General features: G+C 36.3%; 1 protein-coding gene, 1 long non-coding RNA gene and 1 other non-coding gene across 21 annotated transcripts; 1 reads left to right on the plus strand and 2 right to left on the minus strand.

The window, feature by feature from the left end:
* Positions 1-27,354: 27,354 nt before the first annotated feature.
* Positions 27,355-83,202, minus strand: LOC114299091 (uncharacterized). Of its 19 annotated transcripts, none has more exons than XM_082869084.1 (20): positions 83,015-83,166; positions 81,504-81,763; positions 81,226-81,414; positions 81,048-81,131; positions 80,132-80,191; positions 78,588-78,632; positions 65,267-65,466; positions 63,873-64,352; positions 56,316-56,442; positions 55,996-56,193; positions 55,788-55,877; positions 46,404-46,466; positions 45,896-45,970; positions 45,757-45,807; positions 39,291-39,368; positions 38,462-38,596; positions 34,950-34,991; positions 29,218-29,325; positions 28,065-28,130; positions 27,355-27,736 (listed from the first exon to the last, which is right to left on the minus strand). In XM_082869084.1, the coding sequence occupies exons 2-20, from the start codon at positions 81,726-81,728 to the stop codon at positions 27,668-27,670; spliced, it is 2,385 nt and encodes a 794-aa protein (XP_082725210.1). In that variant the 5' UTR covers positions 81,729-81,763; positions 83,015-83,166; the 3' UTR covers positions 27,355-27,667. The 19 variants fall into 19 exon arrangements, 17 of the variants coding, with proteins under 17 accessions (XP_082725210.1, XP_082725212.1, XP_082725211.1 ...); XM_082869086.1 differs by having other exon boundaries at positions 81,504-81,757; positions 83,015-83,144; XM_082869085.1 differs by having other exon boundaries at positions 81,504-81,770; positions 83,015-83,140.
* Positions 80,389-80,519, plus strand: LOC114299113 (U6atac minor spliceosomal RNA). The gene has a single exon (XR_003642220.1). It is a non-coding gene; the product is annotated as a U6atac minor spliceosomal RNA (small nuclear RNA).
* A 7,082-nt stretch (positions 83,203-90,284) lies between the features above and the next one.
* Positions 90,285-95,715, minus strand: LOC114299101 (uncharacterized). The gene is made up of 4 exons (XR_003642215.2): positions 91,738-95,715; positions 91,349-91,470; positions 90,921-91,138; positions 90,285-90,631 (listed from the first exon to the last, which is right to left on the minus strand). It is a non-coding gene; the product is annotated as an uncharacterized LOC114299101 (long non-coding RNA).
* Positions 95,716-144,179: the final 48,464 nt, after the last annotated feature.

Consider the following 144,179-nt stretch of genomic DNA (forward strand, 5'->3'; position numbering starts at 1 on the left):
GGATTGGCCCCTCTTCTATCACAGGTAAGTGATTCACATCTTAGGGTTTTTCATCCCAAACCTAATTTTCTAACCACATGATTTGCTTGCACTTTCAAGATTTGGTTGTTTTTATTCTCTTTTCTTGTTTTTGATGGGTTTGGAGATGGCCTATAGCATAGAGCTTCCTATCACAATAGACTACTGGAAATGCTTAAGGAGATTATCATTGAAGAAAAATGTCACTTTTAAGATTTGTAGAAGAATAAATACAATAAACTAAAAAATGAGATTTCATCATTTTTAATTTTCTAGTTTTTAAATTTCAAAAATATTAATATTGGTTGAGTTCTACTTTCTGCAATCTGCATAATAATGATAAATTAGTAGCATACAAAACGTGGCATATGTGGAAAACATAAAAAGATCAAATTCATTTATTTGATTTCCATGTATTTAACTAGTTTTGCTCTGCTTTTGTCATATCAACATATTATATGTTGATTGATATAAAATTTAGCATTTGGAACTACTAAATGTTGTGTTTATGAGACTATATTGCTTCATAATATTAAGTATTATTATAAAGTTCACTAGGTGCCGTTGTGACGTTGAAAAGATCTAATGGCACCTTCTGCAAAATTGTTTGTCTTATGCTGTTCTAGTCTACAATTGATGCAATCCTCTTTTGAATTAAAACTAACAGCTATTCGTCATTGAAAAATAATGGCACAGGAGTGGCTAAAGTGTAATATTATTCTTCCAATTTGCAGGCAACAAAAAACTATGAAAAAGCTGTCCAACTCAATTGGAACAGTCCCCAGGCAAGTATTTTTAGAACTGTGAAATTAAATATTTTTATTCCATTTAAAATTGGAACCCTAAAATCTTGCTCATCACAGTTTCGTCCTTTTCTTCTATTCTAGTGTTATCTTCTACTGCCATTTTTCTATCATTAACTCTTGGATGATTTGCTTGAGAATTTGTGAATATGTTTATGTTTAAAATATTGGTGGCAACTTCATGATAAATAATTTTTTTTCTAGGCACTCAACAACTGGGACTGGCTCTGTAGGTACTTTTAGTTAAACAAAGTTGCCTGGAATCAACTTTGTTTTTCATTCAAGTAGTATTCTCTATTTTGAGAGCAGTTACACAAAGGTTTTATTTTGCAATTTATGTGGTTATGTTGGAGCTTTCATTTAGTTTCATGTTATAAATGGGCATTTTTAGGAACTCAGTGCAATTGTTCCTGTACGAGAAAAGCAAGCAATTGTGAAAACCGCAGTCAATAAGGTACGATAGCTATTTAGTAACATCGGATTTGCTTCGATAGATGTACATAAATAAGTTATAATTTTTTTGTCCTATCCATTCTACAAACAAATTGAATGATCTATGCTATTGTCCTATGTTTGTAGTATGGATTAGCAAAGGACACGTCAAGAACTGGGGGATCAGTCAATGTAAAAGAAGTTTCATGTAATGAATTATTCAGCCCATCTGCAATTTACATTGCCGCTGCTCATGCATTGAAGCCGACTTACTCAGTAAGTGCCTCGTGTTGTTTCAAACAGTTCCTTATAGAACTTCTAATGGACCTAGATTGAATTTTGGTTTAGATCACAAGCATCTCTTTGGTGCTAGATTAAGAACATTTGATTTGTCTGTGCAAGTTGGTAGTAAATTAGCTTGCTTGGTAAGTGCCTCACATTGTTTCAATTAAGTCCTCATAGAACTTTGGTAGTATTTTAGCTTACTTGGTAAGTGCCTCGCATTGTTTCAATCAATTCCTCATAAAACTTTGAAGTTGATTGATTTTTTTTGTAGTGATCAGAGACCTCTTCGACCGTTACTCTGAAAATGGAATCATGACCATCGATCACCTTCACAGGTTCTTGATCGAGGTTGAGGGAGAAGATAAAGCCACAAAAGAAGACGCAGAGTCGATCATGGAGTCTCTCAATGAACTCAAACACCTCAATATCTTCCATCGCAAAGGTCTCCATCTCGAAGCCTTCTTTCACTACCTCTTCAGCAACTCTAATCCTCCTCTCTCTCCTTCTCCTAAGGTAATTCAAACAAAATCATTCTTAATCTTTCTCGCTTTCGTAACCGCTCGAGCCAGATCCATTTCAAAGAAATAGTATATAGTGTTTGAGTTGAGAATACATTGTTCAAATTTGATTTGAAAATTTTGAGGATGCTGAAAATGTATTTAAGCTTTACTTGTTTACTGTTCAAGTCGATTTAGTAATGGATTGTTGAAATTTGATTTGAAAAACTTGAAGATATTTAAATTGTATTTAAGCTTGAGTTGGTCACTGATTAAGTCAGATCTCAAATGAAAAAATATGAATGTAACATTCAAAAACTAATGGTAAATTAATGATAAATTATATAAATATTAATAATTATAATTTTTTCATTCGTATTATCCAAACTCTAAGCTGTGTGTGGGCCACCACCATATTTACTGTGTCCCAACTCTTTGGTAAGCTGAGACAAGTTATTAATAGGCAAAGTTAGGGAAGTGCCAAACATGGAATTAGATACAGATATAGGATTATTTTATAGATATAGGATTTTGGAATTAGAGATAATTTACGATGTCCATCTGTAAAGCTGTCCTACCATGGGATATATCATCATACATATATCTATTGACTATATATGTTTTTCTTTTTTTGATGTATATAGATATAGGATTTTGGAGGGGATTTGAGAAAAAATTAGAGATGATTGGGGTTCTGAAGGAGTCTTAAAGGATGAAGAGGCTCTTTGTTTAGATGCAACACATTATGGAAATGTTGCAAGGTTTATTAATCATAGGTAAGTTCAACAAAACACAGAAGCGCATATGCCCTTGTGGCTTCCTCTTAATTATTAATGTGTTCTGATCCTTGTTGGTTGTTCCTCAGTCATTAACATTTGGTTTTACTCTGAAATTATCATAACTGATGTGTATATGTATATGATGGTAAGTTTTCATTTTCATCCATTAAGTTTTCATCCATTTTCATTTTCATCTACTCTTTTTTTCCCCCTCATTTGGTTGTGTTTGTTTCCTGAGAACATGTGTTATTGTTTTAACTTCAAATGAGGTACTTTGTAAAGGTGGTTGGGAAATGGGAGTGGTGAGTTATATTATAGACCTTGTTTGTGGGCCTGAAACTATAATACTAACTTATATTAAAAGCATGTAGTGTGCATGTCTTAATTTATCCAAAACAGGTTGTATTTTTGTTCCTGTTGCTTTCTAAACTCTCAATATGTTGAACAAGCACAATTAGGAACAGGTTGACTATTAGGTATTAGGTATATATGGTGGTCGGTTGTGGACCTCTGGGAAGATAGCAAACACTTCAATGGCTAAGGATTGTTGGAGGTGGTGGACGAGAAGACCAAGGATTGATTGGTTTAACATGATTGTCAAAAGTCTCATTCATTATGAACTGGAGAAGAAGACCAAGGATTGCTGGAGGTGGTAGTCCCTTTTTATTGATTTTTATGTCATTCATTACAAAGTCATGCATATAGTTGAAGGGGAGATTGAAATTGATTGATTGGTTTAACATGATTGTCAAAAGTATAGACATATCCTACTTTTATCAAACTCTCTCTTATACATTTAACCAATAGCATTTCTTGCAATATAAATTTTATAAACTAATAACAGGCTAGACAGTAGCCCTATAAAGGACTCCTAGCTTTACTTAAAATTTAGGGAAATTCTAACCAAAGTAGAAACTCCTAAAAATTAAAATTTCTAACAAACATGACTTTCTATGCAAGAGCTCCTTTATTGGCTAATGATGGGCTTTAAGTGGGCTATTTTTTTCATCCTTGCAGTTCCATTGGTACTTGAAAATTAATCTATTTGACCTCTTTTGTGTTTTAGGGAACCAACAAGAAGGTTAACTCTTGGCATTAATTTGTGCATTGAGTGCAAATCTGAGGTATGTATGTGTAAACATGGTCAGGCAATATGTTAGAGCAATTTGGTTATCACTGTTGATTGTTATTGCAGTAATGCTGTTTTGATTACATTCTCTTTTACATTCTGTTATTGCAAATGATTTGGGTTTGTATGTTTCTGACCATGTGTATTGTTAGGCTAGTTGAACTACAATATTGAATGTCCAGTTGCCGTGGATGTGAGTGAGCCCATGTTGGTAATCCAAACCATTTAACTTGTAGGATTTCTTGAGTAGATTATCCATATAAAAAATTAATTAGATTGGACTTCGATAGTCACTTGGACCTGGAAGGAAGTTAATGTTCTGGATTTCTTGAGTAGATTAATGTTCTGGAAGGAAGTGAGTAATATCTTGAATAATTGAAGGTTCTTCTTAGATGGAGCTTATAGGTTGGTGTACATGACATCATTTCTATTTTCTATGGTTGAGATTTAACTTGTGTGTTCTGAATTCATCAAGCTAAATGATGAATTCTTTGTCAACAAATTCTTGTTACTGTTTTATGACAACTCTTTGGACAACAATTGATTCATATTACTACTTATACTATATCAGAATGTGATGTACATGTATACATATATATTAGGATTTTTTTTTTCTTTTATGTTTTGTAATATATCAACATTTGGCTGCATCATATTCATGAGTCAAAGTTAGGTTGAGTTGAGACTGGTACATTATTAGAAGAGAGTTGTTAAAATCTAGATATAGGCGTGGCAATAGTCGTTTGCAGCTATATTGTGGTTTTGATGGCCCACATAAGCTTAGTAGTTTGTTTGACTCTTTTGTGAAAGATGTATTGATTGAAGGAAATAATTTTTTGAGTTATTGAATTCCATGATTTTTATTTTTTATGTTTTTGTTCCTTTACTGATTCAATTCTTTCATTTCAATTTGATCAAGGTTAATATACTTCTATCAAACTGCAAAATTATAATTTTGGTATTCCGTAAATGATGAACTAAGTGCGACAAAGCTGTTTTAGAATTTATTTTTATTATGCATTAGTATCTTGTTGGTAATTATTCTAGGCTCAAATGCTTTTATGCTTGTTACAACTTTAGAATGATGTTCTTTATGGATGAACAGGTATTTTTCTATTGTAGAACTTGAATTGATGAAATTGATCCAACAAGTTTCAAAAGAAGATGTATTTGTAAAGTTTCCTTAGTAGCAATGAATCGAATTGGAGATATAGTTAATTGTTTGCATTGAAAAACTTGAATGTTCCTCACATTTTAACAGTGGCCAATTCATTATCATCTAATGCTTTGAATGTTGTTGTAAATGAGGCTGGGCAGGGAGATAACGGGTATGCTTTTGTTTAGCTCTGACATCATTCTGTTTCACACTTTGGATGCATTTTAGCTGCGGAGATGCAGTGGAAAATGTCTCAAGACCTTGCTGTTGAGAACCATATGATGCCTAGGCCCTGCTGCTTATAATCCGCATTTTTTACACCTTCAAAATATTCTGTAAATGACATTTGATGTAGAATTTTTTGTACAGAGGACATCTTTTTTGTATGATTTTGTGTTTGTATGGAATTATTATTTTGGGTTGGATTGTATTTGATTTGTATAGAATTTGATGTTAAAAAATCAAATTTTTGTACTGTTGAAACGAAATAGAAATAGATATATATATTATTTTGTTTAAATACAGGGTGTAGGTTGCACGAAATAAATACAGGTTGTGAATAAATTAATTATAATAAAAAAAACACTAAATAAAGTTTTTGGAAATTAAATGTTTAGTAGTGAAAAAAAAAGGTGAATTTATTAGTGACTAACCAATTGGTAGCTAAAAAGGAAATCAATATTTTTAGTGACTAAATATTTGGTAGCCATAAAGAATCCAAAGATTTTTGGTGACTAAAAATTTAGTAGATAAAAATAAATGAAGACTTTCGGCTACCAAATGGTTAGTAGCCAAAAGTTTAATAAAATGAAAAATAATATTTTTGGCGACTAAATTCTTTAGTCCCTAAATGTAGTAATGTTGTGACTAAAACTTATTCCCGACAAAAAGTTTTAGTCGCTGAAAATTTAATTTATTTTATTTGAACACTTTTGGCGACTAAATATTTAGTCGCCAAAATATACCCTTTCCCGACTACTCAGATTTTGGTAGCCGAATGTTCACTTTTGGCGACTAATATTTTAGTCGCCAAAATATAACCTTTGCCTACTAACCAGAGTTTAGTAGCCAAAACGTTCACTTTCAGCGACCAAAAATAGTTTAGTCGCCAATACTATCGCCGACAGGGTATAGGCGACTAGTTTAGCGACAAAATATTTTAGTCGCTAATTGTTTCGGCGACCAAAAATGGGGCTTTTGGCGACCAATATTTTGGTCGCCAAAAGTGGCATTTCCTGTAGTGTTTGTTTGACCTCCACCTTCGCCTTAACATATTGGCCGAGATGTCATCATCTAGGCCGAGGTGTTCATCACCAAGGCCGAAATGTGTATTATCTAGGCCGAGATGTTACCTTTGCACCCAAGTGATCTTGTCCTGGAGTGGTATGACCTAGACCGAGATGTGGCGCATCTAGGCCAGGATGTGGCATAGCTTAGTCAAGAGTTGTCCTTCCTAGCCGAGGTCATTGTCACCTTAGTTGCCGAAGTCTTGTTGTTAGCCGATGTCACTACTTGCCGGAGTGCCATACCGAGTAGCTTGTTAGATACACTTTGTCATAGTCTTGTCTTGTCAATCTATCACCTTTTTTAGGAGAGCCAACCAGCCGTTTCCACGTGTCCGAGCTGAGTGTTAAGTCAGCCGATAGAGAGAGGAAACCCATCATTTTGTTCGTATACTTGTTTTGAAGAGAAGAGAGAGAAGCTCTAGAGAGGAAGAAGAGTTCTTGAGGGAGAGTAGATTTCTAAGCTTGATTCCTAGAGATCGAACCGTTAGATCCGTGTTCTAAGGTTAGATTCTTGATCTGCTCATGTTGTTCCTTATGTTTATGTTATTGCATTGCATGATTGAATATGATTTGTAAACCATGCATTGTTTTGAGGTTCGGTTTTAGAAAGAGAAAATAGCATTCATGTGTTCTTCAAGAAAAGTTATGTTTTGATCCGAAAGCTCATGCCAAGATCCATGTTTTTGTGTTTGTTTTCACACGATTTTCAAGCATGGGTACCCAGGTCCGTGTTTTCGAACTCATAGCATGAAATCCCAAGTTTTTGTAATAAAGAAGTTATGATTTTAGCATTCATGTTCTTCATGATCTCCATGTTCATGTTCTTCCTATTCTTCACTGGTGGAAACCCAGATCTCCAGACCTCACTTCGCAAAGTGTAGTCGCCGAGATCACTCTTACCTAGACCTCACACTTAGGCCAAGCATCGTATCTCACCCTGGCCTACCTTGCATGATCACTCACACCTTTAGTTTGTCTTGTGCGCACCTCGGCATGCAGCCGCATGTCGAAGCCTAGGTAGCCACACCTCGGCCAGGAGGTGTGGGACCTCGGCAAAGACCTGGTTGGTACCCAGCATGTCTTCCTGACATGTAAAACTGTGATTTGACTTCCAGCACATTTTCCAAGATCGTTTGCATGTATGCAAGACTTGTTTTGAGAAGTGCATTCAGTAGACCTTGCCATGTGTTTGTAGGACTTGGACCTGTACCTTGATCCCGACGTCCCAAGAACTAGGTAAGTGGTATTTTTAATAAAATTATGTTCTTAAGGTTTTGATAAAGCTTTGCCTTGTCTTGATAAAAGTATTTGTTAAGCATGAATGATATCCCTATTTTATGTATCAAGTATAAGCTTTGTTTTGGATGACATTCTTGGATCCGTCCTTTCGTGTTAGGGGACGTTAAGCCTAAGTAACGCCATCCTTTCGTGTTAGGGGACGTTAAGCCTAAGTAACACCGTCCTTTCGTATTAGGGGACGTTAAGCCTAAGTAACACCGTCCTTTCGTGTTAGGGGACGTTAAGCCTAGGTAACATAGTCCGTACGTGCCAAGGGACTTTAAGCATTTGTGGCACTAGTCCGTACATGCCAGGGGACTTTAAGCATTTGTGGCACAAGTCCTTCCGTGCTAGGGGACTCTAAGCCTATGTAGCGTAGTCCTTCCGTGCTAGGGGACTTTAAGCCTATGTAGCACCGTCCTTTCATGCTAGGGGACGTTAAGCTTAAGTAGCACCCTTGTTAAGATATCGGCCACCGACGGACTATGAACGGGTGTGCTCGATGCCGAGGTTATGTTTTGTTTTGCCGGAATGTCATCACCCCATGTTTTAAGATTTGACGTATGTTAAGTATGTAAGTAAGTTTTGAAAGACCAAGTTCGAATGATGTTTTATTTCAAGCCAAGCTAAGCTATGTTATGTATGGTTTTGACAAGGATATAATATGTACTGTTTTGGAAAGATCTCGAGTATCATTCATTTAACCCCTTTATTACTTATACCATTCACTGAGTATCCAAGCTTACCCTCCCTATGTATGTATGTAGGTAACAAGCAAGAAGTCGGTTACGCCAAGATATGTGTTTTGCAAGATGTTTTGGATGCATGTTATGTCGGCAATATTTATGTCGGCAATCTTGAAGATTATGTTTCTTGACTTGTATTTTATGTATTTTGAACATGTCGGCTTGAGAAGCCCTTTTGTCAAGTTGTAATACGTATTTTTGTACTTCATTTCTATATGTATTCAAGTTGTAATGCTATGTAAAGATGTATGCCATTTCATTTAACTTGTGCACTGCTCTTATGGACCACTTGTATATTAGATTATTGCTTCCGCACTTGTGAGCCCCCTATATCTATACTCTGATTGTGTGTGAATTTTGAAAGTTGGCCTTCGGTAATCTCGGATTACTGGCCATCACGGCACCAAACTACTAGAGGCGGTTTGGGGTCGTGACATTTTGTGTGTCCCATCTTCAGTACGCAAATGACACAATAATCATGCGCAATGCGGATTGGTGTGAAGTGGTTGCCATTAAACGAATTTTGAGGTGCTTTGAAGTGGTATCTGGGCTTAGGATCAATTTCCACAAAAGTGTGGCATGTGGGGTTGGGGTGGCTGATGACCTGATTCTAGAGTTTGCAACAAAACTTAATTGTTTAAGTCAAAAATTGCCATTCAAGTACCTTGGGTCTTCTCTTGGAGCTAACCCAAGCAGAAAATATTCTTGGAAACCTGTCATTGACAACTTCAAAAAGAAGCTCTCAGGTTGGAAAAGAAGAGTACTGTCATTCACAGGGAGAGTTGTTCTTATTAAATCTGTTTTGTCCACTTTGCCAATTTATTACATGTCACTTTTTAAGATTCCTGAAAATGTTGCTAAGGAACTTGATAGGTTGCAAGCAAATTTTCTATGGGGAGGTTCAGAAGTGAGGAAGAAAATTTATTTAGTAAAATGGAAGGAGATTACAATGGAAAAGCAAAAAAGAGGTCTGGGAATAAGAGATATCAGGCTCACAAACCAATGTACGCTATTCAAATGGTGGTGGAGGTATGCAATTGAAGATGATGCAATATGGAAAGTTATAGTTTGCTGCAAGTATGGATATGCTGGAGGGAAATGGTTATTGTCTACTAATACAGCAGGCATAACTTCTAAAATATAGAGGGATATAGTGGAAGTATCACAATCAAATCCAAAATTATATACTCTATTTTTGGAGAACATGGATATAACAATAGGAAATGGAAAAAGAATAATGTTTTGGACTGACAATTGGATAGGGGATTCAAGCATTTGTAAGAAATTCCCGAGACTGTATCAATTATGCATAGCAAATGAGGCTTCTCTAAATGAGCAGATTTCAAGAAAAGTCAGTTTAGATAGGTGGTGTTTCAGTTTTAGAAGAAATCTACATGCTTGGGAAGAAGATGAGTTAGTTAAACTCAATGATCTGTTGGGAACAGGGCCCAGGATACGATTGGAGATTGAGGATTCTGTGAAATTGAAGGCTAGTCCAATAGGTGGGTTCAAGGTTAGGAGTGCTTATAAATGGTGTGATATGGATTTTGTACCTCTACTGAGTTCTGCTAGTCTGATATGGAACAATTTATCTCCTCCTAAAGCCAAATTCATTACTTGGTTGGCATGGAAGGGTAGACTTAAAACAAAGGATTTTTTGCACCGAATTGGAGTGTTAAGGGGGAATATGGATTTACATTGTGTGTTCTGCAATTCTGATTTGGAATCTTCTAATCACATTCTATTGCTCTGTCCTTTTGTATGGAAGGTGTGGGTAAGCATAATTGAGTGGTGGGGGCTGGTGTGGGTAACACTAGATTCAGTAGATAGTTTAATTCAATGGTGGTTGAGTTAGAATTTTAATAAAAAAGAAAGGATGTTTTGGAGATCTATTCCTTCAGCTGTGCTTTGGTCTATCTAGAAATGCAGAAATGAGTGTATTTTTGCTGCTAAGCATCCAGATTTGGTGGAGTTATGTGAGACAATTAAGGTAAGGTTAACACTTTGGTGGAAATCACATAATCCTGGGTGCCTTTATTCTGTAAATGATATTGTGAGTAATTTTCAGGTGGTGAAGCAAAGCTTGTAAAAGCTGATTGGGTGTGCAGATGTATGGTTTGTAGGAGCAAATGTCCCAAGAGGGTAACAGAAGCATTGTGGGTGGATATGGTGCATTCTATTTTCTGCAAATGTCCCAGGAGAGTAACAGCAGCATTGTGGGTGGGTATGGTGCATTCTATGTTCTGTCTCCTGCTAAGCAACAACTGTCGCTTTATGGGTCAGTTTGAAGATCTGCTGATATATGTTGTTCTGTCTCCTGAAGTGTGTGGGGGGGGTTCTGCATTAGTGCTGTGGTTTAGGTGATCAGAGAGCTCTGGATGTTTTGTTGTTATGTTTTTCTTGTTTTGGCTGTTTTTGTTTGGTTAGATGGAGTTTGAACCTCAGTTTGATTATGGTGGTTTTGGAGAACATGGTGGAGTTATGCAGTTGGAGCTATTGCACCAGTGGTTGGAGTTGTAGTTGGAGTCACAGATTATATTGTTGAGTAAATGTTGCTCTGACGTTCATCCTCTATTTCTATTTATGTCCTATTTTGGTTAGTTTTAGGTCTTGTTACCTCTTACTTGGGTGAGGTTATTTTGGGTGTGTGTGGTTGGTTCCTCACCAACTCTTGATGGTGTGCTTGCATATGATTGGGCGGCCATATTGGTGCCAACCTAGTTGGGATTGATTTGGCTCGCTATGATGCTATTTTGCACTCATTCTCTTTTTCCTTTATTGATGTAATAGCGTTTTTGTTTCATTAATAAAGTTCTTTGTCTATGCTAATAAAAACAAAAAACAAAAAAAACAAAAAACTGTATCACAAAACAAGAAGAGAAAACAACACATTAATATGCTCTCCACTTTTACTACCCATTTACAACAATGATAACTAAAGATGTACAGATCACAAAACAAATGTAAAAGAAAACAAATCATATCGAACAAGAACAACAATAGGTTGGTTGTCTGCTAACAAACCATTGAACACATAAGAACAATATCTAAAAATTATAGAGATAGAGACATTCCAAGTCATCATATTAGAATTATATCAAACTGTGGTTAGGCCAAAACGAACTGGTGTCATTACCTTCATAAAAGGTTGGTCACGACTAGGAAATGACTCAATAAAACTATCCTTCAGAAGCAATGATACCTGAAGTCAAAGAGAAGATTATGATATGTCAATTGCAGAAAATTTTTCGGATGTCAGTTCCGTAGCATGTTGTGCTCATCTACAAATTATTCGATGAATGAGGGTATGATTGATTACATCTCTAAACAAAAACATGGTTTTTAAGTAATTCATATGACCTAGGACACCTAAAAAACCAAAACATAGTCAACATTGCTGAGGTTTTGCAATGTCAACAGTTAGGAGCAATCTCTACAATAAAGGTACTAAATTAAATTTCATTCAAATCATGATTACCAACAGGGTCAAAATATACCTAGTAGCCCTTCTAGGTGTACTTTGATCCATTATGAATGTAAACCTATGTCCGAACTATTTTATGCGTGTTTTATCAAGTTTACTTATCAACAAAAAAATAAAAAATAAAATAAAAATAGAGATCGTTGCTGACTAAGTAGTGAAATTTTCATTATTTTTCCTGCAAGTTTATTGAGTTGATTATTTCTTTCCAAAAACCCAGATACTAAAACATGAAAATAAATAAAAATAAATAATAAAAAGGAAGAAGAAGAAGAAGAGCGAATGATTAAGAACCCGTTGCATTCCTGTCAATATTCTACTCGAGTCAGAATACAAACCTTATCATCATTGGACTGAACATTAGTAATAGTGTGAGAACGAAGATTAGAGCAAATTGAATCCAAGTAAGATCTCAACACTCGTAACCAATATCATCGTTGCATTCCATATTGGTTGCTTGGAATTTCAACTCCTTGTTCTGCCTCCTTAGTTGGCTTATCTCCCACCGCGCGTCTTAATAAATACGCTGGAACAGAGAAAGTTGTACAGTCAACCACCATAGCTCGTTTGTTCTGCTTTGCAACTAGTGTGACAAATTGGAGACCGTGGTCACGATCTTCACACAAGATTTTAGTGTATAAGAATTGGCATCAATGTCAGATTGAGCTGTCATTATTTGTTCAACTAACACTGTAGGTAAACTGAAAACTGGGGCAGGGGCACTCTGTCGAGGCTAGAAAGGGTTAGTGTTTGTAATCTCGATTGGGGAAGAGAGTGAGAGGATAAAAGGAAACCATAACAAAAAGAAAGAGATTTGAGCTACCACAGACTGACGATTCATAGCTTTTCACTCTGTGCCTCTCTCACAGGCCTCAGTTAAGAAGAAGATGGAAGAGAAGAAGAAGCCAAAGAGGGAATGTCAAGGAAATCTTTGACAAATCGAGGTTGATCCAGCTGATGTCAGTCAAGCATCGTGATTGTTGAAATCGTGCGTCAAGCACGGCACTCGAAGAAGACGAACGAGAAAGAGTGACAAAAACGGGAGGGGGGGGGAGTGTATACATGTATATGTTTGCATCCGTATGTGTCCGTATATATATGTATATGTATATGTATATATCCATATATGTATATAGATTGTCAATGCGTATATGTATGTATATATATATATGTATTTGTATGTATTCGTATATGTATATAGTTTGTCTATTTGTATATATATGTAATACGTATTTTGTATATCGTTTGTATCCATATATATATATATATATATAGATGGTATGTATATAAATACAAAAAAAATAAAAAAAAAATCAAAAAGATATTGCCAAAATGTAGAAAATACAAAAAAAAAAACTCAAAAATTAAAAAATTAAAATTAAAAAAAATTAAAAACAACAAAATTTTGAAAACAAATGGGGGGAAAAAACAAAATTTTGAAGAAAAAAATATCAATTTGTGTAGTCATCTGTTATGCATCCATCATATCACATTGCATATTGTATGTCTCACATTGCTTTTTTGTGCTTTTGCATTCACCATCACACTTGCATTGTTTATTACATTTATCATAGATGATTACAACTGTCACATTGTTGCATCACTTGGCTAGAATCTATTTACATCAACATTTGATTACAACCTTTTCATCAATTAATATTGGCTCCTCTTTTGGATTGATGGTTAAAACAACTCAGTTAATACTGGCCCCTCTTCAGGATGATGATAATATTCCTTTCTCAAGTTGTTGGTTAAAACCACCATCAGTTAATACCTCCATGTTCTTGGGTTGTTGGTTAAAACTATCTATCAGTTAAAACTTTCTTTTCATTAGCTAATACTAGACCCTCTTTTAGGTTGATGGTTAAAACCACTTGGTTAATACTGGCCCTTCTTCAGGATGATGATACTATCCCTTTTCTCAAGTTGTTGGTTGAAACCACCATCGGTTAATAACTCCCTTTTCTTGGGTTGTTGGTTGAAACAATCCGTCGGTTGAAACCCATCCCCTATTTTGTATTGAGGTACGGTCTAGGTCTCACATGTTGGTTAAGACCCTTTTCTCTTTTACCCGGTTGAAACCCATCCCATATTTCATATTGAGGTATGGTCTAGGTCTCGCATGTTGGTTAAGACCCATTTCTCCTTTACCCAGTTGAAATCCATCCCCTATTTCATATTATGGTACAGTTTAGGTCTTGCATGTTGGTTAAGATCTTTTACTCATTTTCTCGATTGAAATAAATCCCTTATTTCGTATTGAGATACGGTTTGGGTTTCGCTTGTTGATTAAAACCTTTACTTTCTCTCCTCTCATGTGAGTGTGTTTAGATTGTACCCCTTGTTATGCTTTATTTGCATGAGGCTTTCCTCACCATATATTACATATCACATTGCATAAATCATGCACTTTCAAAAAGAAAAAGAAAAAAAAAATTCAACTTTCAATCACATATCATTTGCATTCTGTCGTGAACTACACTGGTTTGATTCATTGCAAGGGGATATGTAGACAACCTTTGGGTTCAACATTGCATCTTGTTTGTTTGCCCAAGTCTTATGGCCTTGTCAGGGTTGTCTTCAAGCTTTGATACTTACTCACGTCAAGAAATGATTTCGAGTTTTGTCAAAGAGGGGAATTGTGGACACCCCATTTTGACCGGCCCTAAGACTTGGGTGCTTTCTTTTGATTACCCGATGATTAAAACAAGAATGTGTTTCTCACACAATCCTCAGTAAGAAAAATGAAATTTGTGCTTCATTTCTAACCCTACGCCTATTTTGGCCAAGTGTTCAAGTTCCATTCAAAACTCTCTTTCGAAACTTTCTTTCCACGCTTTGTTTTGAGTATTTTCGTAATGTTCTGAGACTCAATTTTAAACTTCAAAATAAAATGTTTTCTATGGAAGTTGAGCAAAGAACAATGTGAAAATAGGAGGAAAGGATGATAATTCTATCGAAAAATTCTATTTTATGCAAAAAAATCAGGCCACGGCCAATATTTTGGCTAACCAACCATAGAATTGGCTGGCCAGCCAAGAAATTAGCCGGCCAGCTAATTTTCCCAGGAACAAGGCAATTTCGATAGAATTCTTGTTAAAAGCATGTGGGTCATGCCAATTCAGATCTTTCTTGATACATTCATGCACAAGGTGGATACTTACTTCCTCCATTGTCCTCTATTGGCCTTTACTGTAAAAAAGGTGTTTATCCTTTTCTACAAAAACACCATCCAAAGTCTTCATCCTTGTCACCCCATCATTCTTGTCTCCCACCTCGTCTCCCACCCTCTCCTTAACTTAGCATTCCATCATTGCTTATAGGGAGGACAATCAGATTGTGAGGGGATGGAGAAGAGAGAAAGAAAATCAATAAAGAGAAGAGACACAGAGAAAAAGGGAGAAGCCTTAAGCTTTGAACCAAAACCTCCATAGACATTGATATCCCATATTTCTATATATCAGAACCATCCAAAAATTCTGTTATAGCCAAATTCCAGTAGCTTTGATCAAAACAGAGTAAATGTTGTTGAAAGACAGAAAAATAGCAAGTTGAACAACTCCCCCACACACACTATTAAACAACTCAAAAACACCATTTTAACAAGAATTTCAAAATTTTCAAACTGAGAATTGAGAACACACTTCCTAAACTTGAGAGTGATCAAAAGGAAGTTTAGAAATCAAATCCTTTCGTTGGAAGGTAAATTTTTCACACTTTTTATTTTCTTGCACTCTCTTTCTTTTATTGTTTTTCTTGTTTTGATTTCATGTTATAAACTATTGTAATCTAACTGGGAGTGGTGAGTTGACCCACCCACATGTTCCTTGTTTGTTCTTTCTTTGGTTTTGCAATAAAACAGAGTTTTGGCCTGGCCTAAAAACAAAAACAGAACTCCCAATCAAAATTTTAACAGCATTCCAGCTCAACTGATCATTATATAAGATGCTAAAACATTGAACTCAACCCCTCAAAATGATATGCCTGAACTATTTATTCAAATTTGGGAAACCCTGTATCCCATACATTACACATAGTAAGAAAGAGAACAAACACCCTTATTAGGGGTAGGGTTGCCTTGTCCTAATTTTGAAATGATCTAGGGTTTCACTATTCAAACAAGCGGTATCATGCATCCTAAAAATGAGATAGCATCATGTCCTAACTTGGGAAGGTGCTATAGCTACAAGGTCAGCTCTATTCTTAGGGGTTGAAGTCAAGGTAATGTCACGAAAGAGTCCTTTAGTTAATAACCAAATAAGATCTCAAGAAGTCGGAAGAGTCAATATAGCCTCTTTTCTAAGTCCGATAACCTTAGATAGTGGAGCTACCTTTTTTTACAGATCTTTAAGAGGTATTAACACAAAGTCTACAAAGTAACATGGAGATGGTATAGTATCACAAAAAACTTGCATGTCCTCTCACTAGTATTTGGGCAACACAGGGACTTTAAGTGCACCAATGCATGCAATGCAAAAAACAAATAATTAAAAATAAAAGTCATATCATGGAGTTCAAGTCAAGGTTTCATAAAATCCCTAGCAGAGTCGCTAGAAACTGTAACATCACCTTGGGGATACCCGTGCGCGTTAAATAGTTCAGACCCTCGATTTCTTTGATCTAGTCTCATGAGTGCAATACGAAACATAGATGAGAGTCCAAATCCGACAAATTTTATAGAAAATCCATTTTATTGCAAGACCTTTGCCAAAAATGGACTCCATCACCAGATCTCAGAGTTGCCATGATATTTTGGGAAATTAGAAAATTCATGACTCATGTCAAGGCCACTATTCGTCGTAACCAAAAATGTCTCAGTTTGGAACCTTAGGTATGAGAAAGAAAGGTCTTTAATTGAGTGCCCCCACTCACCTAATCAAAGATCGGCCTATACTAAAGCATGATATGAGTTTTAATAACTTCATATGCTCATGTTCTGATTATTTAATAAATCCTAAAAGTTAGTATGTGAAGCAAACAAGTATAGACTATGTCATTCGTTTTGGAACAACTTGATTTCATGTGTTTTGGAAGAGTTTTAAAGATATACAACTCAAATAAATTGAGTTTACAAACATAAAAATCAATATCACTCCAAATTAAGCGACACAACCTCCATCCACCTACATTCATAAAGTTACCAAATAAGCAAATAGCGACATTGTAGGATATTAAACATAGTAAGAAAAACACACAAAAACGGAATGTTAAAACATAAAAACTTACATATTTATCAATGTCCCACGAACAATTACAAAATAAAGTTAGTAAAACATGCATGATCTAATATACAAAATCCTAATGTAATTTACTCATGAAGTGCAACTAAAGATCCAACTTCTAATATATGACATGTGAATCATCTCAAGAACATGAGATAGCACACATAATCACATAAGAATTGATTAAATCCATAAATACAAATTTAGCTGAATCAAGGTGCATGAAACATGGATGCAAAGCATGGATATGATGAAACGCAAGTAAAAAAATGAGATAGAAATAAGCGGGGTGGGAAATTATTACAACACTTGAATAATTACATATCCGAATGAAAGAGAGAAAAAGAAAATATTACAACAAAATAAAATAAAAAAACCCCTTACAAAACTCTCAAATGAAAATAAAAAAATAAAAAATAAAAAAAAATAGAAGATGTAGGTCTTGAGGATCACCGGAAACCATTATGCTCAACGCCGGAAGCCTGTTTTGTTTCATCCAGAAGAAGTTAGCCAGGCAGCCAAATAATTAGCCGGCCGACCAACTAAGCCTAGCCAAACCTGTTTTGTTACGACATCGAGAAAAGAGCAAACGAGAAATATGTAAGTGGCATAACTAACCACTTCTAGTTAGATTACAACAAATTTATAATATGAAATCAAAACAAGAAAATTGATATAAGAAAGATAATAGAAGAAAAATGAGAGAAATTAAAAATTCACCATCCAAAGAAAAGATGAACTTCTTGATTTCCAAACTTCCTTTTGATCACTCTCAATATTGTAAAGTATGTTTTCGATCCTCAATTCAAAAGCTTGGAATTTGAGCTAGAATGGTGACTTGAAGTATATAACACCATTTGTGGGGAAAATTGGTGAACTCCTTGATTTTCTCTCTTTCAATAACAAACACTCTCTCTTTTATCAAAGTTCTAGAATTTGACTATAATAACATGCCTAGATGACTTTTGTAATAGAAGATGAGATATGGTATATAACTTGAGAAAATGGAAGTTCACAACTAACACTCAAGTTTGGCCAACTCTTGAATCCAAAGCTTAGACACTTTCTTTCTCTATCTCTAGCCTTCTCTAATCAATCTATCCTCCTCCTTCTCTCAGCAATCTGATGTGTTTATATAGGCAATGCAAGTGGAGAAATGGTAGAAAACAAGAATGGAGTATTAAGGAAGATAATGGAGAAAATGGAACACAAATGGAGCTAACGGAAGAAAAAAATAAAGCTTTACCTTCAATGGACCAAGCACTGGGCAATGGAGGCTGCATATGTATGCATTCAATGCATGAATGGGTCAGAAAATGGAGTTGTGAAGTGCCCCACCTGAACCAACAAAAAAAATAGACTTTGCTATCTCTAGGCGGTCGACCAGCCAGTTGACCAGCCGAACGACCAACCGGGTAGTCAACCAGCTAGAGAGAAAGTTGGTCGTTTTCAGTTCAATCCAGCTTTGCTCTAGCTGTCCAACGGGTCTTAAACACTTAGCCAAAAAAGGTTTAGGGTTGGGAGTAAAGCTCAAATTCCATCTTTTTTATTGAGGATTTTATGATAAACACATTTTTATTTTCATCATCAGCTAATCAAAAGAAAGTGCCCAAGTCTTAGGGCCAATTAAAATGAGGTGTCTATAATATCCTCAAAAGTCTATCTGAATTACTACAGAATGTCGAAAAACTGCTCGGTTCTATCCAAAGAAGTTGGCTGTCAGATGGGACTTAAACACTTGGCCAAAACAGGCTTAGGGTAGAGAGTAAAGCTCAAATTCAATCTTTCTTACTGAGGATTTTGTGAAAAATACATTCCCATTTTCATTGTCGAGTAATTAAAAAAAAGTGACCAAGTCTTAGGGCCAATCAAAATGGGGTGTCTACACTTAGCAGCAAAAATAATTGATCAACCTCCTGTTATTCCGCAGTAGTAAGCTGGCTGAACCTTTCCTCATAGGTAGTGCTAGCAACTGACAGCTAGACAGCATCAGCCTTTTGGAGAAAATCAGGAGTTAAGTCCATGGGGGAGCTGCTAGCCTACTTAAAATATGAGATATAAGTTAACAAGAGGTCTAGCAATAAGGACTTGAAACAAAACAAAGAGAATATTAAAAGTAGGATTACCTCAGTAATAGTAGTGGAAGAAGATGAGGTGCTCTTGAAAGGACTTGCTTGGGAGGTTTGAATCCCAATCTCAGTGGTAGGAGTTGCAGTAACAGGAGAGGTGACCATTTCTGTTATAGTTGTGGATTCTCACACTTCTAAGGAAATGCTAGTAGTTGTGAGGCCTGAGAAAATATTAGAAGGCCCAAAGGATGACATCTTTTGTTCAAGGATAAGAAAAGAGTAATCTGAAGGGACTGATGAAGGAAATGCAAAAGAAAGAATATCACCTAAAGAGTCTCTTAGATCACATGAAGAGGGGTAAGCAAGAAAAGAGCAAGTAATACCTTCAAGAGATGTGAGTAGGGCAGAAGTAGAAAGTTCTGGAAGTGATTGGTCAAGAAGAGGCCCAAAAGGAGCCCCATCGACTGGCTCAAAGGTGGCCTTAGAAGTGGTTATTGCATGTAAGGAAGACAAAAAATAAGAGGAAGTGGAAAAAAAATGCAGAAGAAAAATGAAACAAATATGAGATTTACCTTGAGCTGATAGAAAGTATTCTGTGAGAGGTTGACTATCAGACACTTGAGGTGATTCAACAAGGTTTGGATTAACCTCAGGCACAATTGTTGGTGAAAGAGGTGCTGCTTCAGTTTCATAGCTCTGCCTTTGAGGACTGGAGGTGGTCTCTTCAAGCCTGACCTCAGAAGTCTACTCTTCTATCCTTTGTTCTGTTGTGACAGCAGCTTGGGTTTCAGGCCTTAAAGAGGCCTCAGGATTGACATTGGATGTTGGTTCTTATTCTGTTCTTTGCTCCTCCATTCTTGGGACATCAGGTTGATCCTCAAGCCTTAAGGAGGATTCAGGCCTAGTCATGGGTACTTGCTCTTCCATCCCTTATGATTCTGCCTCAACAGCAGGTTTTGAAGAGGAAGCAATCATCTTATCGACGTAATCTCCGTCAATTAAGCTGGAGGTTTGAGCTATTATACCTTAAGGATTCAGAGCTGAAGTAGTGGTAAGCTATGACTTCATCATCTCCAAGGGGGGACAAATTGCAAAGGTGGAACAAGTACAACAATTACAACATAGTGTGGCAGCTTGGCAACTATTTCTACAATTGATGAAAAGAAGGCATCTTCTTACTCTGCCAGGTTTTGATCAAAGGCATGAGGAGACACAAAGTTTCTAGAAGAGCTACTGGTGTCCTCAGCTGCCAGAAGCTTTGTTCTTTTTTGTTGACAAAAAGGGAAAATGCAAGGAAAAATAAGAAATAATAAGATGAAAATAAAAAAACATCCAAGAAGTTTTGAGACAAAAGCAGACTTGAGGAACTAAAATGGGTCGTCATATACTCATGCTTTGGTCTTAAGTATCATTTAGACATACTTAGTCATGGAATAAGCTAAAAACACACGTAAAAGAATCAATTTAAGATACGCTATTTTTTATGAACCTGTGTTTCAATGTGTATCTGTGTTATGTGTTTTGTGTAGGTGGTTAACCGAGGTCCAACATCTGTACCAGCCCACTGTGAGTAGTATCTTTGTAAAGATATGTTGTTAAAGTGTATTTCGTCTTACTACAAGAGTATTATTTTGAAATGCTATTTTGATATGAATGAATGATCGTCTCTTTTGACATGTAATTATGGCATCCTTAGTGTAGTCCACGCCTGGTGTTAACAATACCATGGCCCTTTGCTATAAGACCCTCGACCGGGGGAAACAATACTGTAGCCCTTTGTTATATGTGCACAGAGATCTCTGATGTTGACCCAAGTGGTCCCTTTGCTTGACCTAAATGGTCTCTTCGTTAGACCCAAGTGGTCCTTTTGCTTGACCTAATTGTCCCTTCATTAGACCCATGTGGTCCTTTTGCTTGACCTATATTGTCCCTTCATTAGACCCATGTGGTCCTTTTGCTATACCTTCAGGCCCTTTGTTTGCACTATTGGATGTACCACATATGAATATGATTTGAGAACTTTAATATGACAAGTATTCAATTATGCTTTACTTCAAAACACATATGAAATGATTTTGTATTACGATAGACATCATTCATTTAACCTCTGTGTACTGGTATTATTCATTGGGCTTTAGCTCACCTCCTTCCCCTATATATATGTAGGTAAGTAAGTTGAGCGTCAAGTTTAAAGCAACCTTGGGAGTCCAACCTTTTGTCAAGCCACTTTGGAGTGCCTCCGTGATGGCCTGATCTTGGACTCATGTGGAGCCAAGTTGTGTCAACCCTACTATTTAGTTTTCTTTTGTTTTTGGAACATGTTATGTATGAATATTTTGTATAAGTGCTTAAGGTGTTATGATGTAACTATGTGTTTCTATCTATGAAGAAGGTTAAAGTTCTAAGCTACCTTGAAACTTTAAGGCACACATACGAAGCATATCTTCCAATGTTTGGATAGTTCTCTTGGTTTACCCATTGGTTTGTGGATGAAAAACAGTGCTGAATCTCAACTCTGTGCCCATTGCCTGTTGCAAACTTTGCCAAAATCTAAAAACAAATTTAGGATCCCTATCTGACACAATAGATACTAGAACCCCATGTAATCGAATGATCTCATCAATATAAATAGTGGCAAGTCTGTAAGCATTAAACGAAGTTTTCACAACAAGAAAGTGAGCAGATTTGGTCAATCTATCAACAATAACCCAAATAGCATTCATACCTCTAGATTTCCTAGGTAGACCAACAATGAAATCCATAGTTTTATGTTCTCACTTCCATTCTGGAATAGGAAGAGACTGAAGTAAACCTGCCTGTTTCTAGTGTTCAGCTTTTACTTGTTGACATTAAAGGCATTTGGAATTATAGTCAACAATTTCCCTCTTCATATTTGGCCACCAGTATATTTGTTTCAAGTCTCAGTACATTTTGGTATTTTCCAGATACATAGCAAACATTGACTTATGAGCCTCACCTGGAAGAAACAATACCATGGCTCTTTGTTATATATGCACAGAGATCTCCGATATTGACCCAAGTGGTCCCTTTGCTTGACCTATATTGCTATGACCCGAACCCGCCCCTAGAGGGTTAGTTCGTGACTAGCCAGTACTCCCGGATTACCTTTGGCCTCAAAGACAAAACATATAATTAATATAATAATGGGGCACTGCGGAAGCAAAATTAATTCATAACTATGTCCATCGAGTGGTGCATACATGAAATACTCACAAGTAATTAAAACTTCAACATTCTTCATAGATAGGAACACATAGTTACATCATAACATCTTAAACACTTATACAAAATGTTCATACCTAACAAGTTCCAAAAATAAAAGAAAGCTAAACAGTAGGGTTGACATAACTTGGCTTCACATGAGTCCAAGATTGCCCCATCATGAAGGCACTCCAAAGCGGCTTGACAGAATAGTGGACTCCCAAGGTTACTTTAAACTTGGTGCTCCACTTGCTCACCTACATATATATAGGGGATGGGGGTGACCTAAAGCCGTGTGTAATACCAGTATAAGAGGCTAAATTAATGATGTCTATCGTAATACAAAACCGTTTCAGATTCTAGAAAGACTTATGCCCCATTATTATATTAATTATTTGTATTGTCTATGAGGCCTCATTAGAATAGAGGCCTCAGCAGGTTGTGACTGAGTTTGAGACTCATAGACCTGCTCTTGTTCTAGAAGAGAGAGGTCTTCAAGGATGAGTTTGTGCTCCTCCAAGGTCAAGGTGTCCATATCAGAGTTATGGCCCTTTCTTGTATCTATGCTAACAGGGTTGTGCCTTTTCTTTGATCTTGTTGGAGGATATTTGTTAACATCAGCCTTAGATGGTAGCTTAGAAAGGAAGAAGGATTGTTTGGCTTTCCTCTCAGGTTTTGCATCATAAGCTATGAAGGTAGACCCATGAGAGGGCCATCCATAGGGTTTCTTCTTCTTTTTGGTTTTTTTGTACAAACCTTGGGAGCCTTATCCTTTGCCTTACCAAAAGTTTTGGCCTTGTTGGAAGGAGGCAATGGATAGGAGATGCTAGACGCAATAACCCTAATCTCTCCTGAAGCATCAACTGTAGAAAAACAAAGGTTGTCAATGACAAAAGAAAAAATATATATAAGAACAGTAGACAAGAGCAAAGAAGGAAAAGTGAGGAACTTATAGATCTGGCTCTGTCGATGAGAAGGGAAAAGAAAAGATAGGTATTCTTCCAATGATTTATGGAAGAAGATAGCACTAAGTACATTCTACCAAGCCCTGAACCTTTTGTTAATACTTGGCCCATACAAAAGTTGGGCCCATACAAGAGCTACAAAGGCAAAAAAGCGAGCCCATACAGGAGCTTTCGATTCTTAATCGGGATGGTATAGGCAGATGGCTGCTCAGTAAATTGGACTCTAGTGTTCACGTTCTCATGAATGGTAAGGTGAACATAGGGGAGAGGAATGTCTTGGATCAAGCCAAACTACTTGGCCCACTGACTAGGGTTGTAACTCTCAAAGCTGCAAGTGGAATGCCTGTTACTAAAGAGAGAGCATCCAACCAAAATGTATCTAGGGGCAAGACAGATGCCCTAGACTATTTTCGTACTTGCCTGGGGTCATTATCAAGAGTAAAGGGGCCATCATATATGTAGGATAAAAAGGTAGAACTAAAAAGAAAGGATTGGAAAGGAAGGGAAGGAATCCTATCAATGGTAAAACTCAGAAATATGGGGAAGTATCGAGCAACGGTGACATTAGGAGAAAGCCAATGGGAAAGAAAGAACTCAGCATAGGTTTCACATTTGGAGGCATAATCTACCTTTCTATTGGACCTAACTTTTGGGAAATAAGCAAGAAGCCATGCTTGGAAGAACCAAAAATGGCTTACTATACTATTGCTAATTCTTTTGTCATGAAGTGAAAAAAGACCCTTACACATGGTAGCCAAAAGGAAAAGAACAAAGCCTACTCTTGGATTAGGAGGACAAGGGCAAGATACTACTTTGTGATCCTAAGGCCACCCACACAGAAAAGAAATTGGCATAACTAGCAGAGATAAAAGGCAGTCTTCTCCGTGATTGAGGGAATGCCAGTCTTTTTCGAGTGGTCTGAGATAAACTTGCCATAATTACCTATCTTGACATCATGTTTGACTTCAAGAGTTTTAAGAAGGGCATGAATGTCTTGGCCATAAACATGGAGGCCAGTACGATGCATCACATCAAGAATGACGGGGGAGGTCATACCAAACATGAGCATCATAGAGTTGCATGAGGTAAACCAGAAGCATGTAGCAGCACCAATAAGCCAAGGATCCATCTCAAAGGATATAATGGACAGCTAAATGACGTAACAAATGCCTAGCTTGTGCCACATGTCTCCCTCAAATGTGGTCATCCTCTTTACCCAAGTTGTCCGTGCGTCATTTGGTTTGGGCCATGACCTAGGGCTCATCAACCAGTTTAGGCATAAGAGTAAAGATTGGTCCAAAAGAAGGGTTTCACCATCAATGATTGGGTAGTATGCAGACAAACCATCTGGAAAAGTGGTTTAGATACAAGGCCCAAGCTCCCCAACACCAGCAATGGGGCTAGTAGTGATCTGAGAATTGAATTGTTCTTTTCAATAAGCTGGACAACTTCATGAAGGAATTGACGAACCAAGTCAATGCATGAATAAGAAGACATGGTTTAAAAGCTTAGGGTTTTTGGTTTTCAAAAGTAGAAAGAAGTTTGTCGCATGGAAGTGGTGAAGAGGAAGAGTTTGAAATCCTTAAGTATCTTTGTGTGAGGCCCAAGCGAGGGAGAAGCATCTGGGTCTAGAGGTTGGCAAGTGGCCCAAACAATTTTTGGGTTTACAAAAGGCCTTTTATGATGCTGTTTCTGTCAATGGGTTGCAATTCAAATCATTGAAGGAAAATTCTTTACCTTGAATGAAAGGGGGCATTGTTGGTGCTAAATTGTGGAAACCTTTTGTCGACAAGTTACTAACCTAGCGTAAGTTGCTAACCTGACGTAATAGAGGGGACATGCTACGTGGTTCTTTTGTTAAAAAGATAATCCATAGGAAAGATGATTGAATAAAAGTGGTTGCAGAAAATCAATGAGGAAATTAGAATTAAAAAAATCAAGAAAGTTATCTCTAAAATGTGGGATAGAGATGCAAAAGAGATAGAGGATCAAGGAAGATCAGAACTAAGGCTAGGCAGATCAAGTATTAAAAAAAAAAAAAAAAAAAAAAAAAAAAAAAAAAAAAAAAAAAAAAAAAATCTGGATGAAAGGGAAGAGGGTACTTCAGACCACTCACAATTCAACATATTTATCTATGAGTAGTTTAATTTAGCAACTATTAGGAGTAGATTAAGTGATAGTTTTCCAACCCCCATTTCTTTCTTTCTATCGATTGATGTATTTGTTCTTTTATTTGTTCTTGTTTTGGTTCTTGTAACTGGTAGCAAGTAACAACATAATTGAATAAATACATATTATGTTAGGTTCTATCTCTTCTTTATTTATTTACCTCCAAGGACGTCCCTAATTTGCTTAAGGCATAGAACTCAACCACAAAGTGTGATTTTTATTTATGTTTATTTAAAATTTATTTAAGCATGTCGATCTATCACTGTCGATTCGGCTTAAACCAAATTTTTACCAACACTAATCAATGTAAACCTAATTATAATTGGGTTGATAATGAGTAACCCATTTATTAATTTGAACTGATTAATATGAATTTTAAATGAATTTGAATTAGATTTGCCACCTCTAAGTTAACCAACGAAATACTCTCATCTTAAATCCAAACCAAGTACAATAAAATATGTTCGGTTCATTGCGATTTATTGATTTTTAACTCTTAATAAAGCTACAAAAAATAAAAAATCATTAAAAGACAACTTCAAAAACCCTTTTTTGATTAGACATCAAGATGTGACCCAATGGTTTAATAATTATACTCTAAGGAGTGGTTAGTAAGAAGTGAAGGATTTAAGTTGTTGGAATAATGACCAATCCTTCAATTATAATCTAACCATGACATTGTTTGGAAACGATTAACGTAGTTAAATTAGCACAAAAAGACAAAATAAACTAATTTAGTTAATAAGATAAAATACTACATTCAAACTATAATCATTTCACTTTTTCTCTCACAATCATCACATCTAAACCAAAAAAAGTCAAAAGTTATTTCCAAATGAAACTAATTTAACCATGCTAAATTATCCAAAAAGTCAAAACCAAACTAAATTAGCTCTTTCCAAACTAAGGATATGCTAACATACTAACGTTATATTTATTAAAAAAAAAATAAAAAAAAAAGAAGAAAAAAGAAAAGAAAACTTCTTATTTATAGTGGTATATATAGTAATAATGTACTTGTTTACCAAAAAAAAGTAAGAATGTACTTACTACACTCGTAAATTTGAATCTGCACTTTTCTGAAAAATCACATTTACATGAAACACAAATTTCAAATTTAACCAATAAAACCAACAAGACTTTTGACAGTTAAAAATTATTTAGAAGGAAGCAGCTGAGACCGAGGATGGTTGTTAACCTGTGATAAATTGGCCAATGATGTTCGGGTCTGTCTGAACCAGATGCCTAAATTTAAAACTTACTGTTGCATGATACATCTTTACTCGATTCACCTCCGCTGCTAATAGTCAAGTGATTAAAATCGAGTATTCAATGATTTTTCACTTGTGTTTGGTGATAAATAATCACCTTTTACTTAGAATCTAAAAATTAACTAAAAATAAATCTAAATCTTAAATCAGATAGACCCGACTTATTGTTTAATATTCTTAACGAAATATTATTCTTTTATAATTGTTTAGTAAAGTATCAATTTTTAATCTGTAATTGAAAAAAATGCATACTTTTCTTCTTCTTTGTTTTTGTGTGTGCGTGTGTTTTTAATTTTCAATTTTATCAAACAACCTACACTAAACCGTCTCTAACAATCGTGCAACCTTCACTGGAGACATGGACTCTCACAATTGGGGTGAAAAAGATTTCTCGGTCCTATCTTCAACTGGTTGAGCTTGAGCTTGAGTTTGAGGCTTTTTTCACTTCAAAGTAAGCAAAATGTTTGATATGTAACCCGTTTTGTATAAAAACAACTCAACTCAACTCCACAAAACCACCTCATCCAAAACAGTTTCATAAGACACTTCTATAAACCAGCATTTGGAATTTCAAAATTTGGATGGTAGTTCAAAAGCCAAACCAAGGATTTACCAGGTTGATGAGGTGTTCTCTTACCCAAGTGTGATGTTGGATTCGAGTATCACTATTGCGTAATGCCTACTCCTATGTTTACAGTGATGAGGATAAGAGAAAAGATGAGAGAATGATTCGAAAAAACAAATCAAAAACAAAAACAACATTTCGAATTCTTAGCTCAAAACAAAAATACGTAAGTTCCAAAACTTCCATTCATGATCTAAAAAATTATACATTTCCAGCCAACCTTGCATGGCTGCACTACTCCTTTTGGAAGAACGAAAGTACAAGATCCGTATGTACAGAGAAGAGTTGTGTGTCAACAAAAAGCTGCATAACAAAACAAGAAGAGAAAACAACACATTAATATGCTCTCTACTTTTACTACCCATTTACAACAATGATAACTAAAGATGTACAGATCACAAAACAAATGTAAAAGAAAGCAAATCATGTCAAACAAGAACAATAATAGGTTGGTTATCTGCTAACAAACCATTGAACACATAAGAACAAAATCTAAAATTATAGAGATAGAGACATTCCAAGTCGTCATATTAGAATTATATCAAACTGTGATTAGGCCAAAAAGAACTGGTGTCATTAAATTTCCTCAACTTTGATTAAACAGCATTAACTATATTAGCGAGGAACATACCTTCATAAAAGGTTGGTCACGACTAGGAAATGACTCAATAAAACTCTCCTTCAGAAGCAATGATACCTAAAGTCAAAGAGAAGATTATGATATGTCAATTGCAGAAAAAATTTCGGATGTCAGTACCGTAGCATGTTGTGCTCATCTACAAATTATTCGATGAATGGGGGTATGATTGATTACATCTCTAAACAAAAAACATAGTTTTTAGGCCTGTTTGGTAACCATTTCGTTTTCAATTTTCAGTTTATATTTACAAAAATTTTAAAAACTGTCATAAAATCTTGTTTGATAATTTTTTTAATTTATAAATGATTGTCTCAGTTTATAAATTTAAAAAAAAAAACGTTAAAAAAAAATATTGAATTTACATTGTTTTTAAACAGAAATTTAAAAAATTTGACTAACAATTTTTTTTCAATTAATTTTTTTCCCAATTATTTATTTTTTTTCAATTAATTTTTTTAATTATATTTTTTTTCAATTATAATGTGTATGATCCCATTGTCATAAATAATAAAAAATAAATATAACTATTTTAGGCATGAACAAACGCTTTTTCAGTTTATGTTTTCAAAAAATTTCAAACACTTTGTTTAAACCAAGCGCGTTTACAGTTTATGTTTTTTCTAAAAATAAAAACAAACCAATTTATAAAATTTTTGTAAACATAAATAAAAAACGTAAACGTTACCAAACGCTACCTAAGTAATTCATATGACCTAGGACACCTAAAAAACCAATACATACTCAACATTGCTGAGGTTTTGCAACGTCAACAGTTAGCAAGCACAATAAAGGTACTAAATTAAATTTCATGCAAATCACGATTACCAACAGAGTCAAAATATACCTAGTAGCCCTTCTAGGTGTACTTTGATCCATTATGAATGTAAATCTGTGTCCGAACTGTTTTATGCGTGTATTATCAAGTTTACTTATCAACAAAAAAATAAAAAATAAAATAAAAATAGAGATCGTTGCTGACTAAGTAGTGAAATTTTCATTATTTTTCCTGCAAGTTTATTGAGTTGATTACTTCTTTCCCAAAACCCAGATACTAAAACATGAAAATAAATAAAAATAAATAATAAAAAAGAGGAAGAAGAGAGAATGATTCCTGTCAATATTCTACTTGAGTCAGAATACAAACCTTATCATCATTGGACTGAACATTAGTAATAGTGTGAGAACGAAGATTAGAGCAAATTGAATCCAAGTAAGATCTCAACACTGATAGGAATCCCTTGGCAGCTTCAACCTAAAGCAATAAGAGTACAACAGATAAAACAGTATTTCGGAAGGCAAGAAAATTAAAAGGCTATTACCACATACATACTTCAATTATGTTGCAATAACTAAACATATGAAAACATGGAGAAAATGAAACAACAAACAGTTATATTGAGGCAATAACTAGTCCAAGTTTTAAATATGTACCAATGGTCATAGACAATGAAGTCATAACAAGAAGAGAAGACAATGGCCGCAGAACACCAAGCAGCAAACAATCTTTTCAAAATTTGGTGAGTTACGGCAGTGGGGAACAAAGGCTAAACAATGTCAAAGTTATATATCATTCTGTTATCCCGTAGATCACCAGTTTGCAAGTTTGTGAGCCTTGAAACTTATCAGATGTATCTTTGGCAAAGCAATTGTCAAATCTTAAAAGGATGTATGCCCTGTAGAGCGTGTATGTTTGGAGAAGACAAAAAGTAAGGGAATGAGTTAGACTTCATTCCCTTTTATATTGATAATACTGAGAAATTACAGGAGTGTCATGAGGCATAATATAAGGAAACACAGTCACACAATCACGCATTTCCTATTCTAGCTTAATTCATATTCTAACACTCCCCCTCAAGCTGGTGCAAAGATATCTCTCATGTCCAGCTTGTTGAGAATGCCATAAAATGGTTTGCTCCCTAGCCCCTTGGTGAGAACATCGGCTAGTTGGTCTCCAGTCTTCACAAATGAAATACATATGATGCCACTAGTGAGTTTTTTCTTGATAAAGTGACTATCTATCTCCACATGCTTAGTTCTATCATATTGAACTGGATTATGAGTTATGTTGATTGCAACCTTATTGTCACAGTATAGTCGCATGGAGTCATTCTGATGGATTCTCAAGTCTCCCAACAATAGTTTAATCCTTAGTAACTCACATAAACCCTGAGTCATAGCCCTGAATTCTACCTCAGCACTAGATCTAGTAACCACATTCTGTTTTTTACTTCGCCACGTGATTGGTTGCCACCAACAAATGTGCACTATCCGGAAGTTGATCATCTGTCAGTGATGGATCCAGCCCAATTTGTATCAGTAAATGCCTCCATACTGAAATGGTCATGTTTTGAGAAATAGAGACCATTTCCAGGAGAAGATTTCAGGTATCTCAAGATTCTCATAATTGCCTCTAAGTGGGAAGTTCTCGGAGCATACATAAACTAACTCACCACACTCACGGCAATGGCAATGTCTGGACGTGAGTGGGAAAAGTATATGAGCTTTCCCACTAGTCTTTGGTATCTCCCACTATCCACTAGATCTCCTTCTTGATCCTCACTCAGTTTCTGGCCCAGTTATAGAGGTGTGTCACATGATTTACCTCCAAACATTCCAATTTCCTTTAGCAAGTCAACTACATACTTCCTCTAGCATATGAAGATGCCATCCTTGGACCGAGCTACTTCAATGCCCAAAAAATACTTCAAATAGCCTAAGTCTTTGATTTCAAACTCCTTGGCTAAGTATTCTTTTAAACGAGAAATCTCCTCAACATCATCTCCTGTCAGAACAATTATCATCAACATAGACAATAAGAGTTGTGGTCTTACCATGTGAGGAGTGTTTCACAAACAAGGTGTGATCAGCTTGACTTTGCTTGAATCTATATTTCAGCATAGCTTGAGCAAACCTTTCGAACCAAGCCCTAAGAGACTGCTTTAGCCCATAAAATGACTTTCGGATCTTGCATACTTTACCGTTGGACTTAGCATCCGCAAAACCAGGAGGAATATCCATATAGACCTCTTCTGCTAGATCCCAATGAAGGCATTCTTCACATCAAACTGATGAAGTGGCCAATCCAAATTTGCAGCAGGAGAGAGTAAGATTCTCACAGAATTTATCTTAGCAACCGGTGAGAATGTCTCCTGATAATCCACCCCATAAGTCTAAGTGAAGCCCTTAGCAACCAGTCTTGCTTTGTAAAGTTCTATGGAACCATCTGCTTTGTGTTTTACCATGTACACCCACTTACACCCAACCCAACTGAATTTTTGCCTCTAGGTAACTCCACTAACTCCCAAGTGCCACTCTTGCTGAGAGCTTTCATCTCTTCCATCATGGCATGTTTCCATTCAGGAATAAAGAGAGCACCCTGAAAATTGATAAGTAAACTCACAGAAGACACTTTAGACAGAAAAACTTTATATGGCGAAGACAGATTAGAATAAGAGACATGATTCGTAATAGGATGTTGGGTACATGACCTAACCCCCTTCCTATTAGCAATGGGAACATCAAGATCTGAAAAATCAAGAATAGGAGCACTACAATCAGAATCAGAATTATCTGGACTCTCAGGAGAGGGGGTTGACTCTGGACACTCATCTAGAGAAGAAGTTGGCTGTAGAGGAAGGAAAGTAGTCTCTTGCATCCAGGTGACTTGCTGTCTGTCCTTGTCCCTGATATAAACTTTGTCTGCTTTCTTTTCCTCAACAACTGCTGGCTCATCAACCTCTATCTGTTCAACCACGGGCGGGAGTGGAATAAGAATCTCTTCACACCAAGGCTCCCCCTGAAAGGATGGCTGTGATACCGGGGAGGTTGGAAAGTAAGGCTGAGACTCAAAGAAAGTGGCATCCATGGAGACAAACCTTTTGCGAATGGGAGGATGATAACACTTATAACCCTTTTTGGTGGCAGAATAATCCAGAAAAACACACTTAAGGGACCTAGGATCTAATTTACCACGTGTGGGTGAATGATTATGGACAAAGCAAACATAGCCAAAAGTCTTAGGAGAAATGGAAAACCCAGAAAATGTAGACCCGAACAAAACTTGAAGAGGTGTTTGTTTTTGAAGGACTTGGGTAGGAAGACGATTAATCAAATAAGCAGCAGTGAGAACCGCTTCCCCTCCAATAGGATCAAGGAACCCACATCTCAAAGGATAGACAACAGGCGACATCAAAGAGATGGCGATTTTTGCGTTCTACAAACACTATTTTGTTGAGAAGTATTAATGCATGAAGTCTAGTGAATAATGCCATGAGTGGCGAAGTAAGTGGTAAGACCAGAGTCAATATATTTCCCCCCGTTTATCAAAACGTAGAATTTTGACAACCGCCCCAACTGAGTACAAACCATTTTATGGAAGTTTTGAAACACAGAAAATACCTCACTTTTATCTTTCATCAAATAGATCCAATTGGCCCAGGAACAATCATCTATGAAGGTAACAAAGTATTTTTAACAGGTTAAAGACACAAAACAGGATTGACCTCCTACATTCGAATGAATCAAAGAAAATGAAACGAAACTTTCATTAATAGGAGCAAAAGAGGTTCTGTGTTGTTTTCCAAGTTGACAAGACTCACATTGAAAATTTGACACATTATTTTTCTCAAAAATAGAAGGAAATAAATGCTTAAGTAATAAAAATGAGAGATGTCCAAAGTGACGGTGACATAACCAAATGTCTTCCTTGGTGGATTGTAACTGAATAAATGAATGAGCCAGCTTGTCTGTTTGATTCGGAATGTAGAGCTCATGTTCCTCTCTACCACTGCCAATCCTCTTCCCCATGATAAGGTTCTGAAAACGACAGTGATCAAGAAAAAACGTCACGCTACAATTTAAGTCATGGGTAATACGATTCAAAGATAAAAGATTTACACTGAAATTGGGAACATGAAGGACAAAAGACAAAGGAAGAGAAGATGTAGCATGAATTAAACCTTTCCCTGACACAGACGAAATGGTACCATCAGCAATACGCACTTTTTCCTGACCTGAGGAGGGGTTATACTCTGAAAATAAATTAGAAGAGCCAGACATATAGTTGAAAGAACCAGAATCAATAATACATGGTACAGATGTATGAGATAGCAATGCATATGGGGATGAAACCAAGTTACCTGAATTGGCAAAGGAAGAAAAGAGTGCACCTATAGTAGAATGGGAGGCTCTACGGTCTAGCAAGTGACGAAAAGCAATCTCAAAATCTGAGGCAGATAACCCCGAAACATCAACAGCCGGTGAAATAACAGGAGATGAAGGTGGTGGCTCAACCGTGTCAGAAAGATGCATCCGTGCATTGACCCCTCGACCTCTTGACAAACCAGACCAACCCCCTCGAGTACCAGGGCGGTCTCCTCGGCCACCAGAAGGGGTTCCATGCAGCTTCCAACAAGTGTCTAGTGTGGCGAGGTCTACGACAGTAGTAACAATAAAGCTAATCCTTCTCAAAGGAGGGACGAGAACCACAAGGCACACCATTTCGAGAAGAGGCAGAAACCAAGGCAGAGCAATCACTAGTGACAGGAGCAAGCATAGCAGAGCGCTGACTTTTCTCATTTTGCACAAAAGCAAAGGCTTCCTAGAGAGAGGGAAAGAACATCAATGCCAAGTACTCAGCTCCAAACAGGATCATACTCTACATTCAGGCCTTCCAAGAACTTGAAAACCCGCTCTTGCACCACAAATTTTCAGTAACCAGCAGAATCGGTGGGATATACAGGCTTGTTGTCACGACCCCAAACCGCCCCTAGTAGTTTGGTGCCGTGATGGCCAGCAATCCGAGATTACCGAAGGCCAACTTTCAAAAGTTTAACACAATCAGAGTATAGTATAGGGGGCTCACAGATGCGGAGGCGATAAATCAAAATACAAGTGGTCCATAAGAGTTGTGCATAGATCAAATGTAATGACATACATGACATAGTTTCTCATTCGGTTGATAATAAAAGAAATACATATCAAAATCTTGATCAAAAGGCTTCTAGAGCCGACATGTGCAAATACAATGATTACAAGCCAAAGAAGCATAATCTTCAAGATTTGCCGACGTAAATACAAATTTCCCGACATAGAACAAGTCAAGCCGACATGACAAGAATCCAAAACAAGCTGCGCAAAACACTTCTAGGCGTCGCCGCCGTCCTGCTCATCACCTACATATATATAGAGAGGGTGAGCTTGGATACTCAGTGAATGGTACTAGTAATAAAGGTTTTGCATGAATATAGCCGAAGTCTTTTCCAAACCAAACATGCCAAGACCATACGAATATTAGCCGAGATCCTTCCAGAGCAAAACACATCAAAACTTTATCAAAACAAGAGATGAACCGTATTCATATATCAAGTCTTACAAGTCTCAAGGGATGCTCACTGGCATCAGCAAAACACAAATCAAGCTTTCCGAACACACAAGTCCACACGGTAAACCGTCAGTGGCAAAACAAGGACTGCACGATCCGTAATCGATTAGTCAAAGGTACTGCGAAAGTTTATAGTCCTCCAGCACAAGGGACTTGTGTTACTTAAGCCCGTAGCTCCTTTTAACACGATGGTCTTGTGTTACTTAGGCCCGTAACCCGCTTTAACACGATAGTCTTGTGTTACTTAGGCCCGTAGCCCGCTTTAACACGATAGTCTTTCCAAGAAAGGACCGTATCCTTTTATACTTAGTGCTGCGAAAGTTTAGAGTCCTCCAGCACAAGGGACTTTTCAAGGATGACATCAAAACAAAGCTTATACTTGATACATCAAAACAGAGCTATTCATTCATGCTTAACAAATACTTTCGTCAAAACAAAGCAAAGCAAGATTTATCAAAACAGTATAACATAACTTTATTAAAAATACCACTCACATAGATCTCCTCGGGTGTGGGTTCAAAGCGAAGATCAAGGACCTACAATCACATGGCAATCACATTCTCAAAACAAGCTTTATATGCATGCAAATGATCCCGGCATTCTCACCAGATCCAAGTCAATGACAAAGCAAAACATGCTGGGAGTTTAAACACTGCTTCCGTCTCATGAAAACACACTGGGTACCAACCAGGTCTTTGCCGAGGTCCCACACCTCCTTGCCGAGGTGTGGTCCCGATGGTCTCATTCAAAAGCAAAGTCGGGAAAACCTGGGTTTCCCTTTGAAGAACATGAAGAACATGATGAACATGATCATGAGGAAGATGAATGCAAGATCATAACTTGTTACAAAAATCTAAGATTTCATGCCAAAAGTTCAAAACATGGACCTGGGTACCCATACAAAGGTCATGCAAGAACAAACACAAAAACATGGTTTTTGCTCCAAACTTTCGGATCAAACGAGACCTTCTTCAAGAACACATGAATACTATCTTTCTCTTCCGAAACCAACTTCAAATCGATGCATGACATGCAAAACAGATTCGATCGTGCAATGCAGCTAGATGATTAATAAGAACAACAAGAGTAGGTTAAGATTCTAACCTCAAAACTAGAATCCAACGGTTCAAACCTCGAAGATCAAGCTTGGAAGATCTAATCTCACTCAAGAACTTCTCCTCCTTACTCTAGAGCTTCTCTCTCTAAAGGCAAGGATTTGAGACAAAATGATTTGTTTCTAGGTCTGCCGGCTGTCTTAACAATCAGCTCGGACACGTGGCGCTACTGGGTTGGTTCGACTCAAAAGGTGATTGATTGATAAGACAAGTCTATGACAAAGCGTATGCAGCAAGCTAAGGCAAGACACATCGGCAAGTAATGACATCGGCTAAAGTCAAAGCTTCGGCAACAGGGTAACAAAGACATCGGCTAAGGAGGACGACACTTGACTAAGCTGTGCCACACCTTGGCCAGGGTGTGCCACACCTCGGTCTAGGCCATTCCTGCCCAAGGACAAGGATTACTAAGTGCAAAACATCTCGGTAAACATACCCGGGGCGAAGATGGGGGTCGACCATGTGGTTCCAAAACAGTTCTAAGTACAAGGTTCAGAGGTGAACTAAGCTCAAGATGACCTCGGCTACACACCAAGCAAGGAACAAAATCATGCAAGCAATACTTAGACAAAACAAGGCAAGGCAAGACTTGCAAAACAACATAACAAGACAAGATCATGCATGGATGTATGCAAGTATGACAAGAGTAAGGTGAGGGTTGCTACACTTGTAATCCTAAAGGTGATCAAAGCCTTTCCATCCATTGCTAAAGAAGGTAAAATACTGGAGGATAGTCATCTCACCTTGCACCGACTTCTCAATGGAGCGACGTAACTCGAAAGCCTGTGAGAAGTTCCCCTTCCTGGAATAAGTAGTAGCTACGACCTCCCAAATATCCTGGGCAGTGTCCATAGACAAGTAGCCCTCTCCAATCTTCGGAACCATAAAATTGATCAACCAACCCATAATCAGAGAATTGGTGATCTCTCACTAGTCATAATGAGGGTCAGTGATATTGGGTGCCTAAACCCTCCTATCCACATATCTCATATTCCCTCTGCTCTTCAGAAAAATAGTCAGACTTTGTGACTACACAAGGAAATTCTAACCATTAAACAGAGAGGTGGTGATTTTAAGGCCAGAGTTGAGGTTATCAGTCATAGGAGAAGGGATAACCAAACTCACGCCCTGAGATGGATGATAGGTAGTAGATTCACTAGTCAAATCTGTCATGAAAACTACTCACTAGTCCTCAATCACAAAGCCAATCACAAACCCGAAAGACGAGAGTGGAGGAACCAGTACAAGAAAAACTAGAAAAGCATAAAGAATTTAAGAAGCCAGTTTTTTTTTTTTTTTTTTTTTTTTTACGTCACCATTTTTTTTTTCTGTGTGTTTTAAAAAAGAATTAAAAGAGAAGTAAAGGGTATTTACGATCCAATCAATATAGACAAAGGCAGAACCAAAAGTGAAACCGAGGCTCAAAGGTGTCGACAGGAGTCACGCATATGTCGACAAGAGCCACGAAAGCCAACGGGACAGTCAACAAGCCCCTAGACAGGCAGCAGGACTGCCGACAAGCCCTTAGGGACTCAGAGAACCTGCCGACTAAGCCGAATAGGCTGTCGGGAAGCCCAGATGAACTGCCGAAGGCCTGGGCAAGGCTGGCGGAGGTGTGGTTTGGGCTAGGTGAGGGGCGACAGTGACTGTCTGAGGGTCCACAGTGGCTGGCAGGTCTCCTGGACTCAAGACAGGACTGCAAATAGAGGTAAGGAGGGATGGGCTAGGGTTAAGGCTCTGATACCATGTATGTTTAGAGAATTCAAAAAGTTAGGGAATGAGTTAGACTTCATTCCCTTTTATATTGATAATACTGAGTAATTACAGGAGTGCCATAAGGCATAATATAAGGAAACACAATCACACAATCACGCATTTCCTATTCTAACTTAATTCCTATTCTAAAAAAGGGAACACTTTGTGTCCATTTGATCAGTCCTAAGCTACCATGATTAGCCACCGCCAGAAAACTTTCGAATTACAATGTTATGCATCAAATATGGTAAGTGCCTTTAAGCATACCGGCGAGTTTCGATTTAGATGATTCATCTGAACTAAGAATTTATTAGGACTATCATTATGAAGCAAGGAGCAATGAAGTTAAGTCATCTAGAGCATTTGATAAGAACTTTAATCAATCACAAAACAAATACATATTTGGCTACAGTAGCCACCAAAAAAAGTGATAAAACAATATCAAGTTCTTCCTTAAATTAATTTTACCATCAACCATACACCTTTTCCCTTTGAAAGATGAAACAAAAAATTATATTACTTGAGCTGATTGAGCGAATGACTAAAAAAATTAAATACTCACAAAGAAACAATAGGAGAAAGGAGCGTAGGATTGGTATGGGTCACGCGCAGGCTGCCCCAGCTCCCAACTCATCTGGAGAGTGAATTGGGAAGGCAATAATGTTCCATGTTCTATATTTGTTTTGGAAAATCAGTTAAAAATATATAAAAGGATCAACTTAAGATCCTTTTTCAGTGGCAGATCAATGTGCTAGTAAATGACTTAAATTTTGAAGTGTTTTCTTTGTTTTGATAAGTATTTTTATCGTCTATATCAACCAATCAACCAAACTAAGCCTTGTCCCACTCCAGTAGGATTGGCTATAATTTATAATACATAAAAAAACCCATTATTTGTGCCTTAATCTAATGCATTCTCTCTGTATATCAGTTAATACTGAGTTGTTCCAAGGCCCAGCACTTCCATAGTTCAAGCGAAGCATTCATCAGATCATCCCATCTTAGCACTAAAATATTACCTAAACTAGAAAAAGGACCTCAATGACTATGATAACCATTAACATATAATATAGGCGAATTTTTAGTTAAATATAATTGAAAAATGGGGGTGAGGGTGATCATGTAAAACAACATACCTGCACACCAGTACATTGATACACTGGTCTTTTTCTCCCCAAGTAACTTTCTCCCACGAGTTTTGCATGGTAAGGACTTAAGGACGAATATAATTCCTTTTGTCGGGGTAGTTGAGGTATTGTCGAAGACCTTACCTATTGCCTCATGCAGTCAGAGAAAGATAAGATAGTTGAGCTTGAAATTGTGTTCTAAATAGTCTAATGTTTATCTATAACAAAAATAAGAAGCAATGAACAACAAAATGAAAGCAGCAAAAAGAAGTGATGTAAAAATGCAAAAGAAAGCAATCGTAAGCTAGTATGGGCACGGTAACAGTAAGCATGCTTAATCTAGCATATTTTAGAACTTTGCTCAACTTAGGCCCACATTGCCTTCCATGTGCATGTCAACAAATCAATGTTGATTGTCAAATTTACTCCAGAGGAAATTTAATGGTCTAACTATGATATTTAACCCCCAATCACGGACATCCCATATCTAACCAAGACTGATCATAAAGCTCACAGAAAGGATCAGATATTTCATATTAACCACATCTTTTAAATCATTGATCGTTGTCCTATGAACATGTACCTCGGTGCATGTCATAATTCTTCCTATGTCCATCAACTAGTTGAGACATAATTATAAATAACAGGAATTCTCCCTCTTATTTCATTTGTGAATTTGTTTACAAAACTAGATTTAAAAATCTAATACTATGCGAATAAAACAACAGCCCATTTAACCAATCAAACACTTAAACAAGTTCATATCAGGACAATTACTACTTTGCTAAGCAACTACTCTTAATGTAGTTGTTACTATAAGGAGGGATGACGTGCACACCTGGTTCTTCTGTGCATCAACGAGAATGACGTTTGTTAACTTTGACTGCACTTCAGTGGTTTTATTCTTTACACCAACCTACTTTGTAACCAAGTAAATGTCAGGAAGAGCTACGAAAGTTAAAAGAGATCACATATAATAAATAAAGAATTACACAGCATGAAGCAATGATTAAAAAGGAAATGGAGAATCCTAGAAAACAAAGATGCAATACATAGACAATTCAAATAATTTTTATAGCAATGGAAAACAAATATATATTTATAGTCATATTGTGAAACAATGCCAAAAGAATACAGAACAAATACCATCCCGGGTGAATAAATGATATAAATTTTTGGGCAACTTTACCCCTTGTGGTTCAAATATATACAAAGAGCCCCCTTATAATTTTGGACTAAAGTGCTACCATCAATTTTTATGCTAAGTAACGGAAGGTGAACCACACTCTCCAAAATTGAGAGTGGGCAATGCAAAAATTCCAAGTCAAAGTAAAAAATCAGATCAAATGTCAAAAATGCCCTCATCTTCATCTTCTTCTCCAAATTAAATCATATTCCAAACCAAACCTTAACCCTAACCCTAAATGTCCTCTTCTATTAACAATTTAATTTAAATTAATTTAATTTAAAATGTTATTAAATGAGAAATTAGGTTAAAAATTGAAAGTTATATTAAGGTAATATATGGTAATAAATTAGGGTGTTTAAGTTAATTTATGGTTGAATTTGTTATATATATATCTATATATATATATAAATATGTGTGTGTGTGTGCCGGTTATTTTAAATGTTATTAAATAACAAATTTGATTAAAAATTAGATTATGGTGCTTTTATGGTTAATTTGTTATATATATATATATCATATATGTATATGTTTAATTTAAAATTTTATTAAATAAGGTAATTATAGTAATAACTTAGGGTGCTTAGTTTAATTTAAGATTTAATTTGTTATACATATATAAATGTATGTTTATGTTTATTTTAAAATGTTATTAAATAAAAAATTAGGTTAAAAATTAGATTAAAGTAATTTGATGATTTGATCTTATGATAATAAATTAAGGTGTTTAAGTTAATCTATGATTTAATTTGTTAAATATGTGATTACGATAGGAAATTATAAGTATTAGAGAAGAGAGAAAGAGAACATGGCATAAGGGTATTTAGAAATTTTGTCACTGTTATTAACAGAGTTAGTGCGACAACCAACCATTCATGCATAATGCATATCATGTTACTATTGCATTTGTCCTTGTATTATATGCTTATGTGAAATAGGACTTATTAGAATTAGAAAAGAGAGGAAGAAGTTAGTTTGGAACCTTATGTCTAGGACTGATTTGTTTTGTGGCTTGAGTTAGGGGATGACTTTAGGTTTGATTTGAAAACTATAGGATGTGCTGTTGAATTAATTGAGGAGCTTAAAGATCTTGGACTAATGAGCTTGTCTATTTCATGCTATGTGAATTTTTGCTAATCAGGACTAGTGTTAATTAAGTATGATTAGTGAGCCTTGATTAGGATTGATTAATTAAGCATGATTAAACTTGATCTTGCTTAATTAGTAAAGGCCTTAGCTAAGTTAAATAGGCAAGATTAACAAAGCTAAGCAAACAAAATTAGATAATTTGGTGAAGTATACACCTCTCCTTTTGTCCATTATAATTTCTTGTCTTGCCTTACTTCATAAAAACCAAACCAAGTCAAAAAGAAAGAAGAAAAATCTGCAGGAGAAAGAAGAAGGAGCTAGAGAAAGGGAGAAGAAAGGAGAGAAAGACTGATAGAAGAGAGAAAAGAGGAGAAATTCAAGAACTTCACCAAAACTCATCCTTTAACCAAGCCAAGGTAAGATGTGAATCCCATATCTTTTAGTAGACCCTCCTAACATCTAAAATCAAGAAAAAATTAGGATCAATTTGGATTAATAAGGACGAAATGAAGGAAAGAATGAGGAAGGGTTCACTAGGATGAAGAATTAGGTAGGAAGTTTAGAAATTCATCTTTTTTATTGAGATTTTGATGTTCTTGATACATTTAGGTCTTCATCTTCATATATTCCCTTGATTTTCAATGATTTTAAGCTAATTTCAGGTTTTAAAGGAATGAAAAGGAAAGGTTTGAATACAAACTTGAAACAATGAAATTTTCAACAAAACTTGAATTTTGATCTTTGAATCTTGAAACCAAATTATGTTTTGATGTTGTTGATTTGGAAAACAATCATACTTCCATGTTTGTCATTAAAATTACATGTTTTAGGTTGAGTTTGCATGAGCCCTAGCCTTAGAACCAAGAGAAGTAGAACATGAATAAATTTCGAACAGGGCTGTTTTACCCAGTTCCGCACGTGTCATTAAAATTACATGTTTTAGGTTGAGTTTGCATGAGCCCTAGCCTTAGAACCAAGAGAAGTAGAACATGAATAAATTTCGAACAGGGCTGTTTTACCCAGTTCCGCACGTGCGGCTGAGAGCCCCGCACGTGCAGCCAGGTCCCAAACTCACCAATTCAGTTCTGAAATAAAGGCAAGTTCCCTGCCCATCCCGCATGTGCGGTTTGAGCCCCGCACATGTGGAAATTCCCTATTTTGTGCACAAGTTTGTTTTGGAAGCCTCTTTCACATAGGATACTCCTAGTACGTATTTAACACTTATTTGGGACCTAAACTAGGCCTAGAACAGTACCAAACACATGAAAGAAGCTTAAAGAAAACGCTTCGCTAAGTTTAGACACTCAAATTGTTATGTTGTATAAGTTTGTTTGGCACTTCAATACTTTGTCCTTGTCTCATGTAGGTCCAGCTTCGAAAGAGAATATCTAGTGTTCAAGGAGCCATTTGTGAGTAGTAGTGTAGTAAAGTTAAGTTTGCTAAAATTATGATTCGAAATGCAACCAATGCTATGTTTAAGAAAGCTATAATGTTGTTTTATTATGAATGAACATCCAATATTTTTGTATCATGTATTAAGGTGACATCTTGGATCATGTTTGTTATTGGGAATCATGCCAATAACCTCTAGCTAACTGAGCTCCTCTTGCCCCATGTTGTGGACTCTTGATTTGAAAGCCTTGGAATGTTCATCGCCATGTATATGCCTGCAAGTTAAGCTTGTTTTGTCTCGACAAAACTATATTATGTTTGAAATGATATTGTGCGTGGTTTTAATATAATTTATCGGTGTTCATTCATTTATCACTTTACTATATTACTATTCATTAGGCTTTGTATGTAAGTGATGATGAAGAACAGGTTCAAGAAGAGAGGTCAAGCTAGAAGTCTTTTTCTTTTGTTTTATACTTTCAGGAGCTGCGGTTTAGAGACGATAGCCTTGTATATATGTTTTGGTTTTTGTTTAGTGTATGTTTGTAAATGTTGCACTTTTCCTTTTGTTGTTTGAACTTGTAAATGTCAAGATAAATAAAATGATAAACTTGTTTTGTTTTCATACAACTTATGTACATGCTTTGAATGGACTATTGGTAATTAATGGACAAATGATTCCGCATAAACCCCAATGTTTTTAGTCTAGTCTTGCCTTGTCTTGCTAGCCCTTCGGTAGTCAAGCACTGCTGGCCGGTCACCATTGCTATCCTATTTGGGGTGGGATGGGGGTCGTGACAGACAGTTAGCTTTGCACTTTAGTCCAAAACAATAAGGGGGTCCTCTACCTATATTTGAACTATAGGGGGTAAAGTGCTTTAAGGCGAATCCTATTCCAGAATCTATTGGCTATAGCATCCCCATTCTGTCATAGTATATGGTAAATATGACATGATTTAAAGGACACCTTCTTTGTTACCAAGTGTTCCTAGATAGGGTAAGGTTTTTGAGCAATTGAAGAGCAAAAATTTCCTCATTTCATATCCAATTAATTGCAATTGTAACGGCCCAACATGCATATCATTTTTTTATATAATTTTCTTAAGAATTTGCATAATTATGTGTTTAATTTTGTGCTTATCTGTTTGTTTAAAGAATATCTATTAAAATTACCAACTTCGAATCAGAAATTGAAGGCCCAAACGGATTCAGAAACCAAAATTGACTAGTTCAATAGACTAATTAGAATATTTAGAATCATATGATAAATTTGATTAAAATTTGATTCGGATTAAAATAATTAGAATAAATCAATGAGAATTGATTAAGATTAATTAGACTTAAGCTAGCTTAATTAGCCTTAATCCTACTTAATTAGCCTAACCTAATCTAGCCTATATATGTGTTATAATTAAGAATTGAGCACATTTTGTTCTTTTGAGCTGAATTTTGGTGACAAATCAACATTTAGCGAGAGAGAGAGAGAGAGAGAGAGAGAGAGAGAGAGAGAGAGAGAAGGGAATTGTGAAGATTAGGAAGAAGATTGAAAGAATTTGAGTTGAAACCCTCAAATTCAAGCTCTAGGTAAGAACTACAACCATAATCCATATAGATAATTCATGTAGAGGTTGAATTCATAAAGTTTGTAGGATTATTTACATGAATTTGAGAAGAAAAAGTTAAAATCAACTTGAATATGGTAGTTATGAGTTAAATTTGGTCATGCATGCACCAATTCATCATTTTTGAGCTTGGATTCCAGCAATTCATACATGCATGAAGTTCATACTTGTTGATTTTGAGAATTTTCCACGAATTTATCCTCAATTGATCTTGCTTTGACATTTTAGAAACATTGAAGTTGAATTCCTTGCATGCATGATTGAATTTTGAAGTTTTGAACTTGATTTTGAAGAATTGACTAAGATTATGAGCAAATGATTTCAAAATTGTTGAGTTCGTATATTTCCCAAAGAGTTTCTATGCATTTGGCCCAACCATGCAAGCTTTTGAGACTTGAAACCATGTTTTTGAACTTGAATTTTGTTCTGAAAATTCCAAAATTCGACCACTTCGCTCGAGCGATAAAGTCTTCGCTCGAGCACAATTTGCATACAACCAGTATTTTTACATAACACCACACAATAGCTCGAGTGACCAAAATTGGCTCAAGCCTAAATTTTGAGCATCCAGTAGTTTTGCAGAGTTTTGTGTACCACTCAAGTGACCTCAGCTCGTTTTGCATAATTCACAAAAGCAACCATCGAGCCTACATTTTGACCATCCTATACTTTTGCAGGCAAACCACGCCGCTCAAGCGACCAAATGTGCGCTCGAGCGAACTGTCCTATTTTCAACATTTTGAAATACACTCTCGTGTATGTTTTCATCCTAATGCTCTTTTAGGCATTCTTGGACATTGTTTAGACATCATTAATAAGGAAATGAATTAAAAACACAAAAGGGAATTGAATTCAGATAGAACATTTGATTGAGATAAGTGTTTCAATGTGTGCTTTTATTATGCGTTTTGTGTACGTGGCCGCCTGAGGCTTAATATTGGTACAACCTACTGTGACTAATATCTTTATAAAGATATGTTTAAAAAGTATTTTGAAATTGTTCAATTATGAAGTTTATGAAATCTTACTTTTGTACCTATGAATGAATGTCCTTTTTAAAATTGTATTCGTGGCGTCCTTTAGTGAGGCCCTTGCCTGGGAGAAACAATACCATAACCCACTGGATTAATTGAAATATAGAGATCTCTGATGTTAAACCTTAGTTGTCCACATTGAATTACCGTTGTGGTGTTATCAAATGACCCGTTATGGTCTCATCAAATCGACCTTAATGGTCACATCGGAATTGGTACATAGATTTATTGTTACTCTATTGGATGTTACCATGTATAAAGATTTGAATGGTTATTGTTTACACAAGATTTTGATGTGATTGAATATATGATTGCTATTTGAATTGATTTGGCTATTGAAAAGTTATGTTTATAAAGTTATGGACTTCATTCATTAAACTTTTATATTGATGTTACTCATTGGGCTCCAGCCCACCCCTCTCCCTTATATATATATATATAGGTGAGCAAATGGAACGTCAAGTCCAAGGAAGCCTTGGAGTCCACCCTTGGGAAGCCGTTTTGGAGTGCCTCCGTGATGGGGCGTGTTTGGACTCGAGTGGAGCCAAGCTTTGTCAACCCTTCTTTTGCGTAGTTTAGCTTTTGTTATTTTGAATTTTGTTTTGGTATGGATGTTTGTAAAAGACGTTTAAATTTGTTGTGTTGAACCTATGGAAGAAGAATGGAAGTTTATTTTACTATGACGAGGTCTTTCATTTATGCACTGCGCAATGGAATATCTTTTACATTTGTTATTGCTTCCGCCAAGCCCCATTAAATATATTATGTTTGATTTTGTCTTTGAGGCCGAAGGTAATCTGGGATTACTGGCCGGTCATGACCTAAACCTATAAGGGCAGGTTTGGGTCACGACAGCAATGCTCTATGCAAAATACATTCTATGATAGATCCATCTAAATAAGAACAAGACGCCCAAACGCCTAAAGTATTGGAGAACGATTTCTTCTTTTCTAACTGGCCTATACAGAATTGGTAACTTACTATGTATGGTACTGGGGCATCCAAGAACTCCAGCATGTCATTTGGCAAAACCTGGAATACATACATTGGAAACAATAAACCAAATGAATACTAAAGAAAAATACAAGATATTAAAAAATAGAATTCCCTGGAAGAGTACCGGCATTAACAAGCTCTGCCACTGATAAGGACGAATCAGTGGGATTATGGACAGGACCATAGCAGACAATATACCCTGTAAATGAAACAAATTACAATTGAAAAAAATAATCAGGGTTTTAGTATTTTTATCATTAGTGTCTCTCTATCAAGGGACACCCAAATAAAAATAAACATATAGATAATGAAAATCCAGGTGTACAAATAAAATTCCGCAAGAAATTGCTTTGAGGTGCAAAAGGAAGCATTATTTCAACTAAAGTGACTAATTATTACTTGAAAATATGTGGAAATGTGAACTACAATCTGTCCAAACCATCTGCCACCAGGTTATATCAACAAATATGATAGGTCCTATGACTTATTTTCAGTGTGAGAAGGGCAATGATGCTCAGATCACAGGAACCAACAATGCTCTAACTACCTTACAACAGAACTAAAGTCTAGACCAAACGGACGATTCACCAACATAAAACCATGATCAATATGATGCAAGTAATCATACACACCAAATTAGAACAAACAACCACAATTTGCTTCTCCAGCAGAGCCCCAGCAAACACTGTCAACACCTGTAATGCACAAGCAGAATTCAACACCTCAGAACTTTATTCAACCATCATAAACTCTCCAGACAATCAACATAGCAAAATATTTGCTTCAAAAAAAAATATATAGCAAAACAAAGATAAAATCACTGAAATTTACAAAATTTGAATAAGTTATATCATGGGATTAGATGGGATGAAGGATTGGATATATGATAAGATTATAAAGGATAAATTACACCATGGGATAAATGATTGGATAGAATGAGTATTTTGGTTAGGATGAAATAAAAAGACAATAATTATTTTCTACTGTTGGATGAAACAAAGTTGTTAATCACGTACCAGACAAAGTACCGTTTTTTCAATTGGTACGGTACCTACCAGTACAGGTATATTTACGGGCACCGTTTCGGATTTATCGCAAAAATATTTATCTATGTATTAAAAATATTGTCTAATAGTAAATAATTTAAGCATATAATATATTTAATCATATAATTTAACCATCCAAAGTTGTATTGTTTTGTTTTCTTTAGGCAACAACGTATATCATGTAATATATTTGGTATAATATATATATATATATAATTCAGAAATTCACTTTTGCTTGCATATCGTTCAATTCCACCGGAATTACATTTTTCGGCCAATATTGTCGAGTATCAAAAAGTTAACCGGAACGGTATTGGCCTATTTGTATTCCATTTTTCTCTGGTATGGTACATACCGGTCGGAACTAGCCAGTACGGTACAGGATTGACAACTATGGGATGAAGGAAAAGAAATAATCAAGAGAGGCCTAATCCTTCCAATACCACAATGCCTATAGCATTATGTAATGTCTCATTTCCCTCTATTTAATCCTCTATACTAGTACTAAAATTATCCGAATTTTTAATAGCATGCAAAACAAACACCAGATTGGACTATAGAGTGGGACCCACTAGTTCCCTACCTCCAATCCCTTCCCACTTATTCCGTAATCAAACCCCGAATTACAACTCTAGTGGGCCCTACATGTTCCCTCCACTTTCAATCCACCTTCTAATACCCAAAATCAAACGTGCCCGAAGTGAACTAAACTAACAAATATTGTTAATTTTATAGAGGAAGAAGTAGAAGAAGCCAGAACCATGAGTGAGAGAGAGAGAGAGAGAGAGAGAATTGCGGCCGGAAAAAGAGTTCTTAGGTTCTAGTATTTATATTAATAAACATAATTACAAAAGTACTAAAATAACCTTAGACTCAAATAACCTAATACTTAACACTCCCCCTCAAGTTGGAGTAAATATATCTCTAATGCCCAACTTGCAACAAATGGGATGAAAGATCTTACTACTAAGACCTTTAGTAAATACATCAGCCAATTGGTCTCCAAACTTCACGAAAGGCATACATATCAAACCCTTCTTCAATTTCTTCTTAATAAAATGTTTGTCGACTTCAATATGCTTAGTCCTATTATGCTGAACGAGATTATGAGCAATACTGATGGCAGCTTTGTTGTCACAATACAAAGTCATGGATTCACCACAGACAATTCCTACATCACTCAACAAGGACTACAGTTACATAATTTCACATGTACCCTACACCATAGCTCTATAATTTGCTTCTGCACTAGATCTGGACACAACCGCCAGCTTCTTACTGCGTCAGGTGACTAAATTTCCTCACACAAGAGCACAGTAACAAGAGGTAGATCTTCTATCATCTACAGAACCTGCCCAATCTGCATCCAAGAATGCCTCCAACCTCAAGTGACCATGATTAGAAAACAAAATCTATTTTCTAGGAGTAGATTTAAGATACCTCAACATGCGATACATTGCATCCAAATGAGTCACATGAGGATCATGCATAAACTGACTCACTATCCCAATTGCATAGGTCATATCTGAATGTGTGAGATAGACATTTAAGTCTTCCCACAAGTCTCTGATACCTTTCCTTCTCCACAAGATCACCAACACCACTACAAAGATGACGATTAGCCTCAATTGGCGAATCAATTGGTCTGTAGCCTAACATGCCAATTTTCTCAAGAAGATCTAGAATATACTTTCTTTGAGAAATAAAGATGCCTTTGTCAGACCTGGCAACTTCAATCCCAAGAAGGTACCTCAACGGGCCAAGGTCTTTGATCTCAAATTCCTTGGCCAACTGCATCTTGAGATGTGTCACTTCATCCTCATCATTTCCTACCACAACTATGTCATCCACATATACAATAAGTATAGTTATCTTATTTGCATTGCGTTTGACAAACATGGTGTGATTTGCATTGCTTTGCTTATACCCGAATCTCAACATAGCTTTTAGAAATCTGTCAAACCAATCTCGAGAGGACTATTTCAAACCATATAAATCCTTTTTCAACCTACAAACTTTTCCAACTATAGACTGAAATAAGAATCCTGGTGGTACATCCATATATACCTCCTCTTCCAAATCACCATGGAGAAATGCAGTCTTCATATCTAATTGTTGTAAAGGCCATCCCAAGTTAGCAGCACATGAGAGAATAGCTCGAATAGAATTCATCTTCGCTACGGAAGCGAAGGTTTCTTGATAATCAATTTCATATGTCTGAGTAAACCCCTTGGCCCCTAGTCTTGCTTTGTACCGTTCAACCGTCTCATCTGCTTTCTGCTTAATGGTGAACACCCACTTACACCCCATTGGTTTTTTTCCACTAGAAAGAGGAACCAACTCCCAAGTGTTATTCTTACTCAGAGCTTGCATCTCCTCTACCATAGCTACTTTCCACTTAGGATCATTGATAGCTCTTTTTCAACCCTATTGGATACACACGGAAGACAAAGACGAAACACAAGCATGATATGTAGGAGACAATGAATCATATGACACAAATTTAGAAATGGGGTGTTGAGTACAAGACCTAACTCCCTTTCTAAGAGCAATAGGAAGACTCAAATCATCAACCACAGGATTGTCAACAATTGGTGGAGAAATAGACTAAGAATCATTACTTGGAGAATCAGTCGAAACAGGATGTAGAACTGGCACAAGGGATGATGATTGCCCTGGTAGCACAAGAGAACGTTGCTCTTTCTAACACGTGAATAAGTCTTAAGATCAGCTTTGTCCAAACGGCCACCAATGTCAGGCTTCACATTAAGAGAACTATTAGGCTCTCCCTCATCACAAATAACAGTTTTCTGACTAGGAGGGAAAAAAGAAAACTCGAGCTAATATAACTCATCTGCAATCTCATCCATAACACTCCCCCTCTGAGGAGATGGCGGAGAAGAAGTAAAAAAGGACTCAAATTCACGGAAAGTGACATCCATACTGACATACACTTTACAAGCATGAGGATCATAACATTTATAACCCTTTTGAGTAACAAAATAGCCAATAAAGACACACCTTAGGATCAAGCTTTCCACGAGTACGAGATTATAGATGAACAAAACAGACACACCCAAAGACCCAAGAAGGAAGAGACGAGGTAGGATAAGCCACAGGAGGAAGTTCAAGAGGAATTTGGAATTGGAGGACACTAGAAGGCATACGGTTGATAAGACACATAGCGGCAAGAACATCATCACCCCAAAAGGACTTAGGAACATTCATGGTAAACAAGAGAGAGCGAGAGCAACTTCAAAGAGATGGCCACTCTTGCGTTCGGCAACTCCATTCTGTTGAGGAGTACCAACACAACTAGTCTGATAAAGGATGACATGCTCCTTTAGGTATGCCCGAAAAGCTCCATTAACATACTCAATCCCAATATCACTCCGAAAAATTTTGATTTGGGCATTAAAAAGATTAGTCACCATTTTATGAAAAATATGAAAATAAGAAAACACTTCTCTAAAAGGAGGGATGACCCAAGCGACAATGCCACTGATGGAGCAAATGAAAAGAGGAGCCAGTAGTGCACTTAAGACCTTGAGAAGACAAAGGTAAGGCAGAAGGAACCGGTAAGGTAGAAGGAACAACATCTAGAAAATACACTATACCTTATACTCTACCACTGCCAATCATTTTCCTCATAGCCAGTTCCTGAAAGACGCAATGAGTACGAAAAAAAAAGTCACCGAGCAATTTAGAGAAGTAGTAAGACTACTAACAGAAAGTAAGTTGGTGGCAAAATTAGGAACATGAATCACAAATGAAAGAGAAAGTAATGAGTAACAATGAACCGAACCCTTACCAGATACAAAGGATAAAGTGTCATCAACCGCTCTAACCTTATCTCACCCAGAACAAGGAGAATAAGAATAAAAAAAATTAGAGGCACCTGTTATGTGATCAGTAGCACCGAAATCAATAATCCAAGGAGATGATGTACTATGTGCACAAGCCAAAATACCTGTGTGAGCAAAGTTGGAATAAGGAGTTGTGGTAGGTGAAGAATCAAGCCCAGCCATCAAACACCTGAGAGTGTGGAGGTTATCCTGGGAACGAGTACTAGTGTCACTAGAGGTGCTAGCAGTAATCTTAGACACATGCGCTTGAGGACGAACTCCACGACCACGACCTCGAATAGGACGACCATTCAACTTGCAATAGTGCTTCTTATCATGTTTTTCCTTCCCACAATAATCACACTTCAAGCAATCCCGATCAACCAATGTACCCTTACTACCAAACAGAGCTGAGTAGACCGAACATCTCGTGGAGAAGGAGCAACAACCAAAGCAAAGTGATCCGAAAGAGAGGTGTGCACCATAGCACTACGACAACTCTCCTCTTGTTGAAAAAGAGCATAAGCCTCGCACAAGGTGGGAAATGGAGAGCAACCCAACACTTGAACACGAATCCGATCATACACCAAATTAAGGCCAGCAAGAAAGTCGTAAACACACTCCTTCTCTATGGTCTGCTGAAACAAAGAGGTATCCTTAGAACAAATAGCCTGGAAGCTCTGATAATAATCAAGTTCTTGCCACAAGCTACTCAACTCAACATAATATACTACAAGTGATCGATTCTTAGTTGCATGAAGCGGGAGCGGGGGCGGAAGCGAGGAAGCGGGAGCATTTTTTAGGTTGGAAGCGCCTCAGGGAGCAGTAATATATATATATATATATATATAATATTATATTTTAATACACATTAGAAGTTTTTTTATAAATATTTTTATTTTAATACACGTTAAATATTTTATTTATTTATTATATTTTTAAAATAATGTGTTATTGTTAATTTATTTTTTTTATTTTAATTGATATATATATATTATAAATAAAAAATTATAATAAATAAGAAATAATAAATTATGTTAAAATAAATAAAAAGAAATGTTAGGTATTTTGTTTTATAATTTTTTTATTATATATGATTTAATTAGATTTCTTTTAAATAATTAGATGATTTGTTTTATTTATTATATGTTAAAAAGTAAAGAAATAATAATTTACAAAAATTATTATTATATATGATATTTTAAGAAATAACAACTAGAAATTTTATTATATATGATAAAAATTATAATTTATAAATTTTATTATATTTATTATATATATTATATAATTATACATATTTTTGAAATTGACTTTATCACGTATAATATAATATATATATTATATATGATAAAATTATATATATTATATATTATATGTATTATATATGATCAATTAAACATAGAGACAGAGAGAGAGAGAGAAGTAGAGACGAAGAGAGAGAAAGAGAAGCACAGAGACGAAGACGATCGAGAGTGACGAAGATGATTGAAGCCCTCAGAGACGAAGACGATCGTGATTGATAGTGAGAGAAAAGAGTGACGAAGGCAATCAAAGCCCTAATCTCAGCACTGGTCCACTATAAGTTCTCTCAACAACCCTTCTTCTTTCTCCTCTCATGTCGACGTCGAAGGCTAGGGTCTCTCTCTCTCTCTCTCTCTCTCCCCCCTTTACGGTCCCATCTTGGACTGAATCGAGTTTCTCTCTCCACAGAAACACGATTCTTACACGTTTCTTTCTAGGAATCGCGAAATCGCGATTCTGACTAAGAATCGCTACCTAGTTGCACGATTCCTGCAACTAAGGATTGATTCTTCTGATCTAAGCCCCGAATCTACTTCCATAACTCATATACCCAAGCATCATTACCCTTTTGAGAGTACATTTGTGCCGCAGCTGTCCAAATCTTGTCAGTAGTGTCTAGTAAAAGAAAAGTTCAACTAATAGTACGCTGCATGGAATTGATCAGCCAGGTTATCACCAAAGCATTTTTTGAAACCCACTGAGTATGCAAATCACCATCATCATCAGGTTGCTTGAGGTCACCGGTAATATATCCAGTCAAACAACAGGCAGCAATAGCAAGACTACAAGAATGGGACCAAATCAAATAGTTAGTACCATCAAGCTTAACAGGACTAATTTGAAGAGAGGGGCTATCACCAAGAGTCACAACACAACTCAATCCACTCTCCTCAGCGCTCTTAGGTGCCTCACTCTCGCCTTCAGCCAATCCACTATCCTCAGCCATAGAAAAGGAATGAAAAAACCAAAGCAAGGAAGCAAACAACTCTGAAACAACCCAACTGGAACAGCAACTTACCTCTAGGGTCTAAAACAGTGCTGCAATAATGTAAATTATCCCAGCAGCCACACCTGAACGAAGCAAACAGCGCAATCAAAGGTCTAGTTGGCTCCGAAACACACAAACTCACAGAAACCTCACAAAACCATCAAAACAGGAGCAGCCCACACCTCTGCTGGTTCAGTCAGCTCCCAAGGATGAGGAATGAAGAGAGAAATCAGCCCTAAAACCGCTGGAGCAAGGGTTTCCAGAAAAACACCCCGTTTTTCCAAAAAATAAACAAAAATTGAAAAACAACCAAATAGTGATCCAAAAATGAAAGTAAAATCATAGGAAGAAAACCCATCAAATTTCGTTCATGGGAGATTTTTTTTATTTTTTGTTTTTTGCAACTGTGTACTGTAAAAATGAAAAAACAAGAGGAAGGAAAAGAGAGGAAAAAACCTAATCTTCAAGGAGGAAGATTAAGCTCTGATACCATGTTAATTTTATAGGAGAAGTAGAAGAAGACAAAGAACCGTGAGAGAGAGAGAGAGAGAGAGAGAGAGAGAGAATTGCTACTGGAAAAAGAGTTACCCAAAACTTAGGGTTAGCCTCTTAGTCCCTAGTATTTATATTAATAAACATAATTACAAAAGTACTAAAATAACCTAACACTCAACAAATATCATATAACCTTTCAGCCCTTTTGTTACCACAACTCACAATATATAATCTACGGCCACAATCAGGTGTATTACTGGTTTCATTTTTTCAGTTTCAATCTTTATCACAAGAAATATTATTGAAATTGAATGTCTTTCAATTTTTTTGTAAGTAGAAAAGTTGAATTTTTTGACTTTTTAGTTGCTTTTTTAGCTCTTCCCAAACACATTTTTGTTTTTGTTTTTGTTTTTTGGCTCATATAGCCAAAAAAACAACTTTTTTAGATGATCCCAGACAAGACCTAAACGTTATAAAAAAAGGGTAACCCCACCTATGGTCTCCTCAATACACCTCCATATAGGAGTTAGCTATTATAGATAGGTTGAGAAACTCAAAAAAATAAACGCAAAACAAAAGCATAATTATTTTTACAACTATAATCATTACCATGAATGTTTTTAAATAACTACTTTTCCATTGTTATTTTAAATCCATCATATATTAATGGTAAAGTTCTCAAATTCAATCTTAAAATCCATATTTAAAACTATTCTATAGTTATTCTCTTTCAATGATTAGCACTCAAATTTTTTATTTAAATTCATAACTCTGAACACAACTCTTGAACTCTACTTTTATTATTAGGTTATGTATAATTATGTAAAAATAAATATTAACCATGGAACTTGGCTTTACTTGGAATGGGTTTGGGTTGTGGATCTCATGTTAAGAGCTCAAGCCGAAATGAGTTACCAATTGTTTCAACAGGTTGTCAAGCCAACCAAACTTGCTCAAGTGTACATGAGTTTCTATTCCTAATTTCTGGATCCGCCACTGCCTATCAGAAAGCCAATAAGACTATTAACCAAGGTGCCTCTAATCCATGTAGTACACCAAAAACCACATATTCCCCACTTTGGAAATGATATATACTAGCAGACATTGATATAAAATAATTAATGAAGCTATCACAAAATACTCAAAACTATTTTGAGTTCCATAAGAATATCTCAAAACAGATTCTGTATCCAATCTTTTTCTATGTTCTCTAATATGTGATACTTCTGTGATTTGATAATACCCTAACACCTTTTGCCCATGTGCCAAGCAGGACTTATAGACACTCAGAAAAACATACAATGTGCTTTAGTGACAGTCTCAAAATGTTCGATAAATCTTGTTTTACGGTGTTAATCTTAAGCAGGTAGAAGTGCGAACATAAAAGCCACACAATGCCAGTCACAGTCATGGTACTCCATCATGGTTGGCTTTCCATATATCTGGAGTTTGTATTCCTGGCCCTTCTTGGTCAATGGATCTCAATCAATAATCATATTTGATGATCCTCCTGTTTTATTGTAGATATGTAATCCTTGTCATTCATTTCCTTTCAGCCCAAAAAGAAAAACCCAAAAACAAAAAACAAAAAAATATCCTTTGTTCTTGCGAGTTCAGTTGTCATTTAAGATAACAAACTAAAGAGAGTCATATCCCAACTCATGGCAAAGAATTTATAGCACAAGTTCATTTCATCATTTAGTTTATCTAAAGCAATATCTTCAATTAAATCAGAGCTCCTCATGCCTTCCCTCATAACATTATGGAAAATTATTTCTGCTTTCCTCTTGGTCATGTACTACATTTGACTTGAACAAAATTAACCATATTTTAAATTGTTTTCCCCTCAAATTGAAGACAAGAAACCACAAAAGAGAAACTTCACTACAAGTTCCTGAAGCAGGAAGGGGAAAAAGGGAGCAATCTGAAATATATTGGCCACAACATAATCCCAATAAGGTCCAGGTTGAAATTGATAAACAGCATTTTGAAAGGACATTTAAGTACAAGAAAGAAGTTATCAACATCTTCGCATTCAGTTGACTTTATCAACATCGTGCAATATGTCTATTGATTCATTGTTGTTCAAAAAAGGGAAAACTCTTGATGAAGCAAATGCAGGCATTTTTTTATTGACATGAAATTACATACATCTTGCCCTCCCCTCCCCAGACACTGCTTTAGCAGGACCTCACACACTGGGTCACCCTTTTTTATCGACTTATAACATTGTTAATAGCAAGTTGATCACACAAATCAACAACAATCAAAAGAATGGGAAAAGAATGACTCTTAGAAGGACATTAGCATTTCTACTACCAAACTGGTGGATAGACTTACATTCTCAAGTCGTAAGAAGCCACATAGACATGCAACAGCCCATACGGATAAAGCAGTTGCCTCCTCCTCTGCCATGAGTGCACTCTGTGCCTAGACAAATCAAAAACAGGTAAGTGGTAAACACTTGATTAGATTTATAAAAAGAAGAGAGAGAGAGAGAGAGAGAGAGCTTAATTTCATTGTCATCGATATTCATAACCACATGTACCTCTGGTAATTCCAAAATAAGGCTGTGTGATTTCAAATCAATTTTTGACCCAGCAATATGTAGAACCGCTTCATCAGGTCTATGAAATTCCAAAGGATGCAGGTGCTCCAAAGGGTGGAATGTAATTGTTGAACCCCTAGCAGGGCAAAGTAACCGGTAATACTCACATATTATTTGTAAGGATCCATTGTTATTTGCCTGAAAATGGTAGGGAGGAAAAAAATGAATGAATGCTAATAACAAGAGAAGAATTCATGCATATGAACATATATGGCAGAGGGCTGAAGGATACAAGGAAATGTCTTATAGAAGATGTAAACCTTAGCCCATTCAAGAATATCACTGTGGTCGTTGTAATATTCCTGACCAGAAAAGGATGCCTCTTCTATTTCTGCTTCATTGATGTCACTCCTAAAAATTCTGTCTTCTCTAGGAAAACCCTGAAAACTGCATCAAACAGTTCATACATCATGTTAACAGTAGCTCGTAATCGTAAAATGGTAGTAGCACCAATTGAAGATAAATTGAGAGGGAACATGTCACAATGATTTGGACATGTACAACAAAGACCTATAGATGCAATGATAAGGAAGAGTGATATGATCACCATAAATGAAAATGTTAGGAGGAGGGGAAGATCTAAACTGATATAGGACATAGTAGTAAAAAATAATATGGATTTATTTAATTTACAGATTATATAGCCCTTGACAGAGTAAAATGGCGAAAAAGGATAGCTAACCCCACTTGATTGGGACACAAGGTTTAGTCTGGTTTGGTTTGGTTTGGTTTGGATTAATTTGTGATCAACCATGTCGCTTCCATGAAAAGAGTATCAAGTTAGCTCTAAAAAATTCCTACACTACATACACAATTCCCTTCAGTTGTGATATATTACAAATTAGAAAATCAATTAAGTCAAGGCATCTATTAACAAAAGCAAACTTATACTTTTAGATAACATTACAAAATAACTTTAGTGACACATGGATATGTGAGAATATATTAGGAATTTTATGTATATATGGTAGTATATATATTTTGCACATATTAGGGATTGAGTGAATAACTCGTATTTCCTTTTTCGTTCTAGGGTTAGATTGTTACATCAACCAATGTATTCTTGTATTACATAAACAATTGAATATACAGAAAAAAACATTCAGAAATCTTAGATGGCATCAGAGCCAAAAACCCTAGAAACTGTTGCTCTCTCAGTCGGGAGTTGTGGTTGATCTTCTCCCCCAATCGCTATATTGAAATAGGTTCTTGACTAGTCTCTCTGGATCTCGACATTGATTCTCTAGTTTGCATCGTGACATCAGTTCAATCACTGATTCAGTCCCTCAGTCGAAGTCGTACCTCGTCTTTGCTGGTTGAAGTCAAGTGGTCTGGTCTTCCTAGGTCGATTGACTTCGGTTCATGATCATCAGAAGCTTCTCTCTCTGTGGAATCACGATCGTGGTTCGACTAAACTCTCTCTCTCTAACGTTGGTTCACGCGATCGAAGAGCTCTTTGATTCTGTCCCTCTTAATCAACTTCTACGTGCTACTCTGTTTGTATCTCTATGTGTGTGTGTGTGCGTTTGTGTGTGTGTTCGGGATTTGATTCTCTCAGTATTGTTATTTGGTTAAAACCTCTTATTTATAGTTTGGTCCACTTGTTATTTGGTTATTATACTTCAACATGTTAATCTTTGGTTTATTACAATGACAGACACCAAAATCCAAGCCATCAGATGTAAACTCACTGGTCCCAATTATGCTTATTGGGCCAGTGTTATGAAGAACTTCCTTCTTGGTCACAAAAAATAGGGCTATGTTTCTGGTTCTGTTCCTCGTCCATTGGACCTGAAAGTAAAAGGATATCTGACTTCCTGTGACACTTGAGATTGTGATAATGCCCAAGTTCTGACCTGATTTCATAATTCTGAGAATAACCGTATTAGAATGATGTTTTCCAAATACAGTATTGCCAAGGAGGTATGGGACTATTTATTGGGTGTGTACCAACAATCCAACTTTGCCAAGCATTATGAGTTGGAAACAGCTATTCAGAGTGCTCGTCAGCAGGATCAATCTATTCAGGACTTCTACATTAAAATGACAGGTCTTTGGGATTAGTTGGCTCTCATGGAACCATCTAGCCTCAAGGCACTAGATGCTTACATTGAGTTTCAGGAGCAGGGTCGTTTAGTGCAATTCTTAACAGCTCTCTCCCCTCAGTACGAGGCTATCCGTGGTGGCATCCTTTATCAATCTCCTCTTTCCTCTGTAGATGCTATTGTTCGTGAGCTCCTCTCCAAGGAAACCTGTCTTAAGACGGCCAGTCAGACTCCATCTCCATCTGTCTTCTTGGCTCCTACTCAACCTCCTTTGTTGTCGACCACACCACCTCGTCAGCTTCAGGCCACTGCAAAGCCTAAGAAGGGGCCACTAGCCTCTAATGAGTGTGCCTTTTTCCATCAAAAGGGCCATTGGAAGTACAAATGTCCCAAGAAGGGACGTCAGTCTAGTCAGTCTTCTCAACCGCCTCAGATACAGTTTCAAGGTCCTCCTCCAACTACTTTTCGGCCTCATGCTGCTTATACTACAATTACTCCGGCTCCTGATACAAACTTGGCTTCCTTGAGTGCCAGATTGCTCAACTTCAACATGTCTTGTCCACCTCCCAACCATCCCCATCTGCCTCTGCTCTCACCTCTCTTCATTCAGGTTTCTTTAGGTCCTCTTCAAGTATCTCCTCTTCTGTCTGGCTCTTAGTTGCAATAATCGTGCAACTAGGTGACGAATCTTCGTAAGAAACACGATTTCGCGTTTCTTAGAAAGAAATGTGTAAGAATAGCGTTTCTGTAGAGAGAGAAACATGGTCCTGTCCAAGATGTGATCGTTAGTGGAAATAATACAACTTAGAAACTATGAAGCCCAGAAGAGAAAGAGAGAAGACTTGGTCGGTTTTCGGTGGTCGTTCAAGCTCGTCGTCGTTTGTCGGTTGTTCTCTAAGGTACATTTCGCTGCTCTTCTTTGATCTTCTTCTTCTTCTTCGATCTTCTCCGATTTTCTTTCTCTGTCTCAGTCGCCGTCTCGCTCCCACTCTCGTAGTCACTCTCTCTCTCTCTTCTCCTATGCGTTGAACTTTTATCTTCTTTTTTTTATTTTGTTTTCTTTTATATGGTCAGTGACTCAGTGGGTGTAACATATGTCTCTCTCTCTCTCTCCTCTTTTTTTCTGATTTCATTTTATAATTTCTTCTCTCTATAATTTTATTTTTTTTGGATTAGTTTTGTTAATTTTAATAATATGTGTTTATTAATTTTATTATAGGAACCAATTTTTAAATGCTTATTTTTTATAATTTTAATAGTGTTATTTTGTATTTTTTTATTATCGCTTAACGATTTTTTTTTATAATTTTATGGCACAATAAATAAATTTAATTATATATATTCAGTTCATAATTATAAAATATGCATATTCATCAAAACAAATTGAAAAAACTTTTTCAATGTTAATTTTATCATTTTCAATATTTTTAAATGTTAAATCAAACCAAACTAACCATATTTTATATTTTTAAAAGTAAAGTCAAATCAAACCAAACCAATTATATTTTTTATTTTTAAAAATCAAATCAAACCAAACTAAACATATTTTTAACATATTTAAATAAAGCCACTCCAAAAAACAAATACATGCTGAATTTTTGAATTAATTTTATTTATATATACATAATATACACACACACATATATATAAGCGCTCCCCGAGGCGCTTCCAACCTAAAAAACTTCTATCGGCTCACGCTCTCCCGCTCCTGCCTTTGCCCCCGCTTCGTGCAACTAAGGTCTGGCTTTTTGACTCTGGTGCCTCTCATCATATGACTCCTTACCTTTTCTTACTTCAAAACTGTATCCCCCTTCCCTTTCCTATTACTGCTAATGGGTCTAGTTTGCCTGTGCTATCTATTGGTTCTGTCTTACCCTCTGCCATGTCTGTTGTTTCTATTCCCTCTGTTCTTTATGTTCCTGAGCCATCTGTCAGTTTATTATCTATCGATCACGTTGATGCTTCTAGTTTTGATGTTATCTTTCCCTTTTTAGTCTGTTGTTGTGTGCAAGATCGGGTGTCCAAGAAGCAGATTGGGACTGGCCGTAGAGTTGGAGATCTCTATGTGATAGAAAGCTTGTATCTCCCTCTATCCACCTCTCCAGTTGCCTTTTCCTCGTTTCAGTTAGATTCTCAGTCGAGTCAGTTTTATTTATGGCATTCTCGCCTACGTCATTTGCCTGTTGACCGCTTACGGTCTTTAGCTTAATCAGGATTATTAGGTAAAGTTTCTCCTAGTCAAATTGACGAATGTCGGGGGTGTAAACTTGCTAAAATGTCAGCTTTACCATTTAATAAAAGTATTTCTGTTTTTGTTTCTCCATTTTCTGTTGTGTATACTGATGTCTGAGGACCTTCTCCTGTTCTCACTAAACGGGGTTCTGCTTACTATATGTCTTTTGTTGATGATTGCACCCGTTATACTTGGGTTTATCTTATGACTCATAAATCTGACTTCTACCAAATATATCATATACCTTTTAGTCTACAATCACTACACAGTTTGAGGCTACCATTAAATTGTTACGATCTGACTTGGGTGGAGAATATTTTAAAACTGAGTCTTGTGAGTATTTAGCCAATTTGGGTACCATTCACCAAACCTCTTGCATGGACACACCCGCCCACAATGGTCGCACTGAGCATAAACACCGTCATCTCCTTGAAACAGTTAGGTCTCTCCTTCTCTTTTTTGAGGTGAATAAGTCATAAATAAAAAACAAAAGATTTACAAGATTACAAGGGCATACCCCAGGACCTAAAGCAGCAAAATACAAAACCAACCAAGAAGGCAAAACTATTCAAGATCCGTATTCCAATCAAAAGATAGGAAACATAAACAGAAACATAATCTAGACCAACTTAACCATTGGCACAAGCCTAAAACAAAACTGTTCAAAACTGTTCAAGAACAGAAGGTCGCTCCTTCTCTCTGCCTCTATTCAGGCTCCTTTTTGGGGTGAAGCAGTTCTCACTGCTACTTTTCTTCTAAACCGTATGCCTACTCCCATACTCTCTGGTCGTTCCCCTTATGAGGCTCTATTCTCCCAACTTCTCAATTACTCCTTCCTGCGTGTTTTTAGGTCTGCTTGTTTTGTCCTTCTTCCCTGTAAAGATAGGACCAAACTTAGTGTTCGATCTGCTCTGTTTGTCCTTTTAGGCTACAGTCTTACCCAGAAAGACTATCACTATTATGACCTTATTTCTCATTACCTTTAGGTCTCCCATCATGTTGCCTCTCGTGAACGTCTTACTTTTAGCTTCCCCCTATTACTACTCCAGTTTCCAAAGAGGATTTGATTCACATTGATCCATTTCCTTCTAAGATCCCTTTGGATGAGTACACCTCTACTGTTTCCCATGAGCTTGTTCCCTCTACCACCCCTCCTACTAAGTCCCTCTCCACTAACCTCCATGAGTCTATTCCCCCTTCTCTTCTTCCTCCTTCTTCTTCCCTTTCTCCTTCCCCTCTGGCTTCATCTCCGTCTCCTCCTCCGTTGTTAATCTATTCCCGTCGCAAGGCTCTTCCTCACCGATTATCTCTACCCCTACTGCTGATCCTCCTGCCTCTGACGACTCTGATCTTGCCAACCGCAAGTATCCCCTTCGCAGCTGGAAGCAAGTAGACAAACTTGGTTTTACTAAAACATGTTTTTCTCTTCATAGTGCACCTTTTTGTCTGCTATTCACTCTTTTTCAGAACCCCAGTCATACAAGGAACTCTGTGTGGATCCTAATTGGATTAGAGCAATGGAAGATGAGTTGTCTGCCTTGCAAAAGACTACTACTTGGTAGCTGGTTCCTTAGCAAGAATCTAGTTGGTTGTAAATGGGTCTACAAAGTCAAGACTCATTCTGATGGTTCTCCCGAGCGCTACAAAGCTCGCCTAGTTACAAAAGATTTCTCACAGGAGTATGGTATTGATTATGAGAAGACATTTGCCCCTGTTACCAAAACGACTACTGTCCATACTTTAATCTCTGTCGCTGCTATTCGTCATTGGCCTCTCTATCAGATGAATGTTAAGAATGCTTTTCTTATTGGCCATCTCACTGAGGAGATTTATATGTGCCCTCCCCCTGGCCTTCCTCATTCCTCTAAACAAGTTTGTGGTCTATGGTGTACTCTATATGATTTGAAACAATCTTCTCGTGCTTGGTATGATCATTTTCAGACAGTTGTTACTAAGCTTGGGTTTCATCCTTGTGCTCATAACTCCGCTTTGTTTCTCTTTCACACCTCTACTGGTTTTGTTGCCTTATTACTGTATGTAGATGATATGATCATCACTAGTTCTGACTGTTCTGCTATCTCTGAGGTCAAGTAGCACCTCTTTCGCACCTTTGAAATGAAGAATCTGGGCCCATTGAGTTATTTTCTTGGTATTGAGGTCGCTTCTTCTCCCAACGGCTACTCTTTGTCTGAGGCCAAGTATGCCAATGAAGTTATTCATCGGACCGGTCTTACTGACACTAAGATTTCTAATTACCCCATTGAACTTAATATGAAGCTCAACACTACTGATGATGTTCCTCTGGATGATCCTACTTTATATCGAGAGCTTGTGGGTTGCTTGGTCTATCTAACAATTACTCGTCCTGATCTTGCCTATGATGTTCATGTGGTTAGCCTATTTGTTTCTGCTCCTCATTCTACACATTGGGCTGCTTTGGTTCAAATTCTTCACTACCTTTGGGGTACTATCTTTCAGGGCTTACTGTTGTCTTCTACTTCCTCTTTGGATTTGGTGGCTTATGTTGATTCTGATTGAGCTGGTGATGTCACTAATCACAAGTCCATGTCTGGTTTCTGTATGTTTTTTGGCGATTCATTGATCTCTTGGGAAAGCAAGAAACAAACCGTTGTTGCTCACTCTACTGCCGAAGCTGAGTACCGTGCTATGACTCATGCTATTGCTGAGATTGTTTGGCTTTATTGTCTTCTATCTGATTTAGGTGTACCTCAGTCTTCTCTGACCTCTCTCTATTGTGACAACCGCAGTGCTATTCAGATTGCCCATAACAGTCTTCCATGAGCAGACGAAGCATATTGAGATTGATTGTCACTTTGTCCGACAGCATCTACAGTCTGGCTCGATTTCACTTCATTTCGTCACTTCAACTCTGCAACTTGCTGACTTCTTCACCAAAACTCACACCACTACTCGGTTTCAGTTTCTTCTTGGCAAACTCTCAGTGTTTTCTGCTAAAACACCTTGAGTTTGAGCGGCGGTATGAGAATATTAGGGATTTTACGTATATACGGCAATATATATATTTTATATATATTAGGGATTGAGTGAATAACTCATATTTCCTTTTTCATTCTAGGGTTAGATTGTTATATAAATCAATGTATTCTTGTATTACATAAACAATTGAATATACAGAAAAACATTCAAAAATCTTACAGTATATACGAAGCAGCTCTGGATGGTCTCCATCCTTGGATTGTATGCCTAGATATGCCCCTTTTAGGTTAAGCACTTTTCTCAAAGATACAAACCAAAAGAAAAATACTACGAGGTCCTTCCTTTTCACTAACATCTAATAAAGTTAGCTTATTCTATGACTTCTAAAATAGATTGATAAGAGGAATCTCCTGCAGATTCCACTTGACTAAAAGATAGATTTTAGTTTAACTTAGAAAGAATCATTTTTATGCTTTAGCAGCAGTAAAATTTTAAATGCTCATGCCAAAAAGCCTTTAGGATACATGGATTGCATCAAGAGAATACTGATTCAATGACAGTGAAGAGCGACAACAATGTACCTTGAGGAAGATTCACAGCTTTCATTCTGTTGATACCATAGAGGTGGCAAAACAGCATTTGATCGACACCTTTCCACCAGTTGCTTGTTACTCACAAAATCATCAACACGACTACAATCAGCTTGAGATATCTCACTTGCAGCCCCAGATTCTCTTTTATCTAGAAGCTTCTCTACTTCAGGATCAACTGGGATAACAGCATTGTCGTTCATATCTTTCTTCAGCGAGTGCATGTTACTTTCAATCATTTGGTGCTCCACGTGACACCCATCATCCATGACTTCTTGAGGGATAGAATCACTTGTGCTTAACTGGGAAGTATCTACGGGTCCATTCAGCATGTTGTTTGCTCTATGTTCCAATGAAATACCATCAGAGTTTTCTATTAAATTTTCTTCCTTGAAATCCATCTCAGCTGATTCCAAATCTAAATCACTAATACCCATTGTTAACCATTCCAACCTTTCTTCAGTCAAAATACTACAAGGGAATAAAAAGAGAGAGAGAGAGAGAGGAGGGGTCAATACAGGCAATACAAGAATATAAAAATATAATATGAAATTTCAAAATATTCAAAAAATCCAGCATACATTTTTCTATTGGGAACAGGGGGCAGAAGTCGCACAAACAGAATTTATATCCGATTAGCATTGATTATTAAGCAACTGGACGCGAGAACAAAAAGTTCACAATATTACCTTCTTAAAAACTCAGAATCCATTCATCACCAAAAGGCTCGAAAGAACTTAAACAATGCATACAAAAGAAAAAGAAAAAAAATTAAAAGAAGAAAGATTTCATTTAGCATTTTAACCTAAAATCAAAAGCCATGTCCATGTTTATTTTCCTCCTCTCTAAAGCAACATTTATTATATTCTATGTTTGTATGTACATATTTATATAATTCAAAGTACGACCTATGCTTACTTGCAAGACTGATCTAGTTCAGCAATTAGTATCAGGTATAGATATACATTTAAAAATCCATGTGTATAGCGAAATGTTTACATGCATGCATTTATTTACATACACATACTTTCTATATATGTTTTTGGAAGCAAACCATGTTGTGAATTCTAGGTTCTTCTCCCTCCTCAGTATTGAACATCTGACACTTTCTGCATCCCCACTCCCTACACAGTACTGCCGCTACTAAATTAAAAGGCTGTTTTAGAAAGTTCAAAATTCTCCAATGGGATGCAGAAATTTTTGGCCAGGACATTCTAAAATCACAGCAACTACACTTCAACTGAGCACATTATGCAAAGATTACATAAAGAGAAGATATCCATTGAATTTAAACATCAACAACGCCACAGATCAGCTCTAAGTACGCCTTTCTATAACAAGTAAGGCATGAGGTAGGCTGCAGAAGCCATAATCACTTGAACTACCTATTCAATACACCAAAATGCAGCTCGAAATATGGAATCCTCGAAAGAATGCAATAACACCGCCGTGTGGTTAATATATAGTGGCTTAAACCCAAATGGAATGGTTGTCCATCTGAGATCATGGAAACCAATCCAGAGGGTTTTTGTATTATTTCCTCAACTAACAAACAGCAACCATACAAGGTTGAATCATCAGCAACCTAGATAAAAAAAGATAGCGTCAGAATGTGCATTTCAGAAAATTTAAAAGTAGTTTAAATATAAAATCTAAGAGCATCATATTACTTACTGTAAAAAATTGCATAAGATATAAGATTGAAGAAAAAGATAAATTGTTTGCAACAAGAAGCATAAAAACAACAATTGGCACATACAAAGAGAACTTAAAATAAAATGGGCACATCGTAAGTGCACTAGAATCCTTTTCATAATGAAGATCAAGCATGAAATAACACAAGCTATCCAACTTAAGTCTTCTGATAACCGAAAAAAGGACCGGTTTGGTCACCTTGGCCAATGGCTATGGTTGCTTTCATTGAATGACAAACCGTCTAGGTTCTTGCCTGCGTGACAAGTGACCAGCTAAGCACCTTTGACAACAATTCAGTGGTTTAATAAAAATTTCCACCTCCATAAGTTATAAATTCAATTATGGCATACAATGCTATACCATAATCTTTTGGTTACAAAGAGTTAAAGAAAATTTCAACAATATATCAGCAGTGGAACAAGGGGATCAAAGATATCAGGTTTCCTTCAATGTGACCTTGTAAACATTGAAAATATGAGAAAATCAACACAATAGATTGTAATTTTCAAGATGCAATCAAAACTTTATTAAAATGACATCTTCAAGACTGCCTCATCAAACTATCTATATGCCACTAAGAACTACATCTCATTAACATGATCATGGGTAGCTATAATCATTTTTCAATGCTATGCTTGTGACAACCCCATTACGTAACATGCATTTATTTATTTAATTTTGAATGTTATTTATGTGTTTAATGTGTACATGAATGCATATTTGTTCACTGTTGGAATATCTGTTGTGATCTCTACCTAAAATCTGAAATTGAAGGTCTTAATGACTTCAAAAACCGAAATTGGTAAGTTAAACTAGAATGACATAATTTTTAAAGCCTATTGGGAAGATTGATCAAAATTTGATTCAGTTCAGAAAAATTAATTTTTAATTAGTTAAATTTAAGCCTTGATTAGTGCTTAAATCTTAATTAGCATCCTAAACTAATTAACTTATATATGTGTGTGTGCGCGCGCGCGCGCGCATGTGTTTGTGTGCGTGTTAAGCATTATAAACTCATCTCCATATCACAAAATCTGAGGAGAAGAGTTCTAGAGAGACAGAAGGGCCATTCTAGAGAGAGAGAAGTTAGAAAGCTTGGATTTTTTTGCAAAAGAATTGAAGAATTGTGAAGTAGAACTCAAATTCTTGCCAAATTAAGCTAAATAGAAGACCTTAGGTAAGTATTTGAACCTTAATTCATGAATTTAAGCCATGTAACTTATGAATTCAAGAGGATTATGAGTTTAAACACAAGAATTGAGTTAAAGGTGGTGAAATTGAAAGCCAAGCATACATGTGAGAATATATTGTGCATATTCTATATTTGGCATGATTGTAGTTGTACATATTATAGGCGTGATTGTGTATAGGCGTGATTGAGGCAGATTGTGTTTTCCTTTTTTTGGTTTAGGAGTTAGAGCTATATAATCTAGGGCCTTGTTGTAATCAAATACATAATTGAACATACAAGTTTATTCAGAAACTTACATGGTATCAAAGCTAGTTCAAAACCCTAGTGATGCCGTCATCGTCGTCTTCATCCGCGACACGACCTTATCTGGCTTCTAGGTCATCGAAGTAATGGTTCATCTGGTTCCTGGATCAATATCTGGTTCTCCTTGCCGCTGCGTGCTTCGATCACTGTTCTTGTGCGTGAGTTATCTACCTCGGCTTCTCTCGACTTCGACCTCTCTCCCTCTGCGGTCTCTGGGTCAACGACCCATTTGGTTCGTCTAGTCCTCTGTTCAAGTCAACTCATCTACTGGCTCAAGTCGACTTCTAATTTGTCATCTCTCTCTCTCTCTCTCACTTCAGTTTGCAAGGTCGTGAGGTCTCTCTCCCTCAGTCTCTTTGGTTCGCGTGGTCTAGTATCTAGCTCTGTTTGTGACTTTGGTTCTGGTGGTTCACAAGTTTTTTTTGGTTATTACGATTAGACTCCTGGTTTGACTATTTGTTCTATTTTAGATTTATTAAACATAAACCCCTCAGTTTGGTCATTATAATGTCTCTTGCTATTGATGTGTAACAACCCTCACTCTACCCTAGTCATGCTTGCATATATTACATGATCTTGTCTTGATATATTGCATCTTCGCAAACCTTGAATTGTCTTGCTTAAGTGTTTCTCGCATGTTTTGTACCTTACTTGGTGTGAGTTTAGCCGAGGTCATCTTCAGTCTAGAATTATCTTGGAACCACTTTGTTTGACCTCCACCTTCGCCCTGACATATTGGCCGAGATGTCATTATCTGGGCCGAGGTGTTCATCACCAAGGCCGAGATGTGTATTATCTAGGCCGAGATGTTACCTTTGCGCCTAAGTGATCTTGTCCTGGAGTGGTATGACCTAGACCAAGGTGTGGCACAGCTTAGTCAAGTGTTGTCCTTCCTAGCCGAGATCATTGTTCCCCTACTTGCCGATGTCTTGTTCTTAGCCGAGGTCATTACCCGCCGGAGTGCCTATGCCATCTTGCTTGTTGAACACACTTTGCCATAGTCTTATCTTTTCACTCAGCCACCTTTTTGAGGAGAACCAACCCGGTAGTGCCACGTGTCCCAGCTAAGTGTTAAGTCAGCCAGCAGACCTATAAATGTGTCATGTGCTATATGCCTTTGTTTGTGAGGAGAGAGAAGCTCTAGAAGAAGAAGAAGTTTTAGAGTGAGAGAGTGGGCTTTCGAGCTTGATTCATAGAGATCAAACCGTTAGATTCGTGTATTGAGGTTAGATTCTTAATCTACTCTTGTTGTTCTTATTGATCATCTAGCTGCGTTGCATGATCGAACCTGTGTTGCACGTCATGCATTGATTTAAAATTTGGTTTTAGAAAGAGAAAATAGTGCTCATGTGTTTTTGAAGAAAAAGTCTTGTTTGATCCGAAAGTTCGCATTAAGATTCATGTTTTTGTGTTTGTTCTCACAAGATCCTTGAATATGGGTGTCCAAGTCCATGTTTTGAATTCATAGCATGAAATCTCAGATTTTTGTAATAGCAAATCATGATCTTTACATTCATCTTCCTCATGTCCATGTTCGTCATGTTCGTCATGTTCTTCAAGAGAGGGAAACCCAGATTTTTCCCGACTTCATTTCCTTGCATGTGACCATCGAGGCCACACCTCGGCAAGGAGGTGTGGGACCTCGGCCTAGACCTGGTAGTTGCCCAGCATGTTTTCCTCGAGATAGGAAACTGTGTTTTGTTTTGATTTGACTTAGTTTTGGAGAATGCCGAGGTCATTTGCATTCATGTAAAGCTTGTTTGATAGTGCATTCAATGGGACTTGTTATGTGTTTGTAGGACTTGGACTCTCGCTTGACCCCGACATTAAAGAACTAAGTGAGTGGTATTTCTAATAAAGTTATGTTATTAAGTTTTGATAAAGTTTTGCCTTACTTGTTTTGGAAAAGTATTTTGTTAAGCATGAATGACTATCCCTATTTTGTGTATCAAGTATTAGCTTGGTTTTGACAAATGTCATCCCTTGGAACTTGAAAGCCTTGAAAGACTTGTTAGATAAACTTGATTTGCCCTTGGATTTTATACAAGATGTGATGTGCCTTGATTTGATAAAGATTTCGGATATCATTCATGTAAAACCTTTATTATTTATACCATTCACTGAGTATCCAAACTCACCCCTCTCTCTATATATATATATATATGTAGGTGACGAGCAGGACGGTGGTGACGCCTAGATGTACTTGCCACTTGTTTTGAATTTTGCACTTTTGCAGCATCTTGAAGATTATGCTTTTTAGTTGTACTTTATTGTATTTTGTATTTTATGGCTGAGAAGCCTTCTGGTCAAGATGTATTTTTTTTGTACTTCATTTTGTTGTATTAAAGCTATGCAAAGATGAATGCCATTCCATTTAACTTATGCATTGCTTTTATGGACTAATTAGATTTGTATATATATATTGCTTCCGCACATGTTAGCCCCATACGTAATTCTCTGATTGTGTATGAATTTTGAAAGTTGGCCTTCGGTAATCTCAGATTACTGGCCATCACGGCACCATCCTACTAGGGGCGGAATGGGGTCGTGACATGATGAGTATGTCTTTTGTCATCAAAGGGGCCATTGGAAGTATCACTATTCCAAGAAGGGACGTCTGCCTACCCCGTCTCTTCAACAATCTCATAATCAGTTTCATGCTCCTCCCACCATTTATACTGCATTTGCTCAGTCTTCTGATCCTGACTTAGCTTCCTTGAGTGCCCAAATTAGTCAGCCCTCCCCATCTGCTTTAGTTGTTTCCTCTCTTCATTCAGGTTTGCTTAGGTCTTCTTCAAGTACATCTTCGTCTGTCTAGATTTTTTACTCTGGTGTCTCTCATCATATAACTCCCCATCTCTTCTTACTTCAAAATTGTACTCCCCCTCCCTTTCCTATTGCTGTTAATGCTGCTAATTGGTCTGATATGTCTGTTATATCTGTTGGGTCTGTATGTTATATCTGTTGGGTCTGTCTTACCGTCTGCTATGTCTGTTGTCTCTATTCCATCTGTTCTTTCTATTCCTCAGTTATCTGTCATCTATCAGTCAGCTTGATGCCTCTGGTTTTGATGTTATCTTTTTTTCTTCTATCTGTTATGTGCAGGATCAGATGTCCAAGTAGCAAATTGGGACTGGCCGTAGAGTTAGAGACCTCTATGTGGTGCAGGGCTTGCATTTGCCGATGACAACCTCTCCGACTGCCTTTTCCTCTTTTCAGTTAAATTCTCTGTCTAGTCCTTTCTACTTGTGACATTCTAAGTTAGTGCATTTGTCTGCTGACCGCTTACAATCTTTAGCTCAATCAAGTATATTGGGTAAAGTTTCTCCTAGTGAACTTACTAAATGTCGAGGGTGTAAACTTGCCAAAATGGCAGTCTTACCTTTTAATAAAAATATTTTTATATCTGATACACCGTTTTCTTTAGTTCATACTGATGTTTGGGACCCTTCTCCTGTTCTCACCAAATGGGGTTCTACATACTATGTGTCATTTGTTGATGACTGCACCCGTTATACTTGGCTTTATCTTATGACTCATAAGTCCGATTTCTATCAGATATACCATACCTTTTAGTCTATACTTACTACTCAATTTGGGTCTACAATTAAAGTGTTACGGTTTGATTTGGGTAGGGAATATTTTAAAAATGAGTTTTGTGAGTATTTTAGCCAATTTGAGAACTATTCACCAAACTTACTGTACAGATACACGTACCCAAAATGGTCGAGCCGAGCATAAACACCGTCATCTCCTTGAGACAGCTAGGTCTCTTCTTCTCTCTACCTCAGTTCTGGCTCCGTATTAGGGGAAGGCAATTCTTACTGCTGCTTTTCTTCTTAACTACAAGCCTACTCCCCTTCTTTCTGGTCGGTCTCCTTATAAGTCTTTGTTCTCCCAAATTCCTAATTACTCCCTCCTTCGTGTGTTTGTGTCTGCCTGTTTTGTCCTTCTTCCTTGCAAAGATCGGACCAAATTTAGTGCCCAATCTTTCCTATGTGTCTTTTTGGTTTCTAATCCTACTTAAAAAGCCTATCGGTGTTATGACCCTATTTCCCGTCATCTTTATATCTCCTGTCATGTTTCTTTTCTCAAACTTCCGCTTACTTTCAGCTTCCTCCTATCACTGCTCCGGTTTCCAAAGAGGATTTGGTTCACATTAATCCATTTCCTTCTTAGATCCCTCCTGATAAGTACATCTCTACTATTCTCCTTGAACTTGTTCCCTCTTCTTCTCCTACCACCTCTCCTGCTGAGTCTTTCTCTACTTACCCCCCTGAGGCTATTCCTCCTTCTCCTTATGCTTCACATCTGGCTACTTCTCCTCCTCTGTTGTTAGTCTATTCTCATCACAAGGCTCCCCCTCTACTAGTTGTCTCTGGCCCGGTTGCTGCTTCTTCTACTTCTAACAACTTTGATCATGTTGCACACTGATACTCGAGAGCGTCATCCTCCAAACAGGTTGAGTTGGTCTAATATATGTTTTTCTACTTCCTATCGTACTTTTTTGTCTGCTATTCATTCTTTTTCAAAACCTCAATCTTACAAGGAGGCCTGTCAGGATCCCAATTGGGTTCAAGCAATGGAGGATGAGTTGTTTGCCATGCAGAAGACTAACACTTGGGCGTTGGTTCCGTTGCCAGCTGACAAGAATCTGGTTGATTGCAAATGGATCTATAAAGTCAAGACTCATTCTGATGGTTTTCTCGAGTAATACAAAGCTCGCCTAGTTGCCAAAGGTTTCTCACAAGACTATGGTATTGATTATAAGGAGACCTTTGCCAAGATGACTATTGTCCGTACCTTGATTTCTATTGCTGCTATTCAACATTGGCCTCTCTATCAGACGGACGTTAAGAATGCTTTTCTTAGTGGTCATCTCGCTGAGGAGGTCTACATGCGTCCACCCCCTAGCCTTCTTCGCTCCTCTAGGCAAGTTTGTCGTCTTCGGCGTGCTATGTATGATTTGAAGCAATATTTCAGATTGTTGTTACTGAGCTTGGGTTTCACCCTTCTGCTTCTGACTCTGCTTTGTTTCTGAGACATACCTCGGCTGGTTTTGTTGCTCTCTTACTATATGAGATCAAGCAGCATCTCTTCTGCACCTTCGAAATGAAGGATCTGGGTCTATTACGGTATTTTCTTGGTATTGAGGTTGCTTCTTCTCCAAAAGGCTATTTTCTATCTCAAGCTAAGTATGCTAATGAGGTCATTCACCGTGTTGGTCACTGATACTAAGGTTTCTGATACACCTATTGAGCTTAATGTGAAGCTCAACTCTACTGATGGTGTCCCTCTGGATGATCCCACTTCATATCGCGAGCTTGTAAGTTGTTTAGTTTATCTGACTGTCACTCACCCTGATCTTGCTTATGCTGTTCATGTGGTTAGTCAGTTCGTTTCTACTCCTCGCTCCACACATTGGGTTGCATTAGTTTGGCTTCTTTGCTATCTCCGAGGTACTATATTTCAAGGTTTACTATTGTCATCTACCTCCTCTCTAGACTTAGTGGCCTATGTTGATTCTGATTGGACTAGTAATGTTACTGATCACAAGTCTACGTCTAGTTTCTGTATGTTTCTTAGCGATTCCTTCATCTCTTGGAAAGACAAGACATAAACTGTTGTTGCTCGCTCTACTACCGAAGCTGAGTATTGTGCTATAGCTCATACTACTGCTGAGATTGTTTGGCTTCGTTGTCTCTTATCTAATTTAGGTATCTCTCAGTCTTCTCCGACCTCCCTCTACTGTGATGACAACCATAGTGCTACTCAGATTGCCCATAACACCGTCTTCCATAAGCGGACGAAGTACATTAAGATTGATTGTCACTTTGTCCGCCAACATTTGCAATTTGGCTCTATCTCGCTTCCTTTCGTCCCTTCGGCTTTGCAACTTGCGGCCTTCTTCACTAAGACTCACACTATAGCTCAGTTTCGGTTTCTTCTTGGCAAACTCTCAGTGATTTCTACTAAAACACCTTGAGTTTGAGCAGGGCTGTAAGAATATATTGTGTATATTCTATATTTGGCATGATTGTGGTTGCACATATTATAGGCGTGATTGAGTATAGGCATAATTGAGGCGGATTGTGTTTTCCTTTTTTTGGTTTAGGAGTTAGGGCTATATAATCTAAGATCTTGTTGTAATCAAATACACAATTGAATATACAAGTTTATTCAGAAACTTACAACATGCATGCATGATTTTGTAGAATTCCATCATTTGAGCCTGATTTTGTTATCTATGTTTGAATTGATAGTTGAATCATACATGCATCCATAATTCAAAAAAGAATTTGAAGTTAAATGATACATGCATGGGATTTGAGTTCCAAATATAAAAAATTATGAAGTTTTGAGCATGAGATTTGGAATTGGTTTTTGTACGGGGAGCAAATATTCCAGCAAGCCCGTACTCCTTTCTTCCGAGCTCCGTCACTGTCCGATCACCTGCGAACCAATAAGGGTGAGCTACCCGGCGGTGTGTGGCCGGAAAAACCCTCCGACGGTCAAGTTAGCACACACCTTAGGATAGAGAGAGAGAGAGAGGGAGGTGTTTTAGTGTAAGAAAATCCTTACAAAGTGTTCATCCGTCGCGTATGGGGGGCGCAGACATGCTTATATACCCTCTGTGCCCCATATCTACTCCCAGTCATCCCCTGACACGTGACTCCGCTATCCCATCTGTCAACATAAACCTTGCTGAATATCACCTAATCTCAACTGCCTGCCTTCACAGCTGGAGCTCGGCAGCCGAGCTGCCCTATCCGTTGCCGTGCCGTGCCGTGCTTCATACCCAAGCACTTCACTGACTAAGTCCAAGAAGGACCGGGCTAGGCGACATCTCGGCAAAGCCTTGCCCGAGGCACCTCCTCTGGCCGGCCTTTCTGCCAGTCAAACAGTTACCTCGGCTAACCACGCCTTTCCGGGCGCCGGTCACTCAGCTTGTCTTGCTTCGGCCATCGCCTGATCGAGCAGCTCGGTCCAACCGAGCAGCTTCTTTACGGTCTGGGGCGGCACACACTCGGCCCAAGTTCTGCCCGGCCCAAGTTCTGGCAGCCCATCTCTTGGCGGATAGTCAATCATCTCGGCCCCATGCAACGTTGGGCTCTCAACCTGCTCGGCCATTACCACGGCCCAACTCCAGATCATAAATCACCCTCTCAGTTTTGTATTCATGTTTTTGAAGAGTATTCATGGTCTAGAACATATCATGCAAGAGTTTATGGCATTGAACTTGTGTTTAGAAACTTAAATTCTATTCTGGAAAACCAAGAATTCGACAGCATCGCTTAAGCGAAGAAGTTGTCGCTCGAGCGCACATTTCATGCATCCAGCTTTTTTGCAGAGGCATTGCATATGGCTCGAGCGACCAAGTGATTGCTCGAGCGATCTCAGTTTATTTTGAACATTGGCTCGAGCGACCATCGAGCCTAGATTCAAAACATCCAGTACTTTTGCAGACTATGTGGTCTGCTCAAGCGACTATTCATGCGCTCCAGCGAAGTGCCTATTTCAGCATATTTTGGAAAGTCATATTCTGAGTAAGAACTTAACATAAAATAATTGAATAAATTAAGAATGATTTGATTAAGCAATGAGCCTCAAAGTGTATACATGTCTATGTGATATGTAGGTTCATCCACGAAGCAGTATCAACAACCAAACCACTGTGAGTAATATCTTAGTGAAGATATTTTCATATACGTTATTTTCTAAATGTTCCAATGTGGTAAGTTTTTCCGAACTTATGGTTTTGTGATATGAATGAGCCTTCTATCTGTCTGATCAATAAGATATCTGTGAATGTGATTGATGAGATACGAATGTATATGATGGACCTAAGGTCGTTCTATATAACCGATATGATGGACCCAAGGTCATTCCGCATGTTTGATGAGATGAACCCAAGGTCGTTCTGAGATATCTATTATGTGTTGACCAAATGGTCATTACACAATTGTAATGAATTGGACCCAAGGTCATTCCACTAGGTATGATCTGTTTTGTTCTATACGCCTGTTATACATTGGACCCGAAGTCGTTCCGTCATGTATTGGACCTGAGGTCGTTCCGCTATGATACAATATTAATGTGAGAATGATTTTATCTAAGTATTAGAACTCATTCATATAATATCTTTACTCTGATTCTGATGTTATTCACTGGGCTTTACCTCACTCAATTATATATATATATGTAAGTGAGCAGCGGGATGTCCAGCCCTAGTGAACCTATGAAGGATTATCCAAGTTTTGTAAAGTCAGCTATGGAGTGCCACACGGATAAGGCTTTAACTTTTTGTTCTTTTCTTTTCCTTTGTTGGTCATGTTTGACCAGTACATAAGCTTTTGGATCTGTGTAATGATGACTTGTGAATGATCTTTAGACATGTAATATCTATTTGTATATATATGATGTGAGTTATTAACATATAAAATGTTTTAGTTTATGCCATATATGCACAGCTCGATAGACAAAATTTTATAATTCTGCTTCCTCTTCTGGCCCCATATAATTAAACATGATTTGATTTTGTCTCAGACCATAGATAATCTCATGATTACTAGCCAATTATGATCCAAACCTCTAGGTAGTGGCTGAGACAAAAAACTAAATCATTATTAATTACAACTTGAATTTTTTTTTCCATAACCAATAATAAGAAGATAATAATAATTTTTGAATTAATATTAAGTACAAAAGCTTAAATAAATTATTACAAAAGTATTTCAGATAAAATTTTACAATTAACTTCAAGTAAAATCGAAAAGAAAGTATTGCATATAACTAGTATATTATGAACAATGTAAAAAAATCATATATTTAAGTCTTAAAATAAAGGATTAATTACCTAAAAGTCCTATCTACATATTTGATAGTAGCTTAGGTCCTATCAAAAAGTTTTTGAACCAATAAGTCCCATTTAGAGGTAAAAAGACGTTTTGCCCTTCAGCAATTTGGAAAATGAGATCCTTAATGTTTCTACAGAGAGAGAGATGATGAAGCTGGAAGTGATGAAGGCCCAAGCCATGATTAACATTCTTCAATCGCGTATTGATCTTCTGAACAAGGAAATCGAGGACTTGAGAATCTCTCTCATTTGTCTTCTCTCTTTTTTTCTTTTTTCTTTTTTCTTTTTTTTTCAATGGCTTCCAAAGAACAAAGCAGCCCCCAGGCTGAGAATGTTTGTAGGTAAGAACTGAGACATTCTCAGTTCCAAAACTGAGAATGTTCTCAATTTAAAATTGAGAATAATTTCTTGAGAATGATTTCAGTTTACAAAAATATCGAGTAAAATTGAGAAAATTTTCATTTTTTCTGTGTTAAAACTGAGAATATTATCATTTTTTCAATTTTAAACTGATAATATTCTCAATTTTAAATTTTAAAACTATAAAAAATTAAGAATATTATTAGTTTGAAAAATCTGAACTTTTTCCAAAAACATCAAGAACAGAGCCGCAGTTAGAATCATCTCCACTCAAATTGGTCTCCAAAACTTGCGATTTTTCAGATTTCTCGGCTTCTTTCCAGGGATCCTCTTCTAAAACTACAAGTTCATCCAAATCGATGACCTGCATTTGCTTAAAACACTATAAATAATAGATAAAAAAAATTGAGAATTTTGAAAGGAATTTGGAGATTTGGGTTAGGGTTTAGAAGCAGAGAAGATTGAGTGGGAGATCAATGGAGAAAAGAGAGACAACAAGAGAAAGAGAAGAATCACAGCTGCGATGATGACGCATAAGGGTTGTATCAGTGAAGAAGGCGTCGCCGGTGTTGGTGGCAGTGATACCATGGCAGTGGCAGGCGGTGAGGTCGACGTGGTCGAGGTCGGTGCTGGAGCCGATGACGCACTGGACGGAGGGGAAGGAGGAGTCATACGGAGAAGACCAGAGACTGGGTCAGTGGGGGGGAGAGAGAGAGAGAGAGAGAGAGTGTATGTGTCTGGTTGTTGTTGTTGTTGGGGAGTGGGTGTAAAAGTAAGAGAGAGAGAATGAATACAACAATTGTTTGGTAGCGAGGAGGTCTTGGAAGGGTAAATTGGTCTATTAAAAATTAATGGGACTTGAAGGAGCAAATAATTTTATATAGGACTTAATGGATTATAAGTTTACAAAATGGGACTTGTATGTAAATGCTCCTAAAATAAATTACATAATGGTAAGATAAATTAATTTTTTACAAAATTTGAATAAAAATTTCATATAATAGTGATATCACGTCATCATTGACATATGATATCACCAACCAATAATAAAGCAACATATGAAGAGTGAATTTCATACGCAAATATAACTAACATTCTAGTAACTTTTACATATATATAGTGAGATTATTTATATATACATATCAATAATGATAAATATTACATTTATATTGAGACTTTTTCACAAAATTTTCATACATAAAAATATAATTTGTTGCAGTCCCTTTATTTTCAATAAAACAATCACTATTGTTCTCATAAATTTAGAAATGACATTAACATTTTATTCTAAATATTATCTTTGTTTAAAATTTTATTTATATACATATGTAAAAAAAATTATAAAAATCCAAAACCGAGGGGGGGGGCATGTGACTCCCCCGGCCTCCATGTGGCTCCACAACTGCCTCTAGGGGCGGGTTTGAATCATGACAATGTTTAACTATAGCTTGAGAAGAATCAAGTCAAAACATTAAGAAACAATAAAAACGACGACAACAATAACAAAACAAATTATTGAATGAGAGAGACATTTTCCCAATTGAACAACTAGAGGCAAAAGATAAGTGTTGCATAAGTATTGCAATCATGGTCAAAGCAGTGGGAAACCCATTATTATCCCATGAATTATATAAAGCCAATATCTCGAACAGATAAATGGTTGACTCTAATGTTACTTGCCTGTAACTCAGAACAAATAAATTTTCCCAAATGTGATAGTGTCATTTTGCTAAGAAGCATGGACACAGACACGTGACACGACACGAATATGACATAAACACGCCGACTCAACAATTTTCGCAAAAATACAAGACACGGCACGTAAGGGACACATAATATATAATTTTATATATTTATTATATGTCATATATATGAATATATCATTCTAAGATGATAAATAAATACAATATAACACAAATTTCTATAAATTGACAATATCTTTCTTTTATCATTGTATTCTAAGTTATTTTGTTCGAACTTATAATTTGTTTCGTATATGTCTAATCAACGAACAAATGCGTTTAAGCAATGGACACTCCAAGTGTCCAAAGAGTGTCCGAAGAGTGTCCAAGCCTAAATTTTATTTTTAAAAAAATAAGACACATTTGGATGAGCGTCGGACACATGTCGGGAAAGTGTCCAACACAGAGATGACACTGACACGCCACCTTTTTAGAAGTGTCCATGCTTCTTAGCTGTTTTGTAATAGGAGCCAGCCTATTAAACTAACTTAAATGCTGCAGCAGCACTTAGCAATGCAAGAAGCAGAAATGGAATAACATCGTATGCCATAAATTACCTGTAAACGAAATACGAACGACAGGTCACTTTGTTTGAGGTGTTCCTGCAAAACTAGTAGCAAGTTAACTAAGATCATTGTCTCACAAGCAAAAGACATTTATAATATGCTAAAAGGTCATCTAATTTTTTTGGTTACATCACTAGTTCTGAAAGGCCTAGGCAGTGGCGGATGTACCACGGGCTTAGGAGGCGCAGGTGCCCCTTCTCACATTTTCCAAAACTCTACTTTTGCCTATAGATTTTTTTTTTCAACTTTGCCCCTCCTAAATATTTACCAATGCCCAATCCCCCCCCCCCCCCCCGCGTTTTACTATGCCCCTCTCTCTCTCTCTCTCTCTCTCTCTTATAACCCTAGCCTTATTTTTTATTTTACTTAAACACAGCCACGTTGTGTCCAAAAAAAAAAAAAACACAGCCACATTTTTTTTTTTTCCTGCTCTCTATTTATCTTCTCAATCTCCCACCATTTCTCTCTCCACGTTGCCTAAAACAGTAATTGATGACTGAAGTATACGATTAAAGAATAGCTATTGAAGAGTGAAGATCATTGACTGCCATCAACAAGTTTGATTCAACTTCCAATTTGTAACTGTAAGTCTCCTTTCTCTTTCTGATTGTGATGATGAACTGAGGGTTTTCCCATTTTTTGGGTCTTATTCTTGGTTAATATCTTCTTTATGTGTTGATTTGTAGCATTTTCTTAACTTCTGGGAGATGGATTTGTGATGGCTTGATTAGGTTATTTGATTAGGGCTGAAATTTTTTTTGGTGACCAATCTGCCCTCTTCTTTTTTTTTCTTTTGTTCCTTCCTTTTTTTTTTTTGTGTGTGTGTGTTTGCGTTTGCATTTGCTTTTTATTTTTATTTTTATGATGAACCAGTCTAATAGTTTAATTCATTATTTTATAGGTTTTTTACTTAATGGTCAATGTCAATAAATGTAGGTAACAGTTTCAAGTGGAGCTAGACAAAAAAGTGGCGGAGAAATATTTTAAAAGAAAATCAAATCAAGAAATATGAGTTTATATTAGAAACTTGGTACTTTTTGTGATTTTATTAATGAAATATAAGTTTATATTAGAAAATTTATATTAGCTCTTGTTGCCGCGGCAAAGTATTAAGTTTTTGTTTGTCAATTTTTTTGTTGCTATTGTGATTAATATACTTGCCCCTCCTAAAATAATTTCCTGGCTCCGCCACTGGGCCCAGACCTTCACAGATTTAAAGATGAAAAATTGATTTGATACTATATGAGCTTCACACTGGCAGCTCATGCAGAAAACAAAAAATGGAATCACTTCGTTTTGAAATTGTAGAAATAGCACAAACAATAGATACTGGAAACAGTACTCACAAATGAAAATCTAATTGAGATAAAAATATTAAAAAGAGAATAAATTAGTGGAGACAACATGCCAAAAGCATACAAATAATTAAGGTTAGCTGAAGTAAACATTAGCCTTTATTTGTTTTCTACATTATTATAATGATGATGATGATAACAATAACATGCAATAATATGATTAGGGAAGCCGCAGAATACCTGCCCAATAAGTATTTTATTCAACTCACTCATTGAGGGAGCTTTTTCAACAGCATGAACCTGAAATCACATGTATTGACATGTAAAACTATTTATAAAATAAAAATAAAATAAAATAAAAAAATCGTTCTAAGTTGAATGACTGCTAATATATGAACAAAAAGACAACATAACATATGGCAAATCTTCTTGAGAGTAAGCTAAAGGACAGATTTTAAATCTACAAAAGTTGAACCATGCACATCCATAACCATTTACTATTTACAGCAAGGACAGATAGTTGGCATCTCCCCCAACAAGGGACAGAAACAGCCTCCGGGCATACCTGTTACCAGACACATCCAGTTAAGGCAGCCCACTTCCGTGGATCTTCTTACACCCAAATTTTACTTGTCCAGAGAGAGAGAGAGTTGAGACCCACCAACAGATAATCCAATAAAGAACTAGAAAAGGTTTAACCCTAATTTGCATAATTTATTAGGAACATTGTCAAATGCCATACAATCAAATGAATAAGATAATATAGCAGAAAGAACAAGAAAATAATTGAATAACTTGAATAACTAAGTTCATTCAATTCTTTAAAATCCTCTTTTAAGTGCTCTACTAGAAAAGATTCATAACATATTTAGTCACATTACCTTCATTATGTCAACATGGAAATATGTGAGTGACATTAAATAAGTGACCTCTGTGAGCCCATCCATGTGTATACCACAGAACTTCCAAAGTTCACTTTCTTGGATCACAATAATATAACAACTACACAAATTAAATAAAACTAAATTGTATGCAGCCATAATGTCCATGAACAACTACAGGGCAATTCTGAAAATAAACTTCAACAACTCTTTTTAGAGTACATTAACCCATTGATGAAAAAAGAACAAAATCACCCATCTCATATTCAACCAACCTCTAGACCTCCAGGAAAGCAGAATGAAAGAAGATCTTTATACTTAAGCGGCAGATGTTTATCAGGAGGATAAACAAATAAGACCTGAAAACAAAAAATTTTAGTTCATATCACATGTCCAAAGCAAGTTTAATGGCCTATCAATTATGTTCAACATTTTGCATAAATGAATTAGCACCTGGGGTTCAATGTCAGGTTCTACACGAGAATGATGCTGACCACTAAGCGCACTTCCAAATTTCCCCGAGCCTTCTGACTTTCTCCCAAAGTACTGCTTTTGAAGTGCCTGAATATCACACTGTGGAGGAAGTCCAACAATTACCATGCTCTCAAAAATCCTTGATGGTGCTTTCAAATGCTTATGATCCTGCACAAGTATTAGAGTACAAACAACTGTTTGAAGAAGACACAAGTAACCTAGACCAAAAGGGCTGCACTCAAGAGAAATAAACATACCAGGGACTGCATCTGAAATCTTGCCCATTGACGCTTTAGGTTAGTTAATACTTCTGGGTTGTAAATTCGACTTTTCCCAGGAGGATGTGACAAACCCTTAATAACTCTAGAAACTTGATGTTGAAGTTTCTGAAGTGAACTATTACTGTTTTCATCTTTCGATGAGAATACCACAGATGGTCGTGGCGGAGGATCAGCAGTGGCAGCATCTTCTGTTGTCTGCATGAAGAATGAAGTACTCCAACCAGGGCTGCCTGAGTCTTCATACTTTACCATAATTAATTAACCTCCAGTATAGACAAGCACCAATAATTCCAAGTCTCGCAATTTTTATTTTTTTTTTAAAGTAAATTTCTCCATAATAAAACATACCTAGAAAAATAATAACAAAAAAAGGGACAATCTGAAACAACACGCTTTATAACAGGAAATGGGTATCCAGAATCTTAAGGAATCAACAAGAAGATGGAAATCAATACACAAGGTAAACACCTCAAGAAGCTTTGGTGTAGACTGGGATCCTCCAACTCAATTGGTTTTTGAGGACCTCAACCACTCATTTCTTCCTATTTGTGTCCTATCTCTTTTAAGTATACTGACATTGTTTCCTATGTTTGACACACTTCTTTAACAATTATTGTACATAAAGATTCCTGGTAGAACTTTAAGGGATATGCCACATTTACACTGCAGTTCAATGCTTAATAATTTCTTTGTTTTACATTAACAACGACAAGTACTATAAGAGCACATCCACAAACACATAAAGGAACATTGCCACACATAAGAAAACTCCATGAAAGGCTTAACAATCGATAACATATTCATTACCTCATCACATTATTGCATTGTACCATACCCAAATAAATGCAATCAGCATGTTCCATGAAGTCGGTCTTACCACAACTTTGGTTTGCAATTCTCCAACTCCTAAAATTTTTATGAGCCCATTACACAATTTGTTCTTCTCTTTTAATTTTTTTCAACTACTTTTATTAGATGATTCCTTTCCAATCACATTGCAGATACTAGAATTCCACTCTAATTTTACTAATGAGAAAAATCCCAATGACCCAATAGAAAAAAAATCTCCTGAACTCAAACTGCATCCAAAAGTTGCAATCTTTTTAGTTCTTTCGAGCCAGACATTTTCCTTCAATCAAAACGATACATTTTCACCAAAAAAAGATCCCAAATTTGAAAGTTCCATCGAATGTATGTTCTTTTAAACTTCAAATCCTCCAAATTCAAGGAAGTTTACACAATAATATCACGGTAAGCCTCGGGATTACGAATAAAATAAATTATTATTTACATGTGATAATAATCACAACCAAAACATGTAAAACAAAGATCAAAAAAAAAAAAAAAAAAAGGTTATCTGAATTCAGTAGCCAAAAAATGAGAATTTTTGGATAATCGATAATTTTGAAGAACACAATTCCAGAGGAGCTAAACAAATTCATTGCATAAATATGAAAAACGAGATGGGAATGACAGCAATAACTCACCTGAAGATAAACACGCAAACACAGGTGTAGAGAGAGAAATGATTGGGAGAGTTCAGGCGACCTTAAGAACAATGAGAGAACTGTTTGATGTTTTTTCACATCTACGAGCAAATCCCCTTAGAGAGCGACAATGTGCGAGGGGGGAGGGGCCCACTCCTCGGCCTTGTTGTCTACAATAATATCGGTTCAAAAGAAAAAGTTATTTGGGAAAATTATTACATATTAATAAAGAATTTTATAATTTTAATTATTAATATTTATAATATTTATGATATTTTGATAATTTTTTCCCGTTAACTCTACTAATACGTTACTTCCCCGAATTTGGGGATACTGCTGCACGGGATGCGCAACAGTATCTGTGTCACGCCCCCAAACCGCCCCTAGTAGTTTGGTGCCGTGATGGCCAGTAACCCGAGGTTACCGAAGGCCGTCTTACAAAAATCACACACAATCAGAGTATAAAATATGGGGCTTACAAGTGCGGAAGCAATATACATTCATATACAAAATCTAAATAGTCCATGAGAGCCGTGCATAAGTCCAATGGAATGTCATACGTCAACATCTTTACAAGTCTTACAATTTAGATACAACAAGAATGAGATACAAAACACATCTTGACCAAAAGGCTTCTCAAGCCGACATATACAAGTACAAATGAAAGATAAGCCGAGAAGCATGATCTTCAAGATGGTGCAAAAATGCTAATCCAAAACATGTCGGCAAAGCACCCAAAACACATCGGCAATCACGTCTAGGCCTCAATGCCTTCTTGTTCATCACCTACATATATATATAGAGAGGGTGAGCTTGGATACTCAGTGAATGATATCAGTAATAAAGGTTTTGCATGATTGATATCCAAGATTTCTTTCAAAACAATACATAGCATACTTTACAATCAAGAGGGAAATCAAGTTCATTGCCGGCCTTTCAAGTTCCTTGGATGTTATTACATCTACTTAATACAAGAGGGTGATGACATTCCCAAGACAAGAGTGCAGTTGCATTATAGTCCCCTGCAACTAAGGACTTTCAAGACAAGCTGTGCTGCGAAAGTTTATAGTCCTCTAGCACTAAGGACTGTCAAGACAAGCTGTGCTGCGAAAGTTTATAGTCCTCTAGCACTAAGGACTGTCAAGACAAGCTGTGCTGCGAAAGTTTATAGTCCTCTAGCACTAAGGACTTTCAAGGCATGTCATCAAAACAAGATAGTGTTTAATATACAAGTAGGGATAGTCATTCATGCTAAATCAAATACTTTTCAAGACAAGGCAAAACAAGATTTATCAAAACAAGTGTAACATAGCTTTATTAGAAATACCACTCACATCGTTTCTTCACACGTCGGGGTCGAGACAAGCCCAAGTCCTACAACACATGGCAAAGCCTATTGAATGCGCTTTCAAACAAGTCTCTCATGTACACAAATGTTTTCGGAAAACATGCTGGGCACCAATCAGGTCTAGGCCGAGGTTCCACACCTCCTTGCCGAGGTGTGTTCCCGAGGGCCACATGCAAGGAAAAGAGGTCGGGAAACTCTGGGTTTCCCTCTGTTGATGAACATGAAGAACATGAGTGTGAAAACATGAAAAATACGAATGTTTGATCATAATCTGCCATCACAAATCTGGGATTTTCGTGCTATGAGTTTGAAAACATGGACCTGGGTACCCGTACTTGAAATCCTTGCGGAAATAAACACAAAATCATGATTCTTTATGCAAGCTTTCGGATCAAAACAAGACTTTTCTTGAAGAACACATGAATGTCATTTTCTCTTTCTAAAATCGAGCTTCAAAACGATGCATGGCTTACAAATCATTTTCAATCATGCAATGCAATAACATAAACATAAAGAACATCATGAGCAGATCAAGAATCTAACCTTAGAACGTGGATCTAACGGTTCGATCTCTAGGAATCAAGCTTGAAGATCTACTTCCTCACTCTAAAACTCTTTCTTCCTCCTAGAGCTTCTCTCTCTACAAGACAAGGTTATGACACCAAATGATAGTTTTCTATACCCGGTTCTGAGGTTAACCCTCTGCTGAGACACGTGGCGGCGACTGATTGGGTTCTACCTGAAAAGGTGACTGACAGACTAGACAAAGCATGGTGGAAGGGTGTTCAACAAGCAAGGCGGTATGGGCTCTCTGCCAGGGCAAAGACATCGGCTAACAACAAGGCGTATCTAACAAGCTACACAGAATGACACTCCGGCAAGGGGTGACATCGGCTAACAAAGGACTTTGGCAACTAAGGTGACAATGACCTCGGTTAGGAAGGACAACACTTGACTAAGCTGTGCCACATCTTGGCCTAGATGCGCCACACCTCGGCCTAGGTCATACCGCTCCAGGACGAGATCACTGAGGTGCAAGGTGGCATCTCGGCTAACGTGGTCGAGGCAAGGACGGAGATCAACAAGGGGTTCCAAGATACTACTATTAGACTAAGGGTGACCTTGGCATTGGAATAACGTCGGCTAGCATAACTCAGGCAAGGCGTAACCTAAGTTTCACATCAAGGAAGGAACAAGACAAGCATACTACACTTAGGCAAATCACAAGGCTTCAAATCAAGACATGGATCGCATTAGCTCAAGCGAAACAAATCACAACATATACATGCAAGCTAAACAAGTCATAATCATACCGATGCTCATGGACATGATGAGGACATGAAGTGTGGGTTCCTACAATCTGTTGTCCGGTGAAATTGGCCCATTTCGGAGTTAATTTTGATAATTTGAATCGTTTACATTTTAAAATACATCAAGTAGAACATGCTTATAAAAAATCAAGTTAATCGGATATCATTTACACATCCATCTACTCACATTTGTATTTATTTTAATATTTTAAATCGCAATTATTATTTATTTATCGTTTATCCATCCACTCACATTTATTTTTAATATTTTAATTGTGATTTAAAATATTAAAATAAATACATAAGTGAGTGGATGGATGGATAAACGATATCCGATTAACTTAATTTTTTACAAATATGTTCTACTTAATATATTCTAAAATGTGAACGGTTCAGATTATCAAAATGAGCTTCAAAATAAACTGGTGCACACCTCGCATAACAACATCTCCAATCCTATTTGCCCCCAAGTTTTTGGGAGTATTCAGTGAGAATTATACAAGTAATTTATAATTTATTTTAATTTAGAAGTTTGTGTTTAAGTTATTTGGTATTATTTATGTATAATTTATTAAATATAAATAATTTAAATAAATTAGAAGTTTGTGTTTAAGTTATTTGGTATTATTTATGTATAATTTATTAAATATAAATAATTTAAATAAATTATAAAAAATTAATTTTATAAAAATTAAAGAGATAAGTACTTTTTAACTTCCACTTTATATAACGGGTGTATTCATCTCACTCATATTAACAGATGGAAAATTCCATCCACACAAAACATTGACACTTGTTCAACCCACTCATTTTTAATTTCTCTTTCTTGTTTTTTTTTTTTTTTTAAGCCCGATCTCCTTCCTTCAATAAATTATAGATCTTCATTTTTTGAACTAACTACATAAAGAACCCCCGAACTTCACGTTATTCAAATTAAACTTTAGAATTTTAATTTCAACAACTTCAATCTCAAACTTTAAACACATAACCCTTTATCCATTTCCGTTTGGTCTCCTTAATGAAGCAATTTGTGGGCAAAAAAAGGATGTGGTTTTGATATAGTCCCCCTCCAAAAAAAAAAAAAAAATAAATAAATATGAACAACCTATTGAAGAAGATATTTCCTTTCATCACCTTCATCTTTACCTTCCATTCATTATAGACCGATACACACACCCAAGGTTCTGAAAAGCGGTTGCGGTCACCGTAACGGTGGCGGTGGCACGGTTACAGTTACGGTTGCGAGATGTAAAAGCCGTAGCATAACGGTTGCGGTAATCGAAACCGTAAATTTTTTTATTTTTAGCACAATTTAAAAAAAACTTACCGATACGTATATTTTTTTTCCATGATCATATTTATTGGGTTTAAAATAATATTGATCAATTTTTATAAATTTTTAAGTATGATCCAATATATTTTATATTTTTAAATCACTATAAATTGAGGTTTTTACATTATATTTTAATAATTAATGACTTTATATTATACAAAAAATCCATCACTAACTATTATATATAAAATAAATAATGACAAAAGTAAAAGAATAAATAAGAGTCTAAATATATATATATATATATATACATATTTAAACCAAGTCAAATAGATAATGACCACATTTATTATTATTATTATTATTATTATTATTATTATTATTATTATTATTATTGTCATCAAACAATATATAGATAGACACACACAAACAAAATGGTTGAATGAAGCAACTGAATAGAATAGCATAGGTCTTACAATTTCAACAAATCAATAACATGTTCTTCATCTTCCCTCGTCTCTCTATCTCTTGCTCCTCTATCTTCTCTATTTATCTTCCCTTTTCTCTCTATCCCTCTTCCACCATTTTCAGCTTTTTTTTATGTTTTTTCGAAAAAAAAGTTCGGAACCGTTACATAACGGTGCGTAACAGGCCGTTACGACTGCTACGGCACCGTTACGACCGCTACGGCAGCCGCTACAGCCGACACACTTGTGAATCTCAATCACACTGCAAAAGCGGCCGTAAAGGGTGGCAGTAACTACCAAAACCGTTACGTAACGGCGTTACGTAACGGTTGCGGCCGCTTTTTAAAACCTTGCACACACCACAAGTTCAGATCATCGGCCACACTTTCCTGCAGTCCTATCCAAAACGACATCGTTTTGATTAATGTTCTTTTTTTCCCCTTCAAATTTTGAGTTTTTCCCCATTTTTTTAGTTTCATTTGTTTCATCTGTTTTTAGCCCTAACACAGAAACGAACTGAAAGATGCGAGACAAAGAGAGAAAGAGAAGCGGAGAGACGAACTGAGAGAAACGGAGAAATATGACCGAGAGAGAAATGAAGTGAGAGAGATAGCGGAGCGACGCGACGGCGAAAGACAAAGCCAAACGAAGGAACGCGACAGTGAAGGACAGAGCCAAACGGAGGGACGGGACGGCAAAGAACAACGGACGGCAAAAGGACGCAACAGCAAAGAACGCAACAGCGAAGGACAAATGATGGCGGGCGAGGCTGAGTCCGGCAACGACGCGACGGCGGCAATGCGAGATTGCAGCCATGACGAGGTCCATTTTTGTCTCTGTTTCATTTCTTGTTGTTATATTCATATAGACGTATATATGATTGTTTCTATACAGTTCAACTGTTTATTTTTGATGAAAATGCGCCAATTAGATTATTGGGTAAATTGTGGCAATTGGATTTTTTTTGAAGATTGAGGAGGGGCTCTTATATTACTCACAAGATAGTGCTTGATCTGTTCTCTTATAAAATGGGGCACATCTACAGTTCAGTTTAAACTCTTGGCTTGTTGCTTTTCAATTTTAATGTTAGTGGTTTAGAAATCAAGATATGTTTGAGGTTTTGGAACAAATTTTGGTGTTAATTGAGTAGATATGTCAAAATGTGAATATCAATATCTTAATAGATTGGAACTTTGTGATGGCAATAGTTAAGTTTTACTTTTAAGTGAAAACACCCAGCCCAATTTTGTGGGTGAAAATTCAAAGTTGGTTGAAGGGAGGATTCTTAGCATATATTTCAAAACTCACAAGAAAACAGAGCATGCTTTATACAATGGATTATAAAAGAAAATATTTGAAGTCATATTCTTAAATATAGTCGGTACAATATCATAGACATGAAATTTCCCTCCACAAATAATAAGCTTGTAGCCTATTGAATTTGTATTTCACTGTGCACTTGTAGTATATTGTATTTCGGAAATCATTTCTTGTGATTTGTATTACTGAAATTTCTGCTTTGCATTTTGGAAGCATTTCTTGTGATTTGTATTAAATTTTGTGTTGCAAACCAATTGTTTGATAAATGTCTTGAGAGATAATCTTGATATACAATGATCTTGAAGAACTTTTGTTGCAAACTAAAAAATCTGTTCTAGTTTGGTCAATTTGAAGCAAAAAAGGATGTAAAAGTTGTCAAATGATCAAAACTTTTGAAAACCCTATATGGAATCATGATGCATGTAAAATGTTGGCTGCTTTGCATCATGTTATAAACCTGTTTTCCATAATATAAAAAAAATCAGTTTTGCATCATGTTGTAATTTTTTAAATTTTTTAGTTTAATGCTCAATATATAACAAAGTGTGGTAATTGAGGATTGTGTTTCAATAGCTAAGTCCATGGTAGTAAGTAATTTAATCTGTACACTAAATTTTTCATGTCCGCTTGTAGGTTACACATTGTAGTCATGAAACTTGGCAGCTTCACACTTTCTATTCACTCTGGTTTGGTGAATGCCAACAAAATCAAGTTTCCAACACTTTTTGGAGTTTTGACTGCTAAAAGAGGGCTCTAGAATCACAAGATTGCTTTTAAATTGAGTTGGATTTGCCAATCTTTGCTTTTATAAACAAATTTGAAATAAAAAGATGTTAATGTTTAGAAGATTCTCTTTCAATTTTTATTGACACTTTTGCCGTCAAAGTTAATTTTACTCCTTGTAAGTTTTTGCACTAGACATCTTCTGTAAAATTACATTTGGCCCTATCGACATAAATTTGTATCTCTGCTATCTATAATGGAAATTCTTTTTCTTGTTATCTCTGGTGACTATAACAAAACCTGTGTAGTTGATGCAAAATTTTAATTTTTACCTCTTTCTTGCCCTCTCTTTCTTTTAATTAGTTTGATTCTATTTTCTTTAGCTCACTCTTCATAAAATTGACATGAAAATAGGAAATATTCAGTTGGAAATAGGAAATGGGAAATAGGAAATAGGAAATATTCAATGAGATATATTCTTTATTTGAAATAACAGTCAAGCTGATCCAAGAGGGGGCTAAATATAAACTCAGCTTGTAACTTTGGTTAAGGACTAAGATTTAGCTTCATATCTCATATTCACGGAGCAGAAAATCAGTATGTAGATGCCATGACCAACACTGGAAATAACCCTCTCTATTTGTGTTTGTGTTCAAAACTTTGGTTGTGTTTGTCTATTACTCCTTTCAATTAAAAATAACATTGTACACTACTTCTTCCACTATTAGAGTTAATTACATCTCCATTGGTAGCAACATTATCACCACTACTTTCATTGCAACAGTCAAGACCACAACAAACAAAAAAATCCACTAGTATATGAAGAAAATTAACAAGAGAGGGTGAGGAACTTGTTAACCAAAATAAAGCAACTATATTCAATCAAACATTTTTACAAGCACTTGCAGTGCATCTTAGAAATCTAGATTTCAAACCAAATACTAAGTACATCATACCACTCAGATTTCAAAACAAATCAAATAAAACAAAACAAGCAATTAATTGCAAATATTGCAAATTGCAACCTCAAGATTGCGAACCCCCTCCATCGATTCTTTTTCTTCCCTTTCCATCCAATCTTCTATGGCGTCCATGTCTAGATTTGTTGCCAAAGATTGCAAATTGCAATCTCACGATGCTCTTTACAAGCCAACTACTTGCTTACCTGCAAGGAAGCTTCAAATCCATTTGTGGTCAGTGTAATATTTTCAAACTAAGGAGATGGGCTGTAATAAATCCATTTTTTAGAGGAGGTCTGTATAATTTACCCAAATATAAAATAGTTCTATTGTTAACTAAAAGATGTACTTATAAATCCTTTTTTTGGGCATGTGTTTGTGGTCACATATACTTAAAGAAAAACTTATCAAGGTTGTTTTTCATTCTCATTTACTAATTTGTGAAATTAAAAGTCTATGATGTGGAGAAAAATTTAAGAGCCAAAGCATGGAAGATGTACACTTACATTGTGCAACTCTAGTTTGGAAGCTGCCAATCCAACCATCAAGGTGGCACTGCCAAAGACAACAGAAAGTTTTTGTACGAGACAAACACTCGGTATCATTGTATTGCTTTTCTAAGGCGGAAAGACATTGAGAATGCTAACGACAAGCCTAGCCATTGAGCCAAGCCTCTCCAATGTAAGATTTCCCCCGCCTCCTTCTTTTTCTTTTTTCATGGAGTCTAATGACAGGACAGGAACACATTTTTTTATCATTTATACAATAGATAAAAATCAAATAAATAGAAAATACAAAATAAAGACCCATCATTCTAGTAAAATTCAAACTAGAATCCTCATAATCCCAAGGATAAAACTAAGTACAATCAGAAATCTAAGAAGAAAATGAACAGACATTCATATCCACTAAATGAAAATCATTCTAAACCTACTTTGTGATAGCCCTACAGCTGCAGCCTTCAACTTCTTAGGATTAACAGGGGTGTATTTGCCACGGTGCAATTCATTAGCAGTGGATACTAAAACAGAGCTATCTGTATTAGGCAACTACCACCTACATTTAACAAAGTCGCAATTGATCAAAATCATGGCAACTAAATTAACAACTTTCAAACCAAACAAAGTATGAAGATAATAACTTCCATTTTCTTCAATATTTTGTTAGCTACCAAAATCTTGAATCATGCTAAAAACATTAGAACCCACAATTTGAAAACTAAATTGATACTTGAATTAAACCAAACTACTTGAATTAGGAAACAAAATCATAGAAGCCACAATCTAAAAACTATGAATAAGCAAAGGAAAGAAGAGAAATGACCTTTTGGGGCCAAAAGTGACCCGGGAGAGAGAAACGTAAGCTCGAAGAGGGTTCAAAGCTTCGTGGGAGACAGAAGGGGCATTTTTGAGATCGGAGTGAAGAACCCACTTGGATGCTCTAGAGCGAGACAACTTGGAAGGTGACTGGAAGGTCTTCGAAGGGAGAGACTGCCTGAGAACCTCATGAGTCAGTCGGCTGCTTGCGTTGCCCTCTTTGTTTGTCTTTCTCAAAGAAAGGTTAGGGTTTACAAACAAAAGGCAAACGGAAAAAAAAAAAAGGATCAAACGATGTCGTTCTGACCCGTCGCAGGAAACAGCGTGTAATAACTCTACTCTGTGTTATGCTAATTAATCTTAATTATGCTAAATTATGTGCTTGATATGATTTTGCGTGCTAATTATATGGATGTATTTTTGAAGCTATATCTGTCCACCGTAGGAAATCTGTTCTGTAAGTCTTTATAAATTGAAAATTGAGGGCCGTAAAGGCATTAGAAATCAAAATTGATTGCACCATTGTGATTAGCATAATTTTTAGAACCTATGGTGAAATTTAATTAAAAATTGATTCTGAACAAAATAATTAGATTAATTTGATTTAACTTAGTCCATTTGATTAGGCCTAAGCTTTGATTAGCCAATAGGATTAGTAAGACCTATATATGTGCTAATTAGGGACTTAGCTCATATCTTTGAGCTCAAAAATTCTGAAATATACACTCTAAATAGAGTAACTCAACACTTAGAGAGGGAGAGAAGAGAATTGTGAAGAAATTAAAGGAGATTTGAAGAATTGGACTAGAATACACTTGAATTCAAGCCATAAGTATGATTGTCAACATTGATTCTTGTAATTTAAACATGTAGAAGTTGAATTTATCTAATTCTTGAATTCATTTGCATGTAATTGTCTAATAGAAGCACGAATTTCTTTGAAATAGAATAATTGAGTTGAATTGTGTAGATGCATGCATGAATCACCAAGTTGAGCTTGAATTTCATGGAATTTTCCACATGTATAAAGCTACATTTGACATTTTTGGAGATGTTTCATGGTTTTACCACTTTCATCTCATGCATTAGAGTTTTGGAAAGGTTTGAAAAGAAAATAGTGCAATTCATATCATACATAGTTTCAACCTAATGATTTGAGCTTGAATTTGGGACAATGGTTCATTATTTTGAGTACTTGGTTTCAAATTGAGAGTGTTTCCATGTTATACAATGTTTTACCATGTTTTTGGCATCAACTTGCAAGCTTTGAGCCTTTGGAAATGTGTTTTGAACTTCAAACACAATTCTAGAAATTTCAGAATTCGACCAGTCCGCTCGAGTGAGAAAAGTGTCGCTCAAGCGTAAACATCAAACTCCTAGAAGTTTTGCAGAGATTTGCATGGCAGCTCAAGCGGCGAACCTTGCGCTCGAGTGAACCCTGTTTTGTGTGGCTCATCACTCGAGCAACAGAAATCTCGCTCGAGCGTAAAAATCATACAACCAGAAGTTTTACAGACCGCTCGAGTGACCAAAGCTGAGCTTGAGCAGAGGAACCTGTTTCAGAAACTTTTGAAAAGCTGTTTTATGTTTCAAATTCCATTTTCTTTCATTTCTAAGTATTCTTAGGCACACATTGAGCATCTTAAATGAATTAAATGAGACAAAAGAGGCCTAAGAACATTAAGCAAACTAAAGAACGGATTGAATTGTATTATGACCCAATGTGTTATGAATTATGTAGGGTCAAGTGCAAGGACGAATCAAGCACCAAAACATTGTGAGTAATATCTTAGTAAAGATAATTTATGTATATATATATTATTTTCTAAATGTTACCCGTGTGGTAAGTTTCTGAACTTCTGATTTGATATTGTGAATGAATATTCTATTCGCTTGGTTCACAATGAAATATGTGAAGTATTGATATATGATTATGAAATGGACCCAAGGTCGTTCAGTTTACTTGAAGATGATATAAAATGGGCCTAAGGCCATTTTGTATAACTATGAAATGGGCCAAAGGACGTTTCGAATAAAGAAATGATTGGACCTAAGGTCGTTTTGAATGCGAAAGTGAATGTGAACATGATCATGGATCATGAGTGCGCACAAACGTGAATATGGATTGGTTGGACCTAAGGCCATTTTATATATAAATTGGATCCAAAGTTGTCTTACATATGATGGACCCAAGGTCGTTTCGCATATATTGGACCGAAGGTCATTTTGCCTATGAATTAGACCCAAGGTCATTCTGCATATAAGGGACCAAAGGTCGTTTTGCAAATATGAGTTAGACCCGAGGTTGTTTGGTATATGAATATGGATATGATATATGATGTGTTGGACCTAAGGTCAATTTGCGTTGGTATCGATCAACAAGTTTAGTTTATAACTTATGATTAAATGAATCTCATTCATGAACTTCTTTACTTTGGTATTATTCACTGGGTGTTAGCTCACTCCTTATTTATATGTATGTAGGTGAACAGCGGGATGTCCAACCCCAGCCCCAATGAGCAATGAGAAATCGAGTTTTGAGGAGTCAACCAAGGTCGCCTAACGCAAGAGGCCTTACTTTTGTTTTGCTTTTCCTTTTTGTTCTTCCGTTGTCACGTATGACCAAATCTGTGTATAACCTTGGTTTTTGTTAATACTGACTTTTAAATGATCCTGGACTTATGTAATACATAGATAATATGGATGTTTGTATAGTGTGAGTTATTACATAGATGAAAATGTTTTGGTTAGGCCATGTATGCATAGCTTATTAGACAATCTTTGTAAATTTTGCTTCGACAATTTGCCCCCCTATTATTAAATTTGATTTGATTTTTGACTGAGGTTGTAGGTAATCTCTTGATTACTGGCCGGTTATGACTCTAATCCATATGGGCGGGTTTGGGTTATGACACAACGGCAAAGGATCCGGACTCCACACACCACAATCTATTCCTACTCCATCATAACTCATCATTAGCCACCACACTATTGAGGCCAAATCAAACCCAAACTCCCTTTAAATGAAATTGTTGGTAGGTTTGCAAATTCTTTTTCTCTCTAAAACATGTTGTATATTATAGGAATGGTATTACACCTCTTGTATGGATAACTAATAAACTTTTGACTACCCAAACCCATTTTTATACCACAATATATAGCTATATAGAGAGAGAGGAAAGACAAATCAAATATTGAGAAATCTATTTTTGTTTGTAGAAACTCGTTCCTACATATATGTATATATATCAAACCTAATTTACGATCAAAATTCAAAACCATTTTTCCTGATCATGTGTATATAAATATATATATCAAAGCCAATTTTGCCCAAACTTTTTTTTTTTGACTTCTCAACAAGAAACTAGAGGAGCTAATCAACAAATATGCGATGGCTGAAGACTCACTTTTGTTCTTCACAAATGGCTTCTTCACATCTAGTGTTACCTCTGCCTTGTTGATCTTCAACTTGAAGCACCCAAACATCTTATAATTGATGTCTCCTTCCAATCAACCCCCATCTCTCTCTCTCTGTCTCTCTCTCTCTCTATTTGTGTGTACATATATGTAATTATATGTATATTGATTATATAATCAAATTTGATTATATAAATTTATCATGATTGAGACTTTTTATCATCAGAGAGTAGATAGAGAGGCCATGGCGGTACGGGAAAGAGAGATGAGTGTTGGGGGTGAGCTTCTTTCCTTCTCTTTTGATCTTTTGCAACAGGTTGTTCGTTTTGTTATTTTATTATTATTTTTTTGGGCTAATGAAAATGGCTCTATTTTTCTGCTAGGAAATGCTCAGTCAAGATAACCAAATAAAAAAGAACGGAGGGTTTACAATGTACACAAGTTTAAAGTCCAGAGTTTAAATTGTTGAAATTGAAATTTTCATATTTAATTTGAAAAACACATGAAACTTGGGACTTTTTATGTAATTTGCCATTTTTTCAACTAGAATAGAAAAGGAAAAAAAAAAAAAAGACATTCCTTAGGTTCCATGGGCCCTAGTCCTTGGGTAGTTGGTTGTCAGCTAGATTTAACCCAATCCAAAAGAAGGGGACCTACTAGCAAGACATACAATGGACGTCACCCACATGCTATAATAAGAGGTAGAGTCTCAATCGAAATACAACACAATAAACCACAGTTATTAACACCCCCAGAATTCGAGCCCTACTCTTTCATGTAGAAGGTAGGTTGATTATCCACTTGGCCATCACCCCCGTGGTAATTACAAATCTTCATTCATTCAGAGGTATTTACTCTTCAATTCTTTCTCCTCCAAAGACACATCAATCTTTCTTCCTCTTCAGCCAGAGGATGCTCAAAAATGTTCTGCAAATATATTCATATGATAGATATACCTCCAAGATACACATGTTCCACATTTATAAGTGTTGAAATATTTTTTAATAAAATAAATAATATATTGTTTTAATTAATTCAATAATTTGTGAGTTATAAAAGGTTTTATATCTCATTATTTTAGTAATTAATACAATGTTAAATTGTGATTTATTATTATTAAGTGAGTTTTAATTATATAGATTACTAAGAGTGCTATATAAATATATGGTTTCCTAAGAGGTAATAGAGAGAAGACACACAAAAATATGAGATAAAAAGATAAAAGATCTTGAGAGAGAGTTCTAGATATTGCTATATATATTCATATATGGTTTATATATTGTTTTGGATAACTCTGGTTCATGACTTGGTTCAAACCTCCTAATGATCATAAACACTTGATGAGGGACATTGTTAGCAACCTAAGTTTTATCTTGAAACTGTTTCACTTCGATTGTACCTTCACGAAGGAAGGAAAAGAAGTTTTAGGACAATAATAACACGACTCCCAGAATCTCACAACTATTTTTCTCTACTCTTATTTTTTGTCTTTATATATATATTATTGTTTATTGTCATTGTTATTGTAATATTCATACTAATTTTTCGTATTTATTATTCTTCTAGACTAATAATCTGTGGGGATATAATTTTTGAATTGTCCACATAGCCTAGGTTGTTAGCCAAAGTTACACGTGGTTGGCGTTGATTGGCCAAGTGTGATGTGATTACATTGGAATCAGAGATATTTGGAGAAGGACTAAAGTCTTAGATAATGACAGACTCCTAGGTTGGATGAATTAAGACTCCTGTGAGAGGTGTAGCATAATACAATTATGAGATATGAGTCCAAGATAAGTGTTATCCAAGTGAAGGATAAGAGTCCCATTGAAGTAAGACTTCTAGGATAAGGAGGGGGCAGGTTGTTAGATAAAGCAAACACCCCCGTGGGTTAGAGGTATGTTTTAACTTATGAGTTATTGTTTGAGTTGTGATCTTGTTTGATTATCTAGTGAGATAAAGTTACCGACTTAATCATCAGAGTGCTCCCGGGTAGACGAGCCACCGAGTATTTTACTTATCCTTTTGTGTTTACAAGTGTGGATTCCATCTAGTGCACATGCTCTTTGGCTTTGTTTCCAAAAACTACGAGAACAAGATCTTATTGATCGTGTGTAGTTAGGTCAGATTTTAGCACACATAATTTGGTGTCGTTTGTGGGAACGAAGTCGAAATAAATGGAACATCACAAGCAAAATGGTCATGAGGGCGATAATTTGGTAAGTACGAATCTAGAACATGTTTCATAACAAGGAGCATAATGAGGAAAACCAGCAAGAGAACAATAGTGTAGAGAACGCAGTGAACAATGAAGACCTTTCCAAGAGGGATGGACATGAAGACAGGGGGCATGAGTGCTCCTGAGGAGATTACTGCAATGAAGATGGCCTTCAAATATGGAAGGATTGAGTTTCCTGAAGAGATGTATGATCCAATAAGACAAGTGTTTGCTCTAGATGAAGAACGAGCTCAGCCTAGATGAGTAGGTCCGAGAAGAAAAGAGCTCGGCCCAGGTGAACAAATCCCATATAAAGAGCTCAGCCTAGGTAGGTAGATTCAAGGAAGACGAGATCTTGGCCTAGATGAGTAGGTCCGAGAAGAGAAGACATCGACCTAGGTAAGTAGATCCTAGATACAAGAACTCGGCCTTGGTGAGCAGATCTTATATAAATGACCTCACCCTAGGTGAACGAGTTCCAGAAGATAAGACCTCAGCCTAGATGAGTAGGTCTGAGAATAGAAGATATCAGCCTAGGTGAGCAGATCCTAGATGAACGAGCTCAGCCTTGGTAGGCAGATCCAAGAAGACTTGACCTCGGTCAAGATAAGTAAAACTGAGAGAAGATATAGGCCTTGTTAAGTAGATCCCAAATGAACAAGCTCGGCTTTGGTAGGCAAATCTAGGAAGACAAGACCTCAGTCAAGATGAGTAAGTTCGAGAAGATAAGAGCTTGGCCTAGGTGAGCAAATCTTAGAAGAAGAAACTCACCCTAGGTGAGCAAATCTAAGAAGACAAGACCTCAGCCTAGATGAATAGGTCCAAGAAGAGAAGATATTAGCCTAGGTGAGTAGATCCCAGATGAAGGAACTCACCCTAGGTAAGTGGATTCAAGAAGGCAAGACCTCGGCCTAGATGAGTAGATCCCAGAAGAAAAGACCTTGCCTTAGGTAAGCATGTTCAAGAAGTAAAAAGCGCGACCTAGGTAAACAAATCCAAGAAGAAAAGGCCTCAACCTAGGTGTGTAGATTCAAGAGGAGAACGCCTCAGCCTAGGTTAGTAGATCTAGGATGAAAGGGGTTTGACCTAGGTAAGCAATTTTGAGAAGATCAAAGCTTACCTAAGGCGAACAGAGTTGAGATAAAATAAAGCCTACCCGAGATTAGAAGATCTTAACGGTAAAGGCAAGGCCCTTATTACGCCATCTCTTTTGAGGTCCTTGGTTAGCGCTATGCGATACATAACTGTAGTAGGCATCTAGGGTAAGGTCTGCAAAGTAGCAAAAGATGGGGCATACCAAATAATTCGAGTCCAATTCTTGTGGTTTGGAGGATAAAATCTCTCTAGGGGATTTCTAGATTACTAACATCTAGCCTTATAATCCTTTGTTATTGACTTGAATATCATGTTTCATTACTTGTTTGTTATAATTATGATTATGTATTGGATTGGGAAAAAGGGACAAGGTGTATGCGTGTGTGTTTATTGGGCATTCCAAGCTCATGGTGTTTCATGCCAGGTATTGAAGACTATTATTTGGGCGAAAACGAAACGAAACCATTTGAAGACATCTGGCTACCATAGAAGAAGCTAAAGATTATCTTTATTTAAGTCCATCTGTAATCTTATTTTTGTTTTGGGAATGTATAATTTGTGCAACTTTCTATTTTGTAATAAGTGATAACTTTGTAATTATTATTTTACTTATATATACATATATCTTTTGTGAACTTATTCTTATCATTTCGTCAACTTATGTAGACCTTGTGTCAACTTTGTTAAGATCTATCAAAAAATTAACTTTGTTATTTAAGGAGATTGGACTTTAAATGGAGGTTATGTTGACTTCTCTGATCCTTCCTATGATCTTACTTGGTTATTGACCAAAGGACTTATTAGTGACATTTCCTAGACTTGTAACCTTAGAAAAACTCTATATTTATTTGTTAATATATTCTCTGATATTCCTGATTATTTGGGCATCACAAGCCAAAGGTTACAATACCTGAATTCTTCAATGTTAATGCTACCAATGCAGATGTGGAGGAACAGTATCTCAATATGTTGGCAGACCTAGTGAAAGAAATGGATAATCTTTATTTCTTTGAGGAATATGATTTGAGAGATTTATAATTCTGGTGGTGGGATCCATTTGGTTTAGAAGCAAGTGATGAATGAGGCAATGAGTGGAAAGAGGAGCATCAAGTAACAGATGGTGAGAATGAAGGGGAAATCATCACTAAATGTGATAATTTAACCAAAGAAAGCACGGGTGGTGACGGGAGTGAAGAAAATCATGAAAGAGTCAAAATCGAGCAAGAGAAGGACCAACTAAGCAATAATGAATCCTTGGAAACTGATAACCTTGAGGCTAACAAAGGTAAAACCAAGAAGAAGAAAAAGAGGCAATCCATTAAAAATAAGGATGATAAGATAAAAGTAGAATCTAACAAAGGGTCTTTGAAAATCACTATGCCATTCTTTGAATGGCACACAACAGCCATGGTACCTAATTTGTTTGATCAACCTGATGAGGCTGAAGAAATGATGGCTATTAGAGAAGTTGAAGAAGAGCGAAACATGAGGTCGGACATGGGGGGTGAAAATGAGAAACATGAAGAAATCAGTGATAAAGACCCTCTTCATCAAAAGTTAAAAGGCCTATCCTTCAATGGCATATTGCAACTACTATGTCAAATTGGTTTGATTAGCCAAATGAAATAGGAGACATGAGGATTGCTAGGGAAGCAGAAGAAAAAAGAAGAAGAAATGAATGCCAATTGGGCTGAGATAATACAAAAAGGGATTATTCAGGAGATAAAATATTTGTCAAGCAGGGGACAACTTAGACATCGAGCCTGATGACTGTCTTGCCATGATAAAAGAATGGAAGTTGTGGGAAGATGATGACATGTACCTTGCTCACACAAATGAGAGTTGGTCAAAAAATGTATAGGATGATGAATGGTATTCTGAAGAGGTAGACCATCTAACCAGAAGTGGATGAGAAATGGATGGGATTTCAAACCTCCACACTTGGAGCAATGATAACCATCTAACGGAAAGGTAGAGAAAAGAGAAGAGAAGATAGAGAAAGGAGAAGAAAAAATGGAAGAGGAAGATTTGGTGCTTAAGTAGCTAAAAAGATCTAAGCAGATATCTAAATTTGAGGGTTGTTAATGGCATCTCATGAGCATTGCTAAGTTGTGTTCTCTACACTCAACAAGGCAAAACCATCCTTAATAACTCCTAATTCTAGAGATGCTCCAGCTATCTGTAGACCGCCCGAACTCGCTCCGCGCGCAAAGGCGCGAATTGTAGTTCTTAGCTACTACAGTTCGGACTCCTGTCACGGTTCTGAATCTAATCTCACAAAGTGCAATGTAAGACTGATAAATCACCAAAGAGTCCAAATCCGACAAATCGTTTTGGAAAATCGATTTTAATCAAAAAGCGCCAAACATGGACTGCTTTGCCAGATTTTAGAGTTGCCACCTAAATATTTTATTTTGAAAAATTTAGGAAACCCTGACTCGTGCCTAAGGCCACGTGTCCATTATCACCAAAGTTGCCTCGGCTCGGGAACTTGGGTACGAGAGGGGAAGGTCTTGAAATGAGCACCTTCACTCGCTCGATCAAAGATCGGCCTCAACTAACATGATATGTTGTTTTTGAAAACACATGCGTTCTTATTCCAGTTATTAATCTAGAACATACAAGTATAGACTAAATCACTCGAGTTGGAACAAAACATCTCATGTTTTTTTTTTAAAATGGTTTGGAGTTGCTACTCGCAAGTAGGCTAAGTCGTGAATTTGCCACCCTTAAGTGGGCTTAGAAAACATGTTGATTTGCCATTTCAAGTGGGCTTAAAACACACATTTTGATGAATTATTCCAATTCAAGCAATGAAGCCTTCATCCACAGGCATTCATACAGTTATAGCGGTTGCTATCATGGCAGTCACTTACACACATGCAAGGATGCTAAAGCATAAACACTCACTGAGTACTCCGAGCCAAAAAAAAGCTAGTTAGTAATCAATGCATGACCCTAGCTATGTCAAGAATGCCTAATGCGACATATGCAAAATGCAACTAAGATAGGCTCGGCTATTCTAAGATAGCATATGAATGCAACACTCGATAACATGCTTTGAAACACGTATTCAAGAAAGTGTATTGAAATACAATGCAGTTTGTATAATGCGCCGAGCCTGGTGCATGCAAGACAAATGAATGATGCAACCATGCAAAGCATAAGGTATGCTAATTGAAAATGACCCTAAACTAACCATCGAAAGCGGTTAAGTAAAAGGGAGAAAAAATGGGTGTTGGAAGACATGCATCACACATACGCACACTTATTACAACAATACACCCTCTCGACGGAAGGTCCGAATAATAAGCTAACTAGCTAATCTAAGCTAATTAAACTAATTATTACAAAACGAAGCTAATTAACTAACAAGTTAACTAATTACAAACACAAATGAATAGCTAAGTGCATTAACTACTTAAGTACAGAGCAAAATAGTTAACTAGCTAAGCAAAACAATTAAAAGGAGCCTCGGGTCGAGAAGTGCATGCATGCTCGGTCGCCTCGTTCGGAAATCCATTACTATGCCCCAACTTGCCTCTGTTTGCATTTGATCTCAGAACACTACACAAGCTTCCAGATAGCTTCTACTCCAACATGGAGACCTCCAGGAGGGTTGCCGACCACTTAATGGTGTCGTAGACCATCTGTAGACCACCTAAACATGCTGCAGACCAGAAAAAGTGGTCGGCCAGCTACTTTTTCTGGTCTGCCGACCAGAAAATCCAGCCAAGCTCCAATTTGCTGCAATAGAGAACAAAAAGGGGCACGGCAGTGTATTTGCAACATTTGTGTGCACAACTACCCTCCCTATCATTTCTTAAGCTCAAGGGAGTGTAGTTCTCGACTCTCGGGCCACCAACCAAGCATCGCAATGCACGATGGCCGAGAAGCCAAGTTTGCACAATTCAATGTCAATTAATGCACAAATAACACATAAGGGCCTTAACCTTTATCATGCATGATCAAGAGGGTCGGCGATCGAGAAATGAAACACGTTTCATCACTACAAATATGAAACGTCCCTCGTTTCTCATGTTTGGATTAACGTTCGATCCAAATACAATGCAATGCAACAACATTCCAAACAACATGTAAACAACATAAGCATGTCAAGTTTAAAGTCCTTAAGCATGAAAGCTAGTGAAGGATGCAACACAAGGGGTATGTAATGCAATGCTCAATGGATGAAACCAACCCTAAACAAACCTCACGCATGCCAAAACAATGGCCAAAATACTTTGAAATGATGGCATGAAAAGCAAGATAATGCATGCTCATGCATTGACCCATCAACTAAGCATAAGAGCACAACTCTCAAACATGATCAAGAAGTGACAAACATGGAAGTGTGACAACACTACATGCTCTGAAATCATGTGTGAAATGATGCCAAATCATCCAAACAACACAAATATAGCATGCAAGAGGGCCTAAGGCACAAGGCTACCAAAAGGGACTACACAAGAAGCATGCAATACATGGCACAAATGATTGAACCAACCATAGACAGAGCTCAATTAGGTCAAAACAAAGACCAAAACATGCTGAGATGGGAGCTCAAAAGCCTAGACAAGCATACATACGCATTGGCCCATAAACGAGGCACAAAGGCACAACTCTTAAAAGCACTCAAAGGGTGAAAGAAGTGAGAACATGGCAATGTTATATGCTCTAAAATATCATGCCAAATGATACCAAATCATGCACATGTCACAAATGAAGCATGCTAGGAGGCTCAAAGCTTGAAACTAGCATAGGCACTTGCACTATAGCTATACAAAGCAAGTCCCAAAAGGCCAAGAACACCTAAAATAGTCCTAAAGTATGTCAAAATAATGCTAAAACATGTATGGAGTATAGCCAAAACAAGCTAGCATGAAGGGCCAAAAACACCAAGTACATTAGGCCAATGAGCATGATTACACTACAAGTGTAAGAAGCAAAAGAGAGGTGCTCTAACCAACCAAAAACAGAGTTGTATGATGGTAAAATAACACCAAAAACACACCGAAATGGTAGCCCAAAAGCTTAGGCAAGATGGCATACACATTAGCTCATGTTTAAGGCATAAAGCACAACCCCTCCAAAGCATTGAAAGAGTGACACATGTGAGTGTATGACCATGAAACGTGCTCTGAAATCAAGTAAGAAATGATGCCAAATCATGCATATATCACAAATGAAGCATGCTAGAGGCATCAAAACACAAGGCTAGTCAAGCCCATTGCACTACAGCTATGCAAAACGTGAACCACATGGCCAAGACAACACCCAAAAAAGTCCTAGAATATGTCAAATGAAGGCCAAAAACATGTTGTAGTAGAGCCAACACATGCTAGGATAATGAGTATGAAGCATGGAGCATGCAAGGCCAACAAAGAGGATTACACTACAAGTGTAAAAACCAAGCAAGAGATGACTCTACCAACTAAAATTAGAGTTAAGGCATGTTAAATAATGACAAAAAACATGCTGAAATGGAACCAATACATGCTAAAAAGGTGAGCTAAAACCTTAAGCATACAAGGCTAGTTTGCAAGGATTACACTACAAGTGTATAAAGCATGCAAGGGTGGCCTAAACTAAGCCAAAATAGAGGTATGTCACACCGAAATAAGGCCAAAAATAGGCTAAGATGGAGCCAAAACAAGCTTAACAAACATGCTACTTTGATGAGCCATCAACACAAGCACACAAGAGAAGAGGAGGGGGGACAACCCCCACCCATTTGGGACCTCAAAACACCATTTCCATCACTGAAATTCCTCTAGAATTCAGTGGTGAAGAGGCCAAATAAAGGTGATCACAAAGGCCTAAAGTGATGGCACAAAACAAAGCCAATCAAGGCACAAAGGGGGGTAGACCACCCCCAACACCAAAGAAGCCTTAAACAAACATTTCAAACACTTAAAAATGAAGCTTTTTGCAGTTTAAAGTTAGGCCTAAAAAATCATGAAAATAGGGCCAAAGACTTAATCAAAACAAAGCTTTAAAGGGACTAGAGACTCACCCTTGAAGAACAACTTCAAAGCAACAACTCTAGCAGCTTTTTTGGACCAAAAACAATCCAAAAACATCAAAACTAGTTTCAAGGTGCCTCAACTTCAAAGCAAAGGTGTTTCACTAGGTGTTTGTGTGCAAAAGTGTGAAGAAAAGGCACTTTTGAACACAAATATAGAGAGAAAGGAAGAAGTATAGAGATAGATGATATGTATAGCCCTTAGCCAATTTTTCTGAACCTGAGACAAGAGGGAGAAGGCTCCCTTTTATAGAAAACCAAGCATCAAGCTTGTTGAACAAGCTTGAAGCTTGGATCAATCCCTTCATACACGTACGGAGGATGCTTTCTGTGCCCAACAGCTGGCACAGCTGGCAAGAAAATATCTGCAGAAAAATACAGCAAAGGTGCCGACCAGTTGAGGTGGTCGACCGACCACTCCCACTAGTCGACCGACCACAAAAAGTGGTCTGCAAGGAGAACAACTGGTTGGCAAGGGGGGAGGTGGTCTGCACAGAGAAAGGAAGGTGGTGGCATGGCTGCCAACCACTTTAGGTGGTCCACAGACCACCAAGACCAGCTGGCCAACCAGAAAACTAGCTGGTAAGGAAGAAAAGTGGTCTTCAGGGAGAGAAATTGGTCTAAACCCCTTATTCCACCCTCTAAGCAGGGAAAACAAGGTTTGGTTCAAAACCAAACCAAAAAGGAAGCAAGACAAAAGTCCGCGGGACAAGGCACGCAGCCGGAAGCCTCGAAAACTAGTCTACGGGTGCAAAAAGTGGTCTACAAGTGGGAGAGGTGGTCTACAACCACAAAAAGTGGCCTACAGGCCTCTCTCTCCCTCCAGGCAAGGGCAACAAGGCATGGTCCACAAACCAAGCCAAAACACAAAGAGTTCAGAGGCCCGAAGGCAAGGCACTCAGCCGAAAACTCGAAACGAGCACAAACATGCGCGATCACCGAGCACTCAATCGATGACGTCTGAGTCATAAGATCAGTCAAAAATGGGGTGTCTACACTATCTCATTCTTTGCTAGGGACTTGCCACCAGAAGGAGCCAATCATAACAAGCCTCTCTATGTCTCGTTGAAAACTCAAAACAAATAGGTACCGGTAGTGCTAATCGATATTGGATCAGCCTTAAATGTTTGCCTAGCCAAGATAACATATGCTATAGGGTTGAGACCCGCAAATTTCAAACCAACATCCCGACTATGAGGGTTTATGATAATACAAGCAAACTAGTGATGGGAACAGTCAAACTGGGGTGGAAATCGGACCATTGGAACAAAAAATTGTTTTTATGTCATGCATATTCCGGCAACATTCAACATACTACTAAGAAGACCATGGCTGCATTAACTAATGGTAGTCTCTTTAACTATCCATTAAAAGTTGAAATTTGAGCATAAAGGTGAAATAGCAGTCATACACGATGGCACATCTACCCATCCCCCTCCAGATGTAACAACACCACTCTTAGAGATTCAATATGGGGATGAGGTTATGTTTATCACTAAATTCACATTGGCAAAAGCTCGATTGGTCTAAACTTTGATGGCCAAAGGTAAAGATAAGTATGTTGGGGCACCTCCTGTATTGATGATGAAGAAACAGGGTTACATGCCAGGAATGGGACTCACAAAAAGTGGAAGACAAAGGATACCAACAGCACTTGAAATTAATCATCACCCTTATCCGTTTGGTTTAGGCTTTGAGCCAACGAAGGAAGATCTAGAGAGCAGAAAAGATGAAGAGAGAGAGAGAATCAAGCCAATCCAAGGCACCCTGAACAGTCGATTTGTTAAGGAATAAGAAGACTTTTCGATGTGCGACTTTCCTCAGCCATAGATTGATCCAGTCACCAAGAAGAGGTACCAAGGCTTTGAGATATTCTTTGATCATGAGCTGTTAGATAGTGATGAACATAGAGCCTAGTATTGATGTGCAAGAATATCAGAGCATAGCTTCTAATGACAGTTTTGTAGAGGCTTGAAAACTGGCACTAATTGATTTCTTGTCTGACTACGAGGTTGAGGTTGAAAAGATGAACCTAGGGAATGCTATGGAGATCTTCATGATAGGGGAACAAACTTTTGTTGATTGCGTTGAGCTTATTAAGGATACTATGGAAGGGTAGCACAAGAACTGGGCTTTCGAAAAAGGGTATATCGAGGAGATTGAATCAGATGATGGGTCGGAGTCCGATTCCATTGAGTCTGTTGTTTCGAAGTTGGAATCCTCTAGTGAGTCAGAGTCGAGTGCTTCTGGGAATGGTACCCCAGTCGATTTCTTCCTATCTAGGTCATATTTTTCTTTTTCTTTTGAGTATGTTGTAATTGTTGAACCTGCTATTTTTAATGAAAATTTTGAAGATTTCACTTACTTTTCTATGCCTATAGTTAACTATTTATACCATGATTTTCAAACTTTTGATGAAAATAACTAGGAAGAAATTCCTTAGATTTTGAAAAACTTAATTGAATGAGAAAGAGAGAGACATACCAAACCCCTAATTGATGAAATCATTGCAATTAATATGGGTGCTAAGAAGGATCCTCGCTTGGTCCCAATTGGTTCTACGCTATCTTTAGAGTACTGCGAGTAGCTAGTTGCTTTGTTAAAAGAATTCAAATATGTTTGTGTGTGGTCCTACGAAGACATGCCTAGAATTGATCCTGAGATTGTACAACACAAAATCTCTCTCAACCTTGACGCCCGACTTGTTAAGCAAAAACTCCATAAAATCCGACCAGATTAGGCTTTAAAGATTAAGGAAGAGGTCACTAGGTAGATCAATGCAGTGTTCTTGATTGTCACGGAATATTTGACTTGGTTGGCCAACATTGTTCCGGTCCCTAAAAAGGATGAGAGGGTTAGGGTTTGTGTTGATTTCAGAGTTTTGAACAGAGCCAGTCGAAAAGATGGCCAACATTGTTGTCTTTCATAGATGGATTTTGTGGGTACAACAAAATTCTGATGGTGACAAAGAATAGAGAGAAGACTGCTCTCATTACATCATAGGGGACATCGCGTGATTCCATTTGGGCTAAAGAATGCAAAAGCAACCTATCAGATGGTTGCATCAACATTACTCTATGACATGATTCACAAAGAAATTGATGTCTACATTGATGATATGATAATAAAATCTAGGACAGGGCAAGATATTATGATGTATTAAGAAATTTTTTCAAAGGAATCAGGCCGTATAAGCTCCTACTGAATCCGCAGAAATGAACATTTAGGGTAATAGCAGGGAAGATGTTAGGATTTTTTATCACACCATGTGGAATTGAGGTCTATCCTTCCAAAATCAAGGCCATCCTAGAAATGCAACCGCTAAGTACTGAAAATGAGGTGCAAGGCTTCCTAGGAAAAGTGCAATTCATAAGTCGGTTCATTGCCAAATTAACCACAACTTGTGAACCACTATTTGGGCTTTTGAAGAATGAAAAGAAATTTCATTAGGACGATCGATGCCATGTTGCTTTTGAGTAAATTAAGGAATCAAAATCCATATGTATTGTAGCCTCCCAAGCCAGACAAGCCACTGGTCATGTACTTATCAGTCATTGTAACTACCATGGAATGTATGTTAGCTCAAGAGTCTGAGGGTAAAGTAGAGAAGGCCATTTACTACCTAAACAAGAAAATGCTAAAATACGAGACTGGCTACATACCTTTGGAGAAGACTTGTCTTGCATTGGTTTGGGCCACCAGGAAGTTGAGGCACTACTTGTTAGCTCACTCAATAATGTTGGTTTTAAGACTGGATCTCAAATATCTTTTCGAGAAACCAGTGTTTACTAGTAGACTAGTTCATTGGTTGCTCCTACTTTCAGAATTTGATCTCAAATATATCACTCGCAAGTCTATTAAAGGAAGGGTTGTAGCTAAATTTTTGGCAAATCACCCAATAGAGAAATGAGAAGATGTGGAATTCCTATTTCTAAATGAGGAAATCCTACAAGTAGAAAAGGACACATGGAGGTTATATTTTAACGGAGCATCCAATCAAATAGGCTATAGGATAACAGTGCTAATCATCACACCCGATGATTTCCACATACCTTTGGCTTTCAAACTCCGTTTCAAAGTGTCCAACAATCAAGCTAAATATGAGGCATGCGTTATCGGATTACAAGCTATCCTAGAATTAGGGGTAAAGAGATTAGAAGTGATTGGGGACTCAAATTTGGTTGTCTCACAAGCCTGAGAAGATTGGAAAGTAAAGAAAGAAATGATAAAGGTCTACCACCAAACTCTAGAAAATCTAATTCCAAGATTCAAAAAGTTGACATTCACTCAGCGTCTGTGAGAGAACAATTGATTCGTGAATGCCTTGGCGACTTTAGCTTCAATGGTGGAAATACCTATGGAAGTTAAGATGCACCCGATAATCATAGAAAAAAGATATGCACCGGCATACGAGATGATAGCAACAATTGAAAAAGAGCAAAATGAGAACCCATGGTATCAACATATTTGGAATTTTCTAGAAAGCAAAACATTCCCATAAGGGGCAACCGCCAAGGACAAAAGAGCAATACAACATCTGGCCGACCAATTCATGGAAGCAATTCATAGCAGTGAATGTGGAGCCCACATGAACGGAGTAATGTTGGGAAGAAAGATCCTTTGATAAAGATATTATTGGTCCACGAGGGAAAAAGATAGCATTGATTTTGTTCGAAGGTGTCACCAATGTCAAATCCACTCTAACTGCATGAATATACTACCATCTAAGCTTTATAATATGACCTCACCATGGCCATTTTCAGTATGGAGCATAGATGTCATTAGGGCTATTACACCAAAATGATCAAACGGGCATGAGGTTATCCAAGTTACTATTGATTCCTTCACCAAATGGGTCATAGAACAGTCTTACTCAGTACTGAAGGCGTCGCATGTGGCTAAGTTCATCGAGAACAACATCATCTGCAGATATGGGATACCACATGAGATAGTTTCAGACAATGATTCATATTTCAAGAGAGGAAGTGGCTGACTTGCTTGAGAAATACAATGTAGCTTTGTATAAGTCGTCAACATATAGGCCACAAACCAAGGGAGCCGTTGAAGTTGCGAACAACGACATCAAAAAAAATTCTACGGAAGATGATTGAAACTTACAAGGATTGGCTAGATAAGCTGCCTTTTGCACTGTGGAGATATAGGACTTCTATTCGAATATCTATGGGGGCGATACCCTACTCACTTGTATATGGAATAAAGGTTGTTTAGCCTATTGAAATTGAAGTCCCTTCAGTTAGAGTCATGACCAAATGTCAGATTTCAGAAGCAGATTGGCAGAGGAGTCGATTTGAGGAGTTGATATTGTTTGATGAAAGGAGACTAAAGGCATCGTACCACGTTCAAGGTTACTAGCGCAGAATTGCCAAAGCATTTAACAAAAGGGTCAAATCTAGGAATCAAAATAAAGGTGATCTAGTGCTAAAAGATAACTATGCACCCATTCATGATCCGAGAGGGAAGTTCAAACCCAACTGGACTAGTTCCTATATCATCAAGACTATCTAGTCAGAAGGGGTAATTATTCTTATAGATTTGGATGGATTGGAGTTCACACAACCAATCAACATGGACAAACTGAAAAATACTACCCTTGAGAGGCTCGCTGGGCTGAAAACTCGAAAGGATGAGCCAGACAAAAGTTAGAGCATTCAAAATGGAAAAGAGAAAAAGAGCTCGCAAAGTTGAATACCCGAAAGGATGACTTTGGCAAAAGTTAGAGTGCAAAATGAGAGTGTTAATGTAATGCCCCAACTTCTTGGCCATTATTGAATCAAATCTGTCACGACCCAAACCCGCCCCTATAGGTTTAGCATCGTAACCGGCCAGTAATCCTGGGATTACCGAAGGCCTCGGAGACAAATTAACATAATAATAGGGGCTAGCAAAAGCAGATAACAAATATACAACGTCCATTGAGCTGTGCAGACTTATATGAGATAGAAAAATTTTTAAAAATTTTATATACATATATATACACATCATCCCTATGTCATAATATATATATAGACCAGACAAAAAGGACTTAGCCCCTTTTTCAAAATACACAAGACTTGTTTAACCAAACAAGAAAACATAACTTAAACTTTAAATCATATAGCGATAATCACTTGATATATCCGGAACCTCCACGGGAGGCACATAGGTTGGCTGACAAAAACAAATTCTAGGCAGATGCCTCTAAGCCTGGTCACGCGCCTGATCACCTACATACATAAATAATACAGTGAGCTAGAGCCCAGTGAATAATAACAGAATAAAGGGTTTTAATGAATGAGTCCGTACAGATTCAGAATTCACAATTCAGTTTCGTATCAAATTCATAATTTGTCCAGATCACATACAGAAATCATAAGTCATGCGTAAGTATACGTGATACATCCATAAACGCTAACAGAGCAGATACAGAACAGATACAGACAAGTGAGGGTTACGAATAACCAGTTCCATAAAGGAACCTCCAGATCCGGGTAACAGAGAATAAACACACTAAGTCCCATGATGGAGCCTCTGGTACGGGTAACAGAGTGCAGACAGATTAAGTTCCATGATGGAACCTCTGATACCGGGTAACAGCTAGCACATATCACATGATACTAAGTATGTCACGAATACATATCAGAAATTGGACAATCATTCATTGTATAGAACATAACATTTCAGAAAATAATTCTTATTTCATCATATAGAAAATAAATAAGGTTGAACATAGTTTTACTATGTTATTACTCACAGGTAGTCGCAAGAGCAAATCAGACGGACTGGACATATCAGATAAATCAAGCAGACAATGGCGCGTGAAGCACATAACATATTCACATTGAAATACAATATTACTCCCTTGATCAAACTTGACTTTTCTAGTCTTTTTCCGTCTAAATAGTCCGAAGTTCTACTACGTTTATTCTTTCTTATTCAAATAAACCGGGTTCTTATTTCACATATTCTTTCATTACTAAGCCCTTCTTTTCCAAATAGATTGATCTTTTACTTGGCTTCTTAAACAATTACCACTAGATCAATGATTCATTCTTTAACTAACTAATCTATGTTGATTGGTAGCTTATTAATCTTTATTGAGTCACAAATCATGTCTAGAATGCTTTGGAAAGAGATGAGAATAAAAATGTGAACTAAATGAAATTTTCCAAAATATGCTGAAAATGGGGTCTTCGCTCGAGTGCCACTTTGGTCGCTCGAGCGGACTGTAAAATTTGAACAACTTCTGGGAGCTCGATTTTCACGCTCGAGCGAGACTTTCCTTGCTCGAGCGGATAGCGTAAATTCTGAAATCTTCAGAATTGTAATTGAAGTTCAAATTTGATATTCAAAGCCTCAAAACAAGTATTTTTGGTATACAAAAATGAAGAATCATTGTATAATTTAGTAAACACTCTCAATTAGAAATCATTTATTCAAAATCATGCTCTACTTGTCCAAATTTAGTTTTAACTCATTTTCTCCCCATCAAACCCTCAAATTTTAAAACATGAATTAGACTCCCAAAACTCTTGCAAATTCATGATGCGTGTGTGATTGAAACTCAATTTCATATAAGACAAATAAAGTCAAACCCAAAATGGTTATTTTCAAATTAACTTATATAATTTTGAATCTAATTCAATTTCTACACCATTTTACTAATTCCTTTTAATGTACATGAAATTGAAGTTATATGACTCTTAAGAATCATTTGCATGTATGACATTAAGATTAAAACTAATTAATTTTCTATATTCAAAATTAAATCAATGTTTAATTTTCCATAAACTCATACTCTTTAATTTGAATAAAACTTTTAAATTAAAATTAAACCAATTCCTATCTTTCATAGTAAAATCAAGACCTTGTCTAACTTTAGGATTAACCCCCAAATTTCCATAAACTTGATTTTTCTTATAAAATTTCTTCCCTCTTCTCTTCAAAACATGAAATTGTTTACCTTAAATTCCTCAAAATTCATGATGCATGTATAAAACACTTATCAAATCCAACCAATTTTCCATTATCAAGCTCAATTTATAATTTGACTTCTTAATTTATATCACAATTTAATCTCAAGCTCATAAACTTTAAAATATGAATTAAATTCTAAAATCTTGAAAATTTACAATGCATGTAATGATAAACTTCAAATATGTGAAGGATGAAAAAAATCAAACTCAAATATTTAATCACAACATCAATTTCTTAATTATCAAACTCAACTCAAACCTTCTACATTCTTTTCTTATGTCGTGAAATTAAACCCAATTACCCTTTAATTTCAGCTTGTAAGTAAATTATCTACAAAATTTAAGGCTCAATTTCTTACCTTAAGTCTTCAAATTGATGAATTTCTTGGCAAATTCTTGAACTTTTCTTCAGTTCTCCACTTTTCCTAGCTTTTCCCTTAGCTTTCCTACTCAATTTCCAGCAAATAAGTTCCAAGAATTTTTACACACTCTCCCTCTCTCTCGGCTCTCTCTCTCTCTCTCTCTTTAAATTCCCTTAACAGAACGAATGAATACATACTCACCTTTCTTCTTTTATTTCCCTTTGCTTTGATAAGTTTTGTTTTTGCCTCAGCACAATGAGCTCTCTCTCTCTCTCTCTCTTCAAATGCATATAAAACATGAAGACTCACTAATTTTCTCTCAAAACCTCAACGTGCCAATTAATTGGATAGAATTAAATTAGTATATAATTATATATCAGCTTGATTAAACACCACTTAATTTTAATTAATCTTGATCAATTATAACTAATCACAAGTCCAACATAATTTAATTAGTCTAATTGACTTCAATAAGGCCTAATTAATTATAATTAAATCTGTCAATCTGAATCAGATTTTTAACCAAACTCCAAAAGGTCCCATATATTAAGTTAAACATATTTCCATTATCAATTTTAATTTCTCAAGCTATTTGGTTCTTTAATTTCTAATCAGACTTCAAATTTCCATCAATAAATTACATATTCAAATTGGACACCCCATAAATAAATTTAATTCGTAATAATCACAATTCTCAATCCTCATAATTTAATTAACTTAATTTTCTCCAATTCGGACCTAATTAATCGGATCTCAATGTTACTAAACCGAATTGAATATTTAATTGAACTCCCAAATGGGCCCGTAATTAAAACTAAATACCGAATTGAATATTTAATTGAACTCCCAAATGGGCCCGTAATTAAAACTAAATTGACTCAACTTCTTAATTTCACTTCTTTAAACCATTTGGACTCTTAATCTCTAATTCCAACATAAGCACTTGATAGAACCATAAATGAATCAATTTCCATACTTTTCGTAAAACCCAGATTAAATTAGAATAATTAGCAATTAAATGTGAAATCTCTTTAATTAATTAAGTGCTAATCATTATATGCGAAGAGTCATTACAAAATCAACCTCAAATTACAATTCCAGACAACAAATAATCTCAAATTTACAAATTGTCTTCAAAAATAATATATAATGGTGGACCCCAAAACATCTAACTCTGTAGATCCTTTATGTTCTTTAACCCAATCGCCACTAAATTGCTCTGCACCTGAAAAATAAATTAATATAGAAAGTATACAATACAACAAGAACAACAAGGCTCAGATATAGAATAAATTAATAAGGCCCCAATAATTTATGGCGTGGTACAAATGATTCAATTTGAATTAACAAGCAATTTATCAAATTGCATAAACAAATCAACCCATCATATGATAATTTGCCCAGGACCAAATACCCGGTCCTACTTAGTACATGATTAGTGACCGGCCTCACCCACATCACCTAAGCACAACTGCTTATCTGGGCATATTTGTACAGGCTATTGGTAGGGTCCACTCAATCTATGTACGGAGTATTTCTACGTCATTTAGTCAGACAAATCAACATTGTCAACACAGAATAACTTTACAGAATGTTATCAAATGACCAGAGTAATCAAACATATCAACACATAATGATTTCACAGAATTTATCAAGTGACCAGAATAATCAAGATGATTACAATTGGAAATAATTAAAATAAAACTCTTTGCAAAGAGATTTAGATTAAGGATATTGTATACTACCCAAATTACCTCAAAACAATCTCCTCCATCACCAGTACTTTAATCATCTGATATTTCTCTATGGATCTCTAAAAATGACAAATTAAAATTCTAAGACATAAGGTATGTAAGGTTTGACAAAATTTATAACTCTCCTCTAAAATAAAATTGCTAACTATCAGTCTAAATACTCTCAAACTGAACTTAAAATTTATATCACATAGAGAGAGAGAACCAAAACAGATGGAATGAAGAAAAAGTTTTCAAATTGCAATCTATATATAATGAAAGAAAGAGTAGTCTCCAAGTATTCTTGAAGGGAAAGAAAAGTAAAAAAAAAAAAAAAAGAGAGCCAAACGGATGGAATGAAGAAAAAGTTTTCAAATTGTAATCTATATATAATGAGAGAAAGAGTAGTCTCAAGTATTCTTGAAGGGAAAGACAAGTAAAAAAAAATAAAAAAAGAAATGATGAGTTGTAAAGAATGAGGATGGTATGGAAACTCATGTGGACATGCTGGTCAATCAAGGTTTTTTTTTTTCTTACTTGGTGAGAAAGAAAAATGATAAATGGAAAAAAAAAATGTGTTTCTAAAAAGGGATGAACAATAATGACGTGGAAATAAAAAGGGATAAAATAAATATAAGAAAATAAGTTGTTTTTCATCTAAAAATCTCACCACCAATACCTTTCATTAAAATATTTAATAAATCAAAATACAGGATTTCACAATTAATACCCGAGTGAACCCTAACTATGAACTACGTAAAGCCTGATTTCCATCCTTAGGATACGTAGGCAACTTCATCATGAAGTCCGACCCCGACCATATCCATCCCAACCATATCCACCCCAATCGTATCCATCCAAACCGTATCCGTCTCAGGCTGCACCTATTCATGCCATGTTCAAATTTAGGCGCACCAGTTTATGTTATGTTTTGGATTGTATTTGCACTAAATGTAAACTCAATTGTAAGGGGCATTTGGTAACTTAAGTGATATGCAGTGATTATGGCAAGATGTTGTATGGTCTTGACCCGGGGTTGCACATTTCAGGAACCGATTCCATGCTTGTCAAGTTTTGACCATTTTAAAAAATTGTTGCCTTTGTTTTAATAAAATGACTGGTTTTTCTCACTCAACTTGTTGCAAGCATTTGATCATTCATGGAACCAAAAAGGGTGATTTTCAGTACTTGAACCTTCTCATTTGCATTGATTTCAAAATACAAGTGGAATGCGAATGTTTGAGTCTTATTTTAATCAAAACTTTTTTTACAATAAAAATGTCAAAAATAGTAAACTAGGGGCGCAGTAAAAAAATTTAGGTATCAGTCTTTTGTCTCTTTCTGGCTCCCCTAGAGTCTCTGCCATCTACGCCTTATCAATACATATCTCGTCCTCCAGTTCGAGAAGGTACTCATAAGTAAGGTACAATTGAACTCAATTAGGGGGACAATAACTCTCTCTCTCTCTCTCTCTCTCTCTCTTCCCTCATACAACTCAGAACTGTGAAAAGTGGCTAGTATAGAAAGAGTAGGCAACTGGGTACACCATAGGTCCAACTGGATATGTCTGCTTATGCCTAAACTATCGCCTAAACCTGAAAGGAAAATAGTACATGTTGTATACCAACCCAACCATCTAGACGCTGGGCTCTCAAGACATCCTATAGGTCATGGTTAGCAGATCTAACCAAAGGCACCTCCAAGTGATATCAATTCCTTACTGAGCAGACATCCAATCATGCAACTCCCTCGCTGTGTTAAAGTCCACCAAACGGGCCCTAAAGTAATAAAACACTATAGAATACCAAGTAGTAGGTGCCACTACCCTCAACCTATCCATGAGCCATATTTGGGAAAGGATGAAAAATAAGAGAGATTGAATAACACAGAGATGTGAGATGAGTGGAAAAAATGAGGATAGAAAAAGAAAAAAATATTGAATGTTGAGGGTCCGAGTGATGTGAGAAACAGAAAGTGAGCAAAGGATGGAAAACACCGTTCCTAAAGGAGTAGTGGGCTATCTTAAAGCACCTAGTCGCTCTAGTGCTAACATCATCACTCTAGTGCTTTAGTCGCTAGTACTAAACCCACATAACTCTAACCCTCCGAAAGAAGTTGAGCTACCTCAATCAGAGCAGCATTAGATCTTCCAGTACCCAAAACCAACAAGAAATAGGCCAACATGCATATATAGAAGGCAAACCTTCATTCTCTCTGGAGATGGATGTCACTACAGTCACTAGCACTAGAGAATCTACATACCAAATAAGGAATGCAAAGCTCAAAAACCAAGCCTTGCCTAAGGGCAACCCACAGATCTGGGCAAGAATGCTACAATGGCTAATCCGAGGGGAAGGCAAGATGATCCTATCTTGGTTACATTCCATCAAGGCCTGACACTCCTCAAAATTCGGGCACATCTCCTGAGAGCCAAATCGAAAAACATGAGTCGTCAAATCCCAAAATTGAGCTACAGCGCGAAGAAATATGAAGTCCAAAAGAACTCAACAAAGGTGAAAGAGCACGTTAAGCCCAAAGTTAACAAAGTTTAGCCTATCACACTCGTCCAAACCACCCATCCAATCTTCAAGCCTCGAGAAGCTTTGGTAATCTATTTCTGGCCAAAAAAGGAAAGAATGCTACTGATCTACTTGCTGAAACCAAGGTGGAGTGCTTAAAAAGACAAAGAGGTTGCTTTAGGCGCAAGATAACAAATAGTACACACCAAAGGAGAATGACCAAACCTATCCTCAGTGGTCAAACTTCACCCTAACACATCAGAATATTTCAATGGGGGACATCTCAGCCAGATCTTTCCCCATTTGTTGGATCTTTTGAGCGGTCACAGTTTCAAGAAGACAAGACCTTAGCCTAGATGAGTATATTGGAGAAGAGAAGATATCGACCTAGGTTAGCGAATCCAAGAAGGCAAGACCTCGGCCTAGATCAATAGGTCCTAGAAGAAAAGACCTTGCCCTAGGTAAGCATGTCCAAAAAGTAAAAACTACAACCTAGGTAACAGATCTAAGAAGAAAAATCCTCAACCTAGGTGTGCAAATTCAAGAGGAGAAGGCCTCAACCTAGGTTAGCAAATTTGAGATAAAAAGAGTTTGGCCTAAGTAAGCAATTTTGAGAAGATCAAAGCTTATCTAAGGCGAGCAGAGTTGAGATAAAACAAAGCCTACCCGGGATTAGAAGATCTTGACAGTAAGGAATTGTCGAGGCCTTGTATTGTGGCTTGACGAAATTTGGAGCTCGACTCTAATGGTGTTGATAACTGTAGCCGAAGTTAAGAATAAATCAAAGGAAATGACCATTGAAATGAATTGAAGGAAATGGCCCTTGAGTGAATAGAATGACCTTTGAGTGGGGAACGACCCCTAAACGAGTTAACTTAGGCTTGCTGAGAAGGTAGTGCTGAACTAAGTTAAAGAGTTATTTCAATGGGAAATTGTGTTATTAACTTAGGCTTGCCAAGAAGGCAGAATTGAACTAAGTTCAAGTGATGTTCCAACAAGGAACTGTACAATTAACTTAGGCTTGCTAAGAAGGCAAAGCAGAAACTAAATTAAAGTGATGTTCTAACTAGAAATTGTGCATTTAATTTAGGCTTGCCAAGAAGGCAGGGCTGAAACTAAGTTAAAGTGATGTTCCAACAAGGAATTGTACGATTGACTAAGGCTTTCCCAAAAGGCATAGCTAAACTAAGTTAAAGTGATGTTCCAGCGAAAAACTATGCGATTAACTGAGGCTTGCCAAGTAGGCATAGTTGAACTAAGTTACAGTGATGTTTTAGCGAGGAACTGTATGATTAACTTAGGCTGTCGAAAAGGCAGAGCTGAACTAAGTAAAAGTGATATTTTTATGAGAAATCATGCTAAGTTTAACGGAGCTAAATAGATGGGTAAATAAAAAGTTGACGTAACGAATATGAGGAATACGATGCACTTAAGGAAACAAGAATCAGCCTTAAGTGTTAAAGTTTAGTCGAGCTAAACATATAGCTGAAGTCATGAACTTGGGTTAAGGATGCTAAAGTCTGAATTGTGACTGCTGATCTTGGCAAAGTTGCTTAGGAGGTTAGCGATCAACTCTAGTTGGTGCCACATTGTCTTGGAAATTGGGACAACAAAGTTAGAGTTTGAGAAGATAAAGCGTCTGAAAGCTGACATGTCATGATCTCAATTGGAGGAACAACTTCTGCTATGTTGTTTAGCCGACCTGGCAGAAGGGTGGACAATGTAGGTCCCATCACCTCAGCATTGTCGAGGTAATAGGACCTAGAAGGTAGTTATGGGGACGTAATTTTTGAGTTGTTCACGTAGCCTAGGTTGTTAGCCGAGGTTACACGTAGGCGGAGTTAGTTGGCCGAGGTGTGATGTGGTTATACTGAAATCTGAGATATCCGGAGAAGGACTAGAGTCTTAGATAATGACCGACTCCTAGGTTGGATGAATTAGGACTCTTGTGAGAGGTGTATCCTAATCCAATTTGGAGAGATGAGTCCAAGATAAGTGTTATCCTAATGAAGGATAAGAGTCGTATTGAAGTAAGACTTCTAGGATGAGGAGGGCACATGTTATTATATAAAGCAGACACCCCCATGGGTTAGACATATTTTAACTTGTGAGTTATTGTTTGAGATGTGATCTTGTTTGGTTATCTAGTGAAATAAATTTACTGACTTGATCATCGGAATGCCCACAGGTGGACGAGCCGGTGGACGAGCCATCAGGTTTGTTACTTGTCCTTCTGTGTTTGCAGGTGTTGATTCCATCTAGTGCACGTGCTCTTTGGCTTTGTTTTCGAAGTTAGGATAACAACATCTTATTGATCGTGTATGGTCAAGTCGGATTTTAACACATACACAATCTAAAACTGCTTTTTACTCTCAAAATTATGGATAGATCTAGCAAAGTGAAATTAGTTTTATTTTTTTATTTTTTTAAAATAGATTGTGTTGTGTTGAATTCTCTAAAAACTGTTGGATTCTCTAAAAACTGTTGGTTTCTTAAAAATATAAAATACCTATTGATTTCCATTTGTTCCTGATTTTTAGAGATGAAACAACTTTAGTTCATTTTTAATTTATTTTATAAAATAAAGTTTCAAGATAATATGACCTGGGTAGTCTTCTGACTTGCGTGTAATCATTCATGTTTTATTACTTAATTAATAGTTTTTGAGATTGTTGTTTCTAGTAACGTCATTGTGTGTATATACATACATATTTATTAGTTTAAAAAAGCTCGTGCGGCGTCCATCCTATTATTATAGTACATTTAACTTTTATAGCTTTCGTTTGAGAAGTGGGTTTATTTTTTAATTTTTTAATTTTTTAATTATTTTAATTTAGAGTTAAAAAGTTTAATTTTGAAAGAATTTTTTAATTTTTTAATTTTTTTGACTTTTTTTGTGAGAGATGAGTGTAATGATTATAGGTTGGATTTGATATTTTATTTTTTGTGATTAAAATAACCTATTTTATTTTTTGTAACTATTTTGGCCCCTAACCCACCAAAATCAACTTCCCAAACTATGCCATAGTTTGATAATTTTTAAAAATTTAAAATATTATTCTATAAAATTGAATAAAATAAATCATTAGATATGTAATAAAATTATGTAGTATATGCATTTTTTTTAATTTGTTATACACCCCAAGATATAAATTTCAATTCTATTACCATATCATTTTGGGTGCATTTATGACTCTTTAACATTTCTTCTGAATTTATGAAAAAATTTATGGTGCGTAACTTTTCTCAATAGATAAATATAAAACAAATACTAAGATAATTCTCTCATCTAAAAAAAACTATTAAGATAATTCACTGAACTAATAAAGAAGGAAAGAAAATACATCTATATATATACAAATAACTAATTTTATTAATACATTAATCATACTCGCATAACAAATGACTAATTTTATTAATAAATAAATCATTAAATAATTAACAATTTTTAATGATATGAAAAATATTTCCAGTTAACCAATTTCTTAATAAATAAATTATTAAGTCAATTAACAGTTTTTAATGATATGATAAATATTTTTCAATAAACAATTTTGATAATTTATTATTGCATAGGAGAATTGTTTTTTTTTTCCCCCTAAGTATTATGTTAAATGAAAATTTATAATAAACCGTAGTTGTAATTTCTCATATTATAAGAATGATTCATATTTTAAACAAACTTTATGAGTATATTTGTAATTTGTTAAAAAATAAAAAATTTATGTTTTATACTTGACAAAGAATGTTTGCGTAATTACAAAAAAAACTTGTTTCATGATTGACCAAGAATGTTTGCATAGTTACGAAAAAATCTGATGCATAATTGACTAAGAAGTATGAGTCTCACACCCATGTGAGACATTTGGTAGAACTTTTGGGACCTACAGCATTATTCAATTTGAAAATTGAAAATTATCATATTGTGAATTGTAATTGTTGTCATATGGGCTAATCTGACTTGTGGATGTGTGTCGTAATCTCAGTGCTCAATACTTGTTGTCCTGGAGAGCATTATTTCTTTGCATTGCAGTTTAATATTATTCTATAAAAAATATTTGTTGAAACTTCAATATTTCATAATAGCTGTTGCAAATCTATTTGACTAGAAATTATTGTGCTACTAAATTGAATGGTTTAGTTGTGGTCATAATTAAATCTTTTTACCGTTTCAATATTTAAATCAAGGGTTTTATTAAAATATTTGTTTCAAGTCATTAAAATTGACAAGCATTGGTTTTACTTTGTTACAAAATAAATGTCTTTATTTACTGTCCATTTTTTGATGCAATGGAGATGTCTAGCAAAGTGACGTTGATAGCTTGACACTATTTCATATAGGGAAATATTAGGCTAAGTTTGGCAACCCAAAATAAGTACACATTTTTTATCTTTTTATCTTTTTTTCATCACATCATCTCTCTATTTTTCTACACATCTTTTCGTAAAAAGACAAAAAATGCACTTATTTAGGTCATTCCAAACAACCCCTTAGTCTGTTACCATTGGGATTATTATTTTCATTGCATGTATAAAACAAAATTGTAAATAAATTTTTTAGATATTTTTATTTATATAAAAAAAAAAGGTTGGAATGCGGTGATGATTATTTGTATAGTTTACAGATTGTTGCTTTATAGAAATAAAATCAAGCTATGTGTGATATTTTTAAAGGTGAGAATTTTTTTAAATATTTTTCAATTTTTATATAATTGTGAGCAGGAAAATATTTCTTATAAAAATTAAAATGATTACTCAAGTATGTATTTATTATTTAAAGATGAAAGGTGTGTTACATTACTTATTAACAGCAGAAGATGAACGATTGATGGCCTTGGAGTTGTGGATGGTCAAGTGCTTAAGTTTTTGGCTAAATTATACTTTGCCCCTAAAATTTTATCTATTTCTCACTTGGGCCCTTGAAGTTTGATTTTTCCTACTTTGGTCATTTATGTTTGCAATCCTTCCCACTTTGACCCTTTAAGTTTGATTTTTTTTACTTTGACCCTTCATATTTGCAATCCTTCTCACTTTAGCCCTTCATGTTTTCAATCCTTCCCATTTTACTCCTATAGACTAATTTTCATCTAAAAAACTAAGAATCTGCCACATCACTAACACATCAGCTCTACGTGTGATATAAAAAAATCACTAAAGATGCACAAAAATAAAAAATAGAAAACAAAAAAGTTAAATTTAGTATTTAGTAAACTTTTTTTCTAATTTATTTATAAATATTATTACATTATAGATGCATCTAGCTTAGATGCACCTAAAAAAATAAAAAATAAATTTAACTAAAAAAAGAAAAAAGTTCACTAAAGATTAAAAAAAAAAAAGGAAAGTAAACTTTTCATTTCAGAATTGACAATACAAGTATTTAAGTCAGTATATTTTTATTATTTTCATCTTTAGTAAACCTTTTTCTTTTCTTTTTTTTGCTTAAATTTGTTTTTATTTTTTTTAGGTGCATCTAATCTAAATGCATCTATAATGTACTTCTTTCATTCCAAAATATTAATATCTTATTCCATTTTTCATTGTCCCAAAATATTAGTCCCTTTTCAAAAATTAAGGACTAAAATAATGTAAATTTCCTATTTTGCTCTTCTTTTAAATTCATTAACAACACAAAAAGTACAATTAAGACAATTGATATTCCCAAAAAAATGTACTATTAAAGGATAATTTTGAAAAATTAATGTCATGCCTGAAAAGAACCATCCATATCTTATTCTCCTCGACATTTCCACCACACAACACACATACAAGATGGAAACACGCATGATACCAAGAGCATAATATCCTATACATTTCTATCCTTTTGAACTATTCTTCAACATCTACAATATTGTTCCATTACATCCCAAATAAAGCAAAACAATTCAAAAGGCAAGAAACGTCTACAACAATTGCATCCCAATTGAACTCCTTACAAAAGTACATCTTCAAAATATAACAACCTATAATTACAACCCTTGTAAACCAAGTTCAACAAAATCTGACAAAACATGCCATCAAGCTCCCAAAGAGGTTCCTTCTTATCAAAACAATCACTTGGTGGGCACTTCATCTTCATTTCCTGAAAATTATTAGCTTTAGGGAGAGCATGAGCTCAGTAGGTGATGACTTCAACAAGTTATATAGCCAATTGAAAGACTTATGATCATGCAATGCAACATTGAAAACATGGAAATGAAGAAAAGTACAGTGTTTATGTAGGTAAAAGAGAAGATGTGATGCATAAACTTTATTCTATCTTCTACATTTACTTCGGGTGGTAAACATACTATGACATCCCAAGTAAGAGCTGAAAGTCAAAACATATATATAATTATAGTTTTGTATATTAAAAATAGTCCCACATTTGTTGACTCTATAAACGGCGGGGTGATGGGCACTCGAAAAGTTTTCCTCTTCTATATTTGTTGGCTCCATAAATGGCAAGGATGTGGACACCCAAAACCATGTATTTCCACATTTGTCGGCTCCAGAAACGGCGGGCTCGTGGACACCCAAAAACATTTTCCTACATTTGTCTGGCGATATGTGCAAATAGGACAATTGGGCACCTTGACTCCTTGCGCGAGTACCAATTACAATACACAACTCAACTCAGCCCAACTCACTACTCGGACTCAAGAACAATTTACCCCCTTATAACCTTTTAACCTTCATTTCATTATGATGTCAAGAGAGAATGTAAGATGCATATGATGCCTAAATTTGGAAAACCTTTGATTTTCCCTAAAATAATCCCAAATCATAACAATTCAACATTTCTCATATCAATAATAAAGAATACCTCATAAGCAATTCTCATTATCAACAAGGGTTATATAGGGAAAGAGCTTCAAATCTTGCATTCCACGCTTAAAGTTAAGTAAATACATTCAATTTCATGTTTTTGAAACCAATTGAGCAAAACCCCTCTTTATTGAATAAGTCTCAAAGTTAGGGTTTAGGGAAAATTGGGATTTTCTCTCTAATGTAGAAATTGGAGATCAACTCTCATTATCACTTCTATAATCTTCAATAATAAACATGATTTCATCCATAAACATAGAATATCACCATATTTTTCCAAAATCACTTACTAGCAACACAATCTATACATACACATATGTATATATATAAATAACATGGATAGCCAATGAAATTACCACATGAGTGTTCCAAATTGAAAATATAGCGAGTTAAAGACACCCCTACCTCGAAATAAGAAGCTAGGCTTGAGAACCACACTTGAAATGTTAATGAACTTGCGAAACAATCGATATAAATGTTGATCTAAGCCTCCTTTCAACTTTTCTTGAAAGATTTTAGGTGGATCTTAGGTTGAAATTTGGGAAATCTAGAGTGGATGGGCTAAGGTTTTTAGAAGGCAAGGTTTGAGAGAGGGAGATATGAAAAAGTGAAGAGAAAATGAGTAAGAATCAACCTTTAAAAATCTGCTGTCCTGACTGACTGCTCGAGCGCAACTTCCTTCGCTTGAGCGAACAACACAAATTCGGAAGGGTCGCTCGAGCGACACTTCCTACGCTCGAACGAAAAATGAGAAGTCCCAGAAGTTTTGCAAAGCTATAGTGAAATTACTGGGAGCAAACATTCTACGCTCAAGCGACAACTTCTTCGCTCAAGTGATCCGCCTGCAAAACTGCCAACTACTGGGAGGTGAAAATCTACGCTCGAGCGACAAAAGCGTCGCTCGAGCGGTCTGAAAAACCCAAGTGTTTATGAGTAAATTTGAAGAAAAAAAATTTCACGAAAGACTAAAAAAAAAAATTCAATTTTTTTATTTTTTATTTTTCATTTTTTGCATCTTTAGTGAATTTTTTACATCACACATGGAGCCGATGTGTTGGTGATTGTAGACACCCCATTTTTGACTGCTCGTATGACTTGGGTGCTTTATTCCGAGCACTTGATGATGAATGTTACATTGTGTAAGTGGTTTGAATTCTCAACAAAAGAATCTGAATTCGAGCTCTTAGCAATCCCAACCTTCCATACCCAAGGTGTTTTTACCTTAGAAACCTATTTTTGAGCACTGTGCCAACCTGCATTGAACCTAGAACAGAGAGGCAGGGGAGCCACATTAGGGCCCTGCCGTGCCTCATTTGGGGACGGTCGTGCCTTTGTTTTGAGGGTTAGAAAAATTTCAAAAAGTTAAAAAGATATTTAAGAGCTCCTTCTTCTCTTGCAAGTCATCTTTGTGCTCTCATATCATCTTTGAGCTATACATACACACCATATACACCATTAGAACTTGGACTTGGAGCTTTGGTTGAGACTTTGGTACCATAATTCAAACTTGAGAGTGCTTTGGGATCAAGTTTGGTTTACAACAAAAGCATCCTCTCTTCAAGAGGTATAAGCTTGCCACCTTCTTCCTTGCTTTCATTTCACTCTTATCTATCTTTTTCTTGTGTTTTCATATTGTTTTGGATCATTCCAAGTGCTGAAATTTGAGGTTAAAGAGCTACTAAAGGTAGAGAGGCTTATCACCCTTTCTTGAACCTTATCCCATAACTCATACCCTTTGTTTTCCCACTCTTTTCTTTGATTTAAATACTGATTTTTAGAGTTTTAAAAGGTTGAAAAATGTGATAGAAGTTCCAAAAGTGGAGGGGTTAGTCACCCCTTCTTAAGCTTGCTTACTAGCTTTGAATTCTCTTATTTTTGGTTATCTTTTGTACTCTTTTTAAGGTGATTTTAGGTACTATTTTTTTGAGTTTTAAGGGCTGTTTAATTCATTTAAATAGTTTATGCTTTGAATATTTGTTTGTGGTGTTGTAAGTCCTCATGGATTTGGTTGTTTAGGCCTTAGACACCAATTTATTTAAGTTGATAGCTTTATTTACCTAGTTTTCATGCAAATAGTCTCACTTTTGTAATAATCAACTTTGCATAATCATCTTTGCAACCTCCCTCCATTCTTTGTTTTTTGATTAAAGAGTTGTGTTTAACAAAAGGTTGTTGTTTAAGCATAAGAAAATGACCTTCTATGCTTGATGGTTTAATCTCTTCAGAGGTTCATTACCAAGGCATTACATCTCTCTTATGCTAAACACAACCTCTTGTTTGTCATTCCTCTTTATCACTGGTGTATTTACTTCTAAGGGACTAACTTTCTAGTTAGACCATTGGAAATCACAAAGGAAGGTTTCATTATAGCTTATTATCAGGTTTGGATTTAGAGTCATTATCGCCCTCTCTCGGGTTTGACTTCGAATCCCTTATCGCTCGTAAATGAGTTTGACTCCTCCTTTGTAATTTCCCCCGAAGAAAAGGGCTTGAAAGGCTCATTTCTCGAGTTAAGTCGATGCTTGTTCATCTTTATTTCTTTTGGACTTAGTGGATGTAAATATCACTTTTGGACAAAATGGATTAAAAGATAAGAAGTGGAAAGGTAAGTTAAAAAAGGCTAATAAAATTAGCTTAGAATTGGATTAAAACTGACATAAAGAGCTATTAAAATTGGTTGGATTTGGTCGGACGTTATGTCGAATCCATCGCTTCTAGAGTCATCACATACTAATTCGTGATGTTCGATGATTCTCGAGGCGTGTCTACCTCCCTTCTGGAATAATTTCATGATAAGAAAGAGATGTTGCTTGTCTTTCATTGCATTCATTAAACTTTTGTTCTATCGTGTCCAAAATCATCACGCAATCAACTTGCGACCATTGATGGTTTGGGAATCGAATCCACTCTTCTCTTGAGTTTCTCTATGATAGAGAAGAGCAAAAAGGTCAAACATTGCTTAGAAGCACTTTGTTTGCACTGTTTTTACCTCAGTGCACAAAACAATTTTTCTGCCAAAAATTAGGGCAAGGTTGGATCTATTTGGGCCCGGCCGCATTTCATTTAGGTCTGGTCGGCCTCCAATGTATGGTACACAGGGCAGATTTGAGAAATATAGAGTAGTGGCTGAAGGTGAACACAGGGTAGTTTCCCAGCAAGGCAGACAGAGCAGTTTTTGAGGAACGTTGTCATTAGTGCGTGCGCGATCATTGGTTTATTTTGAATAGATTATTATAATATCATTGTTGTAATAAATTAGATAGTTATTCATTTATTATTCATTCGAATTTGTAATAAGTAGTTGATTTGGACACTTGGACATTCAGACCCTCCTACGCGAGGGCAAATATGTAATAATTTATGTATGTCTTCCAACCCTCATTTTTGTCTCCCTTTTATTTATCCGCTTACCGTGGTTATATATTATCATATTTTCCTTCACAATTCCTGTGACTCATATCTATTCGTTTTGCATGTATAAACGTTCGACTTATCATACTAATCAATGTCAATTTCAAATCCATTACTCAAACACGTGCTTTATCGTATGCCTTGAATTGACTCACATGCCATGCTAGTAGCTGAGCCTATTAATTGCATGTTGTATGCATTGCATTAGTCATGTTGCATTGTTTAGGATCATGCATTTTTTCTAACTATTTTCTTTCTTTTGGCTCACCTCGGATATTTAGGGTAAGCAATTTTGGTTTAGCATATTGCATGTGTGTGATTATTGATATGTCGAGCATAACTATCATGATGCTACGTGCTTATTTGAAATAACTCTTTAAATGCCTGTGGATGAAGGCTATTTTGCCTAAGTTAGGACGACTTTGATTATTGCATATACAGACTCATTTTCTTGGAGTTGAGTATTTCAAAAACCCTTTCAAAAATTGCATTGAAATCAAAGCGTTCTAAATTAAGCAAAGTGGTCCATATTTGTTTGACTTCACGTAGTAATGATAGCAAAATAATCAGAATAAGAGCATGTAATATATATAAAAATCACATCATAATTAGTAGAGACTGATCTTTGATCGGGTAAGTGAGGTGCTCAATTCATGACCTTCCTTTCTCATACCTAAGTTCCCGAGCTGAGACACTTTGGTTATGACAAACAAGTGACCTTTAACACAAGTCACGAGTTTCTTAAATTTCTCAAAAATATTTATGTGGCGACTCTGAAATTTGGCAATGCAGTCCATTTCTGGCATCTTTAATGATTAACATGGATTTCTTTCAAACCTTTTTGGGTTTGGACTCATTTGTGTTTTATCCATTTTCACATTGCACTTGTGAAACTATATTCAAAACCACGGGAGTCCGAACTGTAAGGCTATCATATATGAGGAGACTAAACCCCTCCAAGGAGCACGAAAAACCAGCGACAATGATGTGACAGATTATGTTAGTTTTTTGGATGGAAGTTAGTCTAGGAGTAAAATGGGAAGGAGTGCCAATATGAAGGGCCAAAGTGGGAAAGATTGCAAACATGAAGGGCCAAAGTGAAAAAAATCAAACTTAAAAGGTCAAAGTGGGGAAGGATTGCAAACATGAAGAGCCAAAGTGAAAAAAAAAATTAAAACTTAAAGGGTCAAAGTGAGAAATGAATGAAACTTAAGGGGGGCAAATTGTAATTTACCCTAATTTTTTCTTATAGACAAAACCTTTCTTATTCTATTGCATGGTTTTTCTTAACAAAATATTCAAAAGGTTTTCATTGCGGGACGATTAAAAAAACGGAAGGATAAATCTTTAATAAATAAAATTAAGATTAGTTCTTTGTCGTTACAAACCTAATTTAGTATTAAAGATTTCAATTATTGTAACACCGCCTGGGGTGCCCACACGCATTAAACAATTCAAATCCTCGATGTCTTTGATCTAGTCTCACGAGTGAAATGTGAAACGTAAATGAGACCCCAAATTTGGCAACTTTATAAAAATCCATTTTATTTGCGTCGTCAGATCTTAGAATCGCCGCCTAATATTTTGAAAAAATTAGAAAACTCGTGACTCGTGCCAAGGCCAATATTCATCGTAACTAGGGATGCTTGGCTCGGAACCTTAGGTATGAAGGGAGAAGGTCATTAATTAAGCACCCTCCACTCACCCGATCAAAAGATCGGCATCTACTAAGCCATAATATGAATTTTATTTGCTATATATGTTCACATTCTAATTTATTTAATAAATTTGAAAAAATTAATATGTGAAGAAAATAAATATAGACTGTGTCATTTATTTTGGAACAACTTGATTTCATTATTTTGAAAATATTTTGAATAGTGTACAAGACACAGAAATTTGATTTTACAATCATGAAAATCAATTTTATTTCAAATTAAACAATACAATCTTCACCCAACGGCATGCATAGAGTTATATCAAATAAGAAAATAGCCACATGGTAGGATGCAAAACATAGTAAGAAAAAACACACACAAGTGGGATGCTAAAGCATAAAAACTTACATATTTATCGACGTCCCGCAAACAATTACAAAATAAAGTTTTTTAAACAAATGCATGATCCTATATAAGATTCTAATACAATACACTCATGAAATGCAACTAAAGATCCGACTTCTATTATATAATATGTGAATCATCTCAAGACATAAGGTAGCGCACAAAATCACATAATAATTGATTAAACCTACATATGCAAATTTAACCGGATCTTAAGGCATGAAACATGGATACAAAGCATGAATATGATGACAAGACCAAAATATATTACATATGTACAAATATGAAAAGCAAATAAAAGAACGAGATAGAAAGAAGCGGGAATGGGGAATTATTACATCACTTTAAATATTACAAATCCGAATAAGAGATGAGAGGAATAAAAATATTACAACAAAAATATCCTCACAAAATCCCTCTAATTAAAGTAAATAAATAAAAAATAGAAGCTGTAAGAGGGCCTTAGAGACCATCGTAAACTGTTCTGCTCAATGTTGGGAGGCTGTTGGGTTCTGTCCAGGAAAAATTGGCTGGCCGACCAAAAGATGAATTTGGTTGGCCGAGCAATAGGCCAGGCCAAAAACTCTATTTTGCTTTAAACATCAGAAAAACAAATGAAAAATATGCAAGTGGCTCAACTAACCACTTCCACTTAGCTCACAACAGGTTTATAATATGAAATTGAAACAAGAAAAACAATATAACATAGGGCAAAATAGAGGCTCGCACGCTGTTTTAATTACACGTGCAGCGCCTTCCCCACGTACGAATAGGGACTGCTGTATGTGCAGAAAACAGGGGAAATTCTGTTGACTTTTGTTGACCTTTCCGACCTTTTGAACATGTTTTCAACCTTACTTAGACCCTCCGGAGAAATAAAAGATAATTAGAAACTTATTGAAAAATAACGTGATTAATTAAAATGACACAAGCCCAAAATTGAACGTATTGTTTATCGAATTTGTATGTATGATGCGTTGCGTAGGTTGCTTGCACGGAGAATCATCGCAAGGCCTAAATCACTGTAAGTAATAAGTTTGTAAAGATATATTCTTAATTATTATTTTGGAACAAGATGAATGTCATATATATATATATTTCTGAAATTGTTTTATGTTATGATATGAATGACCTTCGATAAATGCTTTACGAATGTTATAGAACGCTTTATTTTGAATGTTATAGAATGCTTTATGAATGTTATTGAATGAATGATATGTGGACCCGGGGCCATTTCATAATATGTTGGGCCTGAGGTCATTCTGTGATACATTGGACCTGAGGCCATTTTGCAATGTGATTGGGCCCAAGGCCGTTTTGGGCCCGAATTCGTTTTGTAATATGATTGGGCCTAAGGCCATTTTGTGATGTGATTGGGCCGAGGCTTTTTTGCATATTGGACCTGAGGTCGTTTTGTATGTTTGAACCCGAGATCATTTTGTATAATTGGACCTGAGGTCGTTCCATATGATTCGACCTGAGGTCGTTCCGTTTCATGTTGGACTTGAGACCGATTGTCAAATTTGAATATGAAGAAAACTATTGATCGTTTCTACCTCCAAAAACTTATTGTTTTATGTTTACTTTATTTGGTTCAAACTCATTTATTAACCCTTTGCATTGTTATTACTCATTGAGCTTCGCTCACTCCCTATTTTATATGTATGTAGGTGATCAGCAAGGAGATCAGCCTTAGGAATTGTCTATGTGGACCTGTCATGTCAAGCCTCCAAGATGAAGCTTTTGTCTCTTTGGTGTTATGTTTTATGTTAAGTCTTCTGTTTGGTTTTTGTTAAATGGGTTTATGAATATGTAAACTTAATGTTGATGACTCCTATGTATATAAGTTATGTTTGGAAATCATGATATGTGTATGAGAGTTTATCTTGATCATTTAAGCACTGCTCAATGAACTTTATTTATAATATTTGCTTCCGCTTAAGGCCCCATTATTAAAAATATTTGTTTTCTGTATGAGGCCGTAGGTAATCGTGTGATTACTGGCCAGTTGTAAACCAAACTTTTAGGGGTGGGTTTGGATCATGACATTTTGAAAATAATCAGATTATAACCAAAGACTTTCTTAAAACTTGATTTTCTACCACTTTGGAAATAAATAAATTAAACCCAAAGACTTCATCAAACCCCAAATGTTTGCAACCTATGAAAAACCAAATTCGTTTCAGTTGCCATTTCTAAATACAAATCAGAAATACTCTTTAGCCAAAGCTAAAGTTTCATTTTTATTACAGAAAACCAAAACACTTTGGGAATAATAAATTTAATCCCAACGATTTTCTCTAAACTCGAATATTTATAATTTCTTTCATTTCCTATTTTATTTTACTATTGTGAAACTATTACAAATTAGAAACTAAAACTACTACAAATTGAAATGCAACTGTTACAATTATCAATTGTCAAAATCTGCAAAAATGGAGTTCATGGTTGCATTCGGAATAGTCTGTTTAGCAAAGAACACATTCCTCAACTTCTCCAGGGGTCTAATCGTAATTTCATAAACTTATAGGGGCTAAATTGCAAATTCCTTAAACTCTAGGGGTCAAATTACAAATACCAAGAAGTTCAGTGGCCAAACTATAAAAATTAGAAAGTTTAGATGCCAAACTATAAATATCAAGAAGTTTAGGGGTTAAAATGCAAATACCAATAACTTTAGGGGCTAGAATATAATTTTAAAAAGTTTTAGGACCAAAATTAAATTATCCTAAAATTTAGGGACCAAAATGCAATTTCTAAAAAATTCTGATAACATGCTAGCCTTACTGACATGTCGCTGACTGTTCAGCCACGTATCAATGACATGGCTGCTGACTAGGCTATTGCATGGCACTAACATCATCTCTAAGTCATGATGATGTCATTATCTAGATAAGAAAAACCACCAAACTTTTCGACAGCCATATGGATTCATTCGAATTCCGTTTGAGACGTTCTTTATATCGTCCAAATGCTCTTAACAGACGAATCTCTTGAAATTCTTAAAGCATGAATTTCAACACTCTGATTTTTTCAAAATTTAATTAATTGAATTATAACGAGATTGTTAACAAACTTTCAAAACAATACAGAATAAATCCAAAATAAATCTCAATATTAAAGTGAATATATCAATTCACAAAAAATTTGCAAGTCTAACATTATTCATTGTTCCACACAAAGGTAATCATATTCAAATAAAAAAAATTAGTAATTCAATTTACTAGTTCCAAAGTGTTGTTCATTTATATTATATATTCTCCTTTTGTGTTTATGTAAATTTGTAAATATAATTAGCTAAAAAGAAAACAAATAACAAATAAATTAGTAAGAATCTCAAGTAATAAAATTCTTATTTTATTTTTATAAACTTCTAGTAATTTAAGTACTAACAATCCAAATAACTTATGCAATAACAACTAATTAACATAAAATAAATTGCATTAATAAATTACTAGAGATAAACAATTCAAAACAATCTAATAACTCTAGGCAATTAAATTAATTTTAATTCCAAGAGTCAATAAAATAAAACTATAATAAAACTAAATTCTTTTTTTATCAAAACTATTTATAAAAATCTATTTTAAGATTTTTTTGTATTTTTTCATAATAATATTAGAAAAATATATAAAATTAAATTAAATAGAAATGACAAAACTATTTGTTTTATTATTAAAAAATGAAATACAAAATAAACTACAGAACTAAAAATACAAAAATGAAATAGATTACATCATGGAATATATTACAATATGGAGCCACATGGACATAGAAAATAATACACAAGAAATGATTTAAATTTAAAACTTTAAAGAACAAAAGATAAGAGATGCAAATCGAAACCTGTGATATATGTAGTTTCCTTAAAACAGATTCGTCGCATCGCCGATGGGTGCTGGAGATATACCAGTTTCTGTCTCTTAGATACGACAATCGAAACCAGCTAGAGTAGAAGCACCTTCTGAATAATTTCAGCAAATTTGACAATAGCGGCACTCTTTCTCTAACAAGAACTAAAGAAAGGGCTAGCGAAAAGAAGATTGTGTAAAAACTATCTCCAACTTTATGGTCTCAAAACGCCATCTCATTTTTCATCTCAAAAATCTCTCCAAAATCATCCTCCCAAGCTAGAGGGGAAATGCTTCTATTTGTACAAGTAGAGAAGACTCTAGCCATGAAAGCTATGGCGTCAATTGCCATTAACCAATGCCATCAAATGTCATCAACTCTAGCTATTAGGCTAGAGTTACAAAGGTTTAAAATTCCAAAAGTATTATAAAAATCATAATGTGTATATAATGCATAAGTTTGAAAATTAAACCAGATAGGTCACCAAATGGATATTGATGTTAGGCCACAACTCGATCCAAGCTCAATCTGAAACATATGCATAAGTTAAGCCCAACACAGCACAATCAGACCTAAGCTCAAGATTAAGTTCAAGTCCAAGTCCAAGAACAAACCTAGTACATGCACAATCACAAGCACAATCACAAGCCTAGGCCAAGTATAAACTAAGACTAAGTCCAAATCTAAACCCAACTTTTATTGATGTCCACTTTATGAGACAATTCTCATTCACAACTCATTGGTTTTAGTTCATTATTTTTATATTGTAATCTTTTCACTTAAGATAATACAACCCTACTTGAACCCCCCTCAAAAGACGGTTAGGTCCCACTTGTTGCCAAAAAATCATTATTTTCCAACATCTGTATTCTATGAAACCACTTTTGCTTCATGTGCCTCGTAGTTTTCATCGTTCATCTTCTCAGTTGGGATTTTGTTTGGGTTCTTCTTGGTAAGAACATAAGGAACTTTCAAAACGCTGAGGTAAAAAAGAAATTTTCCTTTCTACCTTTTAAAATGAACTCCCTTGAACTTTAAAGGCTTGTTGAGATCTCCAATTCCATCATTGATTTTTTTTGGTACTTGCTTCATTTTAATCTCCTTAAAATTGTTGGTAAAAATATCAAAAAAATTATATTTTATTGATAAATAATTCAAAGAAAATGAGATACAAATAGATCAGGCTGAGGCACGGATATGTCATTTTCTTTAAGGAGATCAAGCCCATTGCAGTAGAAAAAACCCAAACGCCGATGCAGCAGTCACTAAACTCTGATTTGTCCCCTTCAAGATACAACAGTTTGACTACTTACCGTATAGTTCAGGCCAACTCTACATAAGATGGTGAACCTAAAACTCTACTAAGAAAAACACCCTTCTTTGACTAATAATTTCTTTAAGTGTAAAAAAATGTTGGCGTAGAAATGAGTAGATGAGAGATGAACAATTTATAAGTTACTAGGACCTTGCAAATTACACCAAAAAATAATAATCTATTAAACTAGAAAAAAAGGAGAGTCTTATAACCTCCAAATACTAACTCACCACCAATACCCATGACCTTCTAATAATCCTCTCCATAGACAAGCTAAAAGGTCACAAAATAAAATAAATAATCAAAAATATTAGTAAAATAGTCCAACAGAAACTATTAAAACATTCCCAATTTATTATTTATTTTAGGATTCAAATTTACTCTTAGTTATAAAATAACGATATGAACTTACTTTAGCTGATTGTTGGATTTTTAGTTTGTTAGTTTGTCAATATTAAATACTACATGAATAGATATCTATTTCAATTCTAACTATTTAGTTAATTAGATTTTATTAATTTGTGATTTAGATTTTGTAATTTAAATTAAATTTTTTATAATCTGTCAATCCGTCTGAGCTGCCAAGGTAAAATCACTATCATCTGCCAATCAATTCTCCAATTTTTCATTAAAAAAAAATGGTGATTTCTAATAATAAATTTAACAATCCGTCACCCACTACGCAATTTCTCTTTTACTCTTAAACGTACCGCGTACACCCTTAACCCTAGTATATATAATAAGGCAGTGGCTTCCCTTCAGTCCATGATCGGATTGGAGGGCACTGTTGGGCCTGTGGGAGCCCACCACGGATTCCGTTTTGATAATCCGAACCGTTCAATGTGTAGAACTTATCGAGTACTATACATCTTAAAAAATTGCATTGATCGGATTGTTGGGTATACCTCCTTATTGGAGTATGGGACCCAATTGGTTTGTTAAAGAATTTTAATTTGGCTTGGTTTAGGTATAATATATTTTTATATATTATATTTGTGGAGACCCAATCCAATTTGGAAACAACTAAGGTTTGATAATAAACCCTAGATTCACAATATTATGATGTGTGTATTGTTTTTCCCAAAGAAAAGTGGCAGTCGTTTTCTTGGTGAGATAGTGCTTCGGAAAAATCAGTGAGTAGCAGCAGCAAATTGATGTTGGTGCATCTTTGTTTGGGTGCTTTGGTGAAGTTGATTTGGGTCGTTATTTTGGGTCTTCTTCAACTCTGGTTCTGAAGATTTTGTTTCATCTATTTGGTGAGGTCTTTCCTCTTGTTTATTTGTGATTATTTAGAATTTATCTAAGGGTGTTTTTTGTGAGACCATTCGTGTCTCATTTGTAATCGTTTGAAACTTATTTGGTTGATAGTGGAATCGGATTTTGATCCCGTGGACGTACCTCACATTGAGGGAACCACGTAAAAATTCTTGTGTTGCTTCTGATTTAATTTTTCCGCATTAGTTTTTATTCCCATTGATTGATTTACTTGTAGGAATCACATATTTTCCCTAACACGGACATCGATAGCTATGTGGTCAAATTAATTTTTTGTCAACCGTTTATTTTTTCACCGTTTATTTTTTTTTTTTATACAAAACTGATTTGATCATGTAGCTATCGATATTCAAACAACGTAATTTTTTACAGGTATATAGTACTCGACAAATTTTACATATTAACGGTTCGAATTATAAAAAACAAACACTTGATGAATTTCTACAAGCCCAACAATAGTCTTCAATCTGATCGCAGACTGAAAAGAAACTAGCCATGTAACTGTAGACGTCCCCGAATGCCCCGGGAGGGTTAGCTCCCGTTCTGTTCATTTGGGGTCACTACAGCTCGGACTCTTAAATGTCACGGTTCTAAGTCTGAACCAAAGAGTCCAAATCCGGCAAATTGTTTTGAGAAACTGATTTTTTGAAAAAGTAGTGCCAAATATGGACTGCTTTGCCAGATACAGAGTCGCCACCTAAATATTTTATTTCGGGAAATTTAGGAAACCCTGACTCGGTGCCAAGAGGCCACGTGTCCGTCATCACCAAAGTTGCCTCGGCTCGGGAACTTGGGTACGATTAGGGAAGGTCACTTCGTGAGCACCCCCGCTCGCCCTGTCATAGACCGGCCTCTACTAACCATGATATCTAGTTTTGAAAACATTGTGAGTTCTTATTTCGGTTTATTAGCCTAGGTTACTATGTGATGCGCACAGCATACAAATATAGACCAGGTCGCCTGAATTGGAACAAAGCATTTCATGTTTGTTTTTAAAAGAGGTTTTGCTACCCGCAGGTAAGTTTGAAACATTTGATGATTTATTCCAATTTAAGTAACCCAACCTTCACCCACAGGCGTTCAGACAGTTATATCAGATAAGCACATAGCCTCATGGTAAGCATGCTATCATGGCAGTCACTCACACACATGCAAGGATGCTAAAGCATAAAACTTACCGAGTACTCCAAGCCAAAATAGGAATTTATTAGAAATCATGCATGATCCTAAATATACAGAAATGTCTAGTGCAACACATGCAAAATGCAATTATAGCAGGCTCGGCTATTCTAAGATGGCATATGAAATGTTACAACTATCATGTATTCAACTTTGGAATTGAAAGTACAATGCAGTTAGTATGATGCGCCGAGCCCGGTGCATGCAATACAGATGAATGAATGCAAACATGCTGTCATACTGTATGCTAATTTAAACATGCCCTAATCTAACCATCAAAAGCGGATAAATAAAAGGGAGAAAGACGTGGGGTTGGAAGACATACAACACACACACGCACACTTATTACAATTATGCCCTCGCACGGAGGGTCCGAATAAATATACAGTCCAAATATTACAGTCCCGAATAAAAGAATATTACAGTCCAAAATATTACAAAATCCTAATTAATTAATGAATTAACTAAGAAAGCAAATAAAACTGGCGTGCAAGCCAGGGACTGTCTTGCTTTTGATGGATGATGCATGTCCGGATTGTCTTGCGCGGAAATCCACCGGAATGCCCCGATTAGCCTCTGTTTACACCTGTTCTTGAAATGCATGCCGAGCCCCAAAAAGTTGCTGATTCTTCGTTTTGCTGCAACAGAGAGCAGGAAAGGGGCATAGCAATGTATTTTCACAGATATATGCATGTCTCGATCCTCGTGCCACCAATCACGCATACCGAGGCATAATGGCCGAGGAGTCGAAATGCACAACTTAATATAGGATGAATGCACATGAAACTACAGCTAAAACCTAACTCCATCATGGATAATCCGGAGTGTCGGTGACTGGGGAATTGAGACACATTCCGTCACTCGGAGTACGAAATGTACCTCGTTTCCCGTGCCCGGACTAACTCCTGTTCCGGACACGATGCAATATGCATGATATGCATGAAATGCAACTAAGATACAATCCTAACATACACAATGCTATGGAAATGAGATGTCTCGAAATGCGTGCACACGGGCACGCAAACCGAGATGCCTCGAAATGCGTGCACACGGGCACGCAAACTGAGAAAATGTATGAATGCAATGAAAATGAGACGCCTTGAAATACGTGCACACGGGCACGTAAATCGAGGCGATGGCAAAATACTATGCAATGAAAATGAGATGCCTCGAAATGTGTGCACACGGGCACGCAAACCGAGGCAATGGCAAAATGCTATAAAAATGAGGTGCCTTGAAATGCGTGCACACGGGCACGCAAATCGAGGCAATGGTATATGCAATGAAAATGAGGTGCCTTGAAATGCGTGCACACGGGCACGCAAATCGAGGCAATGGTATATGCAATGAAAATGAGGTGCCTTGAAATGCGTGCACACGGGCACGCAAATCGAGGCAATGGTATATGCAATGTAATGACATGAAAACATGATATGGGCTTATACCAACATGAGAGAGCCTCAGCCACAATCACATAAGAGGTCGGTGGATGAAAATGAAGTGCCTCGAAATGCGTGCACACGGGCACGCAAACCGAGGCAATGGCATACGCAATGCAAATGCATGGAAAATGACATATAGGATGCAACATGGACTTATACTAACATGAGAGAGCCTCAGCCACACTCACATAAGAGGCCGATGGATGAAAATGAAGTGCCTCGAAATGCGTGCACACGGGCACGCAAATCGAGGCAATGGTATACGCAATGCAAATGCATGGAAAATGACATATAGGATGCAACATGGACTTATATTAACATGAGAGAGCCTCAGCCACACTCACATAAGAGGCCGATGGATGAAAATGAAGTGCCTCGAAATGCGTGCACACGGGCACGCAAACCGAGGCAATGGTATATGCAATGCTATGGCATGGAAATGACATATAGAATGCAACATGGACTTATATTAACATGAGAGAGCCTCAGCCACACTCACATAGGATGCCGACGGATAAAAATGAAGTGTCTCGAAATGCGTGCACACGGGCACGCAAACCGAGGCAATGGCAGAATGCGATGAAATGACAAATGAGCTTATACCAACATGAGTGAGCCTCAGCCACACTCACATAGGATGCTAGCGGATAAAAATGAGTGCCTCGAAATATGTGCACACGGGCACGCAAACCGAGGCGACGACAAAATGCGATGAAATGACATGGAAATGACAAATGGGCTTATACCAACATGAGTGAGCCTCAGCCACACTCACATAGGATGCCGGCAGATGAAAATGGAGTGCCTCGAAATGCGTGCACACGGGCACGCAAACCGAGGCGATGACAGAATGCGATGAGATGACATGGAAATGACAAATGGGCTTACACCAACATGAGTGAGCCTCAGCTACACTCACATAAGATGACGGCGGATGAAAATGGAGTGCCTCGAAATGCGTGCACACGGGCACGCAAACCGAGGCAATGGCAAAATATGATGCAATATGGCAAAAATGATATGCAAGCATGCTAATGGAATTTCAGCACTAAAATATGGGGGAAAACAGTCCCGAAATGAGGCGAAATGATACCAAATGCATGGAATTGTCCCGAAATGTGAATTTAGCACCCGAAATGGCCTATAGCTATGCCAAACATGCACAATATGGACATGCAATGCAAAGACAGAAGCTAGACAGTCCCAAAAAAGGCACTTTCACAGTTATAAACATGGCCAAAAAGCAAGCATAGGTATGGTAAAAATAGCATGCAAGAATAGGGGCCAAGAGATGGGTAAGGAAGCAAGTGATATAAGAAAAATCCAAACTGAAAAATTTCCTTCTACAACATTGAAGAGGGACCAAAAATATGAATATTTACAGTATATGGCAGACCTCAAATCAGTATACAAACATGATAGAAATGTGATGCAAAATAAGGCTCAAAAGTGGCTATAACATGAGGTATACAAAATAATCACCAAACAGCCAAAGACCCTTAATAAAACATGTAGAATGGACCAAAATAAGCACTTTTCCAGAACTGTGAAATGGCCAAAAACAAAAGCATGGTAGGCTAACTAAACATGCAAGAATTGGGAATAAAAGAGAGATATAACATGAAGTGGCATATGGAGGTCCCAAACCATGAAAGGACCTAAATGAAACATGAAGTATGGACCAAAATAAGAACTTTTTTAGAACTGTAAAATGGCCAAAAACAAAATCATGGTGGGCTGCCATTGCATGCAAGAATGGGGAAGAAAAGAGGAGTATAAAGGTAGGTACAACATGGAAGTCCCAAATGGTGTTGAGCCCTTCTTCAATGTTGAAGAGGGGCTCAAAATAAGCCTAATATCAGTTTACAACATGCTCGAAAATAAATTTCTCATGGGCCAAAAATAGCATGCAAGATTGTGACATATAAGAGGATCAATGAAGCAAGTGTGTCATGGAGGGCTCAAACAGGGTTGAGCCCTTAATGAAAAGTGAAGATGAGCTCAAAAGAGGGCCCTTTTCAGTTAGGGCCGGAGCTTAAAACAAAAAGCAAGTGGGGCTTACAAATAAATCAAGAAAAAGGGTCAAAAGGGTAAAAGTATTACTTACCCTTGAAGACTCAAACTTTTGTTGCTTCTTGGATGAATTTGCAGCTTCTTTGGCCTTTGAGAAACCTCCCTTGTTGCTGGAAATGAGGTGGTGGTGGTAGAGCTTGGTGGTGTAGAAGGAATGATGCTTAAGGACTTAAGGTTTTTCAAAGAATTGAGAAGGATGGAGATGGAGTTGTGTATGGAGGCTTGAAGGAGAATTTTTCTAACCCCAAAATACTACAAGGCTTGCTTGCTATATAGGCCAACAAGGGGGTGTAAAGGTGGGGGAAAAGGAGAGTAATATTCCCCCACGAAATATCCCCCAGATAAAGATCTTGTCTGGGGGAAACAGCTCCACAGCTGTAAAGTGTACAGTGCAAGGAAGCAGGCCGGCCTGGTACTTTTGTTGCAGGTGGCCGGCCGGCCACACCCCCTAGCCGGCCGGCTAGGGGTCAAAAGGTTCAATCATATTTTCTGGCCGGCCACCAACTGGTGGGGTACTCCTATGTGTGTACAACACAACCATGTGATTCAAAGTCCAAGAAAGTGGGTCCAAGGGGTTCAATATTAGCTCGGAAAGAGGGGTTCAAAAGGGTCAATTTGAATTAATGGCCGGCCATGAACTTTTAGGGTCCTCTCATGTGTGTACATCACAAAAATGTGGTTCAAAGTTCAAGAAAAAAGGTCCAAGAGGTTCAACATTGGCCCGGAATGAGGGGGTCAAAAGGGTCAAGTTGAATTAATGGCCGGCCATGAACTTTTAGGGTCCTCTCATGTGTGTACATCACAAATATGTGGTTCAAAGTTCAAGAAAAAGGGTCCAAGGGGTTCAACATTAGCCCGGAAGTACGAAAAACGGGCGCTGGAGGGCGTCGGAGGAGAGATAACTGGTTGCTGCAACAATTACTAGCCTTCCACCCTTCCATGACCTTCCTAGTGATGAAACAGAGGTACCTGCCAAAAATGAGCAAAAACCGATGCAAAACGAATGTTCGGGGGCCAAAACACGCAGTTCGGGATCCCGAAAATGGGCTGTTAAGCACCGAAAATGGCGTTCAGCCACGAAGTGGGTTTCCGGGACCCCAGTGTCCCTCAAAAGGGAGCAAATAGGAAGTATGCCAAAAATTAGAGCAATAGGAGATGGTTAAGCGGTCCCGAACCGAGGCACACGGCCTGACGGCTCCAAAAACCGGGAACCGGGCTCCGAAATGGGAAAAATGGCCTACGGCCACCAAAAGTAGCCTACGAACATTGAGAGATGGTCTACGAGACCTCTCCCTCCCCTCAGGGAAAGAAACAGAGAAAATCGAGTCTGGTTCGCAAACCGAGACAAGGTACAGAAGAGGGTTCGGAAATCCGGAGGCGGGGCTCGCAGCCAAGACTCTGAAACTTCTGAACGAGCACACTATGCAATATCACCAAGTGCTCAACTGGTGACGTCTGAGTCTCAAGGTCGGTCAAAAATGGGGTGTCTACAGTAACAAATATAACAAAACTATATCCTCACATAAAGGGGGTGTTTGGGAAGCCTTGACCGAGGCTATTTTAGCCTCAAATGGAAAAATAGTCAAAAAGTCACATCTACCATTAATTTTCAAAAAAAAAAAAAAAAGACTTTTGACCGGCTGCAGGTTTGTTAAATTACAATATTACCCCTATATATCAATTTTGGAAAAAATAAAATCAAAGGTAAATTTGTCATCTCAATTTAAACATCATTTCAAACACATTTTTCAATACAACAATCAACTCAAAAATTTAACCTAACTTTCTAAACACATAAATTAAAATAACTTACTAAAATAATTAAAAAATTAAAAAACTTATTTAAATAATCACTTCTCAAACGAGGTCAAAAATGATTATCCAATCCAATAAAAATGAGAAAACTGGAAGGAAGGGACCAAGAAATCCCAATTACGCGGTCAACGCGATTATTTTGAAAGTTCCTATACGCATGAACATCGTGCCTACTTTAATTATTCGCATTCCAAAGTGGACCACCACCGCACACGTTTAAGGAATAAGATGACCAGCTATTCTTGGACAAATAACAGTACGGATATTTAGTAAAAATAATTAAAAATAAATAATAAATATTATAATTATAATTATAATTTTTTTTTCAGAAAATTGTAATAATTTTAAAAAATTATAGCAGAATAATAATTTTCACTTTTAATTTTAACCACAACATTATTGTAACAAGTTCATTTTTTAATTTTCATTTATCATAAATTTAACTTTTGAAAATTATTTATCAAGTTAATATGGATGAACTTGGAGACTTGAATATTTAGGCCTAGTTTGGAAAGACTAAATAAGTGTACTTTTTGACTTTTTATGAAATATGGGTTGGGTTTGGGTTGGGTTTGAAGTGATGTGTTAGAGAGGTGATGTGACTTAAATAAGATGATGTGACTTAAATAGGATAGTGACTTTTTGACTTTTTGTCTTTTTTCAATCTTCCCAAGCTATGCCTTAGTTTGCTATACCCTTTTCATCTTAAATCTGAAAAATTATTTTATACAATGGGCACAATGAAAAAATAATAATTTTAATGCTTCAAACTAAGTAAAATAATTAGACTAAGGTATTAAAATAATTTTTAAAAAATGATTTTTCAATAATTCTTACATAAAATAATTGTACTTTGTTTGAGTAAAACATTAATTATATAAAATAATTTTTAAATTCAATAACAATTATCATTTAGTCTTTACTTTTGTACTTTTTTTCATCAATTATTGAATATATATATTTTTTGGTTTAATAAAATATTAAAGGGTAAATTCAAAAACACCCATTGAGATTTGTTTAAAATATATATTGTCCATTATAGTTTAGAAACTACATCTCACCATTTCAAGTTTCCACCTATATAACAAATGGCCCATTTCATTAATAAATTGTCAAATTAATTAATAATTTTAAGTTTATTAGAATTATATTTTAATTAATAATTTAGATAATTTTATTATTAATAGAAAAATAGTTAGGATTTTTTTTTTGTTTTTCGGTAATTCTGCTAAATAAATTTTTTTAACAAAAGAATATTTGTAATATTTAAAATTACAAGCGACAATTCGTATTTAAGTAAATCTCAAGAATATATTTATAATTTACTCAATATTAAATTCAATAATTGTTAGTCTTTAATTATATTATCAAGTTATTTGTCAAGTGATAAAAAATAGACCAAGATTTGCTATCACATACATTTAACAAGTCAAACAAAATATAAAATAATTTTTTAATTATATATATTTTTTTATCACATAACAAACAATAAAATGAAAAAAAATATCAACACACCTGTTACATTAAGGGTGTGTTTGATTGGACGGACTGGAAAATAGGGGATTAGAATCCATCGGACTTGAGTCCTGGGACTGTGAATCCCCCGGACTATTTGGTCGGATTGGATATGTATCCTGTGTTTGTTTTTTCATGGGATTAGATGTCTGGATAGGACTATTTTCAGTGAATCCAACGTTTGGTTGGACGGACTGGATAGAATAAATGAACAAAAGACTATTTTACCCTTTTTCAATTGTTTACTATGTAATAGCAATATTAAACATATCTTTAATATTTTAATTATTTTTAGTAAACATTAAACATACTAATGGTTAAATTTTGTTTAAAGATATTTAAACATACTAATATTGATAA

The sequence above is a fragment of the Camellia sinensis genome, chromosome 5 (assembly GCF_055761805.1).
Source record: "Camellia sinensis isolate YWXY chromosome 5, ASM5576180v1, whole genome shotgun sequence".
Taxonomy (NCBI): domain Eukaryota; kingdom Viridiplantae; phylum Streptophyta; class Magnoliopsida; order Ericales; family Theaceae; genus Camellia; species Camellia sinensis.

Excerpts from the sequence above, each read along its gene's own strand:
- LOC114299091 (XM_082869082.1), bottom strand. The coding sequence starts at position 81,779 with ATGGTAAAGTATGAAGACTCAGGCAGCCCTGGTTGGAGTACTTCATTC. Across the intron at positions 34,992-38,461 it reads ATCAATGTACTGGTGTGCAG|GTCCTTGATCTTCGCTTTGA; the intron begins GTATGTTGTTTT and ends ATGTGATTGTAG. Across the intron at positions 28,131-29,217 it reads TTCAGTCCAATGATGATAAG|GTATCATTGCTTCTGAAGGA; the intron begins GTTTGTATTCTG and ends CTTTGACTTTAG.